Below are 144,179 nucleotides of genomic sequence, written 5' to 3'. Positions count from 1 at the left end.
TCATCCCCTTCCACCATTTCACCAAGACTATTTTTAAGGGGGCCAACACTATCGCTTTTCAGTTTTTTACTGTTTATGTAGTTAAAGAATATTTTAGGATTATTTTTACTTTCTCTCGCAATGAGTCTCTCTGTCTCAAACTTAGCTAACTTAATTTGCTTTTTACATATTTTATTTAATTTTCTATAATTATATAATGCCTCATCACTACCTACCCTCTTTAATTCTTTTAAGGCTTTCTGTTTTTCTTTTATTGCTTCCCTTACAGCTCTATTTAGCCATAGGGGTTTCCTCCTATTTCTAGCATGTTTGTTCCCATAGGGTATATTTTCTGCACAAGCCCTATTCAGGATGCTCATAAAAGTCTCCCATTTGCTTTGTGTACTTTTATTACTTAGTACATCATCCCAGTTTATTGCACTAAGATCATCTCTCAACCGTTTAAAATTTGCTTTCCTGAAGTTTAGTGTCCTTGTAGCCCCTCTACTATACATCTTACTAAAGAATACATGAAAACTTATTATTTTGTGATCACTATTCCCCAAGTAACCCCCAACTTGTATATTTGATATGCGGTCTGGCCTATTGGTTAGTACAAGGTCTAGTAGTGCTCCCCCTCATGTGGGGTCCTGTACCATTTGTGAAAGGTAATTATCTTTCATTGTTATCAAAAATCTATTTCCTTTGCTGGAACTGCAAGTTTCTGTTCCCCAATTTATATCAGGATAGTTAAAGTCCCCCATAATAATTACCTCTCCGAGACTCGCTGCTTTATCAATTTGCTTTATGAGGAGATTCTCTACCTCTTCCATAATATTCGGCGTCTTATAACACACCCCTATCAGTATTTTATTATTCACTCTCCCCCCCCTTATCTCCACCCATAGGGACTCTACATTCTCAGTACCCTCACATATGTTGTCACGCAGGATGGGTTTTAAGGATGATTTTACATATAGACACACACCTCCCCCTCGCTTATTTGTACGGTCATTCCTGAATAGGCTATAACCCTGTAAATTAACAGCCCAGTCATAGCTCTCATCCAGCCATGTCTCTGATATCCCCACTATATCATAATTTTCTTCCAACAATATTAATTCTAATTCCTCCACCTTATTTGTGAGGCTTCGGGCATTAGTGTACATGCACGTTACGTATGACTCTGTACCTATATTCCTGCTTACTGTATTGACTGTCCTAACCCTTCCCCCCGTACCACCCCCAATTTCATTACTTGTGCCCTGGTCCCTATCTGCACTACATTCCCCTTCTATAAAGTGAATACCCTCGCCCCCCATTCCTAGTTTAATTACTCCTCCAACCTTCTAGCCATTTTCTGCCCCAGCAGAGCTGCACCCTCCCCATTAAGATGCAGCCCATCCCTAGCATAGAATCTGTAGCCAACTGAAAAGTCGGCCCAATTCTCCAGGAACCCAAAACCCTTTTTCCTACACCAATTCTTGAGCCACCTGTTAACCTCCCTGATCTCTCTTTGCCTCTCTGGTGTGGCTCGTGGCACAGGTAGTATTTCCGAAAATACCACCTTTGAGGTCCATGCTTTAAGCTTACAACCTAATTCCCTGAAATCATCTTTAAGGACCTTCCACCTACCTCTAACTTTGTCATTTGTGCCAATATGTACAATGACCGCTGGGTCCTCCCCAGCCCCTCCCAGTAATCTGTCAACCCGATCAGCGATGTGCCGAACTCGAGCGCCAGGAAGACAACACACTGTTCGGCGATCCCTGTCTTTGTGACAGATTGCCCTATCTGTCCCCCTAATAATTGAGTCCCCCACTACCAGTACCTGTCTTGCCTGCCCTGCACTCCTATTCCCCCCCTTACTGGAGCAGACACTCCTCTGGCGTTCAGAGGTCATGCCTTGCTGCAGCAATGCTACCCCTGTAATGACATCCCCCTCATCTGCCAAGTTTGCAAACCTATTGGGGTGTGTCAGTTCAGGACTAGCCTTCCTAGCACTTTTCCCTTTACCCCCCTTTCTAACTGTCACCCAGCTACCTACCTCACCGTCCTGCCGCTCCCTACTACGATCCTCCCTCACATCTGACCCAGCAAGCTGCTGCTCAGTGAGCAGCACACTGCTTTCCATATTGCTAATGCATCTCAGAGTTGCCAGCTGCTCATTTAGATCCAGTATCTGGGCTTCCAAACGTGCAACTTGCGCACATCTCGAACAACAGTATGCACCCTCGAACGGCTTTTCAAGGACTGCATACATGAGACAAGATGTACACTGGATCGCATTAGCAATAGTGGAGCACATTTTCTAATGGGGATAGCACTAAACAAATGTTAAGTAATTAAACAACTAAATACAAACAATTCTATTCACACTTACTTTTGCTCACACTTTGCTCACTCACGCTCACAATGAAGAAGACAGGCTTTCAGAAGTCTTCCTTCCAGCTGGAACGGCCAAAACCCGGTTCTCCTTGAGCTCGCGGTGACTCTTCACTTATCCCAGAAGGCACTGGGAATATGCAAATTATCCTCGCAAGACTCCTTCCCTGGCTTTCAGAAGTCTTCCTTCCGGCTGTAACGGCCAAAACCCAGTTCTCCTTGAGCTCGCGGTGACTCTTCACTTATCCCAGAAGGCACTGGGAATATGCAAATTATCCTCGCAAGACTCCTTCCCTGGCTTAAAAATCTTAAAGATTCTTTTAAAGAATTATTAGCTAATTATAAAAATAATATACGATCTTGGTGGGAAATAAAGGGTTTGGAGAATTACCTTAAGCACCAGATTGTCCCTAGGGGATTAAGGATTAACATCCATCCTTCCCCGAGGACTGCTTCTGAAAATTTCTTAACCCTGTGGCGAAAGGAATCTATAGCCTCCTCCCTAAGATTAATGAACCTCCTTTTAGAGAAGGAGAAACAATTATTTGCTGAATCTACTATTATTCTCAATACAGGCATTGATAACATCTTACGCCTTAAAAACGATCCTGACTTCATTAGAAGGGAAGGACTACTACAAACTTCTATAGAAAGATTCCAAAATAATTTGAAAGAGAGGAAACACTCTCAATTTATTAGGGATTTAGCGGAATTTAGGGAAGACAAGGTGTTTCAACCTCCCACTAGACAACCATCGTCAGTATCATCCTCTGACCTTGAGGCGTCTGACTCGGAAAGATCAAGGACGAGTACTAACCCCCCGGAGACAGTGAGTCGACCCTTAAATCTATGGCCAGTTCCAAGAAAATCAAAAAAGAGCAGGGATGGACATTTTGGTTACCATGGGTCATCTCATGGGCCTTCTGGTTCATCTGGCTCTTTTTTGGAGCAGAGACATCTGGGAGGTTACTACCCACGTTCAAGAGCGCATCAGGCCAGGGGAGGATTATAAATCTTTCAGACGTCCCCCTCTCCAATAATGATTATGCGGTTCTTTCTAAGGGTTTGGGATTTATTCCCTCAAACCGTTATGACTGCTTCAGCTGGGTTAAAGACCTGGAGTTATTTGGGAGAAAGCTGAAGTGGAAGCTTTTCTTTGAACATAACACACGGGATCAGTGTAGGACTTTGGGCATTCAAGAGGAGGACTTTGAGTGTTTTCAGTCCCTCACTGATCTCCTCAAGGATAACGCTAAGGGAAGGGGAGACGGTCCCTTCACCTGTTTGAAGTGGCCGAGCAAGAAATCTCCACCGGTCAATAACTGCACTAGTGTTGACATTTTTCTTAAACTTGTGCAGGATGACTTGTTGAAAATCCCTCAATCATCCCCTGGTCTCTATTCTAATCTTACAGAAGGGGAATCTTTGGCACTTGATCGGCTATCAAAAAATGATGGTTTGATTATAAAAAAGTCCGACAAGGGTGGGAATCTTGTTGTCTTGAGTCATTCTAAATATCTTGACATGTGTTACTCTCTGTTGAAGGATAGGGGGACATATGAGAGGTTACCCAGTGACCCAACAAGGACCTATGTTGATATCCTCCTTCCAATCCTGGAAAAAGCTAGGGTTTCTGGCTTGATTTCAGATAACGAATATGAGTTTCTAGTACCACAGTGTCCAGTGATCCCTGTATTTTACGCACTCCCTAAGGTGCATAAGGGCCTAGAGCCACTTAGGGGCAGGCCTATTGTGGCAGGGATAAGTTCCTTATCCCAAAATGTTGGCATCTATGTGGACAAAGTCTTACATCCATTTGTTACCTCCCTCCCGTCCTATGTTCGGGATACCCCCCATCTACTACAAATCCTGGAGGATGTGAGTGTTAGCCCAGATACCATCTTGGCCTCCATCGATGTTGAGGCACTTTATAGCTCGATCCCCCATGGATTAGGTATACAGGCAGTGAATTTTTTTCTAAGGACCAGAGCCGTTGAATGAGTAAGGCACAGTGATTTCATTGAAGAATTACTGTCCTTCACATTACATCATAATTATTTTTTATTTGACACCAAGTACTTCCACCAACTCAGGGGTACAGCTATGGGGAGCCCTTGTGCCCCCAGTTATGCTAATCTATTCCTGGGTTGGTGAGAGGAAACGGTAGTTTTTGGGGGGGAGGATGGGGCATCTCATCAATGTATCGGACTCTGGGTCCGATACATTGATGACATCCTCATCCTCTGATCAGGGTCCACCTTTGAGTTTGAGCAATTTGTTCGGGATCTTAATAACAACTCCCTAGGGCTTAGATTCACCTACACGTGTGATCTTAATTCTATTACCTTTCTGGATTTAGTAATAGTAAAAGATGGGAAGGGCAAGATCCAGACCCTTACACATCGCAAGCCCACGGCAACTAATTCTCTCTTAAAATGGGACAGCCATCATCCTCTTCCTCTTAGAAGAGGGATCCCGAAGGGGCAATTCCTGCGAATTCGCAGGAATTGCTCCAGAGAGGATGATTTTGAAAAACAGGCAGCAGATCTTTTTGATCGGTTTTTAGAGCGTGGTTACCCTAGACGCATCCTACAGCAGTCTTATGCATATGCCCAAAGTACCAATAGACACTCGCTTATGACACCGAGGATACGTGATAACAACCCGAATATCACACGTATTATTGGCACTTTTGACACCCAATCAGATAGAGTATTTTCGGTAATTAAAAAACATTGGGGGATTCTGAGGGCTGACCCCGACCTGTCTAAACATATTTCTAAATCACCATGTATTACATATAGGCGGGGACATTCCTTGGGTGATAGACTGTCTCACAGCATGTACCAGGCACCGAGACCAGAAGGAACTTGGTTGGATAGAAAAATTATTGGCATGTTCTAATGTGGTAACTGTAAGTATTGTGGGTCAATGGAACAATGCAAAGGGTTTAGGAGTGCGGCCACCGGTAAAACCTTTTATCTGCGCGATTTCAGTAATTGTAAGACCTCCGGAGTTGTCTATAGGGCGTCTTGCACGTGTCCTATGGACTACGTTGGCAAGACGCTGAGAGAACTCCGGAGGAGGGTGGGGGAACATCTTTCTGATATTCGGAACAAACGCGATACACCAATTTCTCGCCATATTAATACGATCCACTGTGGCGATGTTGCTCATATTCGTTTTTCTGTGATAGAGCTGGTAAAGCCTAGCCCTAGGGGTGGAGATTTTGACAGGCTTCTTCTGCAGAAGGAGTCAGCATGGATATTCAGATTGGGCTCCCTTACACCAAGGGGGCTTAATGAACAGCTTTCTTTCAACTGCTTCCTCCCCACTTAGCATAGACAGGGTTCATACTGTTTTAAAAATTCCACTATGCCCTACTCTGGAAGAATACCCCCTTATTTTTAGGGGGATGTATCTATATTGATGGATATGATTATCACTAAAATTATTTTTGTAATGTACTTGCCCTTGGGATTCCTGTGGTGAATATGGAATGTATATAGTGGGTATTTATGCTGCGCTTTCTGTCTTAATACTGTATGATATCTAACCTAATCAAAAACTGCACTATCTATATTGTATCATGCGCTATAAGTTACATAATAAGCCATGGCGATCACTTGGACTGTGGTGGTCATCTGCACAGTATTACCTGCACCACGCTGATCCTGCTTCTGACGCCATGGACCTGCACACCTGATTTTCATATCATTCTGGCCTCCTGATGAACCACACTCTCTGTGTGGGGAAACGCGTCGAGGTGGAGTTACTGAGGTGGAATTTTATGAAGGCTGATGGTTTACTCCTATTATAAGGACACCTGAAGAGCAATAGCATCATATTACCTGGACTGTATGGACTGTCATGACTCAAATCTGTGGTGAACAAATAACCAATCACAGCCCACAAGTTAAGTCCTATGCTCTAAAGTGATGACTGTGAACCACTGCCGCTTTTCTATGTGTATTTGTCACTGACATTTTATTTGTATATGACCCCAAGGTCATAGTTTTGATTTACACTGTGGTGTGGATTTTATTGTAATAAAAATTGTTTAATATTGGGAATATTTTGTTTATCTTGTCAGATTGGTTTTATATTGCATTTGGCACATGGTGACGATTATCTCGAGAGTGCAAAGTAGCCAAATGAAACTTTTACTGGATTTCCACTTATTTTATCAAATCTCATCTCCACCACACAGGACAAGTTTGCAGCTGTTATAGTTTTGGAGAAAATTGTGGTCATTTCATTTATGCGCGAAATGTGTTCAGATTGCTTTTATATTGCATTTGGCACATGGTGACGATTATCTCGAGAGTGCAAAGTAGCCAAATGAAACTTTTACTGGATTTCCACTTATTTTATCAAATCTCATCTCCACCACACAGGACAAGTTTGCATCTGTTATAGTTTTGGAGAAAATTGTGGTCATTTCATTTATGCGCGAAATGTGTTCATATTGGTTTTATATTGCATTTGGCACATGGTGACGATTATCTCGAGAGTGCAAAAAAGCCAAATGAAACTTTTACTGGATTTCTACTTATTTTATCAAATCTCATCTCCACCACACAGGACAAGTTTGCATCTGTTATAGTTTTGGAGAAAATTGTGGTCATTTCATTTATGCGCGAAATGTGTTCAGATTGGTTTTATATTGCATTTGGCACATGGTGACGATTATCTCGAGAGTGCAAAGTAGCCAAATTAAACTTTTACTATATTTCCACTTATTTTATCAAATCTCATCTCCACCACACAGGACAAGTTTGCATCTGTTATAGTTTTGGAGAAAATTGTGGTCATTTCATTTATGTGCGAAATGTTTTCAGATTGGTTTTATATTGCATTTGGCACATGGTGAGGATTATCTCGAGAGTGAAAAGTAGCCAAAGAAAACTTTTACTGGAATATCCACTTATTTTATCAAATCTCATCTCCACCACACAGGACAAGTTTAAATCTGTTATAGTTTTGGAGAAAATTGTGGTCATTTCATTTATGCGCGAAATGTGTTCAGATTGGTTTTATATTGCATTTGGCACATGGTGACGATTATCTCGAGAGTGCAAAGTAGCCAAATAAAAATTTTACTGGATTTTCACTTATTTTATCAAATCTCATTACCACCACACAGGAAAAGTTTGCATCTGTTATAGTTTTGGAGAAAATTGTGGTCATTTCATTTATGCGCGAAATGTGTTCAGATTGGTTTTATATTGCATTTGGCACATGGTGACGAATATCTCGAGAGTGCAAAGTAGCCAAATGAAACTTTTACTGGATTTCCAGTTATTTTATCAAATCTCATCTCCACCACACAGGACAAGTTTGCATCTGTTATAGTTTTAGAGAAAATTGTGGTCATTTCATTTATGCGCGAAATGTGTTCAGATTGGTTTTATATTGCATTTGGCACATGGTGACGATTATCTCGAGAGTGCAAAGTAGCCAAATGAAACTTTTACTGGATTTCGACTTATTTTATCAAATCTCATCTCCACCACACAGGACAAGTTTGCATCTGTTATAGTTTTTGGAGAAAATTGTGGTCATTTTATTTATGCGCGAAATGTGTTCAGATTGGTTTTATATTGCATTTGGCACATGGTGACGATTATTTCGAGAGTGCAAAGTAGCCAAATGAAACTTTTACTGGATTTCCATTTATTTTATCAAATCTCACCTCCACCACACAGGACAAGTTTGCATCTGTTATAGTTTTGGAGAAAATTGTGGTCATTTCATTTATGCGCGAAATGTGTTCAGATTGGTTTTATATTGCATTTGGCACATGGTGACGATTATCTCGAGAGTGCAAAGTAGCCAAATGAAACTTTTACTGGATTTCCACTTATTTTATCAAATCTCATCTCCACCACACAGGACAAGTTTGCATCTGTTATAGTTTTGGAGAAAATTGTGGTCATTTCATTTATGCGTGAAATGTTTTCAGATTGGTTTTATATTGCATTTGGCACATGGTGAGGATTATCTCGAGAGTGAAAAGTAGCCAAATGAAACTTTTACTGGATTTCCACTTATTTAATCAAATCTCATCTCCACCACACAGGAAAAGTTTGCATCTGTTATAGTTTTGGAGAAAATTGTGGTCATTTCATTTATGCACGAAATGTGTTCAGATTGGTTTTATATTGCATTTGGCACATGGTGACGATTATCTCGAGAGTGCAAAGTAGCCAAATGAAACTTTTACTGGATTTCCACTTATTTTATCAAATCTCATCTCCACCACACAGGACAAGTTTGCATCTGTTATAGTTTTGGAGAAAATTGTGGTCATTTCATTTATGCGCGAAATGTGTTCAGATTGGTTTTATATTGCATTTGACACATGGTGACGAATATCTTGAGAGTGCAAAGTAGCCAAATGAAACTTTTACTGGATTTCCACTTATTTTATCAAATCTCATCTCCACCACACAGGACAAGTTTGCATCTGTTATAGTTTTGGAGAAAATTGTGGTCATTTCATTTATGCGCGAAATGTGTTCAGATTGGTTGTATATTGCATTTGGCACATGGTGACGATTATCTCGAGAGTGCAAAGTAGCCAAATGAAACTTTTACTGGATTTTAATTTATTTTGTCAAATCTCACCTCCACCACACAGGACAAGTTTGCATCTGTTATAGTTTTGGAGAAAATTGTGGTCATTTCATTTATGCGCGAAATGTGTTCAGATTGGTTGTATATTGCATTTGGCACATAGTGACGATTATCTCGAGAGTGCAAAGTAGCCAAATTAAACTTTTACTGGATTTCCACTTATTTTATCAAATCTCACCTCCACCACACAGGACAAGTTTGCATCTGTTATAGTTTTGGAGAAAATTGTGGTCATTTCATTTATGCGCGAAATGTGTTCAGATTGCTTTTATATTGCATTTGGCACATGGTGACGATTATCTCGAGAGTGCAAAGTAGCCAAATGAAACTTTTACTGGATTTCCACTTATTTTATCAAATCTCATCTCCACCACACAGGACAAGTTTGCATCTGTTATAGTTTTGGAGAAAATTGTGGTCATTTCATTTATGCGCGAAATGTGTTCAGATTGGTTTTATATTGCATTTGGCACATGGTGACGATTATCTCGAGAGTGCAAAGTAGCCAAATGAAACTTTTACTGGATTTCTACTTATTTTATCAAATCTCATCTCCACCACACAGGACAAGTTTGCATCTGTTAGAATTTTGGAGAAAATTGTGGTCATTTCATTTATGCGCAAAATGTGTTCAGATTGGTTTTATATTGCATTTGGCACATGGTGACGATTATCTCGAGAGTGCAAAGTAGCCAAATGAAACTTTTACTATATTTCCACTTATTTTATCAAATCTCATCTCCACCACACAGGACAAGTTTGCATCTGTTATAGTTTTAGAGAAAATTGTGGTCATTTCATTTATGCGCGAAATGTGTTCAGATTGGTTTTATATTGCATTTGGCACATGGTGACGATTATCTCGAGAGTGCAAAGTAGCCAAATGAAACTTTTACTGGATTTCGACTTATTTTATCAAATCTCATCTCCACCACACAGGACAAGTTTGCATCTGTTATAGTTTTTGGAGAAAATTGTGGTCATTTTATTTATGCGCGAAATGTGTTCAGATTGGTTTTATATTGCATTTGGCACATGGTGACGATTATCTCGAGAGTTCAAAGTAGCCAAATGAAACTTTTACTGGATTTCAACTTATTTTATCAAATCTCATCTCCACCACACAGGACAAGTTTGCATCTGTTATAGTTTTGGAGAAAATTGTGGTCATTTCATTTATGCGCGAAATGTGTTCAGATTGGTTTTATATTGCATTTGGCCCATGGTGACGATTATCTCGAGAGTGTAAAGTAGCCAAATGAAACTTTTACTGGATTTCCACTTATTTTATCAAATCTCATCTCCACCACACAGGACAAGTTTGCATCTGTTATAGTTTTGGAGAAAACTGTGGTCATTTCATTTATGCGCGAAATGTGTTCAGATTGGTTGTATATTGCATTTGGCACTTAGTGACGATTATATCGAGAGTGCAAAGTAGCCAAATGAAACTTTTACTGGATTTCCACTTATTTTATCAAATCTCACCTCCACCACACAGGACAAGTTTGCATCTGTTATAGTTTTGGAGAAAATTGTGGTCATTTCATTTATGCGCGAAATGTGTTCAGATTGGTTTTATATTGCATTTGGCACATGGTGACGATTATCTCGAGAGTGCAAAGTAGCCAAATGAAACTTTTACTGGATTTCCACTTATTTTATCAAATCTCATCTCCACCACACAGGACAAGTTTGCATCTGTTATAGTTTTGGAGAAAATTGTGGTCATTTCATTTATGCGCGAAATGTTTTCAGATTGGTTTTATATTGCATTTGGCACATGGTGAGGATTATCTCGAGAGTGAAAAGTAGCCAAATGAAACTTTTACTGGATTTCCACTTATTTAATCAAATCTCATCTCCACCACACAGGAAAAGTTTGCATCTCTTATAGTTTTGGAGAAAATTGTGGTCATTTCATTTATGCGCGAAATGTGTTCAGATTGGTTTTATATTGCATTTGACACATGGTGACGAATATCTTGAGAGTGCAAAGTAGCCAAATGAAACTTTTACTGGATTTCCACTTATTTTATCAAATCTCATCTCCACCACACAGGACAAGTTTGCATCTGTTATAGTTTTGGAGAAAATTGTGGTCATTTCATTTATGCGCGAAATGTGTTCAGATTGGTTGTATATTGCATTTGGCACATGGTGACGATTATCTCGAGAGTGCAAAATAGCCAAATGAAACTTTTACTGGATTTTAATTTATTTTGTCAAATCTCACCTCCACCACACAGGACAAGTTTGCATCTGTTATAGTTTTGGAGAAAATTGTGGTCATTTCATTTATGCGCGAAATGTGTTCAGATTGGTTGTATATTGCATTTGGCACATGGTGACGATTATCTCGAGAGTGCAAAGTAGCCAAATTAAACTTTTACTGGATTTCCACTTATTTTATCAAATCTCACCTCCACCACACAGGAGAAGTTTGCATCTGTTATAGTTTTGGAGAAAATTGTGGTCATTACATTTATGCGCGAAATGTGTTCAGATTGCTTTTATATTGCATTTGGCACATGGTGACGATTATCTCGAGAGTGCAAAGTAGCCAAATGAAACTTTTACTGGATTTCCACTTATTTTATCAAATCTCATCTCCACCACACAGGACAAGTTTGCATCTGTTATAGTTTTGGAGAAAATTGTGGTCATTTCATTTATGCGCGAAATGTGTTCAGAATGGTTTTATATTGCATTTGGCACATGGTGACGATTATCTCGAGAGTGCAAAGTAGCCAAATGAAACTTTTACTGGATTTCTACTTATTTTATCAAATCTCATCTCTACCACACAGGACAAGTTTGCATCTGTTAGAATTTTGGAGAAAATTGTGGTCAATTCATTTATGCGCGAAATGTGTTCAGATTGGTTTTATATTGCATTTGGCACATGGTGACGATTATCTCGAGAGTGCAAAGTAGCCAAATGAAACTTTTACTATATTTCCACTTATTTTATCAAATCTCATCTCCACCACACAGGACAAGTTTGCATCTGTTATAGTTTTGGAGAAAATTGTGGTCATTTCATTTATGTGCGAAATGTTTTCAGATTGGTTTTATATTGCATTTGGCACATGGTGAGGATTATCTCGAGAGTGAAAAGTAGCCAAATAAAACTTTTACTGGAATATCCACTTATTTTATCAAATCTCATCTCCACCACACAGGACAAGTTTAAATCTGTTATAGTTTTGGAGAAAATTGTGGTCATTTCATTTATGCGCGAAATGTGTTCAGATTGGTTTTATATTGCATTTGGCACATGGTGACGATTATCTCGAGAGTGCAAAGTAGCCAAATAAAAATTTTACTGGATTTTCACTTATTTTATCAAATCTCATCTCCACCACACAGGACAAGTTTGCATCTGTTATAGTTTTGGAGAAAATGGGGTCATTTCATTTATGCGCGAAATGTGTTCAGATTGGTTTTATATTGCATTTGGCACATGGTGACGAATATCTCGAGAGTGCAAAGTAGCCAAATGAAACTTTTACTGGATTTCCAGTTATTTTATCAAATCTCATCTCCACCACACAGGACAAGTTTGCATCTGTTATAGTTTTAGAGAAAATTGTGGTCATTTCATTTATGCGCGAAATGTGTTCAGATTGGATTTATATTGCATTTGGCACATGGTGACGATTATCTCGAGAGTGCAAAGTAGCCAAATGAAACTTTTACTGGATTTCGACTTATTTTATCAAATCTCATCTCCACCACACAGGACAAGTTTGCATCTGTTATAGTTTTGGAGAAAATTGTGGTCATTTTATTTATGCGCGAAATGTGTTCAGATTGGTTTTATATTGCATTTGGCACATGGTGACGATTATCTCGAGAGTGCAAAGTAGCCAAATGAAACTTTTACTGGATTTCAACTTATTTTATCAAATCTCATCTCCACCACACAAGACAAGTTTGCATCTGTTATAGTTTTGGAGAAAATTGTGGTCATTTCATTTATGCGCGAAATGTGTTCAGATTGGTTTTATATTGCATTTGGCCCATGGTGACGATTATCTCGAGAGTGTAAAGTAGCCAAATGAAACTTTTACTGGATTTCCACTTATTTTATCAAATCTCATCACCACACAGGACAAGTTTGCATCTGTTATAGTTTTGGAGAAAATTGTGGTCATTTCATTTATGCGCGAAATGTGTTCAGATTGGTTGTATATTGCATTTGGCACATGGTGACGATTATCTCGAGAGTGCAAAGTAGCCAAATGAAACTTTTACTGGATTTCCATTTATTTTATCAAATCACACCTCCACCACACAGGACAAGTTTGCATCTGTTATAGTTTTGGAGAAAATTGTGGTCATTTTTTATTTATGCGCGAAATGTGTTCAGATTGGTTTTATATTGCATTTGGCACATGGTGACGATTATCTCGAGAGTGCAAAGTAGCCAAATGAAACTTTTACTAGATTTCCACTTATTTTATCAAATCTCATCTCCACCACACAGGACAAGTTTGCATCTGTTATAGTTTTGGAGAAAATTGTGGTCATTTCATTTATGCGCGAAATGTGTTCAGATTGGTTTTATATTGCATTTGGCACATGGTGAGGATTATCTCGAGAGTGCAAAGTAGAAAAATGAAACTTTTACTGGATTTCCACTTATTTTATCAAATCTCATCTCCACCACACAGGACAAGTTTGCATCTGTTATAGTTTTGGAGAAAATTGTGGTCATTTCATTTATGCGCGAAATGTGTTCAGATTGGTTTTATATTGCATTTGGCACATGGTGACGATTATCTCGAGAGTGCAAAGTAGCCAAATTAAACTTTTACTGGATTTCCACTTATTTTATCAAATCTCATCTCCACCACACAGGACAAGTTTAAATCTGTTATAGTTTTGGAGAAAATTGTGGTCATTTCATTTATGCGCGAAATGTGTTCAGATTGGTTTTAGATTGCATTTGGCACATGGTGACGATTATCTCGAGAGTGCAAAGTAGCCAAATAAAAATTTTACTGGATTTTCAGTTATTTTATCAAATCTCATCTCCACCACACAGGACAAGTTTGCATCTGTTATAGTTTTGGAGAAAATTGTGGTCATTTCATTTATGCGCGAAATGTGTTCAGATTGGTTTTATATTGCATTTGGCACATGGTGATGATTATCTCGAGAGTGCAAAGTAGCCAAATGAAACTTTTACTGGATTTCCACTTATTTTATCAAATCTCATCTCCACCACACAGGACAAGTTTGCATCTGTTATAGTTTTGGAGAAAATTGTGGTCATTTCATTTATGCGCGAAAAGTGTTCAGATTAGTTTTATATTGCATTTGGCACATGGTGACAATTATCTCGAGAGTGCAAAGTAGCCAAATGAAACTTTTACTGGATTTCCACTTATTTTATCAAATCTCATCTCCACCACACAGGACAAGTTTGCATCTGTTATAGTTTTAGAGAATAATGTGGTCATTTCATTTATGCGCGAAATGTGTTCAGATTGCTTTTATATTGCATTTGGCACATGGTGACGATTATCTCGAGAGTGCAAAGTAGCCAAATGAAACTTTTACTGGATTTCCACTTATTTTATCAAATCTCATCTCCACCACACAGGACAAGTTTAAATCTGTTATAGTTTTGGAGAAAATTGTGGTCATTTCATTTATGCGCAAAATGTGTTCAGATTGGTTTTATATTGCATTTGGCACATGGTGACGATTATCTCGAGAGTGCAAAGTAGCCAAATAAAACTTTTACTGGATTTCTTCTTATTTTATCAAATCTCATCTCCACCACACAGGACAAGTTTGCATCTGTTATAGTTTTGGAGAAAATTGTGGTCATTTCATTTATGCGCGAAATGTGTTCAGATTGGTTTTATATTGCATTTGGCACATGGTGATGATTATCTCGAGAGTGCAAAGTAGCCAAATGAAACTTTTACTGGATTTCCACTTATTTTATCAAATCTCATCTCCACCACACAGGACAAGTTTGCATCTGTTATAGTTTTGGAGAAAATTGTGGTCATTTTATTTATGTGCGAAATATGTTCAGATTGGTTTTATATTGCATTTGGCACATGGTGACGATTATCTCGAGAGTGCAAAGTAGCCAAATGAAACTTTTACTGGATTTCAACTTATTTTATCAAATCTCATCTCCACCACACAAGACAAGTTTGCATCTGTTATAGTTTTGGAGAAAATTGTGGTCATTTCATTTATGCGCGAAATGTGTTCAGATTGGTTTTATATTGCATTTGGCCCATGGTGACGATTATCTCGAGAGTGTAAAGTAGCCAAATGAAACTTTTACTGGATTTCCACTTATTTTATCAAATCTCATCACCACACAGGACAAGTTTGCATCTGTTATAGTTTTGGAGAAAATTGTGGTCATTTCATTTATGCGCGAAATGTGTTCAGATTGGTTGAATATTGCATTTGGCACATGGTGACGATTATCTCGAGAGTGCAAAGTAGCCAAATGAAACTTTTACTGGATTTCCATTTATTTTATCAAATCACACCTCCACCACACAGGACAAGTTTGCATCTGTTATAGTTTTGGAGAAAATTGTGGTCATTTCATTTATGCGCGAAATGTGTTCAGATTGGTTTTATATTGCATTTGGCACATGGTGACGATTATCTCGAGAGTGCAAAGTAGCCAAATGAAACTTTTACTAGATTTCCACTTATTTTATCAAATCTCATCTCCACCACACAGGACAAGTTTGCATCTGTTATAGTTTTGGAGAAAATTGTGGTCATTTCATTTATGCGCGAAATGTGTTCAGATTGGTTTTATATTGCATTTGGCCCATGGTGACGATTATCTCGAGAGTGTAAAGTAGCCAAATGAAACTTTTACTGGATTTCCACTTATTTTATCAAATCTCATCACCACACAGGACAAGTTTGCATCTGTTATAGTTTTGGAGAAAATTGTGGTCATTTCATTTATGCGCGAAATGTGTTCAGATTGGTTGTATATTGCATTTGGCACATGGTGACGATTATCTCGAGAGTGCAAAGTAGCCAAATGAAACTTTTACTGGATTTCCAATTATTTTATCAAATCACACCTCCACCACACAGGACAAGTTTGCATCTGTTATAGTTTTGGAGAAAATTGTGGTCATTTCATTTATGCGCGAAATGTGTTCAGATTGGTTTTATATTGCATTTGGCACATGGTGACGATTATCTCGAGAGTGCAAAGTAGCCAAATGAAACTTTTACTAGATTTCCACTTATTTTATCAAATCTCATCTCCACCACACAGGACAAGTTTGCATCTGTTATAGTTTTGGAGAAAATTGTGGTCATTTCATTTATGCGCGAAATGTGTTCAGATTGGTTTTATATTGCATTTGGCACATGGTGAGGATTATCTCGAGAGTGCAAAGTAGAAAAATGAAACTTTTACTGGATTTCCACTTATTTTATCAAATCTCATCTCCACCACACAGGACAAGTTTGCATCTGTTATAGTTTTGGAGAAAATTGTGGTCATTTCATTTATGCGCGAAATGTGTTCAGATTGGTTTTATATTGCATTTGGCACATGGTGACGATTATCTCGAGAGTGCAAAGTAGCCAAATGAAACTTTTACTGGATTTCCACTTATTTTATCAAATCTCATCTCCACCACACAGGACAAGTTTAAATCTGTTATAGTTTTGGAGAAAATTGTGGTCATTTCATTTATGCGCGAAATGTGTTCAGATTGGTTTTAGATTGCATTTGGCACATGGTGACGATTATCTCGAGAGTGCAAAGTAGCCAAATAAAAATTTTACTGGATTTTCAGTTATTTTATCAAATCTCATCTCCACCACACAGGACAAGTTTGCATCTGTTATAGTTTTGGAGAAAATTGTGGTCATTTCATTTATGCGCGAAATGTGTTCAGATTGGTTTTATATTGCATTTGGCACATGGTGATGATTATCTCGAGAGTGCAAAGTAGCCAAATGAAACTTTTACTGGATTTCCACTTATTTTATCAAATCTCATCTCCACCACACAGGACAAGTTTGCATCTGTTATAGTTTTGGAGAAAATTGTGGTCATTTCATTTATGCGCGAAAAGTGTTCAGATTAGTTTTATATTGCATTTGGCACATGGTGACAATTATCTCGAGAGTGCAAAGTAGCCAAATGAAACTTTTACTGGATTTCCACTTATTTTATCAAATCTCATCTCCACCACACAGGACAAGTTTGCATCTGTTATAGTTTTGGAGAAAATTGTGGTCATTTCATTTATGCGCGAAATGTGTTCAGATTGGTTTTATATTGCATTTGGCACATGGTGAGGATAATCTCGAGAATGAAAAGTAGCCAAATGAAACTTTTACTGGATTTCCACTTATTTTATCAAATCTCATCTCCACCACACAGGACAAGTTTGCATCTGTTATAGTTTTGGAGAAAATTGTGGTCATTTCATTTATGCGCGAAATGTGTTCAGATTGGTTTTATATTGCATTTGGCACATGGTGAGGATTATCTCGAGAGTGCAAAGTAGAAAAATGAAACTTTTACTGGATTTCCACTTATTTTATCAAATCTCATCTCCACCACACAGGACAAGTTTGCATCTGTTATAGTTTTAGAGAATAATGTGGTCATTTCATTTATGCGCGAAATGTGTTCAGATTGCTTTTATATTGCATTTGGCACATGGTGACGATTATCTCGAGAGTGCAAAGTAGCCAAATGAAACTTTTACTGGATTTCCACTTATTTTATCAAATCTCATCTCCACCACACAGGACAAGTTTAAATCTGTTATAGTTTTGGAGAAAATTGTGGTCATTTCATTTATGCGCAAAATGTGTTCAGATTGGTTTTATATTGCATTTGGCACATGGTGACGATTATCTCGAGAGTGCAAAGTAGCCAAATAAAACTTTTACTGGATTTCTTCTTATTTTATCAAATCTCATCTCCACCACACAGGACAAGTTTGCATCTGTTATAGTTTTGGAGAAAATTGTGGTCATTTCATTTATGCGCGAAATGTGTTCAGATTGGTTTTATATTGCATTTGGCACATGGTGATGATTATCTCGAGAGTGCAAAGTAGCCAAATGAAACTTTTACTGGATTTCCACTTATTTTATCAAATCTCATCTCCACCACACAGGACAAGTTTGCATCTGTTATAGTTTTGGAGAAAATTGTGGTCATTTCATTTATGCGCGAAAAGTGTTCAGATTGGTTTTATATTGCATTTGGCACATGGTGACAATTATCCCGAGAGTGCAAAGTAGCCAAATGAAACTTTTACTGGATTTCCACTTATTTTATCAAATCTCATCTCCACCACACAGGACAAGTTTGCATCTGTTATAGTTTTGGAGAAAATTGTGGTCATTTCATTTATGCGCGAAATGTGTTCAGATTGGTTTTATATTGCATTTGGCACATGGTGAGGATTATCTCGAGAGTGCAAAGTAGAAAAATGAAACTTTTACTGGATTTCCACTTATTTTATCAAATCTCATCTCCACCACACAGGACAAGTTTGCATCTGTTATAGTTTTGGAGAAAATTGTGGTCATTTCATTTATGCGCGAAATGTGTTCAGATTGGTTTTATATTGCATTTGGCACATGGTGACGATTATCTCGACAGTGCAAAGTAGCCAAATTAAACTTTTACTGGATTTCCACTTATTTTATCAAATCTCATCTCCACCACACAGGACAAGTTTAGATCTGTTATAGTTTTGGAGAAAATTGTGGTCATTTCATTTATGCGCGAAATGTGTTCAGATTGGTTTTATATTGCATTTGGCACATGGTGACGATTATCTCGAGAGTGCAAAGTAGCCAAATGAAAATTTTACTGGATTTCCACTTATTTTATGAAATCTCATCTCCACCACACAGGACAAGTTTGCATCTGTTATAGTTTTGGAGAAAATTGTGGTCATTTCATTTATGCGCGAAAAGTGTTCAGATTGGTTTTATATTGCATTTGGCACATGGTGACAATTATCTCGAGAGTGCAAAGTAGCCAAATGAAACTTTTACTGGATTTTCACTTATTTTATCAAATCTCATCTCCACCACACAGGACAAGTTTGCATCTGTTATAGTTTTGGAGAAAATATTGGTCATTTCATTTATGCGCGAAATGTGTTCAGATTGCTTTTATATTGCATTTGGCACATGGTGAGGATTATCTCGAGAGTGAAAAGTAGCCAAATTAAACTTTTACTGGATTTCCACTTATTTTATCAAATCTCATCTCCACCACACTGGTCAAGTTTGCATCTGTTATAGTTTTGGAGAAAATTGTGGTCATTTCATTTATGCGCGAAATGGGTTCAGATTGGTTTTATATTGCATTTGGCACATGGTGAGGATTATCTCGTTAGTGCAAAGTAGAAAAATGAAACTTTTACTGGATTTCCACTTAGTTTATCAAATCTCATCTCCACCACACAGGACAAGTTTGCATCTGTTATAGTTTTGGAGAAAATTGTGGTCATTTCATTTATGCACGAAATGTGTTCAGATTGCTTTTATATTGCATTTGGCACATGGTGACGATTATCTCGAGAGTGCAAAGTAGACAAATGAAACTTTTACTGGATTTCCACTTATTTTATCAAATCTCATCTCCAACACACAAGACAAGTCTGCATCTGTTATAGTTTTGAAGAAAATTGTGGTCATTTCATTTATGCGCAAAATGTGTTCAGATTGGTTTTATATTGCATTTGGCACATGGTGACGATTATCTCGAGAGTGCAAAGTAGCCAAATGAAACTTTTACTGGATTTCCACTTATTTTATGAAATCTCATCTCCACCACACAGGACAAGTTTGCATCTGTTATAGTTTTGGAGAAAATTGTGGTCATTTCATTTATGCGCGAAATGTGTTCAGATTGGTTTTATATTGCATTTGGCACATGGTGACGAATATCTCGAGAGTGCAAAGTAGCCAAATGAAACTTTTACTGGATTTCCACTTATTTTATCAAATCTCATCTCCACCACACAGGACAAGTTTGCATCTGTTATAGTTTTGGAGAAAATTGTGGTCATTTTATTTATGCGCGAAATGTGTTGAGATTGGTTTTATATTGCATTTGGCACATGGTGATGATTATCTCGAGAGTGCAAAGTAGCCAAATGAAACTTTTACTGGATTTCCACTTATTTTATCAAATCTCATCTCCACCACACAGGACAAGTTTGCATCTGTTATAGTTTTGGAGAAAATTGTGGTCATTTCATTTATGCGCGAAAAGTGTTCAGATTGGTTTTATATTGCATTTGGCACATGGTGACAATTATCTCGAGAGTGCAAAGTAGCCAAATGAAACTTTTACTGGATTTTCACTTATTTTATCAAATCTCATCTCCACCACACAGGACAAGTTTGCATCTGTTATAGTTTTGGAGAAAATATTGGTCATTTCATTTATGCGCGAAATGTGTTCAGATTGCTTTTATATTGCATTTGGCACATGGTGAGGATTATCTCGAGAGTGAAAAGTAGCCAAATTAAACTTTTACTGGATTTCCACTTATTTTATCAAATCTCATCTCCACCACACTGGTCAAGTTTGCATCTGTTATAGTTTTGGAGAAAATTGTGGTCATTTCATTTATGCGCGAAATGGGTTCAGATTGGTTTTATATTGCATTTGGCACATGGTGAGGATTATCTCGTTAGTGCAAAGTAGAAAAATGAAACTTTTACTGGATTTCCACTTAGTTTATCAAATCTCATCTCCACCACACAGGACAAGTTTGCACCTGTTATAGTTTTGGAGAAAATTGTGGTCATTTCATTTATGCACGAAATGTGTTCAGATTGCTTTTATATTGCATTTGGCACATGGTGACGATTATCTCGAGAGTGCAAAGTAGACAAATGAAACTTTTACTGGATTTCCACTTATTTTATCAAATCTCATCTCCAACACACAAGACAAGTCTGCATCTGTTATAGTTTTGAAGAAAATTGTGGTCATTTCATTTATGCGCAAAATGTGTTCAGATTGGTTTTATATTGCATTTGGCACATGGTGACGATTATCTCGAGAGTGCAAAGTAGCCAAATAAAACTTTTACTGTATTTCTTCTTATTTTATCAAATCTCATCTCCACCACACAAGACAAGTTTGCATCTGGTATAGTTTTGGAGAAAATTGTGGTCATTTCATTTATGCGCGAAATGTTTTCAGATTGGTTTTATATTGCATTTGGCACATGTTGAGGATTATCTCGAGAGTGAAAAGTAGCCAAATGAAACTTTTACTGGATTTCCACTTATTTTATCAAATCTCATCTCCACCACACAGGACAAGTTTGCATCTGTTATAGTTTTGGAGAAAATTGTGGTCATTTCATTTATGCGCGAAATGTGTTCAGATTGCTTTTATATTGCATTTGGCACATGGTGAGGATTATCTCGAGAGTGCAAAGTAGAAAAATGAAACTTTTACTGGATTTCCACTTATTTTATCAAATCTCATCTCCACCACACAGGACAAGTTTGCATCTGTTATAGTTTTGGAGAAAATTGTGGTCATTTCATTTATGCGCGAAATGTGTTCAGATTGGTTTTATATTGCATTTGGCACATGGTGACGATTATCTCGAGAGTGCAAAGTAGCCAAATGAAACTTTTACTGGATTTCCACTTATTTTATCAAATCTCATCTCCACCACACAGGAAAAGTTTGCATCTGTTACAGTTTTGGAGAAAATTGTGGTCATTTCATTTATGCGCGAAATGTGTTCAGATTGCTTTTATATTGCATTTGGCACATGGTGACGATTATCTCGAGAGTGCAAAGTAGCCAAATTAAAATTTTACTGGATTTTCACTTATTTTTATCAAATCTCATCTCCACCACACAGGACAAGTTTGCATCTGTTATAGTTTTGGAGAAAATTGTGGTCATTTCATTTATGCGCGAAATGTGTTCAGATTGGTTTTATTTTGCATTTGGCACATGGTGACGATTATCTCGAGAGTGCAAAGTAGCCAAATGAAACTTTTACTGGATTTCCACTTATTTTATGAAATCTCATCTCCACCACACAGGACAAGTTTGCATCTGTTATAGTTTTGGAGAAAATTGTGGTCATTTCATTTATGCGCGAAAAGTGTTCAGATTGGTTTTATATTGCATTTGGCACATGGTGACAATTATCTCGAGAGTGCAAAGTAGCCAAATGAAACTTTTACTGGATTTCCACTTACTTTATCAAATCTCATCTCCACCACACAGGACAAGTTTGCATCTGTTATAGTTTTGGAGAAAATTGTGGTCATTTCATTTATGCGCAAAATGTGTTCAGATTGGTTTTATATTGCATTTGGCACATGGTGACGATTATCTCGAGAGTGCAAACTAGCCAAATAAAACTTTTACTGGATTTCTTCTTATTTTATCAAATCTCATCTCCACCACACAGGACAAGTTTGCATCTGTTATAGTTTTGGAGAAAATTGTGGTCATTTCATTTATGCGCGAAATGTGTTCAGATTGGTTTTATATTGCATTTGGCACATGGTGATGATTATCTCGAGAGTGCAAAGTAGCCAAATGAAACTTTTACTGGATTTCCACTTATTTTATCAAATCTCATCTCCACCACACAGGACAAGTTTGCATCTGTTATAGTTTTGGAGAAAATTGTGGTCATTTCATTTATGCGCGAAAAGTGTTCAGATTGGTTTTATATTGCATTTGGCACATGGTGACAATTATCCCGAGAGTGCAAAGTAGCCAAATGAAACTTTTACTGGATTTCCACTTATTTTATCAAATCTCATCTCCACCACACAGGACAAGTTTGCATCTGTTATAGTTTTGGAGAAAATTGTGGTCATTTCATTTATGCGCGAAATGTGTTCAGATTGGTTTTATATTGCATTTGGCACATGGTGAGGATTATCTCGAGAGTGCAAAGTAGAAAAATGAAACTTTTACTGGATTTCCACTTATTTTATCAAATCTCATCTCCACCACACAGGACAAGTTTGCATCTGTTATAGTTTTGGAGAAAATTGTGGTCATTTCATTTATGCGCGAAATGTGTTCAGATTGGTTTTATATTGCATTTGGCACATGGTGACGATTATCTCGACAGTGCAAAGTAGCCAAATTAAACTTTTACTGGATTTCCACTTATTTTATCAAATCTCATCTCCACCACACAGGACAAGTTTAGATCTGTTATAGTTTTGGAGAAAATTGTGGTCATTTCATTTATGCGCGAAATGTGTTCAGATTGGTTTTATATTGCATTTGGCACATGGTGACGATTATCTCGAGAGTGCAAAGTAGCCAAATGAAAATTTTACTGGATTTCCACTTATTTTATGAAATCTCATCTCCACCACACAGGACAAGTTTGCATCTGTTATAGTTTTGGAGAAAATTGTGGTCATTTCATTTATGCGCGAAATGTGTTCAGATTGGTTTTATATTGCATTTGGCACATGGTGATGATTATCTCGAGAGTGCAAAGTAGCCAAATGAAACTTTTACTGGATTTCCACTTATTTTATCAAATCTCATCTCCACCACACAGGACAAGTTTGCATCTGTTATAGTTTTGGAGAAAATTGTGGTCATTTCATTTATGCGCGAAAAGTGTTCAGATTGGTTTTATATTGCATTTGGCACATGGTGACAATTATCTCGAGAGTGCAAAGTAGCCAAATGAAACTTTTACTGGATTTCCACTTATTTTATGAAATCTCATCTCCACCACACAGGACAAGTTTAGATCTGTTATAGTTTTGGAGAAAATTGTGGTCATTTCATTTATGCGCGAAATGTGTTCAGATTGGTTTTATATTGCATTTGGCACATGGTGAGGATTATCTCGAGAGTGCAAAGTAGCCAAATGAAACTTTTACTGGATTTCCACTTATTTTATGAAATCTCATCTCCACCACACAGGACAAGTTTGCATCTGTTATAGTTTTGGAGAAAATTGTGGTCATTTCATTTATGCGCGAAATGTGTTCAGATTGGTTTTATATTGCATTTGGCACATGGTGACGAATATCTCGAGAGTGCAAAGTAGCCAAATGAAACTTTTACTGGATTTCCACTTATTTTATCAAATCTCATCTCCACCACACAGGACAAGTTTGCATCTGTTATAGTTTTGGAGAAAATTGTGGTCATTTTATTTATGCGCGAAATGTGTTGAGATTGGTTTTATATTGCATTTGGCACATGGTGATGATTATCTCGAGAGTGCAAAGTAGCCAAATGAAACTTTTACTGGATTTCCACTTATTTTATCAAATCTCATCTCCACCACACAGGACAAGTTTGCATCTGTTATAGTTTTGGAGAAAATTGTGGTCATTTCATTTATGCGCGAAAAGTGTTCAGATTGGTTTTATATTGCATTTGGCACATGGTGACAATTATCTCGAGAGTGCAAAGTAGCCAAATGAAACTTTTACTGGATTTTCACTTATTTTATCAAATCTCATCTCCACCACACAGGACAAGTTTGCATCTGTTATAGTTTTGGAGAAAATATTGGTCATTTCATTTATGCGCGAAATGTGTTCAGATTGCTTTTATATTGCATTTGGCACATGGTGAGGATTATCTCGAGAGTGAAAAGTAGCCAAATTAAACTTTTACTGGATTTCCACTTATTTTATCAAATCTCATCTCCACCACACTGGTCAAGTTTGCATCTGTTATAGTTTTGGAGAAAATTGTGGTCATTTCATTTATGCGCGAAATGGGTTCAGATTGGTTTTATATTGCATTTGGCACATGGTGAGGATTATCTCGTTAGTGCAAAGTAGAAAAATGAAACTTTTACTGGATTTCCACTTAGTTTATCAAATCTCATCTCCACCACACAGGACAAGTTTGCATCTGTTATAGTTTTGGAGAAAATTGTGGTCATTTCATTTATGCACGAAATGTGTTCAGATTGCTTTTATATTGCATTTGGCACATGGTGACGATTATCTCGAGAGTGCAAAGTAGACAAATGAAACTTTTACTGGATTTCCACTTATTTTATCAAATCTCATCTCCAACACACAAGACAAGTCTGCATCTGTTATAGTTTTGAAGAAAATTGTGGTCATTTCATTTATGCGCAAAATGTGTTCAGATTGGTTTTATATTGCATTTGGCACATGGTGACGATTATCTCGAGAGTGCAAAGTAGCCAAATAAAACTTTTACTATATTTCTTCTTATTTTATCAAATCTCATCTCCACCACACAAGACAAGTTTGCATCTGTTATAGTTTTGGAGAAAATTGTGGTCATTTCATTTATGCGCGAAATGTTTTCAGATTGGTTTTATATTGCATTTGGCACATGTTGAGGATTATCTCGAGAGTGAAAAGTAGCCAAATGAAACTTTTACTGGATTTCCACTTATTTTATCAAATCTCATCTCCACCACACAGGACAAGTTTGCATCTGTTATAGTTTTGGAGAAAATTGTGGTCATTTCATTTATGCGCGAAATGTGTTCAGATTGCTTTTATATTGCATTTGGCACATGGTGAGGATTATCTCGAGAGTGCAAAGTAGAAAAATGAAACTTTTACTGGATTTCCACTTATTTTATCAAATCTCATCTCCACCACACAGGACAAGTTTGCATCTGTTATAGTTTTGGAGAAAATTGTGGTCATTTCATTTATGCGCGAAATGTGTTCAGATTGGTTTTATATTGCATTTGGCACATGGTGACGATTATCTCGAGAGTGCAAAGTAGCCAAATGAAACTTTTACTGGATTTCCACTTATTTTATCAAATCTCATCTCCACCACACAGGAAAAGTTTGCATCTGTTATAGTTTTGGAGAAAATTGTGGTCATTTCATTTATGCGCGAAATGTGTTCAGATTGCTTTTATATTGCATTTGGCACATGGTGACGATTATCTCGAGAGTGCAAAGTAGCCAAATTAAAATTTTACTGGATTTTCACTTATTTTTATCAAATCTCATCTCCACCACACAGGACAAGTTTGCATCTGTTATAGTTTTGGAGAAAATTGTGGTCATTTCATTTATGCGCGAAATGTGTTCAGATTGGTTTTATTTTGCATTTGGCACATGGTGACGATTATCTCGAGAGTGCAAAGTAGCCAAATGAAACTTTTACTGGATTTCCACTTATTTTATGAAATCTCATCTCCACCACACAGGACAAGTTTGCATCTGTTATAGTTTTGGAGAAAATTGTGGTCATTTCATTTATGCGCGAAAAGTGTTCAGATTGGTTTTATATTGCATTTGGCACATGGTGACAATTATCTCGAGAGTGCAAAGTAGCCAAATGAAACTTTTACTGGATTTCCACTTACTTTATCAAATCTCATCTCCACCACACAGGACAAGTTTGCATCTGTTATAGTTTTGGAGAAAATTGTGGTCATTTCATTTATGCGCGAAAAGTGTTCAGATTGGTTTTATATTGCATTTGGCACATGGTGACAATTATCTCGAGAGTGCAAAGTAGCCAAATGAAACTTTTACTGGATTTCCACTTATTTTATCAATTCTCATCTCCACCACACAGTACAAGTTTGCATCTGTTATAGTTTTGGAGAAAATTGTGGTCATTTCATTTATGCGCGAAATGTGTTCAGATTGGTTTTATATTGCATTTGGCACATGGTGAGGATTATCTCGAGAGTGCAAAGTAGAAAAATGAAACTTTTACTGGATTTCCACTTATTTTATCAAATCTCATCTCCACCACACAGGACAAGTTTGCATCTGTTATAGTTTTGGAGAAAATTGTGGTCATTTCATTTATGCGCGAAATGTGTTCAGATTGGTTTTATATTGCATTTGGCACATGGTGACGATTATCTCGAGAGTGCAAAGTAGCCAAATGAAACTTTTACTGGATTTCCACTTATTTTATGAAATCTCATCTCCACCACACAGGACAAGTTTGCATCTGTTATAGTTTTGGAGAAAATTGTGGTCATTTCATTTATGCGCGAAATGTGTTCAGATTGGTTTTATATTGCATTTGGCACATGGTGACGATTATCTCGAGAGTGCAAAGTAGCCAAATGAAACTTTTACTGGATTTCCACTTATTTTATCAAATCTCATCTCCACCACACAGGACAAGTTTGCATCTGTTATAGTTTTGGAGAAAATTGTGGTAATTTCATTTATGCGCGAAAAGTGTTCAGATTGGTTTTATATTGCATTTGGCACATGGTGACAATTATCTCGAGAGTGCAAAGTAGCCAAATTAAACTTTTACTGGATTTCCACTTATTTTATCAAATCTCATCTCCACCACACAGGACAAGTTTGCATCTGTTATAGTTTTGGAGAAAATTGTGGTCATTTCATTTATGCGCGAAATGTGTTCAGATTGGTTTTATATTGCATTTCGCACATGGTGAGGATTATCTCGAGAGTGAAAAGTAGCCAAATGAAACTTTTACTGGATTTCTACTTATTTTATCAAATCTCATCTCCACCACACAGGACAAGTTTGCATCTGTTATAGTTTTGGAGAAAATTGTGGTCATTTCATTTATGCGCGAAATGTGTTCAGATTGGTTTTATATTGCATTTCGCACATGGTGAGGATTATCTCGAGAGTGAAAAGTACCCAAATGAAACTTTTACTGGATTTCTACTTATTTTATCAAATCTCATCTCCACCACACAGGACAAGTTTGCATCTGTTATAGTTTTGGAGAAAATTGTGGTCATTTCATTTATGCGCGAAATGTGTTCAGATTGCTTTTATATTGCATTTGGCACATGGCGACGATTATCTCGAGAGTGCAAAGTAGCCAAATGAAACTTTTACTGGATTTCCACTTATTTTATCAAATCTCATCTCCACCACACAGGACAAGTTTGCATCTGTTATAGTTTTGGAGAAAATTGTGGTGATTTCATTTATGCGCGAAATGTGTTCAGATTGGTTTTATATTGCATTTGGCACATGGTGACGATTATCTCGAGAGTGCAAAGTAGCCAAATGAAACTTTTACTGGATTTCCACTTATTTTATCAAATCTCATCTCCACCACACAGGACAAGTTTGCATCTGTTATAGTTTTGGAGAAAATTGTGGTCATTTCATTTATGCGCGAAATGTGTTCAGATTGGTTTTATATTGCATTTGGCACATGGTGACGATTATTTCGAGAGTGCAAAGTAGCCAAATGAAACTTTTACTGGATTTCCACTTATTTTATCAAATCTCATCATCACCACACAGGACAAGTTTGCATCTGTTATACTTTTGGAGAAAATTGTGGTCATTTCATTTATGCGCGAAATGTGTTCAGATTGGTTTTATATTGCATTTGGCACATGGTGACGAATATCTCGAGAGTGCAAAGTAGCCAAATGAAACTTTTACTGGATTTCAACTTATTTTATCAAATCTCATCACCACACAGGACAAGTTTGCATCTGTTATAGTTTTGGAGAAAATTGTGGTCATTTCATTTATGCGCGAAATGTGTTCAGATTGCTTTTATATTGCATTTGGCACATGGTGACGATTATCTCGAGAGTGCAAAGTAGCCAAATGAAACTTTTACTGGATTTCCACTTATTTTATCAAATCTCATCTCCACCACACAGGACAAGCTTGCATCTGTTATAGTTTTGGAGAAAATTGTGGTCATTTCATTTATGCGCAAAATGTGTTCAGATTGGTTTTATATTGCATTTGGCACATGGTGACGATTATCTCGAGAGTGCAAAGTAGCCAAATGAAATTTTTACTGGATTTCTACTTATTTTATGAAATCTCATCTCCACCACACAGGACAAGTTTGCATCTGTTATAGTTTTGGAGAAAATTGTGGTCATTTCATTTATGCGCGAAATGTGTTCAGATTGGTTTTATATTGAATTTGGCACATGGTGACGATCATCTCGAGAGTGCAAAGTAGCCAAATTAAACTTTTACTGGATTTCCACTTATTTTATCAAATCTCATCTCCACCACACAGGACAAGTTTAAATCTGTTATAGTTTTGGAGAAAATTGTGGTCATTTCATTTATGCGCGAAATGTGTTCAGATTGGTTTTATATTGCATTTGGCACATGGTGACGATTATCTCGAGAGTGCAAAGTAGCCAAATAAAAATTTTACTGGATTTTCACTTATTTTATCAAATCTCATCTCCACCACACAGGACAAGTTTGTATCTGTTATAGTTTTGGAGAAAATTGTGGTCATTTCATTTATGCGCGAAATGTGTTCAGATTGGTTTTATATTGCATTTGGCACATGGTGACGATTATCTCGAGAGTGCAAAGTAGCCAAATGAAACTTTTACTGGATTTCCACTTATTTTATCAAATCTCATCTCCACCACACAGGACAAGTTTGCATCTGTTATAGTTTTGGAGAAAATTGTGGTCATTTCATTTATGCGCGAAATGTGTTCAGATTGGTTTTATATTGCATTTGGCACATGGTGACGATTATCTCGAGAGTGCAAAGTAGCCAAATGAAACTTTTACTGGATTTCCACTTATTTTATCAAATCTCATCTCCACCACACAGGACAAGTTTGTATCTGTTATAGTTTTGGAGAAAATTGTGGTCATTTCATTTATGCGCGAAAAGTGTTCAGATTGGTTTTATATTGCATTTGGCACATGGTGACGATTATCTCGAGAGTGCAAAGTAGCCAAATTAAACTTTTACTGGATTTCCACTTATTTTATCAAATCTCATCTCCACCACACAGGACAAGTTTGCATCTGTTATAGTTTTGGAGAAAATTGTGGTCATTTCATTTATGCGCGAAATGTGTTCAGATTGGTTTTATATTGCATTTGGCACATGGTGACGATTATCTCGAGAGTGCAAAGTAGCCAAATGAAACTATTACTGGATTTCTACTTATTTTATCAAATCTCATCTCCACCACACAGGACAAGTTTGCATCTGTTGTAGTTTTGGAGAAAATTGTGGTCATTTCATTTATGCGCGAAATGTGTTCAGATTGGTTTTATATTGCATTTGGCACATGGTGACGAATATCTTGAGAGTGCAAAGTAGCCAAATGAAACTATTACTGGATTTCCACTTATTTTATCAAATCTCATCTCCACCACACAGGACAAGTTTGCATCTGTTATAGTTTTGGAGAAAATTGTGGTCATTTCATTTATGCGCGAAATGTGTTCAGATTAATTGTATATTGCATTTGGCACATGGTGACGATTATCTCGAGAGTGCAAAGTAGCCAAACGAAACGTTTACTGGATTTCCTTTTTTTTTATCAAATCTCACCTCCACCACACAGGACAAGTTTGCATCTGTTACAGTTTTGGAGAAAATTGTGGTCATTTCATTTATGCGCGAAATGTGTTCAGATTGGTTTTATATTGCATTTGGCACATGGTGACAATTATCTCGAGAGTGCAAAGTAGACAAATGAAACTTTTACTGGATTTCCACTTACTTTATCAAATCTCATCTCCACCACACAGGACAAGTTTGCATCTGTTATAGTTTTGGAGAAAATTGTGGTCATTTCATTTATGCGCGAAAAGTGTTCAGATTGGTTTTATATTGCATTTGGCACATGGTGACAATTATCTCGAGAGTGCAAAGTAGCCAAATGAAACTTTTACTGGATTTCCACTTACTTTATCAAATCTCATCTCCACCACACAGGACAAGTTTGCATCTGTTATAGTTTTGGAGAAAATTGTGGTCATTTCATTTATGCGCGAAAAGTGTTCAGATTGGTTTTATATTGCATTTGGCACATGGTGACAATTATCTCGAGAGTGCAAAGTAGCCAAATGAAACTTTTACTGGATTTCCACTTATTTTTATCAATTCTCATCTCCACCACACAGTACAAGTTTGCATCTGTTATAGTTTTGGAGAAAATTGTGGTCATTTCATTTATGCGCGAAATGTGTTCAGATTGGTTTTATATTGCATTTGGCACATGGTGAGGATTATCTCGAGAGTGCAAAGTAGAAAAATGAAACTTTTACTGGATTTCCACTTATTTTATCAAATCTCATCTCCACCACACAGGACAAGTTTGCATCTGTTATAGTTTTGGAGAAAATTGTGGTCATTTCATTTATGCGCGAAATGTGTTCAGATTGGTTTTATATTGCATTTGGCACATGGTGAGGATTATCTCGAGAGTGCAAAGTAGAAAAATGAAACTTTTACTGGATTTCCACTTATTTTATCAAATCTCATCTCCACCACACAGGACAAGTTTGCATCTGTTATAGTTTTGGAGAAAATTGTGGTCATTTCATTTATGCGCGAAATGTGTTCAGATTGGTTTTATATTGCATTTGGCACATGGTGACGATTATCTCGACAGTGCAAAGTAGCCAAATTAAACTTTTACTGGATTTCCACTTATTTTATCAAATCTCATCTCCACCACACAGTACAAGTTTAGATCTGTTATAGTTTTGGAGAAAATTGTGGTCATTTCATTTATGCGCGAAATGTGTTCAGATTGGTTTTATATTGCATTTGGCACATGGTGAGGATTATCTCGAGAGTGCAAAGTAGAAAAATGAAACTTTTACTGGATTTCCACTTATTTTATCAAATCTCATCTCCACCACACAGGACAAGTTTGCATCTGTTATAGTTTTGGAGAAAATTGTGGTCATTTCATTTATGCGCGAAATGTGTTCAGATTGGTTTTATATTGCATTTGGCACATGGTGACGATTATCTCGAGAGTGCAAAGTAGCCAAATGAAACTTTTACTGGATTTCCACTTATTTTATGAAATCTCATCTCCACCACACAGGACAAGTTTGCATCTGTTATAGTTTTGGAGAAAATTGTGGTCATTTCATTTATGCGCGAAATGTGTTCAGATTGGTTTTATATTGCATTTGGGACATGGTGACGAATATCTCGAGAGTGCAAAGTAGCCAAATGAAACTTTTACTGGATTTCCACTTATTTTATCAAATCTCATCTCCACCACACAGGACAAGTTTGCATCTGTTATAGTTTTGGAGAAAATTGTGGTCATTTCATTTATGCGCGAAATGTGTTCAGATTGGTTTTATATTGCATTTGGCACATGGTGACGATTATCTCGAGAGTGCAAAGTAGCCAAATGAAACTTTTACTGGATTTCCACTTATTTTATCAAATCTCATCTCCACCACACAGGACAAGTTTGCATCTGTTATAGTTTTGGAGAAAATTGTGGTCATTTCATTTATGCGCGAAAAGTGTTCAGATTGGTTTTATATTGCATTTGGCACATGGTGACAATTATCTCGAGAGTGCAAAGTAGCCAAATGAAACTTTTACTGGATTTCCACTTACTTTATCAAATCTCATCTCCACCACACAGGACAAGTTTGCATCTGTTATAGTTTTGGAGAAAATTGTGGTCATTTCATTTATGCGCGAAAAGTGTTCAGATTGGTTTTATATTGCATTTGGCACATGGTGACAATTATCTCGAGAGTGCAAAGTAGCCAAATGAAACTTTTACTGGATTTCCACTTATTTTATCAATTCTCATCTCCACCACACAGTACAAGTTTGCATCTGTTATAGTTTTGGAGAAAATTGTGGTCATTTCATTTATGCGCGAAATGTGTTCAGATTGGTTTTATATTGCATTTGGCACATGGTGAGGATTATCTCGAGAGTGCAAAGTAGAAAAATGAAACTTTTACTGGATTTCCACTTATTTTATCAAATCTCATCTCCACCACACAGGACAAGTTTGCATCTGTTATAGTTTTGGAGAAAATTGTGGTCATTTCATTTATGCGCGAAATGTGTTCAGATTGGTTTTATATTGCATTTGGCACATGGTGACGATTATCTCGAGAGTGCAAAGTAGCCAAATGAAACTTTTACTGGATTTCCACTTATTTTATGAAATCTCATCTCCACCACACAGGACAAGTTTGCATCTGTTATAGTTTTGGAGAAAATTGTGGTCATTTCATTTATGCGCGAAATGTGTTCAGATTGGTTTTATATTGCATTTGGGACATGGTGACGAATATCTCGAGAGTGCAAAGTAGCCAAATGAAACTTTTACTGGATTTCCACTTATTTTATCAAATCTCATCTCCACCACACAGGACAAGTTTGCATCTGTTATAGTTTTGGAGAAAATTGTGGTCATTTCATTTATGCGCGAAATGTGTTCAGATTGGTTTTATATTGCATTTGGCACATGGTGACGATTATCTCGAGAGTGCAAAGTAGCCAAATGAAACTTTTACTGGATTTCCACTTATTTTATCAAATCTCATCTCCACCACACAGAACAAGTTTGCATCTGTTATAGTTTTGGAGAAAATTGTGGTAATTTCATTTATGCGCGAAAAGTGTTCAGATTGGTTTTATATTGCATTTGGCACATGGTGACAATTATCTCGAGAGTGCAAAGTAGCCAAATTAAACTTTTACTGGATTTCCACTTATTTTATCAAATCTCATCTCCACCACACAGGACAAGTTTGCATCTGTTATAGTTTTGGAGAAAATTGTGGTCATTTCATTTATGCGCGAAATGTGTTCAGATTGGTTTTATATTGCATTTCGCACATGGTGAGGATTATCTCGAGAGTGAAAAGTAGCCAAATGAAACTTTTACTGGATTTCTACTTATTTTATCAAATCTCATCTCCACCACACAGGACAAGTTTGCATCTGTTATAGTTTTGGAGAAAATTGTGGTCATTTCATTTATGCGCGAAATGTGTTCAGATTGGTTTTATATTGCATTTCGCACATGGTGAGGATTATCTCGAGAGTGAAAAGTACCCAAATGAAACTTTTACTGGATTTCTACTTATTTTATCAAATCTCATCTCCACCACACAGGACAAGTTTGCATCTGTTATAGTTTTGGAGAAAATTGTGGTCATTTCATTTATGCGCGAAATGTGTTCAGATTGCTTTTATATTGCATTTGGCACATGGTGACGATTATCTCGAGAGTGCAAAGTAGCCAAATGAAACTTTTACTGGATTTCCACTTATTTTATCAAATCTCATCTCCACCACACAGGACAAGTTTGCATCTGTTATAGTTTTGGAGAAAATTGTGGTGATTTCATTTATGCGCGAAATGTGTTCAGATTGGTTTTATATTGCATTTGGCACATGGTGACGATTATCTCGAGAGTGCAAAGTAGCCAAATGAAACTTTTACTGGATTTCCACTTATTTTATCAAATCTCATCTCCACCACACAGGACAAGTTTGCATCTGTTATAGTTTTGGAGAAAATTGTGGTCATTTCATTTATGCGCGAAATGTGTTCAGATTGGTTTTATATTGCATTTGGCACATGGTGACGATTATTTCGAGAGTGCAAAGTAGCCAAATGAAACTTTTACTGGATTTCCACTTATTTTATCAAATCTCATCATCACCACACAGGACAAGTTTGCATCTGTTATACTTTTGGAGAAAATTGTGGTCATTTCATTTATGCGCGAAATGTGTTCAGATTGGTTTTATATTGCATTTGGCACATGGTGACGAATATCTCGAGAGTGCAAAGTAGCCAAATGAAACTTTTACTGGATTTCAACTTATTTTATCAAATCTCATCTCCACCACACAGGACAAGTTTGCATCTGTTATAGTTTTGGAGAAAATTGTGGTCATTTCATTTATGCGCGAAATGTGTTCAAATTGCTTTTATATTGCATTTGGCACATGGTGACGATTATCTCGAGAGTGCAAAGTAGCCAAATGAAACTTTTACTGGATTTCCACTTATTTTATCAAATCTCATCTCCACCACACAGGACAAGCTTGCATCTGTTATAGTTTTGGAGAAAATTGTGGTCATTTCATTTATGCGCAAAATGTGTTCAGATTGGTTTTATATTGCATTTGACACATGGTGACGATTATCTCGAGAGTGCAAAGTAGCCAAATGAAATTTTTACTGGATTTCTACTTATTTTATGAAATCTCATCTCCACCACACAGGACAAGTTTGCATCTGTTATAGTTTTGGAGAAAATTGTGGTCATTTCATTTATGCGCGAAATGTGTTCAGATTGGTTTTATATTGAATTTGGCACATGGTGACGATCATCTCGAGAGTGCAAAGTAGCCAAATTAAACTTTTACTGGATTTCCACTTATTTTATCAAATCTCATCTCCACCACACAGGACAAGTTTAAATCTGTTATAGTTTTGGAGAAAATTGTGGTCATTTCATTTATGCGCGAAATGTGTTCAGATTGGTTTTATATTGCATTTGGCACATGGTGACGATTATCTCGAGAGTGCAAAGTAGCCAAATAAAAATTTTACTGGATTTTCACTTATTTTATCAAATCTCATCTCCACCACACAGGACAAGTTTGTATCTGTTATAGTTTTGGAGAAAATTGTGGTCATTTCATTTATGCGCGAAATGTGTTCAGATTGGTTTTATATTGCATTTGGCACATGGTGACGATTATCTCGAGAGTGCAAAGTAGCCAAATGAAACTTTTACTGGATTTCCACTTATTTTATCAAATCTCATCTCCACCACACAGGACAAGTTTGCATCTGTTATAGTTTTGGAGAAAATTGTGGTCATTTCATTTATGCGCGAAATGTGTTCAGATTGGTTTTATATTGCATTTGGCACATGGTGACGATTATCTCGAGAGTGCAAAGTAGCCAAATGAAACTTTTACTGGATTTCCACTTATTTTATCAAATCTCATCTCCACCACACAGGACAAGTTTGTATCTGTTATAGTTTTGGAGAAAATTGTGGTCATTTCATTTATGCGCGAAAAGTGTTCAGATTGGTTTTATATTGCATTTGGCACATGGTGACGATTATCTCGAGAGTGCAAAGTAGCCAAATTAAACTTTTACTGGATTTCCACTTATTTTATCAAATCTCATCTCCACCACACAGGACAAGTTTGCATCTGTTATAGTTTTGGAGAAAATTGTGGTCATTTCATTTATGCGCGAAATGTGTTCAGATTGGTTTTATATTGCATTTGGCACATGGTGACGATTATCTCGAGAGTGCAAAGTAGCCAAATGAAACTATTACTGGATTTCTACTTATTTTATCAAATCTCATCTCCACTACACAGGACAAGTTTGCATCTGTTGTAGTTTTGGAGAAAATTGTGGTCATTTCATTTATGCGAGAAATGTGTTCAGATTGGTTTTATATTGCATTTGGCACATGGTGACGAATATCTTGAGAGTGCAAAGTAGCCAAATGAAACTATTACTGGATTTCCACTTATTTTATCAAATCTCATCTCCACCACACAGGACAAGTTTGCATCTGTTATAGTTTTGGAGAAAATTGTGGTCATTTCATTTATGCGCGAAATGTGTTCAGATTAATTGTATATTGCATTTGGCACATGGTGACGATTATCTCGAGAGTGCAAAGTAGCCAAACGAAACGTTTACTGGATTTCCTTTTTTTTTATCAAATCTCACCTCCACCACACAGGACAAGTTTGCATCTGTTACAGTTTTGGAGAAAATTGTGGTCATTTCATTTATGCGCGAAATGTGTTCAGATTGGTTTTATATTGCATTTGGCACATGGTGACAATTATCTCGAGAGTGCAAAGTAGCCAAATGAAACTTTTACTGGATTTCCACTTACTTTATCAAATCTCATCTCCACCACACAGGACAAGTTTGCATCTGTTATAGTTTTGGAGAAAATTGTGGTCATTTCATTTATGCGCGAAAAGTGTTCAGATTGGTTTTATATTGCATTTGGCACATGGTGACAATTATCTCGAGAGTGCAAAGTAGCCAAATGAAACTTTTACTGGATTTCCACTTACTTTATCAAATCTCATCTCCACCACACAGGACAAGTTTGCATCTGTTATAGTTTTGGAGAAAATTGTGGTCATTTCATTTATGCGCGAAAAGTGTTCAGATTGGTTTTATATTGCATTTGGCACATGGTGACAATTATCTCGAGAGTGCAAAGTAGCCAAATGAAACTTTTACTGGATTTCCACTTATTTTTATCAATTCTCATCTCCACCACACAGTACAAGTTTGCATCTGTTATAGTTTTGGAGAAAATTGTGGTCATTTCATTTATGCGCGAAATGTGTTCAGATTGGTTTTATATTGCATTTGGCACATGGTGAGGATTATCTCGAGAGTGCAAAGTAGAAAAATGAAACTTTTACTGGATTTCCACTTATTTTATCAAATCTCATCTCCACCACACAGGACAAGTTTGCATCTGTTATAGTTTTGGAGAAAATTGTGGTCATTTCATTTATGCGCGAAATGTGTTCAGATTGGTTTTATATTGCATTTGGCACATGGTGAGGATTATCTCGAGAGTGCAAAGTAGAAAAATGAAACTTTTACTGGATTTCCACTTATTTTATCAAATCTCATCTCCACCACACAGGACAAGTTTGCATCTGTTATAGTTTTGGAGAAAATTGTGGTCATTTCATTTATGCGCGAAATGTGTTCAGATTGGTTTTATATTGCATTTGGCACATGGTGACGATTATCTCGAGAGTGCAAAGTAGCCAAATGAAATTTTTACTGGATTTCTACTTATTTTATGAAATCTCATCTCCACCACACAGGACAAGTTTGCATCTGTTATAGTTTTGGAGAAAATTGTGGTCATTTCATTTATGCGCGAAATGTGTTCAGATTGGTTTTATATTGAATTTGGCACATGGTGACGATCATCTCGAGAGTGCAAAGTAGCCAAATTAAACTTTTACTGGATTTCCACTTATTTTATCAAATCTCATCTCCACCACACAGGACAAGTTTAAATCTGTTATAGTTTTGGAGAAAATTGTGGTCATTTCATTTATGCGCGAAATGTGTTCAGATTGGTTTTATATTGCATTTGGCACATGGTGACGATTATCTCGAGAGTGCAAAGTAGCCAAATAAAAATTTTACTGGATTTTCACTTATTTTATCAAATCTCATCTCCACCACACAGGACAAGTTTGTATCTGTTATAGTTTTGGAGAAAATTGTGGTCATTTCATTTATGCGCGAAATGTGTTCAGATTGGTTTTATATTGCATTTGGCACATGGTGACGATTATCTCGAGAGTGCAAAGTAGCCAAATGAAACTTTTACTGGATTTCCACTTATTTTATCAAATCTCATCTCCACCACACAGGACAAGTTTGCATCTGTTATAGTTTTGGAGAAAATTGTGGTCATTTCATTTATGCGCGAAATGTGTTCAGATTGGTTTTATATTGCATTTGGCACATGGTGACGATTATCTCGAGAGTGCAAAGTAGCCAAATGAAACTTTTACTGGATTTCCACTTATTTTATCAAATCTCATCTCCACCACACAGGACAAGTTTGTATCTGTTATAGTTTTGGAGAAAATTGTGGTCATTTCATTTATGCGCGAAAAGTGTTCAGATTGGTTTTATATTGCATTTGGCACATGGTGACGATTATCTCGAGAGTGCAAAGTAGCCAAATTAAACTTTTACTGGATTTCCACTTATTTTATCAAATCTCATCTCCACCACACAGGACAAGTTTGCATCTGTTATAGTTTTGGAGAAAATTGTGGTCATTTCATTTATGCGCGAAATGTGTTCAGATTGGTTTTATATTGCATTTGGCACATGGTGACGATTATCTCGAGAGTGCAAAGTAGCCAAATGAAACTATTACTGGATTTCTACTTATTTTATCAAATCTCATCTCCACTACACAGGACAAGTTTGCATCTGTTGTAGTTTTGGAGAAAATTGTGGTCATTTCATTTATGCGAGAAATGTGTTCAGATTGGTTTTATATTGCATTTGGCACATGGTGACGAATATCTTGAGAGTGCAAAGTAGCCAAATGAAACTATTACTGGATTTCCACTTATTTTATCAAATCTCATCTCCACCACACAGGACAAGTTTGCATCTGTTATAGTTTTGGAGAAAATTGTGGTCATTTCATTTATGCGCGAAATGTGTTCAGATTAATTGTATATTGCATTTGGCACATGGTGACGATTATCTCGAGAGTGCAAAGTAGCCAAACGAAACGTTTACTGGATTTCCTTTTTTTTTATCAAATCTCACCTCCACCACACAGGACAAGTTTGCATCTGTTACAGTTTTGGAGAAAATTGTGGTCATTTCATTTATGCGCGAAATGTGTTCAGATTGGTTTTATATTGCATTTGGCACATGGTGACAATTATCTCGAGAGTGCAAAGTAGCCAAATGAAACTTTTACTGGATTTCCACTTACTTTATCAAATCTCATCTCCACCACACAGGACAAGTTTGCATCTGTTATAGTTTTGGAGAAAATTGTGGTCATTTCATTTATGCGCGAAAAGTGTTCAGATTGGTTTTATATTGCATTTGGCACATGGTGACAATTATCTCGAGAGTGCAAAGTAGCCAAATGAAACTTTTACTGGATTTCCACTTACTTTATCAAATCTCATCTCCACCACACAGGACAAGTTTGCATTTGTTATAGTTTTGGAGAAAATTGTGGTCATTTCATTTATGCGCGAAATGTGTTCAGATTGGTTTTATATTGCATTTGGCACATGGTGACAATTATCTCGAGAGTGCAAAGTAGCCAAATGAAACTTTTACTGGATTTCCACTTATTATTATCAATTCTCATCTCCACCACACAGTACAAGTTTGCATCTGTTATAGTTTTGGAGAAAATTGTGGTCATTTCATTTATGCGCGAAATGTGTTCAGATTGGTTTTATATTGCATTTGGCACATGGTGAGGATTATCTCGAGAGTGCAAAGTAGAAAAATGAAACTTTTACTGGATTTCCACTTATTTTATCAAATCTCATCTCCACCACACAGGACAAGTTTGCATCTGTTATAGTTTTGGAGAAAATTGTGGTCATTTCATTTATGCGCGAAATGTGTTCAGATTGGTTTTATATTGCATTTGGCACATGGTGAGGATTATCTCGAGAGTGCAAAGTAGAAAAATGAAACTTTTACTGGATTTCCACTTATTTTATCAAATCTCATCTCCACCACACAGGACAAGTTTGCATCTGTTATAGTTTTGGAGAAAATTGTGGTCATTTCATTTATGCGCGAAATGTGTTCAGATTGGTTTTATATTGCATTTGGCACATGGTGACGATTATCTCGACAGTGCAAAGTAGCCAAATTAAACTTTTACTGGATTTCCACTTATTTTATCAAATCTCATCTCCACCACACAGGACAAGTTTAGATCTGTTATAGTTTTGGAGAAAATTGTGGTCATTTCATTTATGCGCGAAATGTGTTCAGATTGGTTTTATATTGCATTTGGCACATGGTGACGATTATCTCGAGAGTGCAAAGTAGCCAAATGAAAATTTTACTGGATTTCCACTTATTTTATGAAATCTCATCTCCACCACACAGGACAAGTTTGCATCTGTTATAGTTTTGGAGAAAATTGTGGTCATTTCATTTATGCGCGAAATGTGTTCAGATTGGTTTTATATTGCATTTGGCACATGGTGATGATTATCTCGAGAGTGCAAAGTAGCCAAATGAAACTTTTACTGGATTTCCACTTATTTTATCAAATCTCATCTCCACCACACAGGACAAGTTTGCATCTGTTATAGTTTTGGAGAAAATTGTGGTCATTTCATTTATGCGCGAAAAGTGTTCAGATTGGTTTTATATTGCATTTGGCACATGGTGACAATTATCTCGAGAGTGCAAAGTAGCCAAATGAAACTTTTACTGGATTTCCACTTATTTTATGAAATCTCATCTCCACCACACAGGACAAGTTTAGATCTGTTATAGTTTTGGAGAAAATTGTGGTCATTTCATTTATGCGCGAAATGTGTTCAGATTGGTTTTATATTGCATTTGGCACATGGTGAGGATTATCTCGAGAGTGCAAAGTAGCCAAATGAAACTTTTACTGGATTTCCACTTATTTTATGAAATCTCATCTCCACCACACAGGACAAGTTTGCATCTGTTATAGTTTTGGAGAAAATTGTGGTCATTTCATTTATGCGCGAAATGTGTTCAGATTGGTTTTATATTGCATTTGGCACATGGTGACGAATATCTCGAGAGTGCAAAGTAGCCAAATGAAACTTTTACTGGATTTCCACTTATTTTATCAAATCTCATCTCCACCACACAGGACAAGTTTGCATCTGTTATAGTTTTGGAGAAAATTGTGGTCATTTTATTTATGCGCGAAATGTGTTGAGATTGGTTTTATATTGCATTTGGCACATGGTGATGATTATCTCGAGAGTGCAAAGTAGCCAAATTAAACTTTTACTGGATTTCCACTTATTTTATCAAATCTCATCTCCACCACACTGGTCAAGTTTGCATCTGTTATAGTTTTGGAGAAAATTGTGGTCATTTCATTTATGCGCGAAATGGGTTCAGATTGGTTTTATATTGCATTTGGCACATGGTGAGGATTATCTCGTTAGTGCAAAGTAGAAAAATGAAACTTTTACTGGATTTCCACTTAGTTTATCAAATCTCATCTCCACCACACAGGACAAGTTTGCATCTGTTATAGTTTTGGAGAAAATTGTGGTCATTTCATTTATGCACGAAATGTGTTCAGATTGCTTTTATATTGCATTTGGCACATGGTGACGATTATCTCGAGAGTGCAAAGTAGACAAATGAAACTTTTACTGGATTTCCACTTATTTTATCAAATCTCATCTCCAACACACAAGACAAGTCTGCATCTGTTATAGTTTTGAAGAAAATTGTGGTCATTTCATTTATGCGCAAAATGTGTTCAGATTGGTTTTATATTGCATTTGGCACATGGTGACGATTATCTCGAGAGTGCAAAGTAGCCAAATAAAACTTTTACTGTATTTCTTCTTATTTTATCAAATCTCATCTCCACCACACAAGACAAGTTTGCATCTGTTATAGTTTTGGAGAAAATTGTGGTCATTTCATTTATGCGCGAAATGTTTTCAGATTGGTTTTATATTGCATTTGGCACATGTTGAGGATTATCTCGAGAGTGAAAAGTAGCCAAATGAAACTTTTACTGGATTTCCACTTATTTTATCAAATCTCATCTCCACCACACAGGACAAGTTTGCATCTGTTATAGTTTTGGAGAAAATTGTGGTCATTTCATTTATGCGCGAAATGTGTTCAGATTGCTTTTATATTGCATTTGGCACATGGTGAGGATTATCTCGAGAGTGCAAAGTAGAAAAATGAAACTTTTACTGGATTTCCACTTATTTTATCAAATCTCATCTCCACCACACAGGACAAGTTTGCATCTGTTATAGTTTTGGAGAAAATTGTGGTCATTTCATTTATGCGCGAAATGTGTTCAGATTGGTTTTATATTGCATTTGGCACATGGTGACGATTATCTCGAGAGTGCAAAGTAGCCAAATGAAACTTTTACTGGATTTCCACTTATTTTATCAAATCTCATCTCCACCACACAGGAAAAGTTTGCATCTGTTATAGTTTTGGAGAAAATTGTGGTCATTTCATTTATGCGCGAAATGTGTTCAGATTGCTTTTATATTGCATTTGGCACATGGTGACGATTATCTCGAGAGTGCAAAGTAGCCAAATTAAAATTTTACTGGATTTTCACTTATTTTTATCAAATCTCATCTCCACCACACAGGACAAGTTTGCATCTGTTATAGTTTTGGAGAAAATTGTGGTCATTTCATTTATGCGCGAAATGTGTTCAGATTGGTTTTATATTGCATTTGGCACATGGTGACGATTATCTCGAGAGTGCAAAGTAGCCAAATGAAACTTTTACTGGATTTCCACTTATTTTATGAAATCTCATCTCCACCACACAGGACAAGTTTGCATCTGTTATAGTTTTGGAGAAAATTGTGGTCATTTCATTTATGCGCGAAATGTGTTCAGATTGGTTTTATATTGCATTTGGGACATGGTGACGAATATCTCGAGAGTGCAAAGTAGCCAAATGAAACTTTTACTGGATTTCCACTTATTTTATCAAATCTCATCTCCACCACACAGGACAAGTTTGCATCTGTTATAGTTTTGGAGAAAATTGTGGTCATTTCATTTATGCGCGAAATGTGTTCAGATTGGTTTTATATTGCATTTGGCACATGGTGACGATTATCTCGAGAGTGCAAAGTAGCCAAATGAAACTTTTACTGGATTTCCACTTATTTTATCAAATCTCATCTCCACCACACAGGACAAGTTTGCATCTGTTATAGTTTTGGAGAAAATTGTGGTAATTTCATTTATGCGCGAAAAGTGTTCAGATTGGTTTTATATTGCATTTGGCACATGGTGACAATTATCTCGAGAGTGCAAAGTAGCCAAATTAAACTTTTACTGGATTTCCACTTATTTTATCAAATCTCATCTCCACCACACAGGACAAGTTTGCATCTGTTATAGTTTTGGAGAAAATTGTGGTCATTTCATTTATGCGCGAAATGTGTTCAGATTGGTTTTATATTGCATTTCGCACATGGTGAGGATTATCTCGAGAGTGAAAAGTAGCCAAATGAAACTTTTACTGGATTTCTACTTATTTTATCAAATCTCATCTCCACCACACAGGACAAGTTTGCATCTGTTATAGTTTTGGAGAAAATTGTGGTCATTTCATTTATGCGCGAAATGTGTTCAGATTGGTTTTATATTGCATTTCGCACATGGTGAGGATTATCTCGAGAGTGAAAAGTACCCAAATGAAACTTTTACTGGATTTCTACTTATTTTATCAAATCTCATCTCCACCACACAGGACAAGTTTGCATCTGTTATAGTTTTGGAGAAAATTGTGGTCATTTCATTTATGCGCGAAATGTGTTCAGATTGCTTTTATATTGCATTTGGCACATGGTGACGATTATCTCGAGAGTGCAAAGTAGCCAAATGAAACTTTTACTGGATTTCCACTTATTTTATCAAATCTCATCTCCACCACACAGGACAAGTTTGCATCTGTTATAGTTTTGGAGAAAATTGTGGTCATTTCATTTATGCGCGAAATGTGTTCAGATTGGTTTTATATTGCATTTGGCACATGGTGACGATTATCTCGAGAGTGCAAAGTAGCCAAATGAAACTTTTACTGGATTTCCACTTATTTTATCAAATCTCATCTCCACCACACAGGACAAGTTTGCATCTGTTATAGTTTTGGAGAAAATTGTGGTCATTTCATTTATGCGCGAAATGTGTTCAGATTGGTTTTATATTGCATTTGGCACATGGTGACGATTATTTCGAGAGTGCAAAGTAGCCAAATGAAACTTTTACTGGATTTCCACTTATTTTATCAAATCTCATCATCACCACACAGGACAAGTTTGCATCTGTTATACTTTTGGAGAAAATTGTGGTCATTTCATTTATGCGCGAAATGTGTTCAGATTGGTTTTATATTGCATTTGGCACATGGTGACGAATATCTCGAGAGTGCAAAGTAGCCAAATGAAACTTTTACTGGATTTCAACTTATTTTATCAAATCTCATCTCCACCACACAGGACAAGTTTGCATCTGTTATAGTTTTGGAGAAAATTGTGGTCATTTCATTTATGCGCGAAATGTGTTCAGATTGCTTTTATATTGCATTTGGCACATGGTGACGATTATCTCGAGAGTGCAAAGTAGCCAAATGAAACTTTTACTGGATTTCCACTTATTTTATCAAATCTCATCTCCACCACACAGGACAAGCTTGCATCTGTTATAGTTTTGGAGAAAATTGTGGTCATTTCATTTATGCGCAAAATGTGTTCAGATTGGTTTTATATTGCATTTGGCACATGGTGACGATTATCTCGAGAGTGCAAAGTAGCCAAATGAAATTTTTACTGGATTTCTACTTATTTTATGAAATCTCATCTCCACCACACAGGACAAGTTTGCATCTGTTATAGTTTTGGAGAAAATTGTGGTCATTTCATTTATGCGCGAAATGTGTTCAGATTGGTTTTATATTGAATTTGGCACATGGTGACGATCATCTCGAGAGTGCAAAGTAGCCAAATTAAACTTTTACTGGATTTCCACTTATTTTATCAAATCTCATCTCCACCACACAGGACAAGTTTAAATCTGTTATAGTTTTGGAGAAAATTGTGGTCATTTCATTTATGCGCGAAATGTGTTCAGATTGGTTTTATATTGCATTTGGCACATGGTGACGATTATCTCGAGAGTGCAAAGTAGCCAAATAAAAATTTTACTGGATTTTCACTTATTTTATCAAATCTCATCTCCACCACACAGGACAAGTTTGTATCTGTTATAGTTTTGGAGAAAATTGTGGTCATTTCATTTATGCGCGAAATGTGTTCAAATTGGTTTTATATTGCATTTGGCACATGGTGACGATTATCTCGAGAGTGCAAAGTAGCCAAATGAAACTTTTACTGGATTTCCACTTATTTTATCAAATCTCATCTCCACCACACAGGACAAGTTTGCATCTGTTATAGTTTTGGAGAAAATTGTGGTCATTTCATTTATGCGCGAAATGTGTTCAGATTGGTTTTATATTGCATTTGGCACATGGTGACGATTATCTCGAGAGTGCAAAGTAGCCAAATGAAACTTTTACTGGATTTCCACTTATTTTATCAAATCTCATCTCCACCACACAGGACAAGTTTGTATCTGTTATAGTTTTGGAGAAAATTGTGGTCATTTCATTTATGCGCGAAAAGTGTTCAGATTGGTTTTATATTGCATTTGGCACATGGTGACGATTATCTCGAGAGTGCAAAGTAGCCAAATTAAACTTTTACTGGATTTCCACTTATTTTATCAAATCTCATCTCCACCACACAGGACAAGTTTGCATCTGTTATAGTTTTGGAGAAAATTGTGGTCATTTCATTTATGCGCGAAATGTGTTCAGATTGGGTTTATATTGCATTTGGCACATGGTGACGATTATCTCGAGAGTGCAAAGTAGCCAAATGAAACTATTACTGGATTTCTACTTATTTTATCAAATCTCATCTCCACCACACAGGACAAGTTTGCATCTGTTGTAGTTTTGGAGAAAATTGTGGTCATTTCATTTATGCGCGAAATGTGTTCAGATTGGTTTTATATTGCATTTGGCACATGGTGACGAATATCTTGAGAGTGCAAAGTAGCCAAATGAAACTATTACTGGATTTCCACTTATTTTATCAAATCTCATCTCCACCACACAGGACAAGTTTGCATCTGTTATAGTTTTGGAGAAAATTGTGGTCATTTCATTTATGCGCGAAATGTGTTCAGATTAATTGTATATTGCATTTGGCACATGGTGACGATTATCTCGAGAGTGCAAAGTAGCCAAACGAAACGTTTACTGGATTTCCTTTTTTTTTATCAAATCTCACCTCCACCACACAGGACAAGTTTGCATCTGTTACAGTTTTGGAGAAAATTGTGGTCATTTCATTTATGCGCGAAATGTGTTCAGATTGGTTTTATATTGCATTTGGCACATGGTGACAATTATCTCGAGAGTGCAAAGTAGCCAAATGAAACTTTTACTGGATTTCCACTTACTTTATCAAATCTCATCTCCACCACACAGGACAAGTTTGCATCTGTTATAGTTTTGGAGAAAATTGTGGTCATTTCATTTATGCGCGAAAAGTGTTCAGATTGGTTTTATATTGCATTTGGCACATGGTGACAATTATCTCGAGAGTGCAAAGTAGCCAAATGAAACTTTTACTGGATTTCCACTTATTTTATCAATTCTCATCTCCACCACACAGTACAAGTTTGCATCTGTTATAGTTTTGGAGAAAATTGTGGTCATTTCATTTATGCGCGAAATGTGTTCAGATTGGTTTTATATTGCATTTGGCACATGGTGAGGATTATCTCGAGAGTGCAAAGTAGAAAAATGAAACTTTTACTGGATTTCCACTTATTTTATCAAATCTCATCTCCACCACACAGGACAAGTTTGCATCTGTTATAGTTTTGGAGAAAATTGTGGGCATTTCATTTATGCGCGAAATGTGTTCAGATTGGTTTTATATTGCATTTGGGACATGGTGACGAATATCTCGAGAGTGCAAAGTAGCCAAATGAAACTTTTACTGGATTTCCACTTATTTTATCAAATCTCATCTCCACCACACAGGACAAGTTTGCATCTGTTATAGTTTTGGAGAAAATTGTGGTCATTTCATTTATGCGCGAAATGTGTTCAGATTGGTTTTATATTGCATTTGGCACATGGTGACGATTATATCGAGAGTGCAAAGTAGCCAAATGAAACTTTTACTGGATTTCCACTTATTTTATCAAATCTCATCTCCACCACAAAGGACAAGTTTGCATCTGTTATAGTTTTGGAGAAAATTGTGGTAATTTCATTTATGCGCGAAAAGTGTTCAGATTGGTTTTATATTGCATTTGGCACATGGTGACAATTATCTCGAGAGTGCAAAGTAGCCAAATTAAACTTTTACTGGATTTCCACTTATTTTATCAAATCTCATCTCCACCACACAGGACAAGTTTGCATCTGTTATAGTTTTGGAGAAAATTGTGGTCATTTCATTTATGCGCGAAATGTGTTCAGATTGGTTTTATATTGCATTTCGCACATGGTGAGGATTATCTCGAGAGTGCAAAGTAGCCAAATTAAACTTTTACTGGATTTCCACTTATTTTATCAAATCTCATCTCCACCACACAGGACAAGTTTGCATCTGTTATAGTTTTGGAGAAAATTGTGGTCATTTCATTTATGCGCGAAATGTGTTCAGATTGGTTTTATATTGCATTTCGCACATGGTGAGGATTATCTCGAGAGTGAAAAGTAGCCAAATGAAACTTTTACTGGATTTCTACTTATTTTATCAAATCTCATCTCCACCACACAGGACAAGTTTGCATCTGTTATAGTTTTGGAGAAAATTGTGGTCATTTCATTTATGCGCGAAATGTGTTCAGATTGGTTTTATATTGCATTTCGCACATGGTGAGGATTATCTCGAGAGTGAAAAGTACCCAAATGAAACTTTTACTGGATTTCTACTTATTTTATCAAATCTCATCTCCACCACACAGGACAAGTTTGCATCTGTTATAGTTTTGGAGAAAATTGTGGTCATTTCATTTATGCGCGAAATGTGTTCAGATTGCTTTTATATTGCATTTGGCACATGGTGACGATTATCTCGAGAGTGCAAAGTAGCCAAATGAAACTTTTACTGGATTTCCACTTATTTTATCAAATCTCATCTCCACCACACAGGACAAGTTTGCATCTGTTATAGTTTTGGAGAAAATTGTGGTCATTTCATTTATGCGCGAAATGTGTTCAGATTGGTTTTATATTGCATTTGGCACATGGTGACGATTATCTCGAGAGTGCAAAGTAGCCAAATGAAACTTTTACTGGATTTCCACTTATTTTATCAAATCTCATCTCCACCACACAGGACAAGTTTGCATCTGTTATAGTTTTGGAGAAAATTGTGGTCATTTCATTTATGCGCGAAATGTGTTCAGATTGGTTTTATATTGCATTTGGCACATGGTGACGATTATTTCGAGAGTGCAAAGTAGCCAAATGAAACTTTTACTGGATTTCCACTTATTTTATCAAATCTCATCATCACCACACAGGACAAGTTTGCATCTGTTATACTTTTGGAGAAAATTGTGGTCATTTCATTTATGCGCGAAATGTGTTCAGATTGGTTTTATATTGCATTTGGCACATGGTGACGAATATCTCGAGAGTGCAAAGTAGCCAAATGAAACTTTTACTGGATTTCAACTTATTTTATCAAATCTCATCTCCACCACACAGGACAAGTTTGCATCTGTTATAGTTTTGGAGAAAATTGTGGTCATTTCATTTATGCGCGAAATGTGTTCAGATTGCTTTTATATTGCATTTGGCACATGGTGACGATTATCTCGAGAGTGCAAAGTAGCCAAATGAAACTTTTACTGGATTTCCACTTATTTTATCAAATCTCATCTCCACCACACAGGACAAGCTTGCATCTGTTATAGTTTTGGAGAAAATTGTGGTCATTTCATTTATGCGCAAAATGTGTTCAGATTGGTTTTATATTGCATTTGGCACATGGTGACGATTATCTCGAGAGTGCAAAGTAGCCAAATGAAATTTTTACTGGATTTCTACTTATTTTATGAAATCTCATCTCCACCACACAGGACAAGTTTGCATCTGTTATAGTTTTGGAGAAAATTGTGGTCATTTCATTTATGCGCGAAATGTGTTCAGATTGGTTTTATATTGAATTTGGCACATGGTGACGATCATCTCGAGAGTGCAAAGTAGCCAAATTAAACTTTTACTGGATTTCCACTTATTTTATCAAATCTCATCTCCACCACACAGGACAAGTTTAAATCTGTTATAGTTTTGGAGAAAATTGTGGTCATTTCATTTATGCGCGAAATGTGTTCAGATTGGTTTTATATTGCATTTGGCACATGGTGACGATTATCTCGAGAGTGCAAAGTAGCCAAATAAAAATTGTACTGGATTTTCACTTATTTTATCAAATCTCATCTCCACCACACAGGACAAGTTTGTATCTGTTATAGTTTTGGAGAAAATTGTGGTCATTTCATTTATGCGCGAAATGTGTTCAGATTGGTTTTATATTGCATTTGGCACATGGTGACGATTATCTCGAGAGTGCAAAGTAGCCAAATGAAACTTTTACTGGATTTCCACTTATTTTATCAAATCTCATCTCCACCACACAGGACAAGTTTGCATCTGTTATAGTTTTGGAGAAAATTGTGGTCATTTCATTTATGCGCGAAATGTGTTCAGATTGGTTTTATATTGCATTTGGCACATGGTGACGATTATCTCGAGAGTGCAAAGTAGCCAAATGAAACTTTTACTGGATTTCCACTTATTTTATCAAATCTCATCTCCACCACACAGGACAAGTTTGTATCTGTTATAGTTTTGGATAAAATTGTGGTCATTTCATTTATGCGCGATAAGTGTTCAGATTGGTTTTATATTGCATTTGGCACATGGTGACGATTATCTCGAGAGTGCAAAGTAGCCAAATTAAACTTTTACTGGATTTCCACTTATTTTATCAAATCTCATCTCCACCACACAGGACAAGTTTGCATCTGTTATAGTTTTGGAGAAAATTGTGGTCATTTCATTTATGCGCGAAATGTGTTCAGATTGGTTTTATATTGCATTTGGCACATGGTGACGATTATCTCGAGAGTGCAAAGTAGCCAAATGAAACGTTTACTGGATTTCCTTTTTTTTTATCAAATCTCACCTCCACCACACAGGACAAGTTTGCATCTGTTACAGTTTTGGAGAAAATTGTGGTCATTTCATTTATGCGCGAAATGTGTTCAGATTGGTTTTATATTGCATTTGGCACATGGTGACAATTATCTCGAGAGTGCAAAGTAGCCAAATGAAACTATTACTGGATTTCCACTTATTTTATCAAATCTCATCTCCACCACACAGGACAAGTTTGCATCTGTTATAGTTTTGGAGAAAATTGTGGTCATTTCATTTATGCGCGAAAAGTGTTCAGATTGGTTTTATATTGCATTTGGCACATGGTGAGGATTATCTCGAGAGTGCAAAGTAGCCAAATGAAACTTTTACTGGATTTCCACTTACTTTATCAAATCTCATCTCCACCACACAGGACAAGTTTGCATCTGTTATAGTTTTGGAGAAAATTGTGGTCATTTCATTTATGCGCGAAAAGTGTTCAGATTGGTTTTATATTGCATTTGGCACATGGTGACAATTATCTCGAGAGTGCAAAGTAACCAAATGAAACTTTTACTGGATTTCCACTTATTTTATCAATTCTCATCTCCACCACACAGTACAAGTTTGCATCTGTTATAGTTTTGGAGAAAATTGTGGTCATTTCATTTATGCGCGAAATGTGTTCAGATTGGTTTTATATTGCATTTGGCACATGGTGAGGATTATCTCGAGAGTGCAAAGTAGAAAAATGAAACTTTTACTGGATTTCCACTTATTTTATCAAATCTCATCTCCACCACACAGGACAAGTTTGCATCTGTTATAGTTTTGGAGAAAATTGTGGTCATTTCATTTATGCGCGAAATGTGTTCAGATTGGTTTTATATTGCATTTGGCACATGGTGACGATTATCTCGAGAGTGCAAAGTAGCCAAATGAAACTTTTACTGGATTTCCACTTATTTTATGAAATCTCATCTCCACCACACAGGACAAGTTTGCATCTGTTATAGTTTTGGAGAAAATTGTGGTCATTTCATTTATGCGCGAAATGTGTTCAGATTGGTTTTATATTGCATTTGGGACATGGTGACGAATATCTCGAGAGTGCAAAGTAGCCAAATGAAACTTTTACTGGATTTCCACTTATTTTATCAAATCTCATCTCCACCACACAGGACAAGTTTGCATCTGTTATAGTTTTGGAGAAAATTGTGGTCATTTCATTTATGCGCGAAATGTGTTCAGATTGGTTTTATATTGCATTTGGCACATGGTGACGATTATCTCGAGAGTGCAAAGTAGCCAAATGAAACTTTTACTGGATTTCCACTTATTTTATCAAATCTCATCTCCACCACACAGGACAAGTTTGCATCTGTTATAGTTTTGGAGAAAATTGTGGTAATTTCATTTATGCGCGAAAAGTGTTCAGATTGGTTTTATATTGCATTTGGCACATGGTGACAATTATCTCGAGAGTGCAAAGTAGCCAAATTAAACTTTTACTGGATTTCCACTTATTTTATCAAATCTCATCTCCACCACACAGGACAAGTTTGCATCTGTTATAGTTTTGGAGAAAATTGTGGTCATTTCATTTATGCGCGAAATGTGTTCAGATTGGTTTTATATTGCATTTCGCACATGGTGAGGATTATCTCGAGAGTGAAAAGTAGCCAAATGAAACTTTTACTGGATTTCTACTTATTTTATCAAATCTCATCTCCACCACACAGGACAAGTTTGCATCTGTTATAGTTTTGGAGAAAATTGTGGTCATTTCATTTATGCGCGAAATGTGTTCAGATTGGTTTTATATTGCATTTCGCACATGGTGAGGATTATCTCGAGAGTGAAAAGTACCCAAATGAAACTTTTACTGGATTTCTACTTATTTTATCAAATCTCATCTCCACCACACAGGACAAGTTTGCATCTGTTATAGTTTTGGAGAAAATTGTGGTCATTTCATTTATGCGCGAAATGTGTTCAGATTGCTTTTATATTGCATTTGGCACATGGTGACGATTATCTCGAGAGTGCAAAGTAGCCAAATGAAACTTTTACTGGATTTCCACTTATTTTATCAAATCTCATCTCCACCACACAGGACAAGTTTGCATCTGTTATAGTTTTGGAGAAAATTGTGGTCATTTCATTTATGCGCGAAATGTGTTCAGATTGGTTTTATATTGCATTTGGCACATGGTGACGATTATCTCGAGAGTGCAAAGTAGCCAAATGAAACTTTTACTGGATTTCCACTTATTTTATCAAATCTCATCTCCACCACACAGGACAAGTTTGCATCTGTTATAGTTTTGGAGAAAATTGTGGTCATTTCATTTATGCGCGAAATGTGTTCAGATTGGTTTTATATTGCATTTGGCACATGGTGACGATTATTTCGAGAGTGCAAAGTAGCCAAATGAAACTTTTACTGGATTTTTACTTATTTTATCAAATCTCATCATCACCACACAGGACAAGTTTGCATCTGTTATACTTTTGGAGAAAATTGTGGTCATTTCATTTATGCGCGAAATGTGTTCAGATTGGTTTTATATTGCATTTGGCACATGGTGACGAATATCTCGAGAGTGCAAAGTAGCCAAATGAAACTTTTACTGGATTTCAACTTATTTTATCAAATCTCATCTCCACCACACAGGACAAGTTTGCATCTGTTATAGTTTTGGAGAAAATTGTGGTCATTTCATTTATGCGCGAAATGTGTTCAGATTGCTTTTATATTGCATTTGGCACATGGTGACGATTATCTCGAGAGTGCAAAGTAGCCAAATGAAACTTTTACTGGATTTCCACTTATTTTATCAAATCTCATCTCCACCACACAGGACAAGCTTGCATCTGTTATAGTTTTGGAGAAAATTGTGGTCATTTCATTTATGCGCAAAATGTGTTCAGATTGGTTTTATATTGCATTTGGCACATGGTGACGATTATCTCGAGAGTGCAAAGTAGCCAAATGAAATTTTTACTGGATTTCTACTTATTTTATGAAATCTCATCTCCACCACACAGGACAAGTTTGCATCTGTTATAGTTTTGGAGAAAATTGTGGTCATTTCATTTATGCGCGAAATGTGTTCAGATTGGTTTTATATTGAATTTGGCACATGGTGACGATCATCTCGAGAGTGCAAAGTAGCCAAATTAAACTTTTACTGGATTTCCACTTATTTTATCAAATCTCATCTCCACCACACAGGACAAGTTTAAATCTGTTATAGTTTTGGAGAAAATTGTGGTCATTTCATTTATGCGCGAAATGTGTTCAGATTGGTTTTATATTGCATTTGGCACATGGTGACGATTATCTCGAGAGTGCAAAGTAGCCAAATAAAAATTTTACTGGATTTTCACTTATTTTATCAAATCTCATCTCCACCACACAGGACAAGTTTGTATCTGTTATAGTTTTGGAGAAAATTGTGGTCATTTCATTTATGCGCGAAATGTGTTCAGATTGGTTTTATATTGCATTTGGCACATGGTGACGATTATCTCGAGAGTGCAAAGTAGCCAAATGAAACTTTTACTGGATTTCCACTTATTTTATCAAATCTCATCTCCACCACACAGGACAAGTTTGCATCTGTTATAGTTTTGGAGAAAATTGTGGTCATTTCATTTATGCGCGAAATGTGTTCAGATTGGTTTTATATTGCATTTGGCACATGGTGACGATTATCTCGAGAGTGCAAAGTAGCCAAATTAAACTTTTACTGGATTTCCACTTATTTTATCAAATCTCATCTCCACCACACAGGACAAGTTTGTATCTGTTATAGTTTTGGAGAAAATTGTGGTCATTTCATTTATGCGCGAAAAGTGTTCAGATTGGTTTTATATTGCATTTGGCACATGGTGACGATTATCTCGAGAGTGCAAAGTAGCCAAATTAAACTTTTACTGGATTTCCACTTATTTTATCAAATCTCATCTCCACCACACAGGACAAGTTTGCATCTGTTATAGTTTTGGAGAAAATTGTGGTCATTTCATTTATGCGCGAAATGTGTTCAGATTGGTTTTATATTGCATTTGGCACATGGTGACGATTATCTCGAGAGTGCAAAGTAGCCAAATGAAACTATTACTGGATTTCTACTTATTTTATCAAATCTCATCTCCACCACACAGGACAAGTTTGCATCTGTTGTAGTTTTGGAGAAAATTGTGGTCATTTCATTTATGCGCGAAATGTGTTCAGATTGGTTTTATATTGCATTTGGCACATGGTGACGAATATCTTGAGAGTGCAAAGTAGCCAAATGAAACTATTACTGGATTTCCACTTATTTTATCAAATCTCATCTCCACCACACAGGACAAGTTTGCATCTGTTATAGTTTTGGAGAAAATTGTGGTCATTTCATTTATGCGCGAAATGTGTTCAGATTAATTGTATATTGCATTTGGCACATGGTGACGATTATCTCGAGAGTGCAAAGTAGCCAAACGAAACGTTTACTGGATTTCCTTTTTTTTTATCAAATCTCACCTCCACCACACAGGACAAGTTTGCATCTGTTACAGTTTTGGAGAAAATTGTGGTCATTTCATTTATGCGCGAAATGTGTTCAGATTGGTTTTATATTGCATTTGGCACATGGTGACGATTATCTCGAGAGTGCAAAGTAGCCAAATGAAACTTTTACTGGATTTCCACTTATTTTATCAAATCTCATCTCCACCACACAGGACAAGTTTGCATCTGTTATAGTTTTGGAGAAAATTGTGGTCATTTCATTTATGCGCGAAATGTGTTCAGATTGGTTTTATATTGCATTTGGCACATGGTGAGGATTATCTCGAGAGTGCAAAGTAGAAAAATGAAACTTTTACTGGATTTCCACTTATTTTATCAAATCTCATCTCCACCACACAGGACAAGTTTGCATCTGTTATAGTTTTGGAGAAAATTGTGGTCATTTCATTTATGCGCGAAATGTGTTCAGATTGCTTTTATATTGCATTTGGCACATGGTGACGATTATCTCGAGAGTGCAAAGTAGCCAAATGAAACTTTTACTGGATTTCCACTTATTTTATCAAATCTCATCTCCACCACACAGGACAAGTTTGCATCTGTTATAGTTTTGGAGAAAATTGTGGTCATTTCATTTATGCGCAAAATGTGTTCAGATTGGTTTTATATTGCATTTGGCACATGGTGACGATTATCTCGAGAGTGCAAAGTAGCCAAATGAAACTTTTACTGGATTTCTACTTATTTTATCAAATCTCATCTCCACCACACAGGACAAGTTTGCATCTGTTATAGTTTTGGAGAAAATTGTGGTCATTTCATTTATGCGCGAAATGTTTTCAGATTGGTTTTATATTGCATTTGGCACATGGTGAGGATTATCTCGAGAGTGCAAAGTAGAAAAATGAAACTTTTACTGGATTTCCACTTATTTTATCAAATCTCATCTCCACCACACAGGACAAGTTTGCATCTGTTATAGTTTTGGAGAAAATTGTGGTCATTTCATTTATGCGCAAAATGTGTTCAGATTGGTTTTATATTGCATTTGGCACATGGTGACGATTATCTCAAGAGTGCAAAGTAGCCAAATAAAAATTTTACTGGATTTTCACTTATTTTATCAAATCTCATCTCCACCACACAGGACAAGTTTGCATCTGTTATAGTTTTGGAGAAAATTGTGGTCATTTCATTTATGCGCGAAATGTGTTCAGATTGCTTTTATATTGCATTTGGCACATGGTGACGATTATCTCGAGAGTGCAAAGTAGCCAAATGAAACTTTTACTGGATTTCCACTTATTTTATCAAATCTCATCTCCACCACACAGGACAAGTTTGCATCTGTTATAGTTTTGGAGAAAATTGTGGTCATTTCATTTATGCGCAAAATGTGTTCAGATTGGTTTTATATTGCATTTGGCACATGGTGACGATTATCTCGAGAGTGCAAAGTAGCCAAATGAAACTTTTACTGGATTTCTACTTATTTTATCAAATCTCATCTCCACCACACAGGACAAGTTTGCATCTGTTATAGTTTTGGAGAAAATTGTGGTCATTTCATTTATGCGCGAAATGTTTTCAGATTGGTTTTATATTGCATTTGGCACATGGTGAGGATTATCTCGAGAGTGCAAAGTAGAAAAATGAAACTTTTACTGGATTTCCACTTATTTTATCAAATCTCATCTCCACCACACAGGACAAGTTTGCATCTGTTATAGTTTTGGAGAAAATTGTGGTCATTTCATTTATGCGCAAAATGTGTTCAGATTGGTTTTATATTGCATTTGGCACATGGTGACGATTATCTCAAGAGTGCAAAGTAGCCAAATAAAAATTTTACTGGATTTTCACTTATTTTATCAAATCTCATCTCCACCACACAGGACAAGTTTGCATCTGTTATAGTTTTGGAGAAAATTGTGGTCATTTCATTTATGCGCGAAATGTGTTCAGATTGGTTTTATATTGCATTTGGCACATGGTGACGATTATCTCAAGAGTGCAAAGTAGCCAAATGAAACTTTTACTGGATTTCCACTTATTTTATCAAATCTCATCTCCACCACACAGGACAAGTTTGCATCTGTTATAGTTTTGGACAAAATTGTGGTCATTTCATTTATGCGCGAAATGTGTTCAGATTGGTTTTATATTGCATTTGGCACATGGTGAGGATTATCTCGAGAGTGCAAAGTAGCCAAATGAAACTTTTACTGGATTTCCACTTATTTTATCAAATCTCATCTCCACCACACAGGACAAGTTTGCATCTGTTATAGTTTTGGAGAAAATTGTGGTCATTTCATTTATGCGCGAAATGTGTTCAGATTGGTTTTATATTGCATTTGGCACATGGTGAGGATTATCTCGAGAGTGAAAAGTAGCCAAATGAAACTTTTACTGGATTTCCACTTATTTTATCAAATCTCATCTCCACCACACAGGACAAGTTTGCATCTGTTATAGTTTTGGAGAAAATTGTGGTCATTTCATTTATGCGCGAAATGTGTTCAGATTGGTTTTATATTGCATTTGGCACATGGTGAGGATTATCTCGAGAGTGCAAAGTAGAAAAATGACACTTTTACTGGATTTCCACTTATTTTATCAAATCTCATCTCCACCACACAGGACAAGTTTGCATCTGTTATAGTTTTGGAGAAAATTGTGGTCATTTCATTTATGCGCGAAATGTGTTCAGATTGCTGTTATATTGCATTTGGCACAATGTGACGATTATATCGAGAGTGCAAAGTAGCCAAATTAAACTTTTACTGGATTTCCACTTATTTTATCAAATCTCATCTCCACCACACAGGACAAGTTTAAATCTGTTATAGTTTTGGAGAAAATTGTGGTCATTTCATTTATGCGCGAAATGTGTTCAGATTGGTTTTATATTGCATTTGGCACATGGTGACGATTATCTCGAGAGTGCAAAGTAGCCAAATAATAATTTTACTGGATTTTCACTTATTTTAGCAAATCTCATCTCCACCACACAGGACAAGTTTGCATCTGTTATAGTTTTGGAGAAAATTGTTGTCATTTCATTTATGAGCGAAATGTGTTCAGATTGGTTTTATATTGCATTTGGCACATGGTGACGATTATCTCGAGAGTGCAAATAAGCCAAATGAAACTTTTACTGGATTTCCACTTATTTTATCAAATCTCATCTCCACCACACAGGACAAGTTTGCATCTGTTATAGTTTTGGAGAAAATTGTGGTCATTTCATTTATGCGCGAAATCTGTTCAGGTTGGTTTTATATTGCATTTGGCACATGGTGACGAATATCTCGAGAGTGCAAAGTAGCCAAATGAAACTTTTACTGGATTTCCACTTATTTTATCAAATCTCATCACCACAGAGGACAAGTTTGCATCTGTTATAGTTTTGGAAAAAATTGTGGTCATTTCATTTATGCGCGAAATGTGTTCAGATTGCTTTTATATTGCATTTGGCACATGGTGACGATTATCTCAAGAGTGCAAAGTAGCCAAATAAAAATTTTACTGGATTTCCACTTATTTTATCAAATCTCATCTCCACCACACAGGACAAGTTTAAATCTGTTATAGTTTTGGAGAAAATTGTGGTCATTTCATTTATGCGCGAAATGTGTTCAGATTGGTTTTATATTGCATTTGGCACATGGTGACGATTATCTCGAGAGTGCAAAGTAGCCAAATAAAAATTTTACTGCATTTTCACTTATTTTATCAAATCTCATCTCCACCACACAGGACAAGTTTGCATCTGTTATAGTTTTGGAGAAAATTGTGGTCATTTCATTTATGCGCGAAATGTGTTCAGATTGGTTTTATATTGCATTTGGCACATGGTGACGATTATCTCGAGAGTGCAAAGTAGCCAAATGAAACTTTTACTGGATTTCCACTTATTTTATCAAATCTCATCTCCATCACACAGGACAAGTTTGCATCTGTTATAGTTTTGGAGAAAATTGTGGTCATTTCATTTATGCGCGAAATGTGTTCAGATTGGTTTTATATTGTATTTGGCACATGGTGACGAATATCTCGAGAGTGCAAAGTAGCCAAATGAAACTTTTACTGGATTTCCACTTATTTTATCAAATCTCATCTCCACCACACAGGACAAGTTTGCATCTGTTATAGTTTTGGAGAAAATTGTGGTCATTTCATTTATGCGCGAAATGTGTTCAGATTGGTTTTATATTGCATTTGGCACATGGTGACGATTATCTCGAGAGTGTAAAGTAGCCAAATGAAACTTTTACTGGATTTCCACTTATTTAATCAAATCTCATCTCCACCACACAGGACAAGTTTGCATCTGTTATAGTTTTGGAGAAAATTGTGGTCATTTCATTTATGCGCGAAAAGTGTTCAGATTGGTTTTATATTGCATTTGGCACATGGTGACGATTATCTCGAGAGTGCAAAGTAGCCAAATGAAACTTTTACTGGATTTCCACTTATTTTATCAAATCTCATCTCCACCACACAGGACAAGTTTGCATCTGTTATAGTTTTGGAGAAAATTGTGGTCATTTCATTTATGCGCGAAATGTGTTCAGATTGGTTTTATATTGCATTTGGCACATGGTGACGATTATCTCGAGCGTGCAAAGTAGCCAAATGAAACTTTTACTGGATTTCCACTTATTTTATCAAATCTCATCTCCACCACACAGGACAAGTTTGCATCTGTTATAGTTTTGGAGAAAATTGTGGTCATTTCATTTATGCGCGAAATGTGTTCAGATTGGTTTTATATTGCATTTGGCACATGGTGACGATTATCTCGAGAGTGCAAAGTAGCCAAATTAAACTTTTACTGGATTTCCACTTATTTTATCAAATCTCATCTCCACCACACAGGACAAGTTTGCATCTGTTATAGTTTTGGAGAAAATTGTGGTCACTTCATTTATGCGCGAAATGTGTTCAGATTGGTTTTATATTGCATTTGGCACATGGTGACGATTATCTCGAGAGTGCAAAGTAGCCAAATAAAAATTTTACTGGATTTTCACTTATTTTATCAAATCTCATCTCCACCACACAGGACAAGTTTGCATCTGTTATAGTTTTGTGGAAAATTGTGGTCATTTCATTTATGCGCGAAATGTGTTCAGATTGGTTTTATATTGCATTTGGCACATGGTGACGATTATCTCGAGAGTTCAAAGTAGCCAAATGAAACTTTTACTGGATTTCCACTTATTTTATCAAATCTCATCTCCACCACACAGGACAAGTTTGCATCTGTTATAGTTTTGGAGAAAATTGTTGTCATTTTATTTATGCACGAAATGTGTTCAGATTGGATTTATATTGCATTTGGCACATGGTGACGAATATCTCGAGAGTGCAAAGTAGCCAAATGAAACTTTTACTGGATTTCCACTTATTTTATCAAATCTCATCTCCACCACACAGGACAAGTTTGCATCTGTTATAGTTTTGGAGAAAATTGTGGTCATTTCGTTTATGCGCGAAATGTGTTCAGATTGGTTTTATATTGCATTTGGCACATGGTGACGATTATCTCGAGCGTGCAAAGTAGCCAAATGAAACTTTAACTGGATTTCCACTTATTTTATCAACTCTCATCTCCACCACACAGGACAAGTTTGCAACTGTTATAGTTTTGGAGAAAATTGTGGTCACTTCATTTATGCGCGAAATGTGTTCAGATTGGTTTTATATTGCATTTGGCACATGGTGACGATTATCTCGAGAGTGCAAAGTAGCCAAATAAAAATTTTTACTGCATTTTCACTTATTTTATCAAATCTCATCTCCACCACACAGGACAAGTTTGCATCTGTTATAGTTTTGGAGAAAATTGTGGTCATTTCCTTTATGCGCGAAATGTGTTCAGATTGGTTTTATATTGCATTTGGCACATGGTGACGATTATCTCGAGAGTGCAAAGTAGCCAAATGAAACTTTTACTGGATTTTCACTTATTTTATCAAATCTCATCTCCACCACACAGGACAAGTTTGCATCTGTTATAGTTTTGGAGAAAATTGTGGTCATTTCATTTATGCGCGAAATCTGTTCAGGTTGGTTTTATATTGCATTTGGCACATGGTGACGAATATCTCGAGAGTGCAAAATAGCCAAATGAAACTTTTACTGGATTTCCACTTATTTTATCAAATCTCATCACCACAGAGGACAAGTTTGCATCTGTTATAGTTTTGGAAAAAATTGTGGTCATTTCATTTATGCGCGAAATGTGTTCAGATTGCTTTTATATTGCATTTGGCACATGGTGACGATTATCTCAAGAGTGCAAAGTAGCCAAATAAAAATTTTACTGGATTTCCGCTTATTTTATCAAATCTCATCTCCACCACACAGGACAAGTTTAAATCTGTTATAGTTTTGGAGAAAATTGTGGTCATTTCATTTATGCGCGAAATGTGTTCAGATTGGTTTTATATTGCATTTGGCACATGGTGACGATTATCTCGAGAGTGCAAAGTAGCCAAATAAAAATTTTACTGCATTTTCACTTATTTTATCAAATCTCATCTCCACCACACAGGACAAGTTTGCATCTGTTATAGTTTTGGAGAAAATTGTGGTCATTTCATTTATGCGCGAAATGTGTTCAGATTGGTTTTATATTGCATTTGGCACATGGTGACGATTATCTCGAGAGTGCAAAGTAGCCAAATGAAACTTTTACTGGATTTCCACTTATTTTATCAAATCTCATCTCCATCACACAGGACAAGTTTGCATCTGTTATAGTTTTGGAGAAAATTGTGGTCATTTCATTTATGCGCGAAATGTGTTCAGATTGGTTTTATATTGTATTTGGCACATGGTGACGAATATCTCGAGAGTGCAAAGTAGCCAAATGAAACTTTTACTGGATTTCCACTTATTTTATCAAATCTCATCTCCACCACACAGGACAAGTTTGCATCTGTTATAGTTTTGGAGAAAATTGTGGTCATTTCATTTATGCGCGAAATGTGTTCAGATTGGTTTTATATTGCATTTGGCACATGGTGACGATTATCTCGAGAGTGTAAAGTAGCCAAATGAAACTTTTACTGGATTTCCACTTATTTAATCAAATCTCATCTCCACCACACAGGACAAGTTTGCATCTGTTAGTTTTGGAGAAAATTGTGGTCATTTCATTTATGCGCGAAAAGTGTTCAGATTGGTTTTATATTGCATTTGGCACATGGTGACGATTATCTCGAGAGTGCAAAGTAGCCAAATGAAACTTTTACTGGATTTCCACTTATTTTATCAACTCTCATCTCCACCACACAGGACAAGTTTGCAACTGTTATAGTTTTGGAGAAAATTGTGGTCACTTCATTTATGCGCGAAATGTGTTCAGATTGGTTTTATATTGCATTTGGCACATGGTGACGATTATCTCGAGAGTGCAAAGTAGCCAAATAAAAATTTTTACTGCATTTTCACTTATTTTATCAAATCTCATCTCCACCACACAGGACAAGTTTGCATCTGTTATAGTTTTGGAGAAAATTGTGGTCATTTCCTTTATGCGCGAAATGTGTTCAGATTGGTTTTATATTGCATTTGGCACATGGTGACGATTATCTCGAGAGTGCAAAGTAGCCAAATGAAACTTTTACTGGATTTTCACTTATTTTATCAAATCTCATCTCCACCACACAGGACAAGTTTGCATCTGTTATAGTTTTGGAGAAAATTGTGGTCATTTCATTTATGCGCGAAATCTGTTCAGGTTGGTTTTATATTGCATTTGGCACATGGTGACGAATATCTCGAGAGTGCAAAATAGCCAAATGAAACTTTTACTGGATTTCCACTTATTTTATCAAATCTCATCACCACAGAGGACAAGTTTGCATCTGTTATAGTTTTGGAAAAAATTGTGGTCATTTCATTTATGCGCGAAATGTGTTCAGATTGCTTTTATATTGCATTTGGCACATGGTGACGATTATCTCAAGAGTGCAAAGTAGCCAAATAAAAATTTTACTGGATTTCCGCTTATTTTATCAAATCTCATCTCCACCACACAGGACAAGTTTAAATCTGTTATAGTTTTGGAGAAAATTGTGGTCATTTCATTTATGCGCGAAATGTGTTCAGATTGGTTTTATATTGCATTTGGCACATGGTGACGATTATCTCGAGAGTGCAAAGTAGCCAAATAAAAATTTTACTGCATTTTCACTTATTTTATCAAATCTCATCTCCACCACACAGGACAAGTTTGCATCTGTTATAGTTTTGGAGAAAATTGTGGTCATTTCATTTATGCGCGAAATGTGTTCAGATTGGTTTTATATTGCATTTGGCACATGGTGACGATTATCTCGAGAGTGCAAAGTAGCCAAATGAAACTTTAATGGATTTCCACTTATTTTATCAAATCTCATCTCCATCACACAGGACAAGTTTGCATCTGTTATAGTTTTGGAGAAAATTGTGGTCATTTCATTTATGCGCGAAATGTGTTCAGATTGGTTTTATATTGTATTTGGCACATGGTGACGAATATCTCGAGAGTGCAAAGTAGCCAAATGAAACTTTTACTGGATTTCCACTTATTTTATCAAATCTCATCTCCACCACACAGGACAAGTTTGCATCTGTTATAGTTTTGGAGAAAATTGTGGTCATTTCATTTATGCGCGAAATGTGTTCAGATTGGTTTTATATTGCATTTGGCACATGGTGACGATTATCTCGAGAGTGTAAAGTAGCCAAATGAAACTTTTACTGGATTTCCACTTATTTAATCAAATCTCATCTCCACCACACAGGACAAGTTTGCATCTGTTATAGTTTTGGAGAAAATTGTGGTCATTTCATTTATGCGCGAAAAGTGTTCAGATTGGTTTTATATTGCATTTGGCACATGGTGACGATTATCTCGAGAGTGCAAAGTAGCCAAATGAAACTTTTACTGGATTTCCACTTATTTTATCAAATCTCATCTCCACCACACAGGACAAGTTTGCATCTGTTATAGTTTTGGAGAAAATTGTGGTCATTTCATTTATGCGCGAAATGTGTTCAGATTTGTTTTATATTGCATTTGGCACATGGTGACGATTATCTCGAGCGTGCAAAGTAGCCAAATGAAACTTTTACTGGATTTCCACTTATTTTATCAAATCTCATCTCCACCACACAGGACAAGTTTGCATCTGTTATAGTTTTGGAGAAAATTGTGGTCATTTCATTTATGCGCGAAATGTGTTCAGATTGGTTTTATATTGCATTTGGCACATGGTGACGTTTATCTCGAGAGTGCAAAGTAGCCAAATTAAACTTTTACTGGATTTCCACTTATTTTATCAAATCTCATCTCCACCACACAGGACAAGTTTGCATCTGTTATAGTTTTGGAGAAAATTGTGGTCACTTCATTTATGCGCGAAATGTGTTCAGATTGGTTTTATATTGCATTTGGCACATGGTGACGATTATCTCAAGAGTGCAAAGTAGCCAAATAAAAATTTTACTGGATTTCCACTTATTTTATCAAATCTCATCTCCACCACACAGGACAAGTTTAAATCTGTTATAGTTTTGGAAAAAATTGTGGTCATTTCATTTATGCGCGAAATGTGTTCAGATTGGTTTTATATTGCATTTGGCACATGGTGACGATTATCTCGAGAGTGCAAAGTAGCCAAATAAAAATTTTACTGCATTTTCACTTATTTTATCAAATCTCATCTCCACCACACAGGACAAGTTTGCATCTGTTATAGTTTTGGAGAAAATTGTGGTCATTTCATTTATGCGCGAAATGTGTTCAGATTGGTTTTATATTGCATTTGGCACATGGTGACGATTATCTCGAGAGTGCAAAGTAGCCAAATGAAACTTTTACTGGATTTCCACTTATTTTATCAAATCTCATTTCCACCACACAGGACAAGTTTGCAACTGTTATAGTTTTGGAGAAAATTGTGGTCACTTCATTTATGCGCGAAATGTGTTCAGATTGGTTTTATATTGCATTTGGCACATGGTGACGATTATCTCGAGAGTGCAAAGTAGCCAAATAAAAATTTTTACTGCATTTTCACTTATTTTATCAAATCTCATCTCCACCACACAGGACAAGTTTGCATCTGTTATAGTTTTGGAGAAAATTGTGGTCATTTCCTTTATGCGCGAAATGTGTTCAGATTGGTTTTATATTGCATTTGGCACATGGTGACGATTATCTCGAGAGTGCAAAGTAGCCAAATGAAACTTTTACTGGATTTTCACTTATTTTATCAAATCTCATCTCCACCACACAGGACAAGTTTGCATCTGTTATAGTTTTGGAGAAAATTGTGGTCATTTCATTTATGCGCGAAATCTGTTCAGGTTGGTTTTATATTGCATTTGGCACATGGTGACGAATATCTCGAGAGTGCAAAATAGCCAAATGAAACTTTTACTGGATTTCCACTTATTTTATCAAATCTCATCACCACAGAGGACAAGTTTGCATCTGTTATAGTTTTGGAAAAAATTGTGGTCATTTCATTTATGCGCGAAATGTGTTCAGATTGCTTTTATATTGCATTTGGCACATGGTGAGGATTATCTCGAGAGTGCAAAGTAGAAAAATGAAACTTTTACTGGATTTCCACTTATTTTATCAAATCTCATCTCCACCACACAGGACAAGTTTGCATCTGTTATAGTTTTGGAGAAAATTGTGGTCATTTCATTTATGCGCGAAATGTGTTCAGATTGCTTTTATATTGCATTTGGCACATGGTGACGATTATCTCGAGAGTGCAAAGTAGCCAAATGAAACTTTTACTGGATTTCCACTTATTTTATCAAATCTCATCTCCACCACACAGGACAAGTTTGCATCTGTTATAGTTTTGGAGAAAATTGTGGTCATTTCATTTATGCGCAAAATGTGTTCAGATTGGTTTTATATTGCATTTGGCACATGGTGACGATTATCTCGAGAGTGCAAAGTAGCCAAATGAAACTTTTACTGGATTTCTACTTATTTTATCAAATCTCATCTCCACCACACAGGACAAGTTTGCATCTGTTATAGTTTTGGAGAAAATTGTGGTCATTTCATTTATGCGCGAAATGTTTTCAGATTGGTTTTATATTGCATTTGGCACATGGTGAGGATTATCTCGAGAGTGCAAAGTAGAAAAATGAAACTTTTACTGGATTTCCACTTATTTTATCAAATCTCATCTCCACCACACAGGACAAGTTTGCATCTGTTATAGTTTTGGAGAAAATTGTGGTCATTTCATTTATGCGCAAAATGTGTTCAGATTGGTTTTATATTGCATTTGGCACATGGTGACGATTATCTCAAGAGTGCAAAGTAGCCAAATAAAAATTTTACTGGAATTTCACTTATTTTATCAAATCTCATCTCCACCACACAGGACAAGTTTGCATCTGTTATAGTTTTGGAGAAAATTGTGGTCATTTCATTTATGCGCGAAATGTGTTCAGATTGGTTTTATATTGCATTTGGCACATGGTGACGATTATCTCAAGAGTGCAAAGTAGCCAAATGAAACTTTTACTGGATTTCCACTTATTTTATCAAATCTCATCTCCACCACACAGGACAAGTTTGCATCTGTTATAGTTTTGGACAAAATTGTGGTCATTTCATTTATGCGCGAAATGTGTTCAGATTGGTTTTATATTGCATTTGGCACATGGTGACGATTATCTCGAGAGTGCAAAGTAGCCAAATTAAACTTTTACTGGATTTCCACTTATTTTATCAAATCTAATCTCCACCACACAGGACAAGTTTGCATCTGTTATAGTTTTGGAGAAAATTGTGGTCATTTCATTTATGCGCGAAATGTGTTCAGATTGGTTTTATATTGCATTTGGCACATGGTGAGGATTATCTCGAGAGTGAAAAGTAGCCAAATGAAACTTTTACTGGATTTCCACTTATTTTATCAAATCTCATCTCCACCACACAGGACAAGTTTGCATCTGTTATAGTTTTGGAGAAAATTGTGGTCATTTCATTTATGCGCGAAATGTGTTCAGATTGGTTTTATATTGCATTTGGCACATGGTGAGGATTATCTCGAGAGTGCAAAGTAGAAAAATGAAACTTTTACTGGATTTCCACTTATTTTATCAAATCTCATCTCCACCACACAGGACAAGTTTGCATCTGTTATAGTTTTGGAGAAAATTGTGGTCATTTCATTTATGCGCGAAATGTGTTCAGATTGCTGTTATATTGCATTTGGCACAATGTGACGATTATCTCGAGAGTGCAAAGTAGCCAAATTAAACTTTTACTGGATTTCCACTTATTTTATCAAATCTCATCTCCACCACACAGGACAAGTTTAAATCTGTTATAGTTTTGGAGAAAATTGTGGTCATTTCATTTATGCGCGAAATGTGTTCAGATTGGTTTTATATTGCATTTGGCACATGGTGACGATTATCTCGAGAGTGCAAAGTAGCCAAATAATAATTTTACTGGATTTTCACTTATTTTAGCAAATCTCATCTCCACCACACAGGACAAGTTTGCATCTGTTATAGTTTTGGAGAAAATTGTGGTCATTTCATTTATGCGCGAAATGTGTTCAGATTGGTTTTATATTGCATTTGGCACATGGTGACGATTATCTCGAGAGTGCAAATAAGCCAAATGAAACTTTTACTGGATTTCCACTTATTTTATCAAATCTCATCTCCACCACACAGGACAAGTTTGCATCTGTTATAGTTTTGGAGAAAATTGTGGTCATTTCATTTATGCGTGAAATCTGTTCAGGTTGGTTTTATATTGCATTTGGCACATGGTGACGAATATCTCGAGAGTGCAAAGTAGCCAAATGAAACTTTTACTGGATTTCCACTTATTTTATCAAATCTCATCACCACAGAGGACAAGTTTGCATCTGTTATAGTTTTGGAAAAAATTGTGGTCATTTCATTTATGCGCGAAATGTGTTCAGATTGCTTTTATATTGCATTTGGCACATGGTGACGATTATCTCAAGAGTGCAAAGTAGCCAAATAAAAATTTTACTGGATTTCCACTTATTTTATCAAATCTCATCTCCACCACACAGGACAAGTTTAAATCTGTTATAGTTTTGGAGAAAATTGTGGTCATTCCATTTATGCGCGAAATGTGTTCAGATTGGTTTTATATTGCATTTGGCACATGGTGACGATTATCTCGAGAGTGCAAAGTAGCCAAATAAAGATTTTACTGCATTTTCACTTATTTTATCAAATCTCATCTCCACCACACAGGACAAGTTTGCATCTGTTATAGTTTTGGAGAAAACTGTGGTCATTTCATTTATGCGCGAAATGTGTTCAGATTGGTTTTATATTGCATTTGGCACATGGTGACGATTATCTCGAGAGTGCAAAGTAGCCAAATGAAACTTTTACTGGATTTCCACTTATTTTATCAAATCTCATCTCCATCACACAGGACAAGTTTGCATCTGTTATAGTTTTGGAGAAAATTGTGGTCATTTCATTTATGCGCGAAATGTGTTCAGATTGGTTTTATATTGTATTTGGCACATGGTGACGAATATCTCGAGAGTGCAAAGTAGCCAAATGAAACTTTTACTGGATTTCCACTTATTTTATCAAATCTCATCTCCACCACACAGGACAAGTTTGCATCTGTTATAGTTTTGGAGAAAATTGTGGTCATTTCATTTATGCGCGAAATGTGTTCAGATTGGTTTTATATTGCATTTGGCACATGGTGACGATTATCTCGAGAGTGTAAAGTAGCCAAATGAAACTTTTACTGGATTTCCACTTATTTAATCAAATCTCATCTCCACCACACAGGACAAGTTTGCATCTGTTATAGTTTTGGAGAAAATTGTGGTCATTTCATTTATGCGCGAAAAGTGTTCAGATTGGTTTTATATTGCATTTGGCACATGGTGACGATTATCTCGAGAGTGCAAAGTAGCCAAATGAAACTTTTACTGGATTTCCACTTATTTTATCAAATCTCATCTCCACCACACAGGACAAGTTTGCATCTGTTATAGTTTTGGAGAAAATTGTGGTCATTTCATTTATGCGCGAAATGTGTTCAGATTGGTTTTATATTGCATTTGGCACATGGTGACGATTATCTCGAGCGTGCAAAGTAGCCAAATGAAACTTTTACTGGATTTCCACTTATTTTATCAAATCTCATCTCCACCACACAGGACAAGTTTGCATCTGTTATAGTTTTGGAGAAAATTGTGGTCATTTCATTTATGCGCGAAATGTGTTCAGATTGGTTTTATATTGCATTTGGCACATGGTGACGATTATCTCGAGAGTGCAAAGTAGCCAAATTAAACTTTTACTGGATTTCCACTTATTTTATCAAATCTCATCTCCACCACACAGGACAAGTTTGCATCTGTTATAGTTTTGGAGAAAATTGTGGTCACTTCATTTATGCGCGAAATGTGTTCAGATTGGTTTTATATTGCATTTGGCACATGGTGACGATTATCTCGAGAGTGCAAAGTAGCCAAATAAAAATTTTACTGGATTTTCACTTATTTTATCAAATCTCATCTCCACCACACAGGACAAGTTTGCATCTGTTATAGTTTTGTGGAAAATTGTGGTCATTTCATTTATGCGCGAAATGTGTTCAGATTGGTTTTATATTGCATTTGGCACATGGTGACGATTATCTCGAGAGTTCAAAGTAGCCAAATGAAACTTTTACTGGATTTCCACTTATTTTATCAAATCTCATCTCCACCACACAGGACAAGTTTGCATCTGTTATAGTTTTGGAGAAAATTGTTGTCATTTTATTTATGCACGAAATGTGTTCAGATTGGATTTATATTGCATTTGGCACATGATGACGAATATCTCGAGAGTGCAAAGTAGCCAAATGAAACTTTTACTGGATTTCCACTTATTTTATCAAATCTCATCTCCACCACACAGGACAAGTTTGCATCTGTTATAGTTTTGGAGAAAATTGTGGTCATTTCATTTATGCGCGAAATGTGTTCAGATTGGTTTTATATTGCATTTGGCACATGGTGACGATTATCTCAAGCGTGCAAAGTAGCCAAATGAAACTTTTACTGGATTTCCACTTATTTTATCAACTCTCATCTCCACCACACAGGACAAGTTTGCAACTGTTATAGTTTTGGAGAAAATTGTGGTCACTTCATTTATGCGCGAAATGTGTTCAGATTGGTTTTATATTGCATTTGGCACATGGTGACGATTATCTCGAGAGTGCAAAGTAGCCAAATAAAAATTTTTACTGCATTTTCACTTATTTTATCAAATCTCATCTCCACCACACAGGACAAGTTTGCATCTGTTATAGTTTTGGAGAAAATTGTGGTCATTTCCTTTATGCGCGAAATGTGTTCAGATTGGTTTTATATTGCATTTGGCACATGGTGACGATTATCTCGAGAGTGCAAAGTAGCCAAATGAAACTTTTACTGGATTTTCACTTATTTTATCAAATCTCATCTCCACCACACAGGACAAGTTTGCATCTGTTATAGTTTTGGAGAAAATTGTGGTCATTTCATTTATGCGCGAAATCTGTTCAGGTTGGTTTTATATTGCATTTGGCACATGGTGACGAATATCTCGAGAGTGCAAAATAGCCAAATGAAACTTTTACTGGATTTCCACTTATTTTATCAAATCTCATCACCACAGAGGACAAGTTTGCATCTGTTATAGTTTTGGAAAAAATTGTGGTCATTTCATTTATGCGCGAAATGTGTTCAGATTGCTTTTATATTGCATTTGGCACATGGTGACGATTATCTCAAGAGTGCAAAGTAGCCAAATAAAAATTTTACTGGATTTCCGCTTATTTTATCAAATCTCATCTCCACCACACAGGACAAGTTTAAATCTGTTATAGTTTTGGAGAAAATTGTGGTCATTTCATTTATGCGCGAAATGTGTTCAGATTGGTTTTATATTGCATTTGGCACATGGTGACGATTATCTCGAGAGTGCAAAGTAGCCAAATAAAAATTTTACTGCATTTTCACTTATTTTATCAAATCTCATCTCCACCACACAGGACAAGTTTGCATCTGTTATAGTTTTGGAGAAAATTGTGGTCATTTCATTTATGCGCGAAATGTGTTCAGATTGGTTTTATATTGCATTTGGCACATGGTGACGATTATCTCGAGAGTGCAAAGTAGCCAAATGAAACTTTTACTGGATTTCCACTTATTTTATCAAATCTCATCTCCATCACACAGGACAAGTTTGCATCTGTTATAGTTTTGGAGAAAATTGTGGTCATTTCATTTATGCGCGAAATGTGTTCAGATTGGTTTTATATTGTATTTGGCACATGGTGACGAATATCTCGAGAGTGCAAAGTAGCCAAATGAAACTTTTACTGGATTTCCACTTATTTTATCAAATCTCATCTCCACCACACAGGACAAGTTTGCATCTGTTATAGTTTTGGAGAAAATTGTGGTCATTTCATTTATGCGCGAAATGTGTTCAGATTGGTTTTATATTGCATTTGGCACATGGTGACGATTATCTCGAGAGTGCAAAGTAGCCAAATGAAACTTTTACTGGATTTCCACTTATTTAATCAAATCTCATCTCCACCACACAGGACAAGTTTGCATCTGTTATAGTTTTGGAGAAAATTGTGGTCATTTCATTTATGCGCGAAAAGTGTTCAGATTGGTTTTATATTGCATTTGGCACATGGTGACGATTATCTCGAGAGTGCAAAGTAGCCAAATGAAACTTTTACTGGATTTCCACTTATTTTATCAAATCTCATCTCCACCACACAGGACAAGTTTGCATCTGTTATAGTTTTGGAGAAAATTGTGGTCATTTCATTTATGCGCGAAATGTGTTCAGATTTGTTTTATATTGCATTTGGCACATGGTGACGATTATCTCGAGCATGCAAAGTAGCCAAATGAAACTTTTACTGGATTTCCACTTATTTTATCAAATCTCATCTCCACCACACAGGACAAGTTTGCATCTGTTATAGTTTTGGAGAAAATTGTGGTCATTTCATTTATGCGCGAAATGTGTTCAGATTGGTTTTATATTGCATTTGGCACATGGTGACGATTATCTCGAGAGTGCAAAGTAGCCAAATTAAACTTTTACTGGATTTCCACTTATTTTATCAAATCTCATCTCCACCACACAGGACAAGTTTGCATCTGTTATAGTTTTGGAGAAAATTGTGGTCACTTCATTTATGCGCGAAATGTGTTCAGATTGGTTTTATATTGCATTTGGCACATGGTGACGATTATCTCAAGAGTGCAAAGTAGCCAAATAAAAATTTTACTGGATTTCCACTTATTTTATCAAATCTCATCTCCACCACACAGGACAAGTTTAAATCTGTTATAGTTTTGGAAAAAATTGTGGTCATTTCATTTATGCGCGAAATGTGTTCAGATTGGTTTTATATTGCATTTGGCACATGGTGACGATTATCTCGAGAGTGCAAAGTAGCCAAATAAAAATTTTACTGCATTTTCACTTATTTTATCAAATCTCATCTCCACCACACAGGACAAGTTTGCATCTGTTATAGTTTTGGAGAAAATTGTGGTCATTTCATTTATGCGCGAAATGTGTTCAGATTGGTTTTATATTGCATTTGGCACATGGTGACGATTATCTCGAGAGTGCAAAGTAGCCAAATGAAACTTTTACTGGATTTCCACTTATTTTATCAAATCTCATCTCCACCACACAGGACAAGTTTGCAACTGTTATAGTTTTGGAGAAAATTGTGGTCACTTCATTTATGCGCGAAATGTGTTCAGATTGGTTTTATATTGCATTTGGCACATGGTGACGATTATCTCGAGAGTGCAAAGTAGCCAAATAAAAATTTTTACTGGATTTTCACTTATTTTATCAAATCTCATCTCCACCACACAGGACAAGTTTGCATCTGTTATAGTTTTGGAGAAAATTGTGGTCATTTCATTTATGCGCGAAATGTGTTCAGATTGGTTTTATATTGCATTTGGCACATGGTGACGATTATCTCGAGAGTGCAAAGTAGCCAAATGAAACTTTTACTGGATTTCCACTTATTTTATCAAATCTCATCTCCACCACACAGGACAAGTTTGCATCTGTTATAGTTTTGGAGAAAATTGTTGTCATTTTATTTATGCACGAAATGTGTTCAGATTGGATTTATATTGCATTTGGCACATGGTGACGAATATCTCGAGAGTGCAAAGTAGCCAAATGAAACTTTTACTGGATTTCCACTTATTTTATCAAATCTCATCTCCACCACACAGGACAAGTTTGCATCTGTTATAGTTTTGGAGAAAATTGTGGTCATTTCATTTATGCGCGAAATGTGTTCAGATTGGTTTTATATTGCATTTGGCACATGGTGACGATTATCTCGAGAGTGCAAAGTAGCCAAATGAAACTTTTACTGGATTTCCACTTATTTTATCAAATCTCATCTCCACCACACAGGACAAGTTTGCATCTGTTATAGTTTTGGAGAAAATTGTGGTCATTTTATTTATGCGCGAAATGTGTTCAGATTGGATTTATATTGCATTTGGCACATGGTGACGAATATCTCGAGAGTGCAAAGTAGCCAAATGAAACTTTTACTGGATTTCCACTTATTTAATCAAATCTCATCTCCACCACACAGGACAAGTTTGCATCTGTTATAGTTTTGGAGAAAATTGTGGTCATTTCATTTATGCGCGAAATGTGTTCAGATTGGTTTTATATTGCATTTGGCACATGGTAACGATTATTACGAGAGTGCAAAGTAGCCAAATGAAACTTTTACTGGATTTCCACTTATTTTATCAAATCTCATCTCCACCACACAGGACAAGTTTGTATCTGTTATAGTTTTGGAGAAAATTGTGGTCATTTCATTTATGCGCGAAATGTGTTCAGATTGGTTTTATATTGCATTTGGCACATGGTGAGGATTATCTCGAGAGTGCAAAGTAGAAAAATGAAACTTTTACTGGATTTCCACTTACTTTATGAAATCTCATCTAGACCACACAGGACAAGTTTGCATCTGTTATAGTTTTGGAGAAAATTGTGGTCATTTCATTTATGCGCGAAATGTGTTCAGATTGGTTTTATATTGCATTTGGCACATGGTGACGATTATCTCGAGCGTGCAAAGTAGCCAAATGAAACTTTTACTGGATTTCCACTTATTTTATCAACTCTCATCTCCACCACACAGGACAAGTTTGCAACTGTTATAGTTTTGGAGAAAATTGTGGTCACTTCATTTATGCGCGAAATGTGTTCAGATTGGTTTTATATTGCATTTGGCACATGGTGACGATTATCTCGAGAGTGCAAAGTAGCCAAATAAAAATTTTTACTGCATTTTCACTTATTTTATCAAATCTCATCTCCACCACACAGGACAAGTTTGCATCTGTTATAGTTTTGGAGAAAATTGTGGTCATTTCCTTTATGCGCGAAATGTGTTCAGATTGGTTTTATATTGCATTTGGCACATGGTGACGATTATCTCGAGAGTGCAAAGTAGCCAAATGAAACTTTTACTGGATTTTCACTTATTTTATCAAATCTCATCTCCACCACACAGGACAAGTTTGCATCTGTTATAGTTTTGGAGAAAATTGTGGTCATTTCATTTATGCGCGAAATCTGTTCAGGTTGGTTTTATATTGCATTTGGCACATGGTGACGAATATCTCGAGAGTGCAAAATAGCCAAATGAAACTTTTACTGGATTTCCACTTATTTTATCAAATCTCATCACCACAGAGGACAAGTTTGCATCTGTTATAGTTTTGGAAAAAATTGTGGTCATTTCATTTATGCGCGAAATGTGTTCAGATTGCTTTTATATTGCATTTGGCACATGGTGACGATTATCTCAAGAGTGCAAAGTAGCCAAATAAAAATTTTACTGGATTTCCGCTTATTTTATCAAATCTCATCTCCACCACACAGGACAAGTTTAAATCTGTTATAGTTTTGGAGAAAATTGTGGTCATTTCATTTATGCGCGAAATGTGTTCAGATTGGTTTTATATTGCATTTGGCACATGGTGACGATTATCTCGAGAGTGCAAAGTAGCCAAATAAAAATTTTACTGCATTTTCACTTATTTTATCAAATCTCATCTCCACCACACAGGACAAGTTTGCATCTGTTATAGTTTTGGAGAAAATTGTGGTCATTTCATTTATGCGCGAAATGTGTTCAGATTGGTTTTATATTGCATTTGGCACATGGTGACGATTATCTCGAGAGTGCAAAGTAGCCAAATGAAACTTTTACTGGATTTCCACTTATTTTATCAAATCTCATCTCCATCACACAGGACAAGTTTGCATCTGTTATAGTTTTGGAGAAAATTGTGGTCATTTCATTTATGCGCGAAATGTGTTCAGATTGGTTTTATATTGTATTTGGCACATGGTGACGAATATCTCGAGAGTGCAAAGTAGCCAAATGAAACTTTTACTGGATTTCCACTTATTTTATCAAATCTCATCTCCACCACACAGGACAAGTTTGCATCTGTTATAGTTTTGGAGAAAATTGTGGTCATTTCATTTATGCGCGAAATGTGTTCAGATTGGTTTTATATTGCATTTGGCACATGGTGACGATTATCTCGAGAGTGCAAAGTAGCCAAATGAAACTTTTACTGGATTTCCACTTATTTAATCAAATCTCATCTCCACCACACAGGACAAGTTTGCATCTGTTATAGTTTTGGAGAAAATTGTGGTCATTTCATTTATGCGCGAAAAGTGTTCAGATTGGTTTTATATTGCATTTGGCACATGGTGACGATTATCTCGAGAGTGCAAAGTAGCCAAATGAAACTTTTACTGGATTTCCACTTATTTTATCAAATCTCATCTCCACCACACAGGACAAGTTTGCATCTGTTATAGTTTTGGAGAAAATTGTGGTCATTTCATTTATGCGCGAAATGTGTTCAGATTTGTTTTATATTGCATTTGGCACATGGTGACGATTATCTCGAGCGTGCAAAGTAGCCAAATGAAACTTTTACTGGATTTCCACTTATTTTATCAAATCTCATCTCCACCACACAGGACAAGTTTGCATCTGTTATAGTTTTGGAGAAAATTGTGGTCATTTCATTTATGCGCGAAATGTGTTCAGATTGGTTTTATATTGCATTTGGCACATGGTGACGATTATCTCGAGAGTGCAAAGTAGCCAAATTAAACTTTTACTGGATTTCCACTTATTTTATCAAATCTCATCTCCACCACACAGGACAAGTTTGCATCTGTTATAGTTTTGGAGAAAATTGTGGTCACTTCATTTATGCGCGAAATGTGTTCAGATTGGTTTTATATTGCATTTGGCACATGGTGACGATTATCTCAAGAGTGCAAAGTAGCCAAATAAAAATTTTACTGGATTTCCACTTATTTTATCAAATCTCATCTCCACCACACAGGACAAGTTTAAATCTGTTATAGTTTTGGAAAAAATTGTGGTCATTTCATTTATGCGCGAAATGTGTTCAGATTGGTTTTATATTGCATTTGGCACATGGTGACGATTATCTCGAGAGTGCAAAGTAGCCAAATAAAAATTTTACTGCATTTTCACTTATTTTATCAAATCTCATCTCCACCACACAGGACAAGTTTGCATCTGTTATAGTTTTGGAGAAAATTGTGGTCATTTCATTTATGCGCGAAATGTGTTCAGATTGGTTTTATATTGCATTTGGCACATGGTGACGATTATCTCGAGAGTGCAAAGTAGCCAAATGAAACTTTTACTGGATTTCCACTTATTTTATCAAATCTCATCTCCACCACACAGGACAAGTTTGCAACTGTTATAGTTTTGGAGAAAATTGTGGTCACTTCATTTATGCGCGAAATGTGTTCAGATTGGTTTTATATTGCATTTGGCACATGGTGACGATTATCTCGAGAGTGCAAAGTAGCCAAATAAAAATTTTTACTGGATTTTCACTTATTTTATCAAATCTCATCTCCACCACACAGGACAAGTTTGCATCTGTTATAGTTTTGGAGAAAATTGTGGTCATTTCATTTATGCGCGAAATGTGTTCAGATTGGTTTTATATTGCATTTGGCACATGGTGACGATTATCTCGAGAGTGCAAAGTAGCCAAATGAAACTTTTACTGGATTTCCACTTATTTTATCAAATCTCATCTCCACCACACAGGACAAGTTTGCATCTGTTATAGTTTTGGAGAAAATTGTTGTCATTTTATTTATGCACGAAATGTGTTCAGATTGGATTTATATTGCATTTGGCACATGGTGACGAATATCTCGAGAGTGCAAAGTAGCCAAATGAAACTTTTACTGGATTTCCACTTATTTTATCAAATCTCATCTCCACCACACAGGACAAGTTTGCATCTGTTATAGTTTTGGAGAAAATTGTGGTCATTTCATTTATGCGCGAAATGTGTTCAGATTGGTTTTATATTGCATTTGGCACATGGTGACGATTATCTCGAGAGTGCAAAGTAGCCAAATGAAACTTTTACTGGATTTCCACTTATTTTATCAAATCTCATCTCCACCACACAGGACAAGTTTGCATCTGTTATAGTTTTGGAGAAAATTGTGGTCATTTTATTTATGCGCGAAATGTGTTCAGATTGGATTTATATTGCATTTGGCACATGGTGACGAATATCTCGAGAGTGCAAAGTAGCCAAATGAAACTTTTACTGGATTTCCACTTATTTAATCAAATCTCATCTCCACCACACAGGACAAGTTTGCATCTGTTATAGTTTTGGAGAAAATTGTGGTCATTTCATTTATGCGCGAAATGTGTTCAGATTGGTTTTATATTGCATTTGGCACATGGTAACGATTATTACGAGAGTGCAAAGTAGCCAAATGAAACTTTTACTGGATTTCCACTTATTTTATCAAATCTCATCTCCACCACACAGGACAAGTTTGTATCTGTTATAGTTTTGGAGAAAATTGTGGTCATTTCATTTATGCGCGAAATGTGTTCAGATTGGTTTTATATTGCATTTGGCACATGGTGAGGATTATCTCGAGAGTGCAAAGTAGAAAAATGAAACTTTTACTGGATTTCCACTTACTTTATGAAATCTCATCTAGACCACACAGGACAAGTTTGCATCTGTTATAGGTTTGGAAAAAATTGTGGTCATTTCATTTATGCGCGAAATGTGTTCAGATTGGTTTTATATTGCATTTGGCACATGGTGACGAATATCTCGACAGTGCAAAGTAGCCAAATGAAACTTTTACTGGATTTCCACTTATTTTATCAAATCTCATTCCACCACACAGGAAAAGTTTGCATCTGTTATAGTTTTGGAGAAAATTGTGGTCATTAAATTTATGCGCGAAATGTGTTCAGATTGGTTTTATATTGCATTTGGCACATGGTGACGATTATCTCGAGAGTGCAAAGTAGCCAAATGAAACTTTTACTGGATTTCCACTTATTTTATCAAATCTCATCTCCACCACACAGGTCAAGTTTGTATCTGTTATAGTTTTGGAGAAAATAGTGGTCATTTCATTTATGCGCGAAAAGTGTTCAGATTGGTTTTATATTGCATTTGGCACATGGTGACGATTATCTCGAGAGTGCAAAGTATCCAAATGAAACTTTACTGGATTTCCACTTATTTTATCAAATCTCATCACCACACAGGACAAGTTTGCATCTGTTATAGTTTTGGAGAAAATTGTGGTCTATTCATTTATACGCGAAATGTGTTCAGATTGGTTTTATATTGCATTTGGCACATGGTGAGGATTATCTCGAGAGTGCAAAGTAGAAAAATGAAACTTTTACTGGATTTCCACTTATTTTATCAAATCTCATCTCCACCACACAGGACAAGTTTGCATCTGTTATAGTTTTGTGGAAAATTGTGGTCATTTCATTTATGCGCGAAATGTGTTCAGATTGGTTTTATATTGCATTTGGCACATGGTGACGATTATCTCGAGAGTTCAAAGTAGCCAAATGAAACTTTTACTGGATTTCCACTTATTTTATCAAATCTCATCTCCACCACACAGGACAAGTTTGCATCTGTTATAGTTTTGGAGAAAATTGTTGTCATTTTATTTATGCACGAAATGTGTTCAGATTGGATTTATATTGCATTTGGCACATGGTGACGAATATCTCGAGAGTGCAAAGTAGCCAAATGAAACTTTTACTGGATTTCCACTTATTTTATCAAATCTCATCTCCACCACACAGGACAAGTTTGCATCTGTTATAGTTTTGGAGAAAATTGTGGTCATTTCATTTATGCGCGAAATGTGTTCAGATTGGTTTTATATTGCATTTGGCACATGGTGACGATTATCTCGAGCGTGCAAAGTAGCCAAATGAAACTTTTACTGGATTTCCACTTATTTTATCAAATCTCATCTCCACCACACAGGACAAGTTTGCAACTGTTATAGTTTTGGAGAAAATTGTGGTCACTTCATTTATGCGCGAAATGTGTTCAGATTGGTTTTATATTGCATTTGGCACATGGTGACGATTATCTCGAGAGTGCAAAGTAGCCAAATAAAAATTTTTACTGCATTTTCACTTATTTTATCAAATCTCATCTCCACCACACAGGACAAGTTTGCATCTGTTATAGTTTTGGAGAAAATTGTGGTCATTTCCTTTATGCGCGAAATGTGTTCAGATTGGTTTTATATTGCATTTGGCACATGGTGACGATTATCTCGAGAGTGCAAAGTAGCCAAATGAAACTTTTACTGGATTTCCACTTATTTTATCAAATCTCATCTCCACCACACAGGACAAGTTTGCATCTGTTATAGTTTTGGAGAAAATTGTGGTCATTTCATTTATGCGCGAAATCTGTTCAGGTTGGTTTTATATTGCATTTGGCACATGGTGACGAATATCTCGAGAGTGCAAAGTAGCCAAATGAAACTTTTACTGGATTTCCACTTATTTTATCAAATCTCATCACCACAGAGGACAAGTTTGCATCTGTTATAGTTTTGGAAAAAATTGTGGTCATTTCATTTATGCGCGAAATGTGTTCAGATTGCTTTTATATTGCATTTGGCACATGGTGACGATTATCTCAAGAGTGCAAAGTAGCCAAATAAAAATTTTACTGGATTTCCGCTTATTTTATCAAATCTCATCTCCACCACACAGGACAAGTTTAAATCTGTTATAGTTTTGGAGAAAATTGTGGTCATTTCATTTATGCGCGAAATGTGTTCAGATTGGTTTTATATTGCATTTGGCACATGGTGACGATTATCTCGAGAGTGCAAAGTAGCCAAATAAAAATTTTACTGCATTTTCACTTATTTTATCAAATCTCATCTCCACCACACAGGACAAGTTTGCATCTGTTATAGTTTTGGAGAAAATTGTGGTCATTTCATTTATGCGCGAAATGTGTTCAGATTGGTTTTATATTGCATTTGGCACATGGTGACGATTATCTCGAGAGTGCAAAGTAGCCAAATGAAACTTTTACTGGATTTCCACTTATTTTATCAAATCTCATCTCCATCACACAGGACAAGTTTGCATCTGTTATAGTTTTGGAGAAAATTGTGGTCATTTCATTTATGCGCGAAATGTGTTCAGATTGGTTTTATATTGTATTTGGCACATGGTGACGAATATCTCGAGAGTGCAAAGTAGCCAAATGAAACTTTTACTGGATTTACACTTATTTTATCAAATCTCATCTCCACCACACAGGACAAGTTTGCATCTGTTATAGTTTTGGAGAAAATTGTGGTCATTTCATTTATGCGCGAAATGTGTTCAGATTGGTTTTATATTGCATTTGGCACATGGTGACGATTATCTCGAGAGTGCAAAGTAGCCAAATGAAACTTTTACTGGATTTCCACTTATTTTATCAAATCTCATCTCCACCACACAGGACAAGTTTGCATCTGTTATAGTTTTGGAGAAAATTGTGGTCATTTTATTTATGCGCGAAATGTGTTCAGATTGGATTTATATTGCATTTGGCACATGGTGACGAATATCTCGAGAGTGCAAAGTAGCCAAATGAAACTTTTACTGGATTTCCACTTATTTAATCAAATCTCATCTCCACCACACAGGACAAGTTTGCATCTGTTATAGTTTTGGAGAAAATTGTGGTCATTTCATTTATGCGCGAAATGTGTTCAGATTGGTTTTATATTGCATTTGGCACATGGTAACGATTATCTCGAGAGTGCAAAGTAGCCAAATGAAACTTTTACTGGATTTCCACTTATTTTATCAAATCTCATCTCCACCACACAGGACAAGTTTGTATCTGTTATAGTTTTGGAGAAAATTGTGGTCATTTCATTTATGCGCGAAATGTGTTCAGATTGGTTTTATATTGCATTTGGCACATGGTGAGGATTATCTCGAGAGTGCAAAGTAGAAAAATGAAACTTTTACTGGATTTCCACTTACTTTATGAAATCTCATCTAGACCACACAGGACAAGTTTGCATCTGTTATAGGTTTGGAAAAAATTGTGGTCATTTCATTTATGCGCGAAATGTGTTCAGATTGGTTTTATATTGCATTTGGCACATGGTGACGAATATCTCGACAGTGCAAAGTAGCCAAATGAAACTTTTACTGGATTTCCACTTATTTTATCAAATCTCATTCCACCACACAGGAAAAGTTTGCATCTGTTATAGTTTTGGAGAAAATTGTGGTCATTAAATTTATGCGCGAAATGTGTTCAGATTGGTTTTATATTGCATTTGGCACATGGTGACGATTATCTCGAGAGTGCAAAGTAGCCAAATGAAACTTTTACTGGATTTCCACTTATTTTATCAAATCTCATCTCCACCACACAGGTCAAGTTTGTATCTGTTATAGTTTTGGAGAAAATAGTGGTCATTTCATTTATGCGCGAAAAGTGTTCAGATTGGTTTTATATTGCATTTGGCACATGGTGACGATTATCTCGAGAGTGCAAAGTATCCAAATGAAACTTTACTGGATTTCCACTTATTTTATCAAATCTCATCACCACACAGGACAAGTTTGCATCTGTTATAGTTTTGGAGAAAATTGTGGTCTATTCATTTATACGCGAAATGTGTTCAGATTGGTTTTATATTGCATTTGGCACATGGTGAGGATTATCTCGAGAGTGCAAAGTAGAAAAATGAAACTTTTACTGGATTTCCACTTATTTTATCAAATCTCATCTCCACCACACAGGACAAGTTTGCATCTGTTATAGTTTTGTGGAAAATTGTGGTCATTTCATTTATGCGCGAAATGTGTTCAGATTGGTTTTATATTGCATTTGGCACATGGTGACGATTATCTCGAGAGTTCAAAGTAGCCAAATGAAACTTTTACTGGATTTCCACTTATTTTATCAAATCTCATCTCCACCACACAGGACAAGTTTGCATCTGTTATAGTTTTGGAGAAAATTGTTGTCATTTTATTTATGCACGAAATGTGTTCAGATTGGATTTATATTGCATTTGGCACATGGTGACGAATATCTCGAGAGTGCAAAGTAGCCAAATGAAACTTTTACTGGATTTCCACTTATTTTATCAAATCTCATCTCCACCACACAGGACAAGTTTGCATCTGTTATAGTTTTGGAGAAAATTGTGGTCATTTCATTTATGCGCGAAATGTGTTCAGATTGGTTTTATATTGCATTTGGCACATGGTGACGATTATCTCGAGCGTGCAAAGTAGCCAAATGAAACTTTTACTGGATTTCCACTTATTTTATCAAATCTCATCTCCACCACACAGGACAAGTTTGCAACTGTTATAGTTTTGGAGAAAATTGTGGTCACTTCATTTATGCGCGAAATGTGTTCAGATTGGTTTTATATTGCATTTGGCACATGGTGACGATTATCTCGAGAGTGCAAAGTAGCCAAATAAAAATTTTTACTGCATTTTCACTTATTTTATCAAATCTCATCTCCACCACACAGGACAAGTTTGCATCTGTTATAGTTTTGGAGAAAATTGTGGTCATTTCCTTTATGCGCGAAATGTGTTCAGATTGGTTTTATATTGCATTTGGCACATGGTGACGATTATCTCGAGAGTGCAAAGTAGCCAAATGAAACTTTTACTGGATTTCCACTTATTTTATCAAATCTCATCTCCACCACACAGGACAAGTTTGCATCTGTTATAGTTTTGGAGAAAATTGTGGTCATTTCATTTATGCGCGAAATCTGTTCAGGTTGGTTTTATATTGCATTTGGCACATGGTGACGAATATCTCGAGAGTGCAAAGTAGCCAAATGAAACTTTTACTGGATTTCCACTTATTTTATCAAATCTCATCACCACAGAGGACAAGTTTGCATCTGTTATAGTTTTGGAAAAAATTGTGGTCATTTCATTTATGCGCGAAATGTGTTCAGATTGCTTTTATATTGCATTTGGCACATGGTGACGATTATCTCAAGAGTGCAAAGTAGCCAAATAAAAATTTTACTGGATTTCCGCTTATTTTATCAAATCTCATCTCCACCACACAGGACAAGTTTAAATCTGTTATAGTTTTGGAGAAAATTGTGGTCATTTCATTTATGCGCGAAATGTGTTCAGATTGGTTTTATATTGCATTTGGCACATGGTGACGATTATCTCGAGAGTGCAAAGTAGCCAAATAAAAATTTTACTGCATTTTCACTTATTTTATCAAATCTCATCTCCACCACACAGGACAAGTTTGCATCTGTTATAGTTTTGGAGAAAATTGTGGTCATTTCATTTATGCGCGAAATGTGTTCAGATTGGTTTTATATTGCATTTGGCACATGGTGACGATTATCTCGAGAGTGCAAAGTAGCCAAATGAAACTTTTACTGGATTTCCACTTATTTTATCAAATCTCATCTCCATCACACAGGACAAGTTTGCATCTGTTATAGTTTTGGAGAAAATTGTGGTAATTTCATTTATGCGCGAAATGTGTTCAGATTGGTTTTATATTGTATTTGGCACATGGTGACGAATATCTCGAGAGTGCAAAGTAGCCAAATGAAACTTTTACTGGATTTCCACTTATTTTATCAAATCTCATCTCCACCACACAGGACAAGTTTGCATCTGTTATAGTTTTGGAGAAAATTGTGGTCATTTCATTTATGCGCGAAATGTGTTCAGATTGGTTTTATATTGCATTTGGCACATGGTGACGATTATCTCGAGAGTGTAAAGTAGCCAAATGAAACTTTTACTGGATTTCCACTTATTTAATCAAATCTCATCTCCACCACACAGGACAAGTTTGCATCTGTTATAGTTTTGGAGAAAATTGTGGTCATTTCATTTATGCGCGAAAAGTGTTCAGATTGGTTTTATATTGCATTTGGCACATGGTGACGATTATCTCGAGAGTGCAAAGTAGCCAAATGAAACTTTTACTGGATTTCCACTTATTTTATCAAATCTCATCTCCACCACACAGGACAAGTTTGCATCTGTTATAGTTTTAGAGAAAATTGTGGTCATTTCATTTATGCGCGAAATGTGTTCAGATTTGTTTTATATTGCATTTGGCACATGGTGACGATTATCTCGAGCGTGCAAAGTAGCCAAATGAAACTTTTACTGGATTTCCACTTATTTTATCAAATCTCATCTCCACCACACAGGACAAGTTTCCATCTGTTATAGTTTTGGAGAAAATTGTGGTCATTTCATTTATGCGCGAAATGTGTTCAGATTGGTTTTATATTGCATTTGGCACATGGTGACGATTATCTCGAGAGTGCAGAGTAGCCAAATTAAACTTTTACTGGATTTCCACTTATTTTATCAAATCTCATCTCCACCACACAGGACAAGTTTGCATCTGTTATAGTTTTGGAGAAAATTGTGGTCACTTCATTTATGCGCGAAATGTGTTCAGATTGGTTTTATATTGCATTTGGCACATGGTGACGATTATCTCAAGAGTGCAAAGTAGCCAAATAAAAATTTTACTGGATTTCCACTTATTTTATCAAATCTCATCTCCACCACACAGGACAAGTTTAAATCTGTTATAGTTTTGGAAAAAATTGTGGTCATTTCATTTATGCGCGAAATGTATTCAGATTGGTTTTATATTGCATTTGGCACATGGTGACGATTATCTCGAGAGTGCAAAGTAGCCAAATAAAAATTTTACTGCATTTTCACTTATTTTATCAAATCTCATCTCCACCACACAGGACAAGTTTGCATCTGTTATAGTTTTGGAGAAAATTATGGTCATTTCATTTATGCGCGAAATGTGTTCAGATTGGTTTTATATTGCATTTGGCACATGGTGACGATTATCTCGAGAGTGCAAAGTAGCCAAATGAAACTTTTACTGGATTTCCACTTATTTTATCAAATCTCATCTCCACCACACAGGACAAGTTTGCAACTGTTATAGTTTTGGAGAAAATTGTGGTCACTTCATTTATGCGCGAAATGTGTTCAGATTGGTTTTATATTGCATTTGGCACATGGTGACGATTATCTCGAGAGTGCAAAGTAGCCAAATAAAAATTTTTACTGGATTTTCACTTATTTTATCAAATCTCATCTCCACCACACAGGACAAGTTTGCATCTGTTATAGTTTTGGAGAAAATTGTGGTCATTTCATTTATGCGCGAAATGTGTTCAGATTGGTTTTATATTGCATTTGGCACATGGTGACGATTATCTCGAGAGTGCAAAGTAGCCAAATGAAACTTTTACTGGATTTCCACTTATTTTATCAAATCTCATCTCCACCACACAGGACAAGTTTGCATCTGTTATAGTTTTGGAGAAAATTGTGGTCATTTTATTTATGCGCGAAATGTGTTCAGATTGGATTTATATTGCATTTGGCACATGGTGACGAATATCTCGAGAGTGCAAAGTAGCCAAATGAAACTTTTACTGGATTTCCACTTATTTAATCAAATCTCATCTCCACCACACAGGACAAGTTTGCATCTGTTATAGTTTTGGAGAAAATTGTGGTCATTTCATTTATGCGCGAAATGTGTTCAGATTGGTTTTATATTGCATTTGGCACATGGTAACGATTATCTCGAGAGTGCAAAGTAGCCAAATGAAACTTTTACTGGATTTCCACTTATTTTATCAAATCTCATCTCCACCACACAGGACAAGTTTGCATCTGTTATAGTTTTGGAGAAAATTGTGGTCATTTCATTTATGCGCGAAATGTGTTCAGATTGGTTTTATATTGCATTTGGCACATGGTGAGGATTATCTCGAGAGTGCAAAGTAGAAAAATGAAACTTTTACTGGATTTCCACTTACTTTATCAAATCTCATCTAGACCACACAGGACAAGTTTGCATCTGTTATAGGTTTGGAGAAAATTGTGGTCATTTCATTTATGCGCGAAATGTGTTCAGATTGGTTTTATATTGCATTTGGCACATGGTGACGAATATCTCGACAGTGCAAAGTAGCCAAATGAAACTTTTACTGGATTTCCACTTATTTTATCAAATCTCATTCCACCACACAGGACAAGTTTGCATCTGTTATAGTTTTGGAGAAAATTGTGGTCATTAAATTTATGCGCGAAATGTGTTCAGATTGGTTTTATATTGCATTTGGCACATGGTGACGATTATCTCGAGAGTGCAAAGTAGCCAAATGAAACTTTTACTGGATTTCCACTTATTTTATCAAATCTCATCTCCACCACACAGGTCAAGTTTGTATCTGTTATAGTTTTGGAGAAAATAGTGGTCATTTCATTTATGCGCGAAAAGTGTTCAGATTGGTTTTATATTGCATTTGGCACATGGTGACGATTATCTCGAGAGTTCAAAGTATCCAAATGAAACTTTACTGGATTTCCACTTATTTTATCAAATCTCATCACCACACAGGACAAGTTTGCATCTGTTATAGTTTTGGAGAAAATTGTGGTCTATTCATTTATACGCGAAATGTGTTCAGATTGGTTTTATATTGCATTTGGCACATGGTGAGGATTATCTCGAGAGTGCAAAGTAGAAAAATGAAACTTTTACTGGATTTCCACTTATTTTATCAAATCTCATCTCCACCACACAGGACAAGTTTGCATCTGTTATAGTTTTGGAGAAAATTGTGGTCATTTCATTTATGCGCGAAATGTGTTCAGATTGCTTTTATATTGCATTTGGCACATGGTGACGATTATCTCGAGAGTGCAAAGTAGCCAAATGAAACTTTTACTGGATTTCCACTTATTTTATCAAATCTCATCTCCACCACACAGGACAAGTTTGCATCTGTTATAGTTTTGGAGAAAATTGTGGTCATTTCATTTATGCGCAAAATGTGTTCAGATTGGTTTTATATTGCATTTGGCACATGGTGACGATTATCTCGAGAGTGCAAAGTAGCCAAATGAAACTTTTACTGGATTTCTACTTATTTTATCAAATCTCATCTCCACCACACAGGACAAGTTTGCATCTGTTATAGTTTTGGAGAAAATTGTGGTCATTTCATTTATGCGCGAAATGTTTTCAGATTGGTTTTATATTGCATTTGGCACATGGTGAGGATTATCTCGAGAGTGAAAAGTAGCCAAATGAAACTTTTACTGGATTTCCACTTATTTTATCAAATCTCATCTGCACCACACATGACAAGTTTGCATCTGTTATAGTTTTGGAGAAAATTGTGGTCATTTCATTTATGCGCGAAATGTGTTCAGATTGGTTTTATATTGCATTTGGCACATGGTGAGGATTATCTCGAGAGTGCAAGGTAGAAAAATGAAACTTTTACTGTATTTCCACTTATTTTATCAAATCTCATTTCCACCACACAGGACAAGTTTTCATCTGTTATAGTTTTGGAGAAAATTGTGGTCATTTCATTTATGCGCAAAATGTGTTCAGATTGGTTTTATATTGCATTTGGCACATGGTGACGATCATCTCAAGAGTGCAAAGTAGCCAAATAAAAATTTTACTGGATTTTCACTTATTTTATCAAATCTCATCTCCACCACACAGGACAAGTTTGCATCTGTTATAGTTTTGGACAAAATTGTGGTCATTTCATTTATGCGCGAAATGTGTTCAGATTGGTTTTATATTGCATTTGGCACATGGTGAGGATTATCTCGAGAGTGCAAAGGAGCCAAATGAAACTTTTACTGGATTTCCACTTATTTTATCAAATCTCATCTCCACCACACAGGACAAGTTTGCATCTGTTATAGTTTTGGAGAAAATTGTGGTCATTTCATTTATGCGTGAAATGTGTTCAGATTGCTTTTATATTGCATTTGGCACATGGTGACGATTATCTCGAGAGTGCAAAGTAGCCAAATTAAACTTTTACTGGATTTCCACTTATTTTATCAAATCTCATCTCCACCACACAGGACAAGTTTAAATCTGTTATAGTTTTGGAGAAAATTGTGGTCATTTCATTTATGCGCGAAATGTGTTCAGATTGGTTTTATATTGCATTTGGCACATGGTGACGATTATCTCGAGAGTGCAAAGTAGCCAAATAATAATTTTACTGGATTTTCACTTATTTTAGCAAATCTCATCTCCACCACACAGGACAAGTTTGCATCTGTTATAGTTTTGGAGAAAATTGTGGTCATTAAATTTATGCGCGAAATGTGTTCAGATTGGTTTTATATTGCATTTGGCACATGGTGACGATTATCTCGAGAGTGCAAATAAGCCAAATGAAACTTTTACTGGATTTCCACTTATTTTATCAAATCTCATCTCCACCACACAGGACAAGTTTGCATCTGTTATAGTTTTGGAAAAAATTGTGGTCATTTCATTTATGCGCGAAATGTGTTCAGATTGCTTTTATATTGCATTTGGCACATGGTGACGATTATCTCAAGAGTGCAAAGTAGCCAAATAAAAATTTTACTGGATTTCCACTTATTTTATCAAATCTCATCTCCACCACACAGGACAAGTTTAAAAATTGTGGTCATTTCATTTTTGCGCGAAATGTGTTCAGATTGGTTTTATATTGCATTTGGCACATGGTGACGATTATCTCGAGAGTGCAAAGTAGCCAAATAAAAATTTTACTGCATTTTCACTAATTTTATCAAATCTCATCTCCACTACACAGGACAAGTTTGCATCTGTTATAGTTTTGGAGAAAATTGTGGTCATTTCATTTATGCGCGAAATGTGTTCAGATTGGTTTTATATTGCATTTGGCACATGGTGACGATTATCTCGAGAGTGCAAAGTAGCCAAATGAAACTTTTACTGGATTTCCACTTATTTTATCAAATCTCATCTCCATCACACAGGACAAGTTTGCATCTGTTATAGTTTTGGAGAAAATTGTGGTCATTTCATTTATGCGCGAAATGTGTTCAGATTGGTTTTATATTGTATTTGGCACATGGTGACGAATATCTCGAGAATGCAAAGTAGCCAAATGAAACTTTTACTGGATTTCCACTTATTTTATCAAATCTCATCTCCACCACACAGGACAAGTTTGCATCTGTTATAGTTTTGGAGAAAATTGTGGTCATTTCATTTATGCGCGAAAAGTGTTTAGATTGGTTTTATATTGCATTTGGCACATGGTGACGATTATCTCGAGAGTGCAAAGTAGCCAAATGAAACTTTTACTGGATTTCCACTTATTTTATCAAATCTCATCTCCACCACACAGGACAAGTTTGCATCTGTTATAGTTTTGGAGAAAATTGTGGTCATTTCATTTATGCGCGAAATGTGTTCAGATTGGTTTTATATTGCATTTGGCACATGGTGACGATTATCTCGAGCGTGCAAAGTAGCCAAATGAAACTTTTACTGGATTTCCACTTATTTTATCAAATCTCATCTCCACCACACAGGACAAGTTTGCATCTGTTATAGTTTTGGAGAAAATTGTGGTCATTTCATTTATGCGCGAAATGTGTTCAGATTGGTTTTATATTGCATTTGGCACATGGTGACGATTATCTCGAGAGTGCAAAGTAGCCAAATTAAACTTTTACTGGATTTCCACTTATTTTATCAAATCTCATGTCCACCACACAGGACAAGTTTGCATCTGTTATAGTTTTGTGGAAAATTGTGGTCATTTCATTTATGCGCGAAATGTGTTCAGATTGGTTTTATATTGCATTTGGCACATGGTGACGATTATCTCGAGAGTGCAAAGTAGCCAAATGAAACTTTTACTGGATTTCCACTTATTTTATCAAATCTCATCTCCACCACACAGGACAAGTTTGCATCTGTTATAGTTTTGGAGAAAATTGTTGTCATTTTATTTATGCACGAAATGTGTTCAGATTGGATTTATATTGCATTTGGCACATGGTGACGAATATCTCGAGAGTGCAAAGTAGCCAAATGAAACTTTTTCTGGATTTCCACTTATTTTATCAAATCTCATCTCCACCACACAGGACAAGTTTGCATCTGTTATAGTTTTGGAGAAAATTGTGGTCATTTCATTTATGCGCGAAATGTGTTCAGATTGGTTTTATATTGCATTTGGCACATGGTGACGATTATCTCGAGAGTGCAAAGTAGCCAAATGAAACTTTTACTGGATTTCCACTTATTTTATCAAATCTCATCTCCACCACACAGGACAAGTTTGCATCTGTTATAGTTTTGGAGAAAATTGTGGTCATTTCATTTATGCGCGAAATGTGTTCAGATTGGTTTTATATTGCATTTGGCACATGGTGACGATTATCTCGAGCGTGCACAGTAGCCAAATGAAACTTTTACTGGATTTCCACTTATTTTATCAAATCTCATCTCCACCACACAGGACAAGTTTGCATCTGTTATAGTTTTGGAGAAAATTGTGGTCATTTCATTTATGCGCGAAATGTGTTCAGATTGGTTTTATATTGCATTTGGCACATGGTGACGATTATCTCGAGAGTGCAAAGTAGCCAAATTAAACTTTTACTGGATTTCCACTTATTTTATCAAATCTCATCTCCACCACACAGGACAAGTTTGCATCTGTTATAGTTTTGGAGAAAATTGTGGTCACTTCATTTATGCGCGAAATGTGTTCAGATTGGTTTTATATTGCATTTGGCACATGGTGACGATTATCTCGAGAGTGCAAAGTAGCCAAATACAAATTTTACTGGATTTTAACTTATTTTATCAAATCTCATCTCCACCACACAGGACAAGTTTGCATCTGTTATAGTTTTGGAGAAAATTGTGGTCATTTCATTTATGCGCGAAATGTGTTCAGATTGGATTTATATTGCATTTGGCACATGGTGACGATTATCTCGAGAGTGCAAAGTAGCCAAATAAAACTTTTACTGGATTTCCACTTATTTAATCAAATCTCATCTCCACCACACAGGACAAGTTTGCATCTGTTATAGTTTTGGAGAAAATTGTGGTCATTTCATTTATGCGCGAAATGTGTTCAGATTGGTTTTATATTGCATTTGGTACATGGTGACGATTATCTCGAGAGTGCAAAGTAGCCAAATGAAACTTTAACTGGATTTCCACTTATTTTATCAAATCTCATCTCCACCACACAGGACAAGTTTGCATCTGTTATAGTTTTGGAGAAAATTGTGGTCATTTCATTTATGCGCGAAATGTGTTCAGATTGGTTTTATATTGCATTTGGCACATGGTGAGGATTATCTCGAGAGTGCAAAGTAGAAAAATGAAACTTTTACTGGATTTCCACTTACTTTATCAAATCTCATCTAGACCACACAGGACAAGTTTGCATCTGTTATAGGTTTGGAGAAAATTGTGGTCATTTCATTTATGCGCGAAATGTGTTCAGATTGGTTTTATATTGCATTTGGCACATGGTGACGAATATCTCGAGAGTGCAAAGTAGCCAAATGAAACTTTTACTGGATTTCCACTTATTTTATCAAATCTCATTCCACCACACAGGACAAGTTTGCATCTGTTATAGTTTTGGAGAAAATTGTGGTCATTTCATTTATGCGCGAAATGTGTCCAGATTGGTTTTATATTGCATTTGGCACATGGTGACGATTATCTCGAGAGTGCAAAGTAGCCAAATGAAACTTTTACTGGATTTCCACTTATTTTATCAAATCTCATCTCCACCACACAGGACAAGTTTGTATCTGTTATAGTTTTGGAGAAAATAGTGGTCATTTCATTTATGCGCGAAAAGTGTTCAGATTGGTTTTATATTGCATTTGGCACATGGTGACGATTATCTCGAGAGTGCAAAGTAGCCAAATGAAACTTTACTGGATTTCCACTTATTTTATCAAATCTCATCACCACACAGGACAAGTTTGCATCTGTTATAGTTTTGGAGAAAATTGTGGTCTATTCATTTATACGCGAAATGTGTTCAGATTGGTTTTTTATTGCATTTGGCACATGGTGACGATTATCTCGAGAGTGCAAAGTAGCCAAATTAAACTTTTACTGGATTTCCACTTATTTTATCAAATCTCATCTCCACCACACAGGACAAGTTTAAATCTGTTATAGTTTTGGAGAAAATTGTGGTCATTTCATTTATGCGCGAAATGTGTTCAGATTGGTTTTATATTGCATTTGGCACATGGTGACGATAATCTCGAGAGTGCAAAGTAGCCAAATAATAATTTTACTGGATTTTCACTTATTTTAGCAAATCTCATCTCCACCACACAGGACAAGTTTGCATCTGTTATAGTTTTGGAGAAAATTGTGGTCATTTCATTTATGCGCGAAATGTGTTCAGATTGGTTTTATATTGCATTTGGCACATGGTGACGAATATCTCGAGAGTGCAAAGTAGCCAAATTAAACTTTTACTGGATTTCCACTTATTTTATCAAATCTCATCTCCACCACACAGGACAAGTTTGCATCTGTTATAGTTTTGGAGAAAATTGTGGTCATTTAATTTATGCGCGAAATGTGTTCAGATTGGTTTTATATTGCATTTGGCACATGGTGACGATTATCTCGAGAGTGCAAAGTAGCCAAATGAAACTTTTACTGGATTTCCACTTATTTAATCAAATCTCATCTCCACCACACAGGACAAGTTTGCATCTGTTATAGTTTTGGAGAAAATTGTGGTCATTTCATTTATGCGCGAAAAGTGTTTAGATTGGTTTTATATTGCATTTGGCACATGGTGACGATTATCTCGAGAGTGCAAAGTAGCCAAATGAAACTTTTACTGGATTTCCACTTATTTTATCAAATCTTATCTCCACCACACAGGACAAGTTTGCATCTGTTATAGTTTTGGAGAAAATTGTGGTCATTTCATTTATGCGCGAAATGTGTTCAGATTGGTTTTATATTGCATTTGGCACATGGTGACGATTATCTCGAGCGTGCAAAGTAGCCAAATGAAACTTTTACTGGATTTCCACTTATTTTATCAAATCTCATGTCCACCACACAGGACAAGTTTGCATCTGTTATAGTTTTGGAGAAAATTGTGGTCATTTCATTTATGCGCGAAATGTGTTCAGATTGGTTTTATATTGCATTTGGCACATGGTGACGATTATCTCGAGAGTGCAAAGTAGCCAAATTAAACTTTTACTGGATTTCCACTTATTTTATCAAATCTCATCTCCACCACACAGGACAAGTTTGCATCTGTTATAGTTTTGGAGAAAATTGTGGTCACTTCATTTATGCGCGAAATGTGTTCAGATTGGTTTTATATTGCATTTGGCACATGGTGACGATTATCTCGAGAGTGCAAAGTAGCCAAATAAAAATTTTACTGGATTTTCACTTATTTTATCAAATCTCATCTTCACCACAAAGGACAAGTTTGCATCTGTTATAGTTTTGTGGAAAATTGTGGTCATTTCATTTATGCGCGAAATGTGTTCAGATTGGTTTTATATTGCATTTGGCACATGGTGACGATTATCTCGAGAGTGCAAATTAGCCAAATGAAACTTTTACTGGATTTCCACTTATTTTATCAAATCTCATCTCCACCACACAGGACAAGTTTGCATCTGTTATAGTTTTGGAGAAAATTGTTGTCATTTTATTTATGCACGAAATGTGTTCAGATTGGATTTATATTGCATTTGGCACATGGTGACGAATATCTCGAGAGTGCAAAGTAGCCAAATGAAACTTTTACTGGATTTCCACTTATTTTATCAAATCTCATCTCCACCACACAGGACAAGTTTGCATCTGTTATAGTTTTGGAGAAAATTGTGGTCATTTCATTTATGCGCGAAATGTGTTCAGATTGGTTTTATATTGCATTTGGCACATGGTGACGATTATCTCGAGAGTGCAAAGTAGCCAAATGAAACTTTTACTGGATTTCCACTTATTTTATCAAATCTCATCTCCACCACACAGGACAAGTTTGCATCTGTTATAGTTTTGGAGAAAATTGTGGTCATTTCATTTATGCGCGAAATGTGTTCAGATTGGTTTTATATTGCATTTGGCACATGGTGACGATTATCTCGAGCGTGCAAAGTAGCCAAATGAAACTTTTACTGGATTTCCACTTATTTTATCAAATCTCATCTCCACCACACAGGACAAGTTTGCATCTGTTATAGTTTTGGAGAAAATTGTGGTCATTTCATTTATGCGCGAAATGTGTTCAGATTGGTTTTATATTGCATTTGGCACATGGTGACGATTATCTCGAGAGTGCAAAGTAGCCAAATTAAACTTTCACTGGATTTCCACTTATTTTATCAAATCTCATCACCACACAGGACAAGTTTGCATCTGTTATAGTTTTGAAGAAAATTGTGGTCACTTCATTTATGCGCGAAATGTGTTCAGATTGGTTTTATATTGCATTTGGCACATGGTGACGATTATCTCGAGAGTGCAAAGTAGCCAAATAAAAATTTTACTGGACTTTCACTTATTTTATCAAATCTCATCTCCACCACACAGGACAAGTTTGCATCTGTTATAGTTTTGGAGAAAATTGTGGTCATTTCATTTATGCGCGAAATGTGTTCAGATTGGTTTTATATTGCATTTGGCACATGGTGACGATTATCTCGAGAGTGCAAAGTAGCCAAATGAAACTTTTACTGGATTTCCACTTATTTTATCAAATCTCATCTCCACCACACAGGACAAGTTTGCATCTGTTATAGTTTTGGAGAAAATTGTTGTCATTTTATTTATGCACGAAATGTGTTCAGATTGGATTTATATTGCATTTGGCACATGGTGACGAATATCTCGAGAGTGCAAAGTAGCCAAATGAAACTTTTACTGGATTTCCACTTATTTTATCAAATCTCATCTCCACCACACAGGACAAGTTTGCATCTGTTATAGTTTTGGAGAAAATTGTGGTCATTTCATTTATGCGCGAAATGTGTTCAGATTGGTTTTATATTGCATTTGGCACATGGTGACGATTATCTCGAGAGTGCAAAGTAGCCAAATGAAACTTTTACTGGATTTCCACTTATTTTATCAAATCTCATCTCCACCACACAGGACAAGTTTGCATCTGTTATAGTTTTGGAGAAAATTGTGGTCATTTCATTTATGCGCGAAATGTGTTCAGATTGGTTTTATATTGCATTTGGCACATGGTGACGATTATCTCGAGCGTGCAAAGTAGCCAAATGAAACTTTTACTGGATTTCCACTTATTTTATCAAATCTCATCTCCACCACACAGGACAAGTTTGCATCTGTTATAGTTTTGGAGAAAATTGTGGTCATTTCATTTATGCGCGAAATGTGTTCAGATTGGTTTTATATTGCATTTGGCACATGGTGACGATTATCTCGAGAGTGCAAAGTAGCCAAATTAAACTTTTACTGGATTTCCACTTATTTTATCAAATCTCATCTCCACCACACAGGACAAGTTTGCATCTGTTATAGTTTTGGAGAAAATTGTGGTCACTTCATTTATGCGCGAAATGTGTTCAGATTGGTTTTATATTGCATTTGGCACATGGTGACGATTATCTCGAGAGTGCAAAGTAGCCAAATAAAAATTTTACTGGACTTTCACTTATTTTATCAAATCTCATCTCCACCACACAGGACAAGTTTGCATCTGTTATAGTTTTGGAGAAAATTGTGGTCATTTCATTTATGCGCGAAATGTGTTCAGATTGGTTTTATATTGCATTTGGCACATGGTGACGATTATCTCGAGAGTGCAAAGTAGCCAAATGAAACTTTTACTGGATTTCCACTTATTTTATCAAATCTCATCTCCACCACACAGGACAAGTTTGCATCTGTTATAGTTTTGGAGAAAATTGTTGTCATTTTATTTATGCACGAAATGTGTTCAGATTGGATTTATATTGCATTTGGCACATGGTGACGAATATCTCGAGAGTGCAAAGTAGCCAAATGAAACTTTTACTGGATTTCCACTTATTTTATCAAATCTCATCTCCACCACACAGGACAAGTTTGCATCTGTTATAGTTTTGTAGAAAATTGTGGTCATTTCATTTATGCGCGAAATGTGTTCAGATTGGTTTTATATTGCATTTGGCACATGGTGACGATTATCTTGAGAGTGCAAAGTAGCCAAATGAAACTTTTACTGGATTTCCACTTATTTTATCAAATCTCATCTCCACCACACAGGACAAGTTTGCATCTGTTATAGTTTTGGAGAAAATTGTGGTCATTTTATTTATGCGCGAAATGTGTTCAGATTGGATTTATATTGCATTTGGCACATGGTGACGAATATCACGAGAGTGCAAAGTAGCCAAATGAAACTTTTACTGGATTTCCACTTATTTAATTAAATCTCATCTCCACCACACAGGACAAGTTTGCATCTGTTATAGTTTTGGAGAAAATTGTGGTCATTTCATTTATGCGCGAAATGTGTTCAGATTGGTTTTATATTTCATTTGGCACATGGTGACGATTATCTCGAGAGTGCAAAGTAGCCAAATGAAACTTTACTGGATTTCCACTTATTTTATCAAATCTCATCACCACACAGGACAAGTTTGCATCTGTTATAGTTTTGGAGAAAATTGTGGTCTATTCATTTATACGCGAAATGTGTTCAGATTGGTTTTATATTGCATTTAGCACATGGTGACGATTATCTCGAGAGTGCAAAGGAGCCAAATGAAACTTTTACTGGATTTCCACTTATTTTATCAAATCTCATCTCCATCACACAGGACAAGTTTGCATCTGTTATAGTTTTGGAGAAAATTGTGGTCATTCCATTTATGCACGAAATGTATTCAGATTGGTTTTATATTGCATTTGGCACATGGTGACGATTATCTCGAGAGTGCAAAGTAGCCAAATGAAACTTTTACTGGATTTCCACTTATTTTATCAAATCTCATCTCCACCACACAGGACAAGTTTGCATCTGTTATAGTTTTGGAGAAAATTGTGGTCATTTCATTTATGCGCGAAATGTGTTCAGATTGGTTTTATATTGCATTTGGCACATGGTGACGATTATCTCGAGAGTGCAAAGTAGCCAAATTAAACTTTTACTGGATTTCCACTTATTTTATCAAATCTCATCTCCACCACACAGGACAAGTTTGCATCTGTTATAGTTTTGGAGAAAATTGTGGTCACTTCATTTATGCGCGAAATGTGTTCAGATTGGTTTTATATTGCATTTGGCACATGGTGACGATTATCTCGAGAGTGCAAAGTAGCCAAATAAAAATTTTACTGGATTTTCACTTATTTTATCAAATCTCATCTCCACCACACAGGACAAGTTTGCATCTGTTATAGTTTTGGAGAAAATTGTGGTCATTTCATTTATGCGCGAAATGTGTTCAGATTGGTTTTATATTGCATTTGGCACATGGTGACGATTATCTCGAGAGTGCAAAGTAGCCAAATGAAACTTTTACTGGATTTCCACTTATTTTATCAAATCTCATCTCCACCACACAGGACAAGTTTGCATCTGTTATAGTTTTGGAGAAAATTGTTGTCATTTTATTTATGCACGAAATGTGTTCAGATTGGATTTATATTGCATTTGGCACATGGTGACGAATATCTCGAGAGTGCAAAGTAGCCAAATGAAACTTTTACTGGATTTCCACTTATTTTATCAAATCTCATCTCCACCACACAGGACAAGTTTGCATCTCATAAAGTTTTGGAGAAAATTGTGGTCATTTCATTTATGCGCGAAATGTGTTCAGATTGGTTTTATATTGCATTTGGCACATGGTGACGATTATCTCGAGAGTGCAAAGTAGCCAAATGAAACTTTTACTGGATTTCCACTTATTTTATCAAATCTCATCTCCACCACACAGGACAAGTTTGCATCTGTTATAGTTTTGGAGAAAATTGTGGTCATTTTATTTATGCGCGAAATGTGTTCAGATTGGATTTATATTGCATTTGGCACATGGTGACGAATATCTCGAAAGTGCAAAGTAGCCAAATGAAACTTTTACTGGATTTCCACTTATTTAATCAAATCTCATCTCCACCACACAGGACAAGTTTGCATCTGTTATAGTTTTGGAGAAAATTGTGGTCATTTCATTTATGCGCGAAATGTGTTCAGATTGGTTTTATATTGCATTTGGCACATGGTGACGATTATCTCGAGAGTGCAAAGTAGCCAAATGAAACTTTTACTGGATTTCCACTTATTTTATCAAATCTCATCTCCACCACACAGGACAAGTTTGCATCTGTTATAGTTTTGGAGAAAATTGTGGTCATTTCATTTATGCGCGAAATGTGTTCAGATTGGTTTTATATTGCATTTGGCACATGGTGAGGATTATCTCGAGAGTGCAAAGTAGAAAAATGAAACTTTTACTGGATTTCCACTTACTTTATCAAATCTCATCTAGACCACACAGGACAAGTTTGCATCTGTTATAGGTTTGGAGAAAATTGTGGTCATTTCATTTATGCGCGAAATGTGTTCAGATTGGTTTTATATTGCATTTGGCACATGGTGACGAATATCTCGAGAGTGCAAAGTAGCCAAATGAAACTTTTACTGGATTTCCACTTATTTTATCAAATCTCATTCCACCACACAGGACAAGTTTGCATCTGTTATAGTTTTGGAGAAAATTGTGGTCATTTCATTTATGCGCGAAATGTGTTCAGATTGGTTTTATATTGCATTTGGCACATGGTGACGATTATCTCGAGAGTGCAAAGTAGCCAAATGAAACTTTTACTGGATTTTCACTTATTTTATCAAATCTCATCTCCACCACACAGGACAAGTTTGTATCTGTTATAGTTTTGGAGAAAATAGTGGTCATTTCATTTATGCGCGAAAAGTGTTCAGATTGGTTTTATATTGCATTTGGCACATGGTGACGATTATCTCGAGAGTGCAAAGTAGCCAAATGAAACTTTACTGGATTTTCACTTATTTTATCAAATCTCATCACCACACAGGACAAGTTTGCATCTGTTATAGTTTTGGAGAAAATTGTGGTCTATTCATTTATACGCGAAATGTGTTCAGATTGGTTTTATATTGCATTTAGCACATGGTGATGATTATCTCGAGAGTGCAAAGGAGCCAAATGAAACTTTTACTGGATTTCCACTTATTTTATCAAATCTCATCTCCATCACACAGGACAAGCTTGCATCTGTTATAGTTTTGGAGAAAATTGTGGTCATTTCATTTATGCACGAAATGTGTTCAGATTGGTTTTATATTGCATTTGGCACATGGTGACGATTATCTCGAGAGTGCAAAGTAGCCAAATTAAACTTTTACTGGATTTCGACTTATTTTATCAAATCTCACCTCCATCACACAGGACAAGTTTGAATCTGTTATAGTTTTGGAGAAAATTGTGGTCATTTCATTTATGCGCGAAATGTGTTCAGATTGGTTTTATATTGCATTTGGCACATGGTGAGGATTATCTCGAGAGTGCAAAGTAGAAAAATGAAACTTTTACTGGATTTTAACTTATTTTATCAAATCTCATCTCCACCACACAGGACAAGTTTGCATCTGTTATAGTTTTGGAGAAAATTGTGGTCATTTCATTTATGCGCGAAATGTGTTCAGATTGGTTTTATATTGCATTTGGCACATGGTGACGATTATCTCGAGAGTGCAAAGTAGCCAAATGAAACTTTTACTGGATTTCTACTTATTTTATCAAATCTCATCTCTACCACACAGGACAAGTTTGCATCTGTTATAGTTTTGGAGAAAATTGTGGTCATTTCATTTATGCGCGAAATGTTTTCAGATTGGTTTTATATTGCATTTGGCACATGGTGAGGATTATCTCGAGAGTGCAAAGGAGCCAAATGAAACTTTTACTGGATTTCCACTTATTTTATCAAATCTCATCTCCATCACACAGGACAAGTTTGCATCTGTTATAGTTTTGGAGAAAATTGTGGTCATTTCATTTATGCACGAAATGTGTTCAGATTGGTTTTATATTGCATTTGGCACATGGTGACGATTATCTCGAGAGTGCAAAGTAGCCAAATGAAACTTTTACTGGATTTCCACTTATTTTATGAAATCTCATCTCCACCACACAGGACAAGTTTGCATCTGTTATAGTTTTGGAGAAAATTGTGGTCATTTCATTTATGCGCGAAATGTGTTCAGATTGGTTTTATATTGCATTTGGCACATGGTGACGATTATCTCGAGAGTGCAAAGTAGCCAAATTAAACTTTTACTGGATTTCCACTTATTTTATCAAATCTCATCTCCACCACACAGGACAAGTTTGCATCTGTTATAGTTTTGGAGAAAATTGTGGTCACTTCATTTATGCGCGAAATGTGTTCAGATTGGTTTTATATTGCATTTGGCACATGGTGACGATTATCTCGAGAGTGCAAAGTAGCCAAATAAAAATTTTACTGGATTTTCACTTATTTTATCAAATCTCATCTCCACCACACAGGACAAGTTTGCATCTGTTATAGTTTTGGAGAAAATTGTGGTCATTTCATTTATGCGCGAAATGTGTTCAGATTGGTTTTATATTGCATTTGGCACATGGTGACGATTATCTCGAGAGTGCAAAGTAGCCAAATGAAACTTTTACTGGATTTCTACTTATTTTATCAAATCTCATCTCCACCACACAGGACAAGTTTGCATCTGTTATAGTTTTGGAGAAAATTGTGGTCATTTCATTTATGCGCGAAATGTTTTCAGATTGGTTTTATATTGCATTTGGCACATGGTGAGGATTATCTCGAGAGTGAAAAGTAGCCAAATGAAACTTTTACTGGATTTCCACTTATTTTATCAAATCTCATCTCCACCACACAGGACAAGTTTGCATCTGTTATAGTTTTGGAGAAAATTGTGGTCATTTTATTTATGCGTGAAATGTGTTCAGATTGGATTTATATTGCATTTGGCACATGGTGACGAATATCTCGAGAGTGCAAAGTAGCCAAATGAAACTTTTACTGGATTTCCACTTATTTAATCAAATCTCATCTCCACCACACAGGACAAGTTTGCATCTGTTATAGTTTTGGAGAAAATTGTGGTCATTTCATTTATGCGCGAAATGTGTTCAGATTGGTTTTATATTGCATTTGGCACATGGTGACGATTATCTCGAGAGTGCAAAGTAGCCAAATGAAACTTTTACTGGATTTCCACTTATTTTATCAAATCTCATCTCCACCACACAGGACAAGTTTGCATCTGTTATAGTTTTGGAGAAAATTGTGGTCATTTCATTTATGCGCGAAATGTGTTCAGATTGGTTTTATATTGCATTTGGCACATGGTGAGGATTATCTCGAGAGTGCAAAGTAGAAAAATGAAACTTTTACTGGATTTCCACTTACTTTATCAAATCTCATCTAGACCACACAGGACAAGTTTGCATCTGTTATAGGTTTGGAGAAAATTGTGGTCATTTCATTTATGCGCGAAATGTGTTCAGATTGGTTTTATATTGCATTTGGCACATGGTGACGAATATCTCGAGAGTGCAAAGTAGCCAAATGAAACTTTTACTGGATTTCCACTTATTTTATCAAATCTCATCACCACACAGGACAAGTTTGCATCTGTTATAGTTTTGGAGACAATTGTGGTCTATTCATTTATACGCGAAATGTGTTCAGATTGGTTTTATATTGCATTTAGCACATGGTGACGATTATCTCGAGAGTGCAAAGGAGCCAAATGAAACTTTTACTGGATTTCCACTTATTTTATCAAATCTCATCTCCATCACACAGGACAAGCTTGCATCTGTTATAGTTTTGGAGAAAATTGTGGTCATTTCATTTATGCACGAAATGTGTTCAGATTGGTTTTATATTGCATTTGGCACATGGTGACGATTATCTCGAGAGTGCAAAGTAGCCAAATTAAACTTTTACTGGATTTCCACTTATTTTATCAAATCTCACCTCCATCACACAGGACAAGTTTGCATCTGTTATAGTTTTGGAGAAAATTGTGGTCATTTCATTTATGCGCTAAATGTGTTCAGATTGGTTTTATATTGCATTTGGCACATGGTGAGGATTATCTCGAGAGTGCAAAGTAGAAAAATGAAACTTTTACTGGATTTCCACTTACTTTATCAAATCTCATCTAGACCACACAGGACAAGTTTGCATCTGTTATAGGTTTGGAGAAAATTGTGATCATTTCATTTATGCGCGAAATGTGTTCAGATTGGTTTTATATTGCATTTGGCACATGGTGACGAATATCTCGAGAGTGCAAAGTAGCCAAATGAAACTTTTACTGGATTTCCTCTTATTTTATCAAATCTCATTCCACCACACAGGACAAGTTTGCATCTGTTATAGTTTTGGAGAAAATTGTGGTCATTTCATTTATGCGCGAAATGTGTTCAGATTGGTTTTATATTGCATTTGGCACATGGTGACGATTATCTCGAGAGTGCAAAGTAGCCAAATGAAACTTTTACTGGATTTCCACTTATTTTATCAAATCTCATCTCCACCACACAGGACAAGTTTGTATCTGTTATAGTTTTGGAGAAAATAGTGGTCATTTCATTTATGCGCGAAAAGTGTTCAGATTGGTTTTATATTGCATTTGGCACATGGTGACGATTATCTCGAGAGTGCAAAGTAGCCAAATGAAACTTTACTGGATTTCCACTTATTTTATCAAATCTCATCACCACACAGGACAAGTTTGCATCTGTTATAGTTTTGGAGAAAATTGTGGTCTATTCATTTATACGCGAAATATGTTTAGATTGGTTTTATATTGCATTTAGCACATGGTGACGATTATCTCGAGAGTGCAAAGGAGCCAAATGAAACTTTTACTGGATTTTTACTTATTTTATCAAATCTCATCTCCATCACACAGGACAAGCTTGCATCTGTTATAGTTTTGGAGAAAATTGTGGTCATTTCATTTATGCACGAAATGTGTTCAGATTGGTTTTATATTGCATTTGGCACATGGTGACGATTATCTCGAGAGTGCAAAGTAGCCAAATTAAACTTTTACTGGATTTCCACTTATTTTATCAAATCTCACCTCCATCACACAGGACAAGTTTGAATCTGTTAAAGTTTTGGAGAAAATTGTGGTCATTTCATTTATGCGCGAAATGTGTTCAGATTGGTTTTATATTGCATTTGGCACATGGTGAGGATTATCTCGAGAGTGCAAAGTAGAAAAATGAAACTTTTACTGGATTTTAACTTATTTTATCAAATCTCATCTCCACCACACAGGACAAGTTTGCATCTGTTATAGTTTTGTAGAAAATTGTGGTCATTTCATTTATGCGCGAAATGTGTTCAGATTGCTTTCATATTGCATTTGGCACATGGTGAAGATTATCTCGAGAGTGCAAAGTAGCCAAATGAAACTTTTACTGGATTTCCACTTATTTTATCAAATCTCATCTCCACCACACAGGACAAGTTTGCATCTGTTATAGTTTTGGAGAAAATTGTGGTCATTTCATTTATGCGCGAAATGTGTTCAGATTGGTTTTATATTGCATTTGGCACATGGTGACGATTATCTCGAGAGTGCAAAGTAGCCAAATGAAACTTTTACTGGATTTCTACTTATTTTATCAAATCTCATCTCCACCACACAGGACAAGTTTGCATCTGTTATAGTTTTGGAGAAAATTGTGGTCATTTCATTTATGCGCGAAATGTTTTCAGATTGGTTTTATATTGCATTTGGCACATGGTGAGGATTATCTCGAGAGTGAAAAGTAGCCAAATGAAACTTTTACTGGATTTCCACTTATTTTATCAAATCTCATCTCCACCACACAGGACAAGTTTGCATCTGTTATAGTTTTGGAGAAAATTGTGGTCATTTTATTTATGCGCGAAATGTGTTCAGATTGGATTTATATTGCATTTGGCACATGGTGACGAATATCTCGAGAGTGCAAAGTAGCCAAATGAAACTTTTACTGGATTTCCACTTATTTAATCAAATCTCATCTCCACCACACAGGACAAGTTTGCATCTGTTATAGTTTTGGAGAAAATTGTGGTCATTTCATTTATGCGCGAAATGTGTTCAGATTGGTTTTATATTGCATTTGGCACATGGTGACGATTATCTCGAGAGTGCAAAGTAGCCAAATGAAACTTTTACTGGATTTCCACTTATTTTATCAAATCTCATCTCCACCACACAGAACAAGTTTGCATCTGTTATAGTTTTGGAGAAAATTGTGGTCATTTCATTTATGCGCGAAATGTGTTCAGATTGGTTTTATATTGCATTTGGCACATGGTGAGGATTATCTCGAGAGTGCAAAGTAGAAAAATGAAACTTTTACTGGATTTCCACTTACTTTATCAAATCTCATCTAGACCACACAGGACAAGTTTGCATCTGTTATAGGTTTGGAGAAAATTGTGGTCATTTCATTTATGCGCGAAATGTGTTCAGATTGGTTTTATAGTGCATTTGGCACATGGTGACGAATATCTCGACAGTGCAAAGTAGCCAAATGAAACTTTTACTGGATTTCCACTTATTTTATCAAATCTCATTCCACCACACAGGACAAGTTTGCATCTGTTATAGTTTTGGAGAAAATTGTGGTCATTTCATTTATGCGCGAAATGTGTTCAGATTGGTTTTATATTGCATTTGGCACATGGTGACGATTATCTCGAGAGTGCAAAGTAGCCAAATGAAACTTTTACTGGATTTCCACTTATTTTATCAAATCTCATCTCCACCACACAGGACAAGTTTGTATCTGTTATAGTTTTGGAGAAAATAGTGGTCATTTCATTTATGCGCGAAAAGTGTTCAGATTGGTTTTATATTGCATTTGGCACATGGTGACGATTATCTCAAGAGTGCAAAGTAGCCAAATGAAACTTTACTGGATTTCCACTTATTTTATCAAATCTCATCTCCACCACACTGGACAAGTTTGCATCTGTTATAGTTTTGGAGAAAATTGTGGTCATTTCATTTATGCGCGAAATGTGTTCAGATTGGTTTTATATTGCATTTGGCACATGGTGACGATTATCTCGAGAGTGCAAAGTAGCCAAATGAAACTTTTACTGGATTTCTACTTATTTTATCAAATCTCATCTCCACCACACAGGACAAGTTTGCATCTGTTATAGTTTTGGAGAAAATTGTGGTCATTTCATTTATGCGCGAAATGTTTTCAGATTGGTTTTATATTGCATTTGGCACATGGTGAGGATTATCTCGAGAGTGAAAAGTAGCCAAATGAAACTTTTACTGGATTTCCACTTATTTTATCAAATCTCATCTCCACCACACAGGACAAGTTTGCATCTGTTATAGTTTTGGAGAAAATTGTGGTCATTTCATTTATGCGCGAAATGTGTTCAGATTGCTTTTATATTGCATTTGGCACATGGTGAAGATTATCTCGAGAGTGCAAAGTAGCCAAATGAAACTTTTACTGGATTTCCACTTATTTTATCAAATCTCATCTCCACCACACAGGACAAGTTTGCATCTGTTATAGTTTTGGAGAAAATTGTGGTCATTTCATTTATGCGCGAAATGTGTTCAGATTGGTTTTATATTGCATTTGGCACATGGTGACGATTATCTCGAGAGTGCAAAGTAGCCAAATGAAACTTTTACTGGATTTCTACTTATTTTATCAAATCTCATCTCCACCACACAGGACAAGTTTGCATCTGTTATAGTTTTGGAGAAAATTGTGGTCATTTCATTTATGCGCGAAATGTTTTCAGATTGGTTTTATATTGCATTTGGCACATGGTGAGGATTATCTCGAGAGTGCAAAGTAGCCAAATGAAACTTTTACTGGATTTCCACTTATTTTATCAAATCTCATCTCCACCACACAGGACAAGTTTTCATCTGTTATAGTTTTGGAGAAAATTGTGGTCATTTCATTTATGCGCGAAATGTGTTCAGATTGGTTTTATATTGCATTTGGCACATGGTGACGATTATCTCGAGAGTGCAAAGTAGCCAAATGAAACTTTTACTGGATTTCTACTTATTTTATCAAATCTCATCTCCACCACACAGGACAAGTTTGCATCTGTTATAGTTTTGGAGAAAATTGTGGTCATTTCATTTATGCGCGAAATGTGTTCAGATTGGTTTTATATTGCATTTGGCACATGGTGACGATTATCTCGAGATTGCAAAGTAGCCAAATGAAACTTTTACTGGATTTCCACTTATTTTATCAAATCTCATCTCCACCACACAGGACAAGTTTGCATCTGTTAGAGTTTTGGAGAAAATTGTTGTCATTTTATTTATGCACGAAATGTGTTCAGATTGGATTTATATTGCATTTGGCACATGGTGACAAATATCTCGAGAGTGCAAAGTAGCCAAATGAAACTTTTACTGGATTTCCACTTATTTTATCAAATCTCATCTCCACCACACAGGACAAGTTTGCATCTGTTAAAGTTTTGGAGAAAATTGTGGTCATTTCATTTATGCGCGAAATGTGTTCAGATTGGTTTTATATTGCATTTGGCACATGGTGACGATTATCTCGAGAGTGCAAAGTAGCCAAATGAAACTTTTACTGGATTTCCACTTATTTTATCAAATCTCATCTCCACCACACAGGACAAGTTTGCATCTGTTATAGTTTTGGAGAAAATTGTGGTCATTTTATTTATGAGCGAAATGTGTTCAGATTGGATTTATATTGCATTTGGCACATGGTGACGAATATCTCGAGAGTGCAAAGTAGCCAAATGAAACTTTTACTGGATTTCCACTTATTTAATCAAATCTCATCTCCACCACACAGGACAAGTTTGCATCTGTTATAGTTTTGGAGAAAATTGTGGTCATTTCATTTATGCACGAAATGTGTTCAGATTGGTTTTATATTGCATTTGGCACATGGTGACGATTATCTCGAGAGTGCAAAGTAGCCAAATTAAACTTTTACTGGATTTCCACTTATTTTATCAAATCTAACCTCCATCACACAGGACAAGTTTGAATCTGTTATAGTTTTGGAGAAAATTGTGGTCATTTCATTTATGCGCGAAATGTGTTCAGATTGGTTTTATATTGCATTTGGCACATGGTGAGGATTATCTCGAGAGTGCAAAGTAGAAAAATGAAACTTTTACTGGATTTTAACTTATTTTATCAAATCTCATCTCCACCACACAGGACAAGTTTGCATCTGCTATAGTTTTGGAGAAAATTGTGGTCATTTCATTTATGCGCGAAATGTGTTCAGATTGCTTTCATATTGCATTTGGCACATGGTGAAGATTATCTCGAGAGTGCAAAGTAGCCAAATGAAACTTTTACTGGATTTCCACTTATTTTATCAAATCTCATCTCCACCACACAGGACAAGTTTTCATCTGTTATAGTTTTGGAGAAAATTGTGGTCATTTCATTTATGCGCGAAATGTGTTCAGATTGGTTTTATATTGCATTTGGCACATGGTGACGATTATCTCGAGAGTGCAAAGTAGCCAAATGAAACTTTTACTGGATTTCTACTTATTTTATCAAATCTCATCTCCACCACACAGGACAAGTTTGCATCTGTTATAGTTTTGGAGAAAATTGTGGTCATTTCATTTATGCGCGAAATGTGTTCAGATTGGTTTTATATTGCATTTGGCACATGGTGACGATTATCTCGAGATTGCAAAGTAGCCAAATGAAACTTTTACTGGATTTCTACTTATTTTATCAAATCTCATCTCCACCACACAGGACAAGTTTGCATCTGTTATAGTTTTGGAGAAAATTGTGGTCATTTCATTTATGCGCGAAATGTGTTCAGATTGGTTTTATATTGCATTTGGCACATGGTGACGATTATCTCGAGATTGCAAAGTAGCCAAATGAAACTTTTACTGGATTTCCACTTATTTTATCAAATCTCATCTCCACCACACAGGACAAGTTTGCATCTGTTAGAGTTTTGGAGAAAATTGTTGTCATTTTATTTATGCACGAAATGTGTTCAGATTGGATTTATATTGCATTTGGCACATGGTGACAAATATCTCGAGAGTTCAAAGTAGCCAAATGAAACTTTTACTGGATTTCCACTTATTTTATCAAATCTCATCTCCACCACACAGGACAAGTTTGCATCTGTTAAAGTTTTGGAGAAAATTGTGGTCATTTCATTTATGCGCGAAATGTGTTCAGATTGGTTTTATATTGCATTTGGCACATGGTGACGATTATCTCGAGAGTGCAAAGTAGCCAAATGAAACTTTTACTGGATTTCCACTTATTTTATCAAATCTCATCTCCACCACACAGGACAAGTTTGCATCTGTTATAGTTTTGGAGAAAATTGTGGTCATTTTATTTATGCGCGAAATGTGTTCAGATTGGATTTATATTGCATTTGGCACATGGTGACGAATATCTCGAGAGTGCAAAGTAGCCAAATGAAACTTTTACTGGATTTCCACTTATTTAATCAAATCTCATCTCCACCACACAGGACAAGTTTGCATCTGTTATAGTTTTGGAGAAAATTGTGGTCATTTCATTTATGCGCGAAATGTGTTCAGATTGGTTTTATATTGCATTTGGCACATGGTGACGATTATCTCGAGAGTGCAAAGTAGCCAAATGAAACTTTTACTGGATTTCCACTTATTTTATCAAATCTCATCTCCACCACACAGGACAAGTTTGCATCTGTTATAGTTTTGGAGAAAATTGTGGTCATTTCATTTATGCGCGAAATGTGTTCAGATTGGTTTTATATTGCATTTGGCACATGGTGAGGATTATCTCGAGAGTGCAAAGTAGAAAAATGAAACTTTTACTGGATTTCCACTTACTTTATCAAATCTCATCTAGACCACACAGGACAAGTTTGCATCTGTTATAGGTTTGGAGAAAATTGTGGTCATTTCATTTATGCGCGAAATGTGTTCAGATTGGTTTTATATTGCATTTGGCACATGGTGACGAATATCTCGAGAGTGCAAAGTAGCCAAATGAAACTTTTACTGGATTTCCACTTATTTTATCAAATCTCATTCCACCACACAGGACAAGTTTGCATCTGTTATAGTTTTGGAGAAAATTGTGGTCATTTCATTTATGCGCGAAATGTGTTCAGATTGGTTTTATATTGCATTTGGCACATGGTGACGATTATCTCGAGAGTGCAAAGTAGCCAAATGAAACTTTTACTGGATTTCCACTTATTTTATCAAATCTCATCTCCACCACACAGGACAAGTTTGTATCTGTTATAGTTTTGGAGAAAATAGTGGTCATTTCATTTATGCGCGAAAAGTGTTCAGATTGGTTTTATATTGCATTTGGCACATGGTGACGATTATCTCGAGAGTGCAAAGTAGCCAAATGAAACTTTACTGGATTTCCACTTATTTTATCAAATCTCATCACCACACAGGACAAGTTTGCATCTGTTATAGTTTTGGAGAAAATTGTGGTCTATTCATTTATACGCGAAATGTGTTCAGATTGGTTTTATATTGCATTTAGCACATGGTGACGATTATCTCGAGAGTGCAAAGGAGCCAAATGAAACTTTTACTGGATTTCCACTTATTTTATCAAATCTCATCTCCATCACACAGGACAAGCTTGCATCTGTTATAGTTTTGGAGAAAATTGTGGTCATTTCATTTATGCACGAAATGTGTTCAGATTGGTTTTATATTGCATTTGGCACATGGTGACGATTATCTCGAGAGTGCAAAGTAGCCAAATTAAACTTTTACTGGATTTCCACTTATTTTATCAAATCTCACCTCCATCACACAGGACAAGTTTGAATCTGTTATAGTTTTGGAGAAAATTGTGGTCATTTCATTTATGCGCGAAATGTGTTCAGATTGGTTTTATATTGCATTTGGCACATGGTGAGGATTATCTCGAGAGTGCAAAGTAGAAAAATGAAACTTTTACTGGATTTTAACTTATTTTATCAAATCTCATCTCCACCACACAGGACAAGTTTGCATCTGTTATAGTTTTGGAGAAAATTGTGGTCATTTCATTTATGCGCGAAATGTGTTCAGATTGCTTTCATATTGCATTTGGCACATGGTGAAGATTATCTCGAGAGTGCAAAGTAGCCAAATGAAACTTTTACTGGATTTCCACTTATTTTATCAAATCTCATCTCCACCACACAGGACAAGTTTGCATCTGTTATAGTTTTGGAGAAAATTGTGGTCATTTCATTTATGCGCGAAATGTGTTCAGATTGGTTTTATATTGCATTTGGCACATGGTGACGATTATCTCGAGAGTGCACAGTAGCCAAATGAAACTTTTACTGGATTTCTACTTATTTTATCAAATCTCATCTCCACCACACAGGACAAGTTTGCATCTGTTATAGTTTTGGAGAAAATTGTGGTCATTTCATTTATGCGCGAAATGTTTTCAGATTGGTTTTATATTGCATTTGGCACATGGTGAGGATTATCTCGAGAGTGAAAAGTAGCCAAATGAAACTTTTACTGGATTTCCACTTATTTTATCAAATCTCATCTCCACCACACAGGACAAGTTTGCATCTGTTATAGTTTTGGAGAAAATTGTGGTCATTTCATTTATGCGTGAAATGTGTTCAGATTGGTTTTATATTGCATTTGGCACATGGTGACGAAAATCTTGAGAGTGCAAAGTAGCCAAATGAAACTATTACTGGATTTCCACTTTTTTTATCAAATCTCATATCCACCACACAGGACAAGTTTGCATCTGTTATAGTTTTGGAGAAAATTGTGGTCATTTCATTTATGCGCGAAATGTGTTCAGATTGCTTTTATATTGCATTTGGCACATGGTGACGATTATCTCGAGAGTGCAAAGTAGCCAAATGAAACTTTTACTGGATTTCCACTTATTTTATCAAATCTCATCTCCACCACACAGGACAAGTTTGCATCTGTTACAGTTTTGGAGAAAATTGTGGTCATTTCATTTATGCGCAAAATGTGTTCAGATTGGTTTTATATTGCATTTGGCACATGGTGACGATTATCTCGAGAGTGCAAAGTAGCCAAATGAAACTTTTACTGGATTTCTACTTATTTTATCAAATCTCATCTCCACCACACAGGACAAGTTTGCATCTGTTATAGTTTTGGAGAAAATTGTGGTCATTTCATTTATGCGCAAAATGTTTTCAGATTGGTTTTATATTGCATTTGGCACATGGTGAGGATTATCTCGAGAGTGAAAAGTAGCCAAATGAAACTTTTACTGGATTTCCACTTATTTTATCAAATCTCATCTCCACCACACAGGACAAGTTTGCATCTGTTATAGTTTTGGAGAAAATTGTGGTCATTTCATTTATGCGCGAAATGTGTTCAGATTAGTTTTATATTGCATTTGGCACATGGTGAGGATTATCTCGAGAGTGCAAAGTAGAAAAATGAAACTTTTACTGGATTTCCACTTATTTTATCAAATATCATCTCCACCACACAGGACAAGTTTGCATCTGTTATAGTTTTGGAGAAAATTGTGGTCATTTCATTTATGCGCGAAATGTGTTCAGATTGGTTTTATATTGCATTTGGCACATGGTGACGATTATCTCGAGAGTGCAAAGTAGCCAAATGAAACTTTTACTGGATTTCCACTTATTTTATCAAATCTCATCTCCACCACACAGGACAAGTTTGCATCTGTTATAGTTTTGGAGAAAATTGTGGTCATTTCATTTATGCGCGAAATGTGTTCAGATTGGTTTTATATTGCATTTGGCACATGGTGAAGATTATCTCGAGAGTGCAAAGTAGCCAAATGAAACTTTTACTGGATTTCCACTTATTTTATCAAATCTCATCTCCACCACACAGGACAAGTTTGCATCTGTTATAGTTTTGGAGAAAATTGTGGTCATTTCATTTATGCGCGAAATGTGTTCAGATTGGTTTTATATTGCATTTGGCACATGGTGACGAATATCTCGAGAGTGCAAAGTAGCCAAATGAAACTTTTACTGGATTTCCACTTATTTTATCAAATCTCATCTCCACCACACAGGACAAGTTTGCATCTGTTATAGTTTTGGAGAAAATTGTGGTCATTTCATTTATGCGCGAAAAGTGTTCAGATTGGTTTTATATTGCATTTGGCACATGGTGACGATTATCTCGAGAGTGCAAAGTAGCCAAATTAAACTTTTACTGGATTTCCACTTATTTTATCAAATCTCATCTCCACCACACAGGACAAGTTTAAATCTGTTATAGTTTTGGGGAAAATTGTGGTCATTTCATTTATGCGCGAAATGTGTTCAGATTGGTTTTATATTGCATTTGGCACATGGTGACGATTATCTCGAGAGTGCAAAGTAGCCAAATGAAACTTTTACTGGATTTCCACTTATTTTATGAAATCTCATCTCCACCACACAGGACAAGTTTGCATCTGTTATAGTTTTGGAGAAAATTGTGGTCATTTCATTTATGCGCGAAATGTGTTCAGATTGGTTTTATATTGCATTTGGCACATGGTGAGGATTATGTCGAGAGTGCAAAGTAGAAAAATGAAACTTTTACTGGATTTCCACTTATTTTATGAAATCTCATCTCCACCACACAGGACAAGTTTGCATCTGTTATAGTTTTGGAGAAAATTGTGGTCATTTCATTTATGCGCGAAATGTGTTCAGATTGGTTTTATATTGCATTTGGCACATGGTGACGATTATCTCGAGAGTGCAAAGTAGCCAAATGAAACTTTTACTGGATTTCCATTTATTTTATCAAATCTCATCTCCACCACACAGGACAAGTTTGCATCTGTTATAGTTTTGGAGAAAATTGTGGTCGTTTCATTTATGCGCGAAAAGTGTTCAGATTGGTTTTATATTGCATTTGGCACATGGTGACGATTATCTCGAGAGTGCAAAGTAGCCAAATGAAACTTTTACTGGATTTCCACTTATTTTATCAAATCTCATCTCCACCACACAGGACAAGTTTGCATCTGTTATAGTTTTGGAGAAAATTGTGGTCATTTCATTTATGCGTGAAATGTGTTCAGATTGGTTTTGCATTGCATTTGGTACATGGTGAGGATTATCTCGAGAGTGAAAAGTAGCCAAATGAAACTTTTACTGGATTTCCACTTATTTTATCAAATCTCATCTCCACCACACAGGACAAGTTTGCATCTGTTATAGTTTTGGAGAAAATTGGGGTCATTTTATTTATGCGCGAAATGTGTTCAGATTGGTTTTATATTGCATTTGGCACATGGTAAGGATTATCTCGAGAGTGCAAAGTAGAAAAATGAAACTTTTACTGGATTTCCACTTATTTTATCAAATCTCATCTCCACCACACAGGACAAGTTTGGATCTGTTATAGTTTTGGAGAAAATTGTGGTCATTTCATTTATGCGCGAAATGTGTTCAGATTGCTTTTATATTGCATTTGGCACATGGTGACGATTATCTCGAGAGTGCAAAGTAGCCAAATGAAACTTTTACTGGATTTCCCCTTATTTTATCAAATCTCATCTCCACCACACAGGACAAGTTTGCATCTGTTATAGTTTTGGAGAAAATTGTGGTCATTTCATTTATGCGCGAAATGTGTTCAGATTGCTTTTATATTGCATTTGGCACATGGTGACGATTATCTCGAGAGTGCAAAGTAGCCAAATTAAACTTTTATTGGATTTCCACTTATTTTATCAAATATCATCTCCACCACACAGGACAAGTTTAAATCTGTTATAGTTTTGGAGAAAATTGTGGTCATTTCATTTATGCGCGAAATGTGTCCAGATTGGTTTTATATTGCATTTGGCACATGGTGACGATTATCTCGAGAGTGCAAAGTAGCCAAATAAAAATTTTACTGGATTTTCACTTATGTTATCAAATCTCATCTCCACCACACAGGACAAGTTTGCATCTGTTATAGTTTTGGAGAAAATTGTGGTCATTTCATTTATGCGCGAAATGTGTTCAGATTGGTTTTATATTGCATTTGGCACATGGTGACGATTATCTCGAGAGTGCAAAGTAGCCAAATAAAAATTTTACTGGATTTTCACTTATGTTATCAAATCTCATCTCCACCACACAGGACAAGTTTGCATCTGTTAGTTTTGGAAAAAATTGTCATTTCATTTATGCGCGAAATGTGTTCAGATTGCTTTTATATTGCATTTGGCACAAGGTGACGATTATCTCGAGAGTGCAAAGTAGCCAAATAAAACTTTTACTAAATTTCCACTTATTTTATCAAATCTCATCTCCACCACACAGGACAAGTTTGCATCTGTTATAGTTTTTGAGAAAATCGTGGTCATTTCATTTATGCGCAAAATGTGTTCAGATTAGTTTTATATTGCATTTGGCACATGGTGACGATTATCTCGAGAGTGCAAAGTAGCCAAATGAAACTTTTAATGGATTTCTACTTATTTTATCAAATCTCATCTCCACCACAAAGGACAAGTTTGCATCTGTTATAGTTTTGGAGAAAATTGTGGTCATTTCATTTATGCGCGAAATGTGTTCAGATTGGTTTTATATTGCATTTGGCACATGGTGACGAATATCTCGAGAGTGCAAAGTAGCCAAATGAAACTTTTACTTTATTTCCACTTATTTTATCAAATCTCATCTCCACCACACAGGACAAGTTTGCATCTGTTATAGTTTTGGAGAAAATTGTGGTCGGTTCATTTATGCGCGAAAAGTGTTCAGATTGGTTTTATATTGCATTTGGCACATGGTGACGATTATCTCGAGAGTGCAAAGTAGCCAAATGAAACTTTTACTGGATTTCCACTTATTTTATCAAATCTCATCTCCACCACACAGGACAAGTTTGCATCTGTTATAGTTTTGGAGAAAATTGTGGTCATTTCATTTATGCGCGAAATGTGTTCAGATTGGTTTTATATTGCATTTGGCAAATGGTAAGGATTATCTCGAGAGTGCAAAGTAGAAAAATGAAACTTTTACTGGATTTCCACTTATTTTATCAAATCTCATCTCCACCACACAGGACAAGTTTGGATCTGTTATAGTTTTGGAGAAAATTGTGGTCATTTCATTTATGCGCGAAATGTGTTCAGATTGCTTTTATATTGCATTTGGCACATGGTGACGATTATCTCGAGAGTGCAAAGTAGCCAAATGAAACTTTTACTGGATTTCCCCTTATTTTATCAAATCTCATCTCCACTACACAGGACAAGTTTGCATCTGTTATAGTTTTGGAGAAAATTGTGGTCATTTCATTTATGCGCGAAATGTGTTCAGATTGCTTTTATATTGCATTTGGCACATGGTGACGATTATCTCGAGAGTGCAAAGTAGCCAAAATAAACTTTTATTGGATTTCCACTTATTTTATCAAATATCATCTCCACCACACAGGACAAGTTTAAATCTGTTATAGTTTTGGAGAAAATTGTGGTCATTTCATTTATGCGCGAAATGTGTCCAGATTGGTTTTATATTGCATTTGGCACATGGTGACGATTATCTCGAGAGTGCAAAGTAGCCAAATAAAAATTTTACTGGATTTTCACTTATTTTATCAAATCTCATCTCCACCACACAGGACAAGTTTGCATCTGTTATAGTTTTGGAGAAAATTGTGGTCATTTCATTTATGCGCGAAATGTGTTTAGATTGGTTTTATATTGCATTTGGCACATGGTGACGAATATCTCGAGAGTGCAAAGTAGCCAAATGAAACTTTTACTGGATTTCCACTTATTTTATCAAATCTCATCTCCACCACAAAGGACAAGTTTGCATCTGTTATAGTTTTGGACAAAATTGTGGTCATTTCATTTATGCGCGAAATGTGTTCAGATTGGTTTTATATTGCATTTGGCACATGGTGACGAATATCTCGAGAGTGCAAAGTAGCCAAATGAAACTTTTACTTAATTTCCACTTATTTTATCAAATCTCATCTCCACCACACAGGACAAGTTTGCATCTGTTATAGTTTTGGAGAAAATTGTGGTCATTTCATTTATGCGCGAAATGTGTTCAGATTGGTTTTATATTGCATTTGGCACATGGTGATGATTATCTCATGAGTGCAAAGTAGAAAAATGAAACTTTTACTGGATTTCCACTTATTTTATCAAATCTCATCTCCACCACACAGGACAAGTTTGCATCTGTTATAGTCTTGGAGAAAATTGTGGTCATTTCATTTATGCGCGAAATATGTTCAGATTGCTTTTATATTGCATTTGGCACATGGTGAGGATTATCTCGAGAGTGCAAAGTAGCCAAATGAAACTTTTACTGGATTTCCACTTATTTTATCAAATCTCATCTCCACCACACAGGACAAGTTTGCATCTGTTATAGTTTTGGAGAAAATTGTGGTCATTTCATTTATGCGCAAAATGTGTTCAGATTGGTTTTATATTGCATTTGTCACATGGTGACGATTATCTCGAGAGTGAAAAGTAGCCAAATGAAACTTTTACTGGATTTCCACTTATTTTATCAAATCTCATCTCCACCACACAGGACAAGTTTGCATCTGTTATAGTTTTGGAGAAAATTGTGGTCATTTCATTTATGCGTGAAATGTGTTCAGATTGGTTTTATATTGCATTTGGCACATGGTGACGAATATCTTGAGAGTGCAAAGTAGCCAAATGAAACTATTACTGGATTTCCACTTTTTTTATCAAATCTCATCTCCACCACACAGGACAAGTTTGCATCTGTTATAGTTTTGGAGAAAATTGTGGTCATTTCATTTATGCGCGAAATGTGTTCAGATTGCTTTTATATTGCATTTGGCACATGGTGACGATTATCTCGAGAGTGCAAAGTAGCCAAATGAAACTTTTACTGGATTTCCACTTATTTTATCAAATCTCATCTCCACCACACAGGACAAGTTTGCATCTGTTATAGTTTTGGAGAAAATTGTGGTCATTTCATTTATGCGCAAAATGTGTTCAGATTGGTTTTATATTGCATTTGGCACATGGTGACGATTATCTCGAGAGTGCAAAGTAGCCAAATGAAACTTTTACTGGATTTCTACTTATTTTATCAAATCTCATCTCCACCACACAGGACAAGTTTGCATCTGTTATAGTTTTGGAGAAAATTGTGGTCATTTCATTTATGCGCAAAATGTTTTCAGATTGGTTTTATATTGCATTTGGCACATGGTGAGGATTATCTCGAGAGTGAAAAGTAGCCAAATGAAACTTTTACTGGATTTCCACTTATTTTATCAAATCTCATCTCCACCACACAGGACAAGTTTGCATCTGTTATAGTTTTGGAGAAAATTGTGGTCATTTCATTTATGCGCGAAATGTGTTCAGATTAGTTTTATATTGCATTTGGCACATGGTGAGGATTATCTCGAGAGTGCAAAGTAGAAAAATGAAACTTTTACTGGATTTCCACTTATTTTATCAAATCTCATCTCCACCACACAGGACAAGTTTGCATCTGTTATAGTTTTGGAGAAAATTGTGGTCATTTCATTTATGCGCGAAATGTGTTCAGATTGGTTTTATATTGCATTTGGCACATGGTGACGATTATCTCGAGAGTGCAAAGTAGCCAAATGAAACTTTTACTGGATTTCCACTTATTTTATCAAATCTCATCTCCACCACACAGGACAAGTTTGCATCTGTTATAGTTTTGGAGAAAATTGTGGTCATTTCATTTATGCGCGAAATGTGTTCAGATTGGTTTTATATTGCATTTGGCACATGGTGAAGATTATCTCGAGAGTGCAAAGTAGCCAAATGAAACTTTTCCTGGATTTCCACTTATTTTATCAAATCTCATCTCCACCACACAGGACAAGTTTGCATCTGTTATAGTTTTGGAGAAAATTGTGGTCATTTCATTTATGCGCGAAATGTGTTCAGATTGGTTTTATATTGCATTTGGCACATGGTGAGGATTATCTCGAGAGTGCAAAGTAGAAAAATGAAACTTTTACTGGATTTCCACTTATTTTATGAAATCTCATCTCCACCACACAGGACAAGTTTGCATCTGTTATAGTTTTGGAGAAAATTGTGGTCATTTAATTTATGCGCGAAATGTGTTCAGATTGGTTTTATATTGCATTTGGCACATGGTGACGAATATCTCGAGAGTGCAGAGTAGCCAAATGAAACTTTTACTGGATTTCCACTTATTTTATTAAATCTCATCTCCACCACACAGGACAAGTTTGCATCTGTTATAGTTTTTGAGAAAATTGTGGTCATTTCATTTTTGCGCGAAATGTGTTCAGATTAGTTTTATATTGCATTTGGCACATGGTGACGATTATCTCGAGAGTGCAAAGTAGCCAAATGAAACTTTTACTGGATTTCCACTTATTTTATCAAATCTCATCTCCACCACACAGGACAAGTTTGCATCTGTTATAGTTTTGGAGAAAATTGTGGTCATTTCATTTATGCGCGAAAAGTGTTCAGATTGGTTTTATATTGCATTTGGCACATGGTGACGATTATCTCGAGAGTGCAAAGTAGCCAAATGAAACTTTTACTGGATTTCCACTTATTTTATCAAATCTCATCTCCACCACACAGGACAAGTTTGCATCTGTTATAGTTTTGGAGAAAATTGTGGTCATTTCATTTATGCGCGAAATGTGTTCAGATTGGTTTTATATTGCATTTGGCACATGGTGAGGATTATCTCGAGAGTGCAAAGTAGAAAAATGAAACTTTTACTGGATTTCCACTTATTTTATCAAATCTCATCTCCACAACACAGGACAAGTTTGCATCTGTTATAGTTTTGGAGAAAATTGTGGTCATTTCATTTATGCGCGAAATGTGTTCAGATTGGTTTTATATTGCATTTGGCACATGGTGACGAATATCTCGAGAGTGCAAAGTAGCCAAATGAAACTTTTACTGGATTTCCACTTATTTTATCAAATCTCATCTCCACCACACAGGACAAGTTTGCATCTGTTATAGTTTTGGAGAAAATTGTGGTCATTTCATTTATGCGCGAAATGTGTTCAGATTGGTTTTATATTGCATTTGGCACATGGTGATGATTATCTCGAGAGTACAAAGTAGTCAAATGAAACTTTTACTGGATTTCCACTTATTTTATCAAATCTCATCTCCACCACACAGGACAAGTTTGCATCTGTTATAGTTTTGAAGAAATTGTGGTCATTTCATTTATGCGCGAAAAGTGTTCAGATTGGTTTTATATTGCATTTGGCACATGGTGACGATTATCTCGAGAGTGCAAAGTAGCCAAATTAAACTTTTACTGGATTTCCACTTATTTTATCAAATCTCATCTCCACCACACAGGACAAGTTTGCATCTGTTATAGTTTTGGAGAAAATTGTGGTCATTTCATTTATGCGCGAAATGTGTTCAGATTAGTTTTATATTGCATTTGGCACATGGTGACGATTATCTCGAGAGTGCAAAGTAGAAAAATGAAACTTTTACTGGATTTCCACTTATTTTATCAAATCTCATCTCCACCACACAGGACAAGTTTGCATCTGTTATAGTTTTGGAGAAAATTGTGGTCATTTCATTTATGCGCGAAATGTGTTCAGATTGGTTTTATATTGCATTTGGCACATTGTGACGATTATCTCGAGAGTGCAAAGTAGCCAAATGAAACTTTTAATGGATTTTCACTTATTTTATGAAATCTCATCTCCACCACACAGGACAAGTTTGCATCTGTTATAGTTTTGGAGAAAATTGTGGTAATTTCATTTATGCGCGAAATGTGTTCAGATTGGTTTTATACTGCATTTGGCACATGGTGACGAATATCTCGAGAGTGCAAAGTAGCCAAATGAAACTTTTACTGAATTTCCACTTATTTTATCAAATCTCATCTCCACCACACAGGACAAGTTTGCATCTGTTATAGTTTTGGAGAAAATTGTGGTCATTTCATTTATGCGCGAAATGTGTTCAGATTGGTTTTATATTGCATTTGGCACATGGTGAGGATTATCTCGAGAGTGCAAAGTAGAAAAATGAAACTTTTACTGGATTTCCACTTATTTTATGAAATCTCATCTCCACCAGACAGGACAAGTTTGCATCTGTTATAGTTTTGGAGAAAATTGTGGTCATTTCATTTATGCGCGAAATGTGTTCAGATTGGTTTTATATTGCATTTGGCACATGGTGACGATTATCTCGAGAGTGCAAAGTAGAAAAATGAAACTTTTACTGGATTTCCACTTACTTTATCAAATCTCATCTCCACCACACAGGACAAGTTTGCATCTGTTATAGTTTTGGAGAAAATTGTGGTCATTTCATTTATGCGCGAAAAGTGTTCAGATTGGTTTTATATTGCATTTGGCACATGGTGACGATTATCTCGAGAGTGCAAAGTAGCCAAATGAAACTTTTACTGGATTTCCACTTATTTTATCAAATCTCATCTCCACCACACAGGACAAGTTTGCATCTGTTATAGTTTTGGAGAAAATTGTGGTCATTTCATTTATGCGCAAAATGTGTTCAGATTGGTTTTATATTGCATTTGGCACATGGTGACGAATATCTCGAGAGTGCAAAGTAGCCAAATGAAACTTTTACTGGATTTCCACTTATTTTATCAAATCTCATCTCCACCACACAGGACAAGTTTGCATCTGTTATAGTTTTGGAGAAAATTGTGGTCATTTCATTTATGCGCGAAATGTGTTCAGATTGGTTTTATATTGCATTTGGCACATTGTGACGATTATCTCGAGAGTGCAAAGTAGCCAAATGAAACTTTTACTGGATTTTCACTTATTTTATGAAATCTCATCTCCACCACACAGGACAAGTTTGCATCTGTTATAGTTTTGGAGAAAATTGTGGTCATTTCATTTATGCGCGAAATGTGTTCAGATTGGTTTTATACTGCATTTGGCACATGGTGACGAATATCTCGAGAATGCAAAGTAGCCAAATGAAACTTTTACTGGATTTCCACTTATTTTATCAAATCTCATCTCCACCACACAGGACAAGTTTGCATCTGTTATAGTTTTGGAGAAAATTGTGGTCATTTCATTTATGCGCGAAATGTGTTCAGATTGGTTTTATATTGCATTTGGCACATGGTGACGATTATCTCGAGAGTGCAAAGTAGCCAAATGAAACTTTTACTGGATTTCCACTTATTTTATCAAATCTCATCTCCACCACACAGGACAAGTTTGCATGTTATAGTTTTGGAGAAAATTGTGGTCATTTCATTTATGCGCGAAATGTGTTCAGATTGGTTTTATATTGCATTTGGCACATGGTGAGGATTATCTCGAGAATGCAAAGTAGCCAAATGAAACTTTTACTGGATTTCCACTTATTTTATCAAATGTCATCTCCACCACACAGGACAAGTTTTCATCTGTTATAGTTTTGGAGAAAATTGTGGTCATTTCATTTATGCGCGAAATGTGTTCAGATTGGTTTTATATTGCATTTGGCACATGATGAGGATTATCTCGAGAGTGCAAAGTAGAAAAATGAAACTTTTACTGGATTTCCACTTATTTTATGAAATCTCATCTCCACCACACAGGACAAGTTTGCATCTGTTATAGTTTTGGAGAAAATTGTGGTCATTTCATTTATGCGCGAAATGTGTTCAGATTGGTTTTATATTGCATTTGGCACATGGTGACGAATATCTCAAGAGTGCAAAGTAGCCAAATGAAACTTTTACTGGATTTCCACTTATTTTATTAAATCTCATCTCCACCACACAGGACAAGTTTGCATCTGTTATAGTTTTGGAGAAAATTGTGGTCATTTCATTTATGCGCGAAATGTGTTCAGATTGGTTTTATATTGCATTTGGCACATGGTGACGATTATCTCGAGAGTGCAAAGTAGCCAAATGAAACTTTTACTGGATTTCCACTTATTTTATCAAATCTCATCTCCACCACACAGAATAAGTTTGCATCTGTTATAGTTTTGGACAAAATTGTGGTCATTTCCTTTATGCGCGAAAAGTGTTCAGATTGGTTTTATATTGCATTTGGCACATGGTGACGATTATCTCGAGAGTGCAAAGTAGCCAAATGAAACTTTTACTGGATTTCCACTTATTTTATCAAATCTCATCTCCACCACACAGGACAAGTTTGCATCTGTTATAGTTTTGGAGAAAATTGTGGTCATTTCATTTATGCGCGAAATGTGTTCAGATTGGTTTTATATTGCATTTGGCACATGGTGAGGATTATCTCGAGAGTGCAAAGTAGAAAAATGAAACTTTTACTGGATTTCCACTTACTTTATCAAATCTCATCTCCACCACACAGGACAAGTTTGCATCTGTTATAGTTTTGGAGAAAATTGTGGTCATTTCATTTATGCGCGAAATGTGTTCAGATTGGTTTTATATTGCATTTGGCACATGGTGACGAATATCTCGAGAGTGCAAAGTAGCCAAATGAAACTTTTACTAGATTTCCACTTATTTTATCAAATCTCATCTCCACCACACAGGACAAGTTTGCATCTGTTATAGTTTTGGAGAAAATTGTGGTCATTTCATTTATGCGCGAAATGTGTTCAGATTGGTTTTATATTGCATTTGGCACATGGTGGCGATTATCTCGAGAGTGCAAAGTAGCCAAATGAAACTTTTACTGGATTTCCACTTATTTTATCAAATCTCATCTCCACCACACAGGACAAGTTTGCATCTGTTATAGTTTTGGACAAAATTGTGGTCATTTCATTTATGCGCGAAAAGTGTTCAGATTGGTTTTATATTGCATTTGGCACATGGTGATGATTATCTCGAGAGTGCAAAGTAGCCAAATGAAACTTTTACTGGATTTCCACTTATTTTATCAAATCTCATCTCCACCACACAGGACAAGTTTGCATCTGTTATAGTTTTGGAGAAAATTGTGGTCATTTCATTTATGCGCGAAATGTGTTAAGATTGGTTTTATATTGCATTTGGCACATGGTGAGGATTATCTCGAGAGTGCAAAGTAGAAAAATGAAACTTTTACTGGATTTCCACTTACTTTATCAAATCTCATCTCCACCACACAGGACAAGTTTGCATCTGTTATAGTTTTGGAGAAAATTGTGGTCATTTCATTTATGCGCGAAATGTGTTCAGATTAGTTTTATATTGCATTTGGCACATGGTGACGAACATCTCGAGAGTGCAAAGTAGCCAAATGAAACTTTTACTAGATTTCCACTTATTTTATCAAATCTCATCTCCACCACACAGGACAAGTTTGCATCTGTTATAGTTTTGGAGAAAATTGTGGTCATTTCATTTATGCGCGAAAAGTGTTCAGATTGGTTTTATATTGCATTTGGCACATGGTGACGATTATCTCGAGAGTGCAAAGTAGCCAAATTAAACTTTTACTGGATTTCCACTTATTTTATCAAATCTCATCTCCACCACACAGGACAAGTTTGCATCTGTTATAGTTTTGGAGAAAATTGTGGTCATTTCATTTATGCGCGAAATGTGTTCAGATTGGTTTTATATTGCATTTGGCACATGGTGACGATTATCTCGAGAGTGCAAAGTAGCCAAATGAAACTTTTACTGGATTTCCACTTATTTTATCAAATCTCATCTCCACCACACAGGACAAGTTTGCATCTGTTATAGTTTTGGAGAAAATTGTGGTCATTTCATTTATGCGCGAAAAGTGTTCAGATTGGTTTTATATTGCATTTGGCACATGGTGACGATTATCTCGAGAGTGCAAAGTAGAAAAATGAAACTTTTACTGGATTTCAACTTATTTTATCAAATCTCATCTCCACCACACAGGACAAGTTTGCATCTGTTATAGTTTTGGAGAAAATTGTGGTCATTTCATTTATGCGCGAAATGTGTTCAGATTGGTTTTATATTGCATTTGGCACATTGTGACGATTATCTCGAGAGTGCAAAGTAGCCAAATGAAACTTTTACTGGATTTTCACTTATTTTATGAAATCTCATCTCCACCACACAGGACAAGTTTGCATCTGTTATAGTTTTGGAGAAAATTGTGGTAATTTCATTTATGCGCGAAATGTGTTCAGATTGGTTTTATACTGCATTTGGCACATGGTGACGAATATCTCGAGAGTGCAAAGTAGCCAAATGAAACTTTTACTGAATTTCTACTTATTTTATCAAATCTCATCTCCACCACACAGGACAAGTTTGCATCTGTTATAGTTTTGGAGAAAATTGTGGTCATTTCATTTATGCGCGAAATGTGTTCAGATTGGTTTTATATTGCATTTGGCACATGGTGACATTTATCTCGAGAGTGCAAAGTAGCCAAATGAAACTTTTACTGGATTTCCACTTATTTTATCAAATCTCATCTCCACCACACAGGACAAGTTTGCATCTGTTATAGTTTTGGAGAAAATTGTGGTCATTTCATTTATGCGCGAAAAGTGTTCAGATTGGTTTTATATTGCATTTGGCACATGGTGACGATTATCTCGAGAGTGCAAAGTAGCCAAATGAAACTTTTACTGGATTTCCACTTATTTTATCAAATCTCATCTCCACCACACAGGACAAGTTTGCATCTGTTATAGTTTTGGAGAAAATTGTGGTCATTTCATTTATGCGCGAAATGTGTTGAGATTGGTTTTATATTGCATTTGGCACATGGTGAGGATTATCTCGAGAGTGCAAAGTAGCCAAATGAAACTTTTACTGGATTTCCACTTATTTTATCAAATCTCATCTCCACCACACAGGACAAGTTTGCATCTGTTATAGTTTTGGAGAAAATTGTGGTCATTTCATTTATGCACGAAATGTGTTCAGATTGGTTTTATATTGCATTTGGCACATGGTGACATTTATCTCGAGAGTGCAAAGTAGCCAAATGAAACTTTTACTGGATTTCCACTTATTTTATCAAATCTCATCTCCACCACACAGGACAAGTTTGCATCTGTTATAGTTTTGGAGAAAATTGTGGTCATTTCATTTATGCGCGAAAAGTGTTCAGATTGGTTTTATATTGCATTTGGCACATGGTGACGATTATCTCGAGAGTGCAAAGTAGCCAAATGAAACTTTTACTGGATTTCCACTTATTTTATCAAATCTCATCTCCACCACACAGGACAAGTTTGCATCTGTTATAGTTTTGGAGAAAATTGTGGTCATTTCATTTATGCGCGAAATGTGTTGAGATTGGTTTTATATTGCATTTGGCACATGGTGAGGATTATCTCGAGAGTGCAAAGTAGCCAAATGAAACTTTTACTGGATTTCCACTTATTTTATCAAATCTCATCTCCACCACACAGGACAAGTTTGCATCTGTTATAGTTTTGGAGAAAATTGTGGTCATTTCATTTATGCGCGAAATGTGTTCAGATTGGTTTTATATTGCATTTGGCACATGGTGAGGATTATCTCGAGAGTGCAAAGTAGAAAAATGAAACTTTTACTGGATTTCCACTTATTTTATGAAATCTCATCTCCACCAGACAGGACAAGTTTGCATCTGTTATAGTTTTGGAGAAAATTGTGGTCATTTCATTTATGCGCGAAATGTGTTCAGATTGGTTTTATATTGCATTTGGCACATGGTGACGATTATCTCGAGAGTGCAAAGTAGAAAAATGAAACTTTTACTGGATTTCCACTTACTTTATCAAGTGGAAATCCAGTAAAAGTTTCATTTGGCTACTTTGCACTCTCGAGATATTCGTCACCATGTGCCAATTGCAATATAAAACCAATCTGAACACATTTCGCGCATAAATGATATGACCACAATTTTCTCCAAAACTATAACAGATGCAAACTTGTCCTGTGTGGTGGAGATGAGATTTCATAAAATAAGTGGAAATCCAGTAAAAGTTTCATTTTTCTACTTTGCACTCTCGAGATAATCGTCACCATGTGCCAAATGCAATATAAAACCAATCTGAACACATTTCGCCCATAAATGAAATGACCACAATTTTCTCCAAAACTATAACAGATGCAAACTTGTCCTGTGTGGTGGAGATGAGATTTGATAAAATAAGTGGAAATCCAGTAAAAGTTTCATTTGGCTACTTTGCACTCTCGAGATAATCCTCACCATGTGCCAAATGCAATATAAAACCAATCTGAACACATTTCGCGCATAAATGAAATGACCACAATTTTCTCCAAAACTATAACAGATGCAAACTTGTCCTGTGTGGTGGAGATGAGATTTGATAAAATAAGTGGAAATCCAGTAAAAGTTTCATTTGGCTACTTTGCACTCTCGAGATAATCGTCACCATGTGCCAAATGCAATATAAAACCAATCTGAACACTTTTCACGCATAAATGAAATGACCACAATTTTCTCCAAAACTATAACAGATGCAAACTTGTCCTGTGTGGTGGAGATGAGATTTGATAAAATAAGTGGAAATCCAGTAAAAGTTTCATTTGGCTACTTTGCACTCTCGAGATAATCGTCACCATGTGCCAAATGCAATATAAAACCAATCTGAACACTTTTCGCGCATAAATGAAATGACCACAATTTTCTCCAAAACTATAACAGATGCAAACTTGTCCTGTGTGGTGGAGATGAGATTTGATAAAGTAAGTGGAAATCCAGTAAAAGTTTCATTTTTCTACTTTGCACTCTCAAGATAATCGTCACCATGTGCCAAATGCAATATAAAACCAATCTGAACACATTTCGCGCATAAATGAAATGACCACAATTTTCTCCAAAACTATAACAGATGCAAACTTGTCCTGTGTGGTGGAGATGAGATTTGATAAAATAAGTGGAAATCCAGTAAAAGTTTCATTTGGCTACTTTGCACTCTCGAGATAATCGTCACCATGTGCCAAATGCAATATAAAACCAATCTGAACATTTTTCGCGCATAAATGAAATGACCACAATTTTCTCCAAAACTATAACAGATGCAAACTTGTCCTGTGTGGTGGAGATGAGATTTGATAAAATAAGTGGAAATCCAGTAAAAGTTTCATTTGGCTACTTTGCACTCTCGAGATAATCGTCACCATGTGCCAAATGCAATATAAAACCAATCTGAACACATTTCGCGCATAAATGAAATGACCACAATTTTCTCCAAAACTATAACAGATGCAAACTTGTCCTGTGTGGTGGAGATGAGATTTGATAAAATAAGTGGAAATCCAGTAAAAGTTTCATTTGGCTACTTTGCACTCTCGAGATATTCGTCACCATGTGCCAAATGCAATATAAAACCAATCTGAACACATTTTGCGCATAAATGAAATGACCACAATTTTCTCCAAAACTATAACAGATGCAAACTTGTCCTGTGTGGTGGAGATGAGATTTGATAAAATAAGTGGAAATCCAGTAAAAGTTTCATTTGGCTACTTTGCACTCTCGAGATAATCGTCACCATGTGCCAAATGCAATATAAAACCAATCTGAACACTTTTCGCGCATAAATGAAATGACCACAATTTTCTCCAAAACTATAATAGATGCAAACTTGTCCTGTGTGGTGGAGATGAGATTTGATAAAGTAAGTGGAAATCCAGTAAAAGTTTCATTTGGCTACTTTGCACACTCGAGATAATCGTCACCATGTGCCAAAAATTGTGGTCATTTCATTTATGCGCGAAATGTGTTCAGATTGGTTTTATATTGCATTTGGCACATGGTGACGATTATCTCGAGAGTGCAAAGTAGAAAAATGAAACTTTTACTGGATTTCCACTTACTTTATCAAATCTCAACTCCACCACACAGGACAAGTTTGCATCTGTTATAGTTTTGGAGAAAATTGTGGTCATTTCATTTATGCGCGAAATGTGTTCAGATTGGTTTTATATTGCATTTGGCACATGGTGACGATTATCTCGAGAGTGCAAAGTAGAAAAATGAAACTTTTACTGGATTTCCACTTACTTTATCAAATCTCATCTCCACCACACAGGACAAGTTTGCATCTATTATAGTTTTGGAGAAAATTGTGGTCATTTCATTTATGCGCGAAAAGTGTTCAGATTGGTTTTATATTGCATTTGGCACATGGTGACGATTATCTCGAGAGTGCAAAGTAGCCAAATGAAACTTTTACTGGATTTCCACTTATTTTATCAAATCTCATCTCCACCACACAGGACAAGTTTGCATCTGTTATAGTTTTGGAGAAAATTGTGGTCATTTCATTTATGCGCAAAATGTATTCAGATTGGTTTTATATTGCATTTGGCACATGGTGACGAATATCTCGAGAGTGCAAAGTAGCCAAATGAAACTTTTACTGGATTTCCACTTATTTTATCAAATCTCATCTCCACCACACAGGACAAGTTTGCATCTGTTATAGTTTTGGAGAAAATTGTGGTCATTTCATTTATGCGCGAAATGTGTTCAGATTGGTTTTATATTGCATTTGGCACATGGTGACGATTATCTCGAGAGTGCAAAGTAGCCAAATGAAACTTTTACTGGATTTCCACTTATTTTATCAAATCTCATCTCCACCACACAGGACAAGTTTGCATCTATTATAGTTTTGGAGAAAATTGTGGTCATTTCATTTATGCGCGAAAAATGTTCAGATTGGTTTTATATTGCATTTGGCACATGGTGACGATTATCTCGAGAGTGCAAAGTAGCCAAATGAAACTTTTACTGGATTTCCACTTATTTTATCAAATCTCATCTCCACCACACAGGACAAGTTTGCATCTGTTATAGTTTTGGAGAAAATTGTGGTCATTTCATTTATGCGCGAAATGTGTTCAGATTGGTTTTATATTGCATTTGGCACATGGTGACGATTATCTCGAGAGTGCAAAGTAGAAAAATGAAACTTTTACTGGATTTCCACTTACTTTATCAAATCTCATCTCCACCACACAGGACAAGTTTGCATCTGTTATAGTTTTGGAGAAAATTGTGGTCATTTCATTTATGCGCGAAAAGTGTTCAGATTGGTTTTATATTGCATTTGGCACATGGTGACGATTATCTCGAGAGTGCAAAGTAGCCAAAGGAAACTTTTACTGGATTTCCACTTATTTTATCAAATCTCATCTCCACCACACAGGACAAGTTTGCATCTGTTATAGTTTTGGAGAAAATTGTGGTCATTTCATTTATGCGCAAAATGTGTTCAGATTGGTTTTATATTGCATTTGGCACATGGTGACGAATATCTCGAGAGTGCAAAGTAGCCAAATGAAACTTTTACTGGATTTCCACTTATTTTATCAATTCTCATCTCCACCACACAGGACAAGTTTGCATCTGTTATAGTTTTGGAGAAAATTGTGGTCATTTCATTTATGCGCGAAATGTGTTCAGATTGGTTTTATATTGCATTTGGCACATGGTGACGATTATCTCGAGAGTGCAAAGTAGCCAAATGAAACTTTTACTGGATTTCCACTTATTTTATCAAATCTCATCTCCACCACACAGGACAAGTTTGCATCTGTTATAGTTTTGGAGAAAATTGTGGTCATTTCATTTATGCGCGAAATGTGTTCAGATTGGTTTTATATTGCATTTGGCACATGGTGGCGATTATCTCGAGAGTGCAAAGTAGCCAAATGAAACTTTTACTGGATTTCCACTTATTTTATCAAATCTCATCTCCACCACACAGGACAAGTTTGCATCTGTTATAGTTTTGGAGAAAATTGTGGTCATTTCATTTATGCGTGAAAAGTGTTCAGATTGGTTTTATATTGCATTTGGCACATGGTGACGATTATCTCGAGAGTGCAAAGTAGCCAAATGAAACTTTTACTGGATTTCCACTTATTTTATCAAATCTCATCTCCACCACACAGGACAAGTTTGCATCTGTTATAGTTTTGGAGAAAATTGTGGTCATTTCATTTATGCGCGAAATGTGTTCAGATTGGTTTTATATTGCATTTGGCACATGGTGAGGATTATCTCGAGAGTGCAAAGTAGCCAAATGAAACTTTTACTGGATTTCCACTTATTTTATCAAATCTCATCTCCACCACACAGGACAAGTTTGCATCTGTTATAGTTTTGGAGAAAATTGTGGTCATTTCATTTATGGGCGAAATGTGTTCAGATTGGTTTTATATTGCATTTGGCACATGGTGACGATTATCTCGAGAGTGCAAAGTAGAAAAATGAAACTTTTACTGGATTTCCACTTATTTTATGAAATCTCATCTCCACCACACAGGACAAGTTTGCATCTGTTATAGTTTTGGAGAAAATTGTGGTCATATCATTTATGCGCGAAATGTGTTCAGATTGGTTTTATATTGCAATTGGCACATGGTGACGAATATCTCGAGAGTGCAAAGTAGCCAAATGAAACTTTTACTGGATTTCCACTTATTTTATTAAATCTCATCTCCACCACACAGGACAAGTTTGCATCTGTTATAGTTTTGGAGAAAATTGTGGTCATTTCATTTATGCGCGAAATGTGTTCAGATTGGTTTTATATTGCATTTGGCACATGGTGACGATTATCTCGAGAGTGCAAAGTAGAAAAATGAAACTTTTACTGGATTTCCACTTACTTTATCAAATCTCAACTCCACCACACAGGACAAGTTTGCATCTGTTATAGTTTTGGAGAAAATTGTGGTCATTTCATTTATGCGCGAAATGTGTTCAGATTGGTTTTATATTGCATTTGGCACATGGTGACGATTATCTCGAGAGTGCAAAGTAGAAAAATGAAACTTTTACTGGATTTCCACTTACTTAATCAAATCTCATCTCCACCACACAGGACAAGTTTGCATCTGTTATAGTTTTGGAGAAAATTGTGGTCATTTCATTTATGCGCGAAAAGTGTTCAGATTGGTTTTATATTGCATTTGGCACATGGTGACGATTATCTCGAGAGTGCAAAGTAGCCAAATGAAACTTTTACTGGATTTCCACTTATTTTATCAAATCTCATCTCCACCACACAGGACAAGTTTGCATCTGTTATAGTTTTGGAGAAAATTGTGGTCATTTCATTTATGCGCGAAATGTGTTCAGATTGGTTTTATATTGCATTTGGCACATGGTGAGGATTATCTCGAGAGTGCAAAGTAGAAAAATGAAACTTTTACTGGAATTCCACTTACTTTATCAAATCTCATCTCCACCACACAGGACAAGTTTGCATCTGTTATAGTTTTGGAGAAAATTGTGGTCATTTCATTTATGCGCGAAATGTGTTCAGATAGGTTTTATATTGCATTTGGCACATGGTGACGAATATCTCGAAAGTGCAAAGTAGCCAAATGAAACTTTTACTGGATTTCCACTTATTTTATCAAATCTCATCTCCACCACACAGGAGAAGTTTGCATCTGTTATAGTTTTGGAGAAAATTGTGGTCATTTCATTTATGCGCGAAATGTGTTCAGATTGGTTTTATATTGCATTTGGCACATGGTGACGATTATCTCGAGAGTGCAAAGTAGCCAAATGAAACTTTTACTGGATTTCCACTTATTTTATCAAATCTCATCTCCACCACACAGGACAAGTTTGCATCTGTTATAGTTTTGGAGAAAATTGTGGTCATTTCATTTATGCGCGAAAAGTGTTCAGATTGGTTTTATATTGCATTTGGCACATGGTGACGATTATCTCGAGAGTGCAAAGTAGCCAAATTAAACTTTTACTGGATTTCCACTTATTTCATCAAATCTCATCTCCACCACACAGGACAAGTTTAAATCTGTTATAGTTTTGGAGAAAATTGTGGTCATTTCATTTATGCGCGAAATGTGTTCAGATTGGTTTTATATTGCATTTGGCACATGGTGACGATTATCTCGAGAGTGCAAAGTAGCCAAATAAAAATTTTACTGGATTTTCACTTATTTTATCAAATCTCATCTCCACCACACAGGACAAGTTTGCATCTGTTATAGTTTTGGAGAAAATTGTGGTCATTTCATTTATGCGCAAAATGTATTCAGATTAGTTTTATATTGCATTTGGCACATGGTGAGGATTATCTCGAGAGTGCAAAGTAGAAAAATGAAACTTTTACTGGATTTCCACTTATTTTATCAAATCTCATCTCCACCACACAGGACAAGTTTGCATCTGTTATAGTTTTGGAGAAAATTGTGGTCATTTCATTTATGCGCGAAATGTGTTCAGATTGGTTTTATATTGCATTTGGCACATGGTGACATTTATCTCGAGAGTGCAAAGTAGCCAAATGAAACTTTTACTGGATTTCCACTTATTTTATCAAATCTCATCTCCACCACACAGGACAAGTTTGCATCTGTTATAGTTTTGGAGAAAATTGTGGTCATTTCATTTATGCGCGAAAAGTGTTCAGATTGGTTTTATATTGCATTTGGCACATGGTGACGATTATCTCGAGAGTGCAAAGTAGCCAAATGAAACTTTTACTGGATTTCCACTTATTTTATCAAATCTCATCTCCACCACACAGGACAAGTTTGCATCTGTTATAGTTTTGGAGAAAATTGTGGTCATTTCATTTATGCGCGAAATGTGTTGAGATTGGTTTTATATTGCATTTGGCACATGGTGAGGATTATCTCGAGAGTGCAAAGTAGCCAAATGAAACTTTTACTGGATTTCCACTTATTTTATTAAATCTCATCTCCACCACACAGGACAAGTTTGCATCTGTTATAGTTTTGGTGAAAATTGTGGTCATTTCATTTATGCGCAAAATATGTTCAGATTGGTTTTATATTGCATTTGGCACATGGTGAGGATTATCTCGAGAGTGCAAAGTAGAAAAATGAAACTTTTACTGGATTTCCACTTATTTTATGAAATCTCATCTCCACCAGACAGGACAAGTTTGCATCTGTTATAGTTTTGGAGAAAATTGTGGTCATTTCATTTATGCGCGAAATGTGTTCAGATTGGTTTTATATTGCATTTGGCACATGGTGACGATTATCTCGAGAGTGCAAAGTAGAAAAATGAAACTTTTACTGGATTTCCACTTACTTTATCAAATCTCATCTCCACCACACAGGACAAGTTTGCATCTGTTATAGTTTTGGAGAAAATTGTGGTCATTTCATTTATGCGCGAAAAGTGTTCAGATTGGTTTTATATTGCATTTGGCACATGGTGACGATTATCTCGAGAGTGCAAAGTAGCCAAATGAAACTTTTACTGGATTTCCACTTATTTTATCAAATCTCATCTCCACCACACAGGACAAGTTTGCATCTGTTATAGTTTTGGAGAAAATTGTGGTCATTTCATTTATGCGCAAAATGTGTTCAGATTGGTTTTATATTGCATTTGGCACATGGTGACGAATATCTCGAGAGTGCAAAGTAGCCAAATGAAACTTTTACTGGATTTCCACTTATTTTATCAAATCTCATCTCCACCACACAGGACAAGTTTGCATCTGTTATAGTTTTGGAGAAAATTGTGGTCATTTCATTTATGCGCGAAATGTGTTCAGATTGGTTTTATATTGCATTTGGCACATGGTGACGATTATCTCGAGAGTGCAAAGTAGCCAAATGAAACTTTTACTGGATTTCCACTTATTTTATCAAATCTCATCTCCACCACACAGGACAAGTTTGCATCTGTTATAGTTTTGGAGAAAATTGTGGTCATTTCATTTATGCGCGAAAAGTGTTCAGATTGGTTTTATATTGCATTTGGCACATGGTGACGATTATCTCGAGAGTGCAAAGTAGCCAAATGAAACTTTTACTGGATTTCCACTTATTTTATCAAATCTCATCTCCACCACACAGGACAAGTTTGCATCTGTTATAGTTTTGGAGAAAATTGTGGTCATTTCATTTATGCGCGAAATGTGTTCAGATTGGTTTTATATTGCATTTGGCACATGGTGACGATTATCTCGAGAGTGCAAAGTAGAAAAATGAAACTTTTACTGGATTTCCACTTACTTTATCAAATCTCATCTCCACCACACAGGACAAGTTTGCATCTATTATAGTTTTGGAGAAAATTGTGGTCATTTCATTTATGCGCGAAAAGTGTTCAGATTGGTTTTATATTGCATTTGGCACATGGTGACGATTATCTCGAGAGTGCAAAGTAGCCAAATGAAACTTTTACTGGATTTCCACTTATTTTATCAAATCTCATCTCCACCACACAGGACAAGTTTGCATCTGTTATAGTTTTGGAGAAAATTGTGGTCATTTCATTTATGCGCAAAATGTGTTCAGATTGGTTTTATATTGCATTTGGCACATGGTGACGAATATCTCGAGAGTGCAAAGTAGCCAAATGAAACTTTTACTGGATTTCCACTTATTTTATCAAATCTCATCTCCACCACACAGGACAAGTTTGCATCTGTTATAGTTTTGGAGAAAATTGTGGTCATTTCATTTATGCGCGAAATGTGTTCAGATTGGTTTTATATTGCATTTGGCACATGGTGACGATTATCTCGAGAGTGCAAAGTAGCCAAATGAAACTTTTACTGGATTTCCACTTATTTTATCAAATCTCATCTCCACCACACAGGACAAGTTTCCATCTGTTATAGTTTTGGAGAAAATTGTGGTCATTTCATTTATGCGCGAAAAATGTTCAGATTGGTTTTATATTGCATTTGGCACATGGTGACGATTATCTCGAGAGTGCAAAGTAGCCAAATGAAACTTTTACTGGATTTCCACTTATTTTATCAAATCTCATCTCCACCACACAGGACAAGTTTGCATCTGTTATAGTTTTGGAGAAAATTGTGGTCATTTCATTTATGCGCGAAATGTGTTCAGATTGGTTTTATATTGCATTTGGCACATGGTGACGATTATCTCGAGAGTGCAAAGTAGAAAAATGAAACTTTTACTGGATTTCCACTTACTTTATCAAATCTCATCTCCACCACACAGGACAAGTTTGCATCTGTTATAGTTTTGGAGAAAATTGTGGTCATTTCATTTATGCGCGAAAAGTGTTCAGATTGGTTTTATATTGCATTTGGCACATGGTGACGATTATCTCGAGAGTGCAAAGTAGCCAAATGAAACTTTTACTGGATTTCCACTTATTTTATTAAATCTCATCTCCACCACACAGGACAAGTTTGCATCTGTTATAGTTTTGGAGAAAATTGTGGTCATTTCATTTATGCGCGAAATGTGTTCAGATTGGTTTTATATTGCATTTGGCACATGGTGACGATTATCTCGAGAGTGCAAAGTAGAAAAATGAAACTTTTACTGGATTTCCACTTACTTTATCAAATCTCAACTCCACCACACAGGACAAGTTTGCATCTGTTATAGTTTTGGAGAAAATTGTGGTCATTTCATTTATGCGCGAAATGTGTTCAGATTGGTTTTATATTGCATTTGGCACATGGTGACGATTATCTCGAGAGTGCAAAGTAGAAAAATGAAACTTTTACTGGATTTCCACTTACTTTATCAAATCTCATCTCCACCACACAGGACAAGTTTGCATCTGTTATAGTTTTGGAGAAAATTGTGGTCATTTCATTTATGCGCGAAAAGTGTTCAGATTGGTTTTATATTGCATTTGGCACATGGTGACGATTATCTCGAGAGTGCAAAGTAGCCAAATGAAACTTTTACTGGATTTCCACTTATTTTATCAAATCTCATCTCCACCACACAGGACAAGTTTGCATCTGTTATAGTTTTGGAGAAAATTGTGGTCATTTCATTTATGCGCGAAATGTGTTCAGATTGGTTTTATATTGCATTTGGCACATGGTGAGGATTATCTCGAGAGTGCAAAGTAGAAAAATGAAACTTTTACTGGAATTCCACTTACTTTATCAAATCTCATCTCCACCACACAGGACAAGTTTGCATCTGTTATAGTTTTGGAGAAAATTGTGGTCATTTCATTTATGCGCGAAATGTGTTCAGATTGGTTTTATATTGCATTTGGCACATGGTGACGAATATCTCGAAAGTGCAAAGTAGCCAAATGAAACTTTTACTGGATTTCCACTTATTTTATCAAATCTCATCTCCACCACACAGGAGAAGTTTGCATCTGTTATAGTTTTGGAGAAAATTGTGGTCATTTCATTTATGCGCGAAATGTGTTCAGATTGGTTTTATATTGCATTTGGCACATGGTGACGATTATCTCGAGAGTGCAAAGTAGCCAAATGAAACTTTTACTGGATTTCCACTTATTTTATCAAATCTCATCTCCACCACACAGGACAAGTTTGCATCTGTTATAGTTTTGGAGAAAATTGTGGTCATTTCATTTATGCGCGAAAAGTGTTCAGATTGGTTTTATATTGCATTTGGCACATGGTGACGATTATCTCGAGAGTGCAAAGTAGCCAAATTAAACTTTTACTGGATTTCCACTTATTTCATCAAATCTCATCTCCACCACACAGGACAAGTTTAAATCTGTTATAGTTTTGGAGAAAATTGTGGTCATTTCATTTATGCGCGAAATGTGTTCGAATTGGTTTTATATTGCATTTGGCACATGGTGACGATTATCTCGAGAGTGCAAAGTAGCCAAATAAAAATTTTACTGGATTTTCACTTATTTTATCAAATCTCATCTCCACCACACAGGACAAGTTTGCATCTGTTATAGTTTTGGAGAAAATTGTGGTCATTTCATTTATGCGCGAAATGTGTTCAGATTAGTTTTATATTGCATTTGGCACATGGTGAGGATTATCTCGAGAGTGCAAAGTAGAAAAATGAAACTTTTACTGGATTTCCACTTATTTTATCAAATCTCATCTCCACCACACAGGACAAGTTTGCATCTGTTATAGTTTTGGAGAAAATTGTGGTCATTTCATTTATGCGCGAAATGTGTTCAGTTTGGTGTTATATTGCATTTGGCACATGGTGACGATTATCTCGAGAGTGCAAAGTAGCCAAATGAAACTTTTTACTGGATTTCCACTTATTTTATGAAATCTCATCTCCACCACACAGGACAAGTTTGCATCTGTTATAGTTTTGGAGAAAATTGTGGTCATTTCATTTATGCGCGAAATGTGTTCAGATTGGTTTTATATTGCATTTGGCACATGGTGACGAATATCTCGAGAGTGCAAAGTAGCCAAATGAAACTTTTACTGGATTTCCACTTATTTTATCAAATCTCATCTCCACCACACAGGACAAGTTTGCATCTGTTATAGTTTTGGAGAAAATTGTGGTCATTTCATTTATGCGCGAAATGTGTTCAGATTGGTTTTATATTGCATTTGGCACATGGTGACGATTATCTCGAGAGTGCAAAGTAGCCAAATGAAACTTTTTACTGGATTTCCACTTATTTTATGAAATCTCATCTCCACCACACAGGACAAGTTTGCATCTGTTATAGTTTTGGAGAAAATTGTGGTCATTTCATTTATGCGCGAAATGTGTTCAGATTGGTTTTATATTGCATTTGGCACATGGTGACGATTATCTCGAGAGTGCAAAGTAGCCAAATGAAACTTTTACTGGATTTCCACTTATTTTATCAAATCTCATCTCCACCACACAGGACAAGTTTGCATCTGTTATAGTTTTGGAGAAAATTGTGGTCATTTCATTTATGCGCGAAAAATGTTCAGATTGGTTTTATATTGCATTTGGCACATGGTGACGATTATCTCGAGAGTGCAAAGTAGCCAAATGAAACTTTTACTGGATTTCCACTTATTTTATCAAATCTCATCTCCACCACACAGGACAAGTTTGCATCTGTTATAGTTTTGGAGAAAATTGTGGTCATTTCATTTATGCGCGAAATGTGTTCAGATTGGTTTTATATTGCATTTGGCACATGGTGACGATTATCTCGAGAGTGCAAAGTAGAAAAATGAAACTTTTACTGGATTTCCACTTACTTTATCAAATCTCATCTCCACCACACAGGACAAGTTTGCATCTGTTATAGTTTTGGAGAAAATTGTGGTCATTTCATTTATGCGCGAAAAGTGTTCAGATTGGTTTTATATTGCATTTGGCACATGGTGACGATTATCTCGAGAGTGCAAAGTAGCCAAATGAAACTTTTACTGGATTTCCACTTATTTTATCAAATCTCATCTCCACCACACAGGACAAGTTTGCATCTGTTATAGTTTTGGAGAAAATTGTGGTCATTTCATTTATGCGCGAAAAGTGTTCAGATTGGTTTTATATTGCATTTGGCACATGGTGACGATTATCTCGAGAGTGCAAAGTATCCAAATGAAACTTTTACTGGATTTCCACTTATTTTATCAAATCTCATCTCCACCACACAGAACAAGTTTGCATCTGTTATAGTTTTGGAGAAAATTGTGGTCATTTCATTTATGCGCGAAATGTGTTCAGATTGGTTTTATATTGCATTTGGCACATGGTGAGGATTATCTCGAGAGTGCAAAGTAGCCAAATGAAACTTTTACTGGATTTCCACTTATTTTATCAAATCTCATCTCCACCACACAGGACAAGTTTGCATCTGTTATAGTTTTGGAGAAAATTGTGGTCATTTCATTTATGCGCGAAAAGTGTTCAGATTGGTTTTATATTGCATTTGGCACATGGTGACGATTATCTCGAGAGTGCAAAGTAGCCAAATTAAACTTTTACTGGATTTCCACTTATTTCATCAAATCTCATCTCCACCACACAGGACAAGTTTAAATCTGTTATAGTTTTGGAGAAAATTGTGGTCATTTCATTTATGCGCGAAATGTGTTCAGATTGGTTTTATATTGCATTTGGCACATGGTGACGATTATCTCGAGAGTGCAAAGTAGCCAAATAAAAATTTTACTGGATTTTCACTTATTTTATCAAATCTCATCTCCACCACACAGGACAAGTTTGCATCTGTTATAGTTTTGGAGAAAATTGTGGTCATTTCATTTATGCGCGAAATGTGTTCAGATTAGTTTTATATTGCATTTGGCACATGGTGAGGATTATCTCGAGAGTGCAAAGTAGAAAAATGAAACTTTTACTGGATTTCCACTTATTTTATCAAATCTCATCTCCACCACACAGGACAAGTTTGCATCTGTTATAGTTTTGGAGAAAATTGTGGTCATTTCATTTATGCGCGAAATGTGTTCAGTTTGGTTTTATATTGCATTTGGCACATGGTGACGATTATCTCGAGAGTGCAAAGTAGCCAAATGAAACTTTTTACTGGATTTCCACTTATTTTATGAAATCTCATCTCCACCACACAGGACAAGTTTGCATCTGTTATAGTTTTGGAGAAAATTGTGGTCATTTCATTTATGCGCGAAATGTGTTCAGATTGGTTTTATATTGCATTTGGCACATGGTGACGAATATCTCGAGAGTGCAAAGTAGCCAAATGAAACTTTTACTGGATTTCCACTTATTTTATCAAATCTCATCTCCACCACACAGGACAAGTTTGCATCTGTTATAGTTTTGGAGAAAATTGTGGTCATTTCATTTATGCGCGAAATGTGTTCAGATTGGTTTTATATTGCATTTGGCACATGGTGACGATTATCTCGAGAGTGCAAAGTAGCCAAATGAAACTTTTTACTGGATTTCCACTTATTTTATGAAATCTCATCTCCACCACACAGGACAAGTTTGCATCTGTTATAGTTTTGGAGAAAATTGTGGTCATTTCATTTATGCGCGAAATGTGTTCAGATTGGTTTTATATTGCATTTGGCACATGGTGACGATTATCTCGAGAGTGCAAAGTAGCCAAATGAAACTTTTACTGGATTTCCACTTATTTTATCAAATCTCATCTCCACCACACAGGACAAGTTTGCATCTGTTATAGTTTTGGAGAAAATTGTGGTCATTTCATTTATGCGCGAAAAATGTTCAGATTGGTTTTATATTGCATTTGGCACATGGTGACGATTATCTCGAGAGTGCAAAGTAGCCAAATGAAACTTTTACTGGATTTCCACTTATTTTATCAAATCTCATCTCCACCACACAGGACAAGTTTGCATCTGTTATAGTTTTGGAGAAAATTGTGGTCATTTCATTTATGCGCGAAATGTGTTCAGATTGGTTTTATATTGCATTTGGCACATGGTGACGATTATCTCGAGAGTGCAAAGTAGAAAAATGAAACTTTTACTGGATTTCCACTTACTTTATCAAATCTCATCTCCACCACACAGGACAAGTTTGCATCTGTTATAGTTTTGGAGAAAATTGTGGTCATTTCATTTATGCGCGAAAAGTGTTCAGATTGGTTTTATATTGCATTTGGCACATGGTGACAATTATCTCGAGAGTGCAAAGTAGCCCAATGAAACTTTTACTGGATTTCCACTTATTTTATCAAATCTCATCTCCACCACACAGGACAAGTTTGCATCTGTTATAGTTTTGGAGAAAATTGTGGTCATTTCATTTATGCGCGAAATGTGTTCAGATTGGTTTTATATTGCATTTGGCACATGGTGACGATTATCTCGAGAGTGCAAAGTAGCCAAATTAAACTTTTACTGGATTTCCACTTATTTCATAAAATCTCATCTCCACCACACAGGACAAGTTTAAATCTGTTATAGTTTTGGAGAAAATTGTGGTCATTTCATTTATGCGCGAAATGTGTTCAGTATGGTTTTATATTGCATTTGGCACATGGTGACGATTATCTCGAGAGTGCAAAGTAGCCAAATGAAACTTTTTACTGGATTTCCACTTATTTTATGAAATCTCATCTCCACCACACAGGACAAGTTTGCATCTGTTATAGTTTTGGAGAAAATTGTGGTCATTTCATTTATGCGCGAAATGTGTTCAGATTGGTTTTATATTGCATTTGGCACATGGTGACGAATATCTCGAGAGTGCAAAGTAGCCAAATGAAACTTTTACTGGATTTCCACTTATTTTATCAAATCTCATCTCCACCACACAGGACAAGTTTGCATCTGTTATAGTTTTGGAGAAAATTGTGGTCATTTCATTTATGCGCGAAAAGTGTTCAGATTGGTTTTATATTGCATTTGGCACATGGTGACAATTATCTCGAGAGTGCAAAGTAGCCCAATGAAACTTTTACTGGATTTCCACTTATTTTATCAAATCTCATCTCCACCACACAGGACAAGTTTGCATCTGTTATAGTTTTGGAGAAAATTGTGGTCATTTCATTTATGCGCGAAATGTGTTCAGATTAGTTTTATATTGCATTTGGCACATGGTGAGGATTATCTCGAGGGTGCAAAGTAGAAAAATGAAACTTTTACTGGATTTCCACTTATTTTATCAAATCTCATCTCCACCACACAGGACAAGTTTGCATCTGTTATAGTTTTGGAGAAAATTGTGGTCATTTCATTTATGCGCGAAATGTGTTCAGTTTGGTTTTATATTGCATTTGGCACATGGTGACGATTATCTCGAGAGTGCAAAGTAGCCAAATGAAACTTTTTACTGGATTTCCACTTATTTTATGAAATCTCATCTCCACCACACAGGACAAGTTTGCATCTGTTATAGTTTTGGAGAAAATTGTGGTCATTTCATTTATGCGCGAAATGTGTTCAGATTGGTTTTATATTGCATTTGGCACATGGTGACGAATATCTCGAGAGTGCAAAGTAGCCAAATGAAACTTTTACTGGATTTCCACTTATTTTATCAAATCTCATCTCCACCACACAGGACAAGTTTGCATCTGTTATAGTTTTGGAGAAAATTGTGGTCATTTCATTTATGCGCGAAATGTGTTCAGATTGGTTTTATATTGCATTTGGCACATGGTGACGATTATCTCGAGAGTGCAAAGTAGCCAAATGAAACTTTTACTGGATTTCCACTTATTTTATCAAATCTCATCTCCACCACACAGGACAAGTTTGCATCTGTTATAGTTTTGGAGAAAATTGTGGTCATTTCATTTATGCGCGAAATGTGTTCAGATTGGTTTTATATTGCATTTGGCACATGGTGACGATTATCTCGAGAGTGCAAAGTAGCCAAATTAAACTTTTACTGGATTTCCACTTATTTCATAAAATCTCATCTCCACCACACAGGACAAGTTTAAATCTGTTATAGTTTTGGAGAAAATTGTGGTCATTTCATTTATGCGCGAAATGTGTTCAGATTGGTTTTATATTGCATTTGGCACATGGTGACGATTATCTCGAGAGTGCAAAGTAGCCAAATAAAAATTTTACTGGATTTTCACTTATTTTATCAAATCTCATCTCCACCACACAGGACAAGTTTGCATCTGTTATAGTTTTGGAGAAAATTGTGGTCATTTCATTTATGCGCGAAATGTGTTCAGATTAGTTTTATATTGCATTTGGCACATGGTGAGGATTATCTCGAGAGTGCAAAGTAGAAAAATGAAACTTTTACTGGATTTCCACTTATTTTATCAAATCTCATCTCCACCACACAGGACAAGTTTGCATCTGTTATAGTTTTGGAGAAAATTGTGGTCATTTCATTTATGCGCGAAATGTGTTCAGTTTGGTTTTATATTGCATTTGGCACATGGTGACGATTATCTCGAGAGTGCAAAGTAGCCAAATGAAACTTTTTACTGGATTTCCACTTATTTTATGAAATCTCATCTCCACCACACAGGACAAGTTTGCATCTGTTATAGTTTTGGAGAAAATTGTGGTCATTTCATTTATGCGCGAAATGTGTTCAGATTGGTTTTATATTGCATTTGGCACATGGTGACGAATATCTCGAGAGTGCAAAGTAGCCAAATGAAACTTTTACTGGATTTCCACTTATTTTATCAAATCTCATCTCCACCACACAGGACAAGTTTGCATCTGTTATAGTTTTGGAGAAAATTGTGGTCATTTCATTTATGCGCGAAATGTGTTCAGATTGGTTTTATATTGCATTTGGCACATGGTGACGATTATCTCGAGAGTGCAAAGTAGCCAAATGAAACTTTTACTGGATTTCCACTTATTTTATCAAATCTCATCTCCACCACACAGGACAAGTTTGCATCTGTTATAGTTTTGGAGAAAATTGTGGTCATTTCATTTATGCGCGAAATGTGTTCAGATTGGTTTTATATTGCATTTGGCACATGGTGACGATTATCTCGAGAGTGCAAAGTAGCCAAATGAAACTTTTTACTGGATTTCCACTTATTTTATGAAATCTCATCTCCACCACACAGGACAAGTTTGCATCTGTTATAGTTTTGGAGAAAATTGTGGTCATTTCATTTATGCGCGAAATGTGTTCAGATTGGTTTTATATTGCATTTGGCACATGGTGACGAATATCTCGAGAGTGCAAAGTAGCCAAATGAAACTTTTACTGGATTTCCACTTATTTTATCAAATCTCATCTCCACCACACAGGACAAGTTTGCATCTGTTATAGTTTTGGAGAAAATTGTGGTCATTTCATTTAGGCGCGAAAAGTGTTCAGATTGGTTTTATATTGCATTTGGCACATGGTGACGATTATCTCGAGAGTGCAAAGTAGCCAAATGAAACTTTTACTGGATTTCCACTTATTTTATCAAATCTCATCTCCACCACACAGGACAAGTTTGCATCTGTTATAGTTTTGGAGAAAATTGTGGTCATTTCATTTATGCGCGAAATGTGTTCAGATTGGATTTATATTGCATTTGGCACATGGTGAGGATTATCTCGAGAGTGCAAAGTAGCCAAATGAAACTTTTACTGGATTTCCACTTATTTTATCAAATCTCATCTCCACCACACAGGACAAGTTTGCATCTGTTATAGTTTTGGAGAAAATTGTGGTCATTTCATTTATGCGCGAAATGTGTTCAGATTGGTTTTATATTGCATTTGGCACATGGTGAGGATTATCTCGAAATTGCAAAGTAGAAAAATGAAACTTTTACTGGATTTCCACTTATTTTATGAAATCTCATCTCCACCACACAGGACAAGTTTGCATCTGTTATAGTTTTGGAGAAAATTGTGGTCATT

This window comes from Anomaloglossus baeobatrachus, chromosome 7 (assembly GCF_048569485.1).
Source record: "Anomaloglossus baeobatrachus isolate aAnoBae1 chromosome 7, aAnoBae1.hap1, whole genome shotgun sequence".
Taxonomy (NCBI): Eukaryota; Metazoa; Chordata; class Amphibia; order Anura; family Aromobatidae; genus Anomaloglossus; species Anomaloglossus baeobatrachus.
The sequence above is the reverse complement of the archived record's forward strand: the minus strand, read 5'-3'. Positions refer to the sequence as shown.